The sequence below is a fragment of the Ahaetulla prasina genome, chromosome 3 (assembly GCF_028640845.1).
Source record: "Ahaetulla prasina isolate Xishuangbanna chromosome 3, ASM2864084v1, whole genome shotgun sequence".
Lineage (NCBI taxonomy): Eukaryota > Metazoa > Chordata > Lepidosauria > Squamata > Colubridae > Ahaetulla > Ahaetulla prasina.
Window position 1 is genome coordinate 149,131,789 of NC_080541.1, and position 144,179 is coordinate 149,275,967.

The 144,179-nt window shown below is 38.5% G+C and overlaps 2 protein-coding genes across 4 annotated transcripts; one reads left to right on the plus strand and one right to left on the minus strand.

Annotated features, from left to right (window-relative positions):
- The first annotated feature begins 3,758 nt into the window (after positions 1-3,758).
- Positions 3,759-33,702, plus strand: GTF2B (general transcription factor IIB). Its single transcript, XM_058175300.1, has 7 exons — positions 3,759-3,867; positions 10,383-10,489; positions 25,134-25,267; positions 28,114-28,260; positions 28,392-28,521; positions 31,311-31,592; positions 32,252-33,702. Exons 1-7 carry the CDS (start codon positions 3,851-3,853, stop codon positions 32,383-32,385), a joined length of 951 nt encoding a protein of 316 aa, XP_058031283.1. The 5' UTR covers positions 3,759-3,850; the 3' UTR covers positions 32,386-33,702.
- A 2,111-nt stretch (positions 33,703-35,813) lies between these two features.
- On the minus strand, positions 35,814-112,584 carry PKN2 (protein kinase N2). Of its 3 annotated transcripts, XM_058175298.1 has the most exons (23): positions 100,161-100,476; positions 76,506-76,575; positions 75,229-75,529; positions 65,817-65,968; positions 64,486-64,603; positions 62,092-62,237; positions 61,789-62,002; positions 59,735-59,920; positions 56,136-56,245; positions 54,511-54,654; positions 54,337-54,412; positions 53,908-54,082; positions 53,605-53,731; positions 51,149-51,276; positions 50,904-50,979; positions 50,614-50,705; positions 47,475-47,651; positions 44,004-44,066; positions 43,488-43,564; positions 40,768-40,910; positions 39,134-39,241; positions 38,413-38,493; positions 35,814-38,333 (listed from the first exon to the last, which is right to left on the minus strand). In XM_058175298.1, the coding sequence occupies exons 2-23, from the start codon at positions 76,506-76,508 to the stop codon at positions 38,130-38,132; spliced, it is 2,901 nt and encodes a 966-aa protein (XP_058031281.1). In that variant the 5' UTR covers positions 76,509-76,575; positions 100,161-100,476; the 3' UTR covers positions 35,814-38,129. The 3 variants fall into 3 exon arrangements, with proteins under 3 accessions (XP_058031281.1, XP_058031279.1, XP_058031280.1); XM_058175296.1 differs by lacking the exons at positions 76,506-76,575; positions 100,161-100,476 and adding an exon at positions 112,449-112,584; XM_058175297.1 differs by lacking the exon at positions 76,506-76,575.
- Between the last annotated feature and the right edge of the window lie 31,595 nt (positions 112,585-144,179).

The window sequence follows — 144,179 nt, forward strand, 5'->3', positions numbered from 1 at the left end:
AGTTCCCATCTTCAAAAAAGGAAAAAAAACAGATCCAGGAAACTACAGACCTATCAGCCTGACCTCAATACCGGGGAAGATTCTGGAAAAGATAATCAAGCAACGAATCAGTGAACACCTAGAAGCAAACAAAATAATAACTAAAAGCCAACATGGTTTTGTCAAAAACAGATCATGCCAGACTAATCTTATCGCATTCTTTGACAAAATGACAAAATTAGTTGACCAGAGGAATGCTGTTGATATAATTTACTTAAACTTCAGTAAAGCATTTGATAAAGTAGACCATAACCTACTACTAGATAAAGTAGAAAAATGTGGGTTAGACAGCACCACCACCAGATGGATTCATAACTGGCTGACCAACCACAATCAACGTGTAGTCCTCAACGGAACTACATCCACATGGAGGGAAGTATGCAGTGGAGTACCCCAAGGCTCTGTTTTAGGCCCAGTACTCTTCAACATCTTCATCAATGACTTGGACGAGGGGATAGATGGGGAACTCATCAAATTTGCAGATGACACCAAGCTGGCAGGAATAGCCAACACTCCAGAAGATAGGCTCAAGTTACAGAAAGATCTTGACAGACTTGAACATTGGGCGCTATCTAACAAAATGAAATTCAACAGTGAAAAAAGTAAGGTTCTACATTTAGGCAAAAAAACCAAAATGCACCGGTACCGTATATGTGGTACCTTGCTCAATAGTAGTACCTGTGAGAGGGATCTTGGAGTCCTAGTGGATAACCATTTAGATATGAGCCAGCAGTGTGCAGCAGCTGCTAAAAAAGCCAACACAGTTCTGGGCTGCATAAACAGAGGGATAGAATCAAGATCACGTGAAGTGTTAGTACCACTTTATAATGCCTTGGTAAGGCCACACTTGGAATATTGCATCCAGTTTTGGTCGCCACGATGTAAAAAAGATGTTGAGACTCTAGAAAGAGTGCAGAGAAGAGCAACAAAGATGATTAGGGACTGGAGGATAAAACATATGAAGAACGGTTGCAGGAACTGGGTATGTCTAGTTTAATAAAAAGAAGGACTAGGGGAGACATGATAGCTGTGTTCCAATATCTCAGGGGCTGCCACAAAGAAGAGGGAGTCGGGCTGTTCTCCAAAGCACCTGAGGGTAGAACAAGAAGCAATGGGTGGAAACTGATCAAAGAAAGAAGCAACTTAGAACTAAGGAGAAATTTCCTGACAGTTAGAACAATTAATAAGTGGAACGACTTGCCTGCAGAAGTTGTGAATGCTCCAACACTGGAAATTTTTAAGAAAATGTTGGATAACCATCTGACTGAGATGGTGTAGGGTTTCCTGCCTGGGCAGGGGGTTGGACTAGAAGGCCTCCAAGGTCCCTTCCAACTCTGTTGTTATATAATAAATTAACATAGAAGTATAACAGATAAGAGTGGATTTCTTAATTTTCTTTTTTAACTAAAGGTGGAAAATAATATGACTAAGGGAAAAAATGTGAATATATGGTAAAATAGGTTTGTAATATTACTATTGTTCTTACATTTTTATCCTGTTTTTTAAAACATAAACAAACATGCCTAGTAATCCTGCCTATTTTCTCCGCAAAAACAACCCTGTGGTAAGAGTGGTCTGAGAGAGAATGACTGACCCAAAATCACTCAGCTGGCTTTCACGCCTAAGGTGGGACTAAAACTCAGTCTGCTGACTTGTAGGCCAGCAGCTTTCACAATCACACCAAACTGGCTGTCTATCATACACAGCATGGTTATCTAGCTGGGTCAGTTTGGTTGTTAATGCTTAGCGATTTCCCCATGACAGGATGATTCGCCTGTTAACCTTCAAGAGGATATAGAAAGCAGATTGTACAGAAGGAGTCCCATCAAAAGTATTTACCAATGCCAGCACAGAAGTATATAGACCGGGTGTCAGCAACCTGTGGCTCCACAGGTGATCCCACAACTGGCTGACCCCATCCCTCACATTCCCCTCTCAGTTACTCCTTGCCTGGTCTGAGAAGGTAAGGGCGACAGTGGGGGATGGAGAAGTGGCCGGGGCAGAGACAGAGAGATACAGAGAGAGTGGGAGAGAGACATAGAGAGATACAGAGAGAGAGCGGGGTGGGGTGGTGGTGGGGAGAGAGACAGGGGAGCGAGGGAGGGGAGAGAGAGAGATGTCAAAGGGTTTTGTGGTTCCCGATGTTTTTTAACAACCGGTTCACTGCCCTAATGACCGGCTGGGTGGGTGTGGTTAGGGGATCATGTGACTGGTGGAAGTGAGTGACGTCGAGTTGGTCATGCCCACCCAGGTTTTGTGGCTCCCAGTGTTTTCTGGGTCCGAATGGCTCTTTGAGTGTTTAAGGTTGTAGACCTTAAAACACTCAATTAAGCTGCAGTCTCCCTCTCCCCCTCTTCCAACTTGCTTTTGCTCTTTTATTTATTTATTTATTTATTTGTTTACATTTATACCCCGCCCTTCTCCGAAGACTCAGGGCGGCTTACAATGTATAAGGCAATAGTCTCATTCTATTTGTATATTTACAAAGTCAACTTATTGCCCCCCCAACAATCTGGGTCCTCATTTTACCTACCTTATAAAGGGTGGAAGGCTGAGTCAACCTTGGGCCGGGCTCGAACCTGCAGTAATTGCAGGCTCTGTGTTCTAATAACAGGCTTCTCTACTGCCTGAGCTATCCCGGCTTGGGTTTAACTAGTAAATAAACAGCATTCAAATGCTGCAGTCCCATTACTCTATGCAATGCACAAGAAAATACCATCAGTATTGCCCATAGATAGAATGAGCTGGAAGGGACCTTGGAGATCTTCTAGTCCAGCCCCCTCCTCAAGCAGGAGAACCTATACCATTTCAGTTAAGTGACTGTCCAGTCTCTTCTTAAAAACTCTAGTGATGGAGCGCCCTCGATTTCTAAAGGCAAGCTGTTCCACTGGTTAATTATCCTCACCGCTAGGAAGTTTCTCCTTAATTCCAGCTTGCTTCTCTCTCTCATTAGTTTTCAACCATTGTTTCTTGTCCTGTCCTCTGGTGCTTTGGAGAATAATTTGACCCCCCTCTTCTTTGTGGCAGCCCCTCAAATCGGAGGTGAGTTTCAGTAGGTTCTGACTAGTTCTGGAGAACTGGTAGCAGAAATTTTGAGTAGTTCGGAGAACCAGTAGTAAAAATTCTGACTCGACCTGCCCCCATCTATTCTCTGCCTCCTGAGTCCCAGCTCATCGGAGGAAATGGGGATTTTGCAGTATCTTTCCCCTGGAGTGCGGAGGGAATGGGGATTTTACAGAATCGTTCCCCTGCCACGCCCACCAAGCCACGCCCACCAAGCCAGACCTACAGAACCGGTAGTAAAAAAATTGAGACCCACCACTGCCTCAAATACGGCTATCATGTCACCCCTAATTCTAATCCCAGACCCTGCAACCGTTCTTCATATGTTTTAGTCTCCAGGCCTTTGATCATCTTAGCTGCTCTTCTCTGAACTTTTCCCAAAGTTGCAACATCTGCTTCGTTGCATAGTGACCAAAATTGGTTGCAGTAAAAGTTACAACTCTGCAACAGGAGTATAAAACATCTTTGCTGGGATTTAAATCCCACAGGGGCGAAACCAACCACCCTGCCTAGCAAATATGCTTAAGACCTCCTTCCTCCTTTAAAACAGACCAGGGGACGGCACCGTCTCTCCTCTTCCCTCCTCCCGCGGAAGAAGCCAGGAAAGCGCGATCCTTTGCTTTTTTTTTTTTTTTTGACCCGCGCGGCGTTCCGTCGACGAGTCCTCGGCGAGTTCCAGCCCACCGGAGCTTTGGCTTAAAAGGAAACCCGTCAGTCTGCCTGCTGGAGTCGATGAGGAGGAAACAAGATGGCGTCCACCAGCCGGTCAGTCGGGGAAGGTGTCTCTGGTGGGGAGGTTCTGTGTGGTTCGGGAGCCTTGACATCGGGTTTTAAAGGAGGGGGTGGCGGGCGGGAGAATGAAGGATGTCCGGGGAGACCGGGAGGAGCCGCGGCTACGGCTGGAGCTCTTCTTAGGCCTCGGCCTCCCTTGACTTGCTGAGGAGCATCTTCCCTTTATGGCCTTCCGAGCGACTTCTCGCCCCGCGGCTCGTCTTTTCTCGCCTTCTTCTCCCTCCCCGGCTTTTGCTCTTGCCTTTCTTAGCGCTTTGAGCCCCCCCCCTCTGCCAGTCTCAATAGGCTCCCCGTTTTCCAAGCCTCTCTCGTCCACCCCGCTCCCTTCTCGTCGCCTCCCTTACTGCCCTTGCTGAGGCGCTCCCCTCGCATTAAGCAGCCCCGTCGCTGGCGACCGAATCGGCCGTCGCACCGACGGAGCAGAAAGGCATACCTTTTTTTCTTTTTAAAAAAAGAAAAAAAAGAAAGAAAGCCTTTATTAAAATAATAAAAAAAAAAGTATCGCCTTCCTTCCATTTTGCGGCATAGCGCTCCTCTCATACGGTAAGTGGGACCCGCATGACTTCCCATGAATAAAGTTAATGCTTGTGTTGGGGAAATGTGGCGAGGAATAATGTGTGCCGTTTTTCCCGTCAGGGGATGCTTATCGCAGTCCAGCCAGGTACTTGACATTTTGAACTGACCCAATTGTGCAATTTGTGCGGGGGGAGGGGGAGGGGAGCCCTTTCTCTGGCAAAGGGTTATTTATACATTGTCAAACTCAAATCCAGTTTTTCCTGGGTAAAACAGTTTTTCCAGAAGCCGACTTGTACCAAATTAAGTAGGGGAGCAAATCTGCAGCTAGTTTTGCCAGTGCTCGTTTGCTTGTGTGAACCCAAGTCTGGTTTAGGGAAAAGTGCCTTCTTTCTCAGGTATTCATGACCTTTCGGTTTGAGGAAAACCAAATTAGGGGTTTGAGAAGCCTCTAATTGATGTTGCTTCAAGTGTGGTTATATTATTCCTGGGGGTCCCATTAGGAGCCACCAAAATCAAAAAAAATTCTCAGCCCGTGTAGAGAAATAATACAATATTAAAATACCACCAAAACAATCGTTAGTGGCAAATGAATGAATCACATTTAATTTTTAATATAGTAAAAAAATAAATATGATTCATATAAGCATATAAGGACTTTGGTGGTCCTCCATGCTTTTTAAAAGTGGGAAGGGGTTCTGAGAGAGAAAAAAGTTTTAAGAAATGCAGAGCTGAATTATATGAACAGGTTTCTCTGACAGTTGTAAAAATTAATGCCAGAAGAAATTCATCTCTAAAACAACAGGAGGCTTACTTTAAACATCTGAAGATATAATATAAATTTCATTACCATTTGCTAATGTTGCTTTCAGATGTAGAAAAAATGTTTTATGGTATAAATTTTCCAATGCATCACAGGAATATTTGATGTTGGGTTATTAATTGTGAATCTTAGCCAGCTTTATGTTTTTTAACTGGCTGATTGTATGTATGTTTGGTTTTCAAGTTAAGAATAATTGATAGATAGTTAAAAGCCAGTTTGTTCTACTCCCATTTTGTCCTATTTTAGCCATGAATGCTGGCCTCTGTGATTTTGGGCCAATTACTTTCCCTTCGCCCAGTTTACCTCACAAACTTGTTTTTGTGGGGAAAATAGAAAGAGGAAGGAATATTATGTGTTACTGCTTTGAGTTATTTATAAAAATAGTAAGGGTGGGATAAAATAAAATTTTATTTTCATTTTCTAAAAATATTAGTCCTACCCAATAGTTGCTAACCTGTGTTTTGAATTACAGGTTGTCTCTAAAATCTAGATTAAATTAAAGTCATAAATTTAATTAAACAGTGAAAGTTTTGTTTTTACTTGGATGAAAAAAAGATAGGAGTTAATTAAGCAGCAGTTTTAGAAATATCTTCTGTATTGTATGTTCTGTTTGATTTTCATTCATTAATAATTATAGAGTTGTTGAAAAAGTTTGGTACAAGGAGAAGGAAGTGAACGTTGTTGATCAATACTTTTATATTCTTCTAAACAGAAGGGTGATATAACTTAGTAATAAGTTTTTTTTAAAAAACCTGCTAGCTCTTGTTAGTGTTCTGAAAAAATCCTAGCAGTCAACTATCAATAGTGCTTGAGTATTTGCTCCAATAGATTAGTTCTTTTTATGTAAAGATGTTCTGTATTCCTAAATTAACTCCTGTATTTCTAAAGCAGTAGCAGTGAACATATAATACAGCTTAACAGCACCAAGGTATAAAAAGAGCAGATTAAGACTGGTAGCAAGGAAATGTATAGCCGCAAAAACTAAGACTCGTAGTAGTCTTTACTGGCAGAAAACACAGGTAAGGAGAATTACTAAATTTAATTAAAAGAATATTTCACAGTAATGGAACAGTAACTAAGAGGTTCTGCCCCTCATATTTTTTTATATGTCTTATGAGCAGATTTACCTTCTTATGAGCAGATGTTACCAGGAATGGTAACATTGAAGCAAATGGTTCTTAATGCAGTGTGGTCCATTTAAATTTAAATTCACATTTAAATTCAGCCTGGCAATAAATATGAAGCTAGTATATAGGACATAAGCTAATATAAGATTTGACATATATTCCCCAGTGTTTTCCAACCCAGTGGTCTCCAGATGAATAGGGAAAACAGTTGCTTGCATTAGAATTAAACTGATTTAAAAGTTTGGCTTGCATGGTTAGGGCCATGGTCACAAAATTGTTGGGTTCCTTTCCTTGTACATTCATGAGTATGCATAACTGTTTGTAATTTCAAATCTGTTATAGGAGATTTATGTTTTCTAAGATGACACAACTTTGGGGTTGTGATTGAAGTTCAAATTAAATTTTGAGTTAGTAGGCTCACTAGGATCAGGGGAGAAAGTGTTTAAATAAATTGTCATAGAAAAAAATGTTGAATAACTCTCTTGCTGTCCAAGGGAGGAATCGGTTAAAGGTATAATATATTTGTTGAAGAACACTATGGTTTATCTTCAAAATGTTTCCAGGGAGCTCCTTTTTAAGAGCACTGACAGTTTTGTGGTTACTTCCAATTCTGTTTTTTTGTCAAGCACTTTTGAATTTCACATCTATAAAATTCATCGTTAGGCAACATACTAGATGCTCTGTTTTTTCTTAGCATCTTGACGATGAAGATGGTAGTTTCAGCAATTTGTTTAGATTAGTAATGTGAAACAGATCATTTTGTATCTGCTATTCAGTTACTAATTTACTTTTCCTGATGATATCTCCAGAAGCCAAAGGCCAAATGAAGCTAGTCTTATTTTCAGTCCCCTTTTCCTTCCAAGAGATTAAATTGGGTTTGTTTTGGGTTTTATGTATTTGCACTATTTCCAAGTTGCACATAACAACAGTAGAATTAAAAGTACATTTTTTTTTATCATTAGTCTGTTAGTATTCTTAACTTGGTTTTTGAATATTATTTCCAGATTTCTAATATTGTGGATGGCATTTATATATGCATAAAGGAAAATAATGGTTTTGAATTAAGATACCAATAAAGTTAACAAAAATTACATACTGAATGTAATTTTCTTTGATATGATTTTAGTAGGATGAATGAATATTTTTTTTAAAAAAATAAAGCAATCTGAAGTTGGTGGTGTAGTAGCTTACTTGCTTAAAAGCATCCAGGTGAGCCAAGAGATCTTTTTATGTATTGGTAACATTTCCTCTTGTAGCTGGATTCTGCTGTTTTTAGATTTTCTTAATGGCAAGAAGATTAAAGGAGAAGAATTGGGAACTGTGAATGAATATGCAGTTTATGAATAAGTTTGAATCCTCTAGAATTCTGGCTACTTATTACATGCACAAGAGTAGCTAATACTATGTTCATATTGTTTATTTTTTTTTATTTGCATTTATATCCCGCCCTTCTCCGAAGACTCAGGGCGGCTTACACTATGTTAGCAATAGTCTTCATCCTATTTGTATATTTATATACAAAGTCAACTTATTGCCCCCAACAATCTGGGTCCTCATTTTACCTACCTTATAAAGGATGGAAGGCTGAGTCAACCTTGGGCCTGGTGGGACTAGAACCTGCAGTAATTGCAGGCAGCTGTGTTAATAACAGACTGTCTTACCAGTCTGAGCCACAGAGGCCCCTTATTTCATGGACTTATTTCAAAGAACTTACACAAAGGTTAAATTTTAGAACCGCTAACAGGTATCACAAAAGGCTGTTTTTCCCCGTCATACCTTTAGCCAAAATTGTTGCAATATACAGCATTAATGTAGAATAGCTCTTATCTTAAAGTGAGGTGATCTGATTTCTATTTCACTCATATAAAATACAACTTACTCAGGTTACAAACATAAAATGAGAATATGTTTAAGGTACTTCTTTTAATAAATAATCAATTAACCCCTGTTAATTGAATTTGATACAATTGGTTTTGAAAAAGAGGCTACAGTGCTGCATATGGGATTATTTTAAGGTTGTTAATGGTAGTTCTATAGATACGTGCAAGTAATCCTTGACTTATGTCTACAGTTGACCATAATTTTTAATGCTAACTGATGTGGTTAACTGAATCGTTCAATTTTATGACCTTTTTGCCATGGTCTTTATGTGAATCCAGCTTCTTCCATTAACTTTGCTTCTCAGAAGCCCTCTGAGAAGGTTGTAAATGACAAGTATGAGACCTTGACTTTGTAACTATTGTAAATACGTGCTGGTTGGGAAGCACCTAAAGTTTGATCACATGACTATGGGGATGCAACAGTTGTAAATGAAAGGACTAGTTATAAATGTTTTCAGTACCACTGTAATTTTGAACGGTTGTTAAACAAATGGCCATAAATCAAGGATCACCTATAATTGTAGAAATGTCTGTTGAATGAACAAAAAATCAGGAATTTAACAGGGCATACACTTTGGATATTTATCCAGTACTGTATGATAAACTCATATTCTTGAGTAGTGCTTCCACTTCCAATACTTTTAGGTAGAAAATGGAGTATTATTTTTTTAAATAACCAACAAGTAACTTCTTATTAGTTTGATTAGTTTAGCTATATATGAGTCTCTAATTTTGCATATTTTCTATTTCTTATTCAAGGCTATATGTGACTTTTAGTTAAATACTTATTTCATAATTTTAAAGAACTGCATAAACCATCTTCATTTATGTAGCTCCATAGTATTGAACCAGATCATCCGTCCTTTCCCTGCCCTGCTTCCCGTTTTGGTAATGGCAACTCCATGAAGCCAGCTAGTATGGCTGGTTATAATAATGGCAACAGTAGTCTTGACACATCTGAAAAACACCAGCTGGGAAAGGTTGGTTTATATAATAATTTAGCAAATGATGTCAGTCATAGTTGTGAATTTCATTTAAAATGAAATATTTTTATTTATTTATTTATTTATTTTATTTGATTTTTATACCGCCCTTCTCCCGAAGGACTCAGGGCGGTGTACAGGCATAATAAAACCGACAATACAATATACAAGTTTAAAATACGATTTAAAAAACTTATTTAAATTAGCCCAGTGATTAAAATTTACCATACTAAAACCCCGTTTAAAATTAATAGATTTAACATTAAAATCCCAATTTAAGCCAGCCCCGCGCGGATAAAAAGATGAGTCTTGAGTTCGCGACAAAATGTCCGAAGGTCAGGTATTTGGCGTAAACCCGGGGGAAGCTCGTTCCAGAGTGTGGGAGCCCCACAGAGAAGGCCCTTCCCCTGGGGGCCGCCAGCCGACATTGTTTGGCGGACGGCACCCTGAGAAGTCCCTCTCTGTGGGAGCGTACGGGTCGGTGGGAGGCGTGTGGTAACAGCAGGCGGTCCCGTAAGTACCCAGGTCCTAAGCCATGGAGCGCTTTAAAGGTCATAACCAACACCTTAAAGTGCACCCGGAAGGCCACAGGCAGCCAGTGCAGTCTGCGCAGGAGCGGTGTTACATGGGAGCTACGCGTAGCTCCCTCTATAACCCGCGCAGCTGCATTCTGGACTAACTGAAGCCTCCGAGTGTACTTCAAGGGGAGCCCCATGTAGAGAGCATTACAGTAATCCAAGCGAGAGGTAACGAGCGCATGAGTGACTGTGCATAAGGCATCCCGATCAAGGAAGGAGCGCAACTGCCGAACCAGGCGAACCTGGTGGAAGGCCCTCCTGGAGACGGCCGTCAAATGGTCTTCAAACGACAGCCGATCATCCAGGAGGACACCCAAGTTGCGCACCCTATCCTTTGGGGCCAGTAACTCGCCTCCAACAGCCAGCCGCGGCTGCAGCTGACTGAATCGGGGTGCCGGCATCCACAGCCACTCCGTCTTGGAGGGATTAAGCTTGAGCCTGTTTCTCCCCATCCAGACCCGTACAGCTTCCAAACACCAGGACATAAAATAAGAGCATTAGACATGAATGATTCAGAAATTAAGTAAAACATGTGCTATTTATTGTAAATTGTCATATAACATTTAATTTTATATTTTTTAAAGCTTGGACGTTCTGCCTAGAGTGACATGTCCAAACCACCCAGATTCCATTTTAGTAGAAGATTACAGAGCTGGAGACATGATTTGTCCAGAATGTGGACTTGTTGTAGGTAAGTAATTATATATTATATATTTAATTCTTCTATTTTTTCATATTCTTAATGTTTCATAAGTTTCTCAAAAGACTAAAATAAATGTATATTATTAATCATTGCACTTTTCAAACAGTTCTGAGTAAATTTCCATACTCAGTAATTAATAGATTAGTTGCCTTCAAATGTTTATGTAAGTGATTTGTGTTACTAAGTACTCAAAGAATACTAAAAGAACAGTTTTAAAAATTGTGTTCTTCTCTGTCATTACTGTCTCTTGCATTAAATTGCTTGAGAACTTTGAATTGTCCCTATTATCTAAAGAATTCCATTCCTTAAATTATTAATTTGTAGTAGCAGTTCAGAATTTGTAGAATTCCTCCTTTAGAAAGCATTGTTTTTATTATGTACTCTTATTGGTGCTAGATGAATTCTCCCCTTTGTAAGGATTTTCTGGGATTTAAATGGTTTAAATAAAACAAATTTGGAATTTTTAGGGACGGGGTTCTAGCTTGAATGTTTCCTTCCTGCATTTTATTGTTTTGTCTCTGCAGTATGGCATATTGCTATTTTGTTTTTATTGTATAACAAAAGTTAGACAGTGTTCTGTTTGTTCACAATTTATAGAGACAAGTCCAGATTGATTATAAACTTCTCGAGAAGTAAATAATATCAGATAGCAACACCATAGTAGCCAGTGGGTTAAAAGGTTGCATATATTGTAGATTAGGGGTTCTCAACTCCCAGTCCATGGCCTGGTGCTGAACTGCTGCCTGCTTGGAACTGGGTTGCAGAATTAGTGGCCCGGCACACATATGCACGAAACTGCATTTGTGAAAGCAGTGCATGCTGAAATCATTCCCTCTTCCTCCATATGCTGTTGCTGCCATCTCCACCTGTCCGCTGAGCTGGAAAGTTTGAAGACCGCTGGTACAAACGGCTTCTAAAAGGCATGTTTAAATGGAGGCTTTAAAAATGTAAATTCAGCTCTTAGGGGGTATTGTACAAAATGAATGTAATCGCTTTAATCAGGTAAAATAATTGGTTAGGGAAAACTGATTTAAGCTAAATTACATTGCAAAACTACAGAGAAATGTAATAAAATGTAATAGATAGGAATGGGGATTTTCAAAACTTGTAAAGCCAGGAATCCTACATTTCATTTAGAGCAATTCAAACTGCAGCTGATTCAGGATTTATTTCTAGATTTATTTATTTCAACATGATCCTGAAATGATTTGGTTGTGATAGAGGTTCAACATGTAGTAAAGGAAAAACCTCCCTGGAATACTGTTAACTGTTCTATTTCTAGATTGATACATTTTGCATGTTGCTAATTGGGAATATGAATGAAAAGTCACTTTTCTTTTGAAGATGTTGGATAATACGTTGAAAAGCTTTTAGGGATGGTACGGTGAAGGATAACAGTAGCTAGTTTCACATATCACAGCAAACAAAGTAACTTAAAGATAGAATAGATATGTATTCATAAAATGAGAAGATTTAAAATTTCCTGTTGAAAATAACATAGCAATTTTAAGAAAATACTCTGAAGTTTGATAATTGCTGTGTAAAAAGACCTGTAAGTTCTCAACTCAACCATAATTGATCATGGTCGCAGGTCATGTGGGTCTTTAAGCAGGTCACCACATGACTGTGTCTGGTTTTTATAACCTGTTTTGTGGCAGCTATTAAGTGAATACAACAGTTATTAAATGAACACCATGTCCACTAATTATACCAGTCATTAAGGGAACCCAGTCTACCCAATGGGCAATTTTTTTGCTAGAAACCAGGAGAATGTACATGTGACTGCAGGATACTGCAGCTTGCTGTAAATACAGGTCAATTGTCAAGCACCCAAGAGTGTGTGGCTGTCAGAACTTCAAAACTGGATTGCAGATGGCTCTGGAGAGGAGTGTTATAATTTCAAACAGTTACTAAATGGCCAGTCATAAGTCGAGGATTAAATGCTTGTAGTATTCCTTCTGTGGCTCATGACTGAGCCAAGGCTGGTTTTTTTCTAAGTTCTGTTTTTCCTGGGAGGTAAGGTTTTTATTCTATAAAATTGTGATAAAGTTGCTAATATAGGAAATAGTACAGAAAAATGTAACACAACATAAAGAACTAGGCTATGGGACTCTTTCATGTCTAAAATAACGTTAAATTTCACTTTGTGGCAGCTTGCATGTGGCATTTCTGGCATTTAAATGGATCTCAAGTAGCAGAATTTAGAAAGATTGCTGCTAAAGCTCTAGAGAACCACTTTCAGTAGGTTTAGCTAGATAAGTCTGTCTAGATATGTAGTGACCCAGAATAAGGCTTCTTTGAATGTAGAATAAATCTTAACCTTTAATAGCTTAATCAGTGTATGTTTCTTTCCTAAATTACATTGCCATATAACAATATTTGATTTTTCTTGATTCAGATACCATTATTCTTTTAAGTTCTCAAATATAATCCAGTGCTGTTCTAATTTTATAATTCTGCCTGTGTTATATTATGTTCATATTCATAGGTAGCTTTTTTGTTTTTTATGATTTTGATTTACTCTTATTTTTAATTTTAGTTGTGTTTTACAGTTTTATTTTTGAAGAGGAGAGCTGGTGATTTTGCCAGTCATTAGAGGGCAGCACATTCCTTATTTAACATCTGAACAAATTGTATGGGATTGTCTTCTGTTTAAAGTTCCTAAAATCAGTGCTTGTAGTGGGGGAAAAATATTAAAACAGATGCCAGCAGAAATCCACAGTATGGAATGTTAACATAATAGTCTAAGATTAATTAGAATTGGATATACATTTTACAGAAATAATTGGCTACCCACTGTATTCATTGTGTGAACTGAAGTCTGAATGCTGTGATGCATTCTAGCCTAAGATTTTTTCAGCTGTGTTGCTTGGAGTCTTAAGAGTGCATGAGAATTTGACAGACTCTATGAGAAAGTTTCAAGTTCACTCAAAAGCAGCCAGATTTGATCACCAGAGCTTTGCCTCATGGTCAAGAGTCTTGGGATTTTTCCAAAGTAACAGGTTCCATGGACTAAAAAAGTTTTAAGCCCCTGATATAGGCAGCTATTTTGGGTTTCCTATTTTGCTAGGTCATCTCTGTAAACAAATACATAATTATGTAATCCTCCCCACTACATAGTGGTAAATAAAGTTAACAGATCTTGTCCAGGTCTCCACATAATAAGCTGATCTTGGCAGTGGACATTGAATATGAAACTATAAAATCATGAAGTGTTATGATTGGATATATTTTAGATTTTGTCATTCTTCAATTCCAGATTAGGAACACTCGTCGTTACTGACACAGAAACTACCAGTTAACGGGGAAGGAAACAAAAATCTAAGTATAAAGTTGTACATTTTTAAATGATGACATTTTGGAAGAATATTTTTAGGAAAAAAAAGTAGAAATGGAGAGCCAGTTTGGTCTAGAGCCGTGATGGCGAACCTATGGGATGTGTGCCACAGGAGGCACATATAGCCATACCAGTGGGCAAGCAAGTTAAGCTCCAGCATGCGCAACTGATTTTTGGGCCTTCTGGGCCCATTAGAAGTAGGAAACAGGCTGTTTCCTGCCTCCAGAGGCCCTGGGCGGGGAGATGGGGTAGGCCCGTTTTTCTCTCACACCTGGCTCCAGAGCCTTTCTATGAGTTTGGGGAGGGCAAAAACAGCCTTTCCCGCCACCCCCGGAGGCCAGAATCTGCCTGTTTGCCAACTTCCGGTTGGACAGGAAGTGACTTTTTTGCTGTCTCCAGCCTCCAGAGCCTCTCTAGGAGTCTCTGGAAGCTGGGGACAGCAAAAAACATCACTTCTTGTCCAACTGGAAGTTGGCAAATGGGCAGTTTCTGGCCTCCAGGATGGGTGGGAAAGGCCGTTTTTGCCCTCCCCAGATTTATAGAGAGGCTCTGGAGCTAGGTGAGAAAGAAAAATGAGCTTACCGGGCCATCGTATGCCAGGAGCAGGGTAGGAGGAGGGGTCATGCACGCAGGGGCGGGGAACATAGAATTATGGGTGTGGGCATGCACGTGCATGACACCCCCACCCCTCTGGCATGTGATGGCAAAAAGGTTAGCCATCACTGGTCTAGAGGTTTAAGGTACCAGGCAAGAAAGAGGAGGCCATGAGTTCAAATTCCACTTTAGGTATGAAAGCCAACTGAGTGAATTTGGGCCAGTCATTCTCTTTCATCCCAACCCACTTTGCAGGGTTGTTATTGTGGGAAAAATAGGAGGAGGAAGATGTGTTGAGGTTTTTGTAAAAATAATAAAGTTGGGATATAAACAAATACATAAATGTTTTGTAGTTTTGCTAGTATAAATTGCATTAGCCTGCCTTCAGTGTCAGGTCAATTGAATTCCTTATGTTCTTCTGTGTATGTTTATTCTTTATGCTACTTTTCTGCATTTTGGGGGAATGTACATAAATTAGGATTATTCTCTGAAATAGTCATAATATAATACAATTCTAAAATAGGTAAGTTTTAATTTCAGATGTGTACATTCACTTCTGCAAAAGTGTTCTTTGGGTAAGATAATAAAAAGTTTAACAAGTGGTTAATACTAAATCATGGAAATGGTACTAAGCCATGATCTTAAACTGAAATGGGAGAAAGTTGTAGATTTGGATTCATATGTTGTACTAAACATAACTGGTTTGTTGATTCTGAGTTAGTGTGATAAGGGAATAGTACTTTGTATTAGGATTGCAAGCCACATTTAAAAACATGTTGTTGTTTGCTGATTATAATGTGTGTGTAGGGATGCATAACTTGTTTTTCTTGATATTTACTGGGGTATTTTGTGCCCTGTCTACAACAATGAAATGCAAAAGCAACCAACAGGGAAAGGAAACAAAGAATAGCTCAAACAAATAATGAGTACTTAGTTAACTAACAAGACAGATTCTGGCTTTTTAAACAAACCATGGTAAAATAAACTATTATTTAGAACGATGTGTAAGTGCATTAGATTCTATTTGATGCTGTGATGATTCAGATTAGTGGAATAAATAATATTTGGTTTTCCATTTTTGTAAATTTGAACTTTGCTTTTTACTTGGACTACTGTCTAACCTTATAAAAACCTTATAAAAATGCACAACTTTATTCATAGATACTTTCTTACATTAATGTAATTGGAAATAAGCTTAAATTTGGTATTAAGGGAAAAGAAGCCAAATTGGGCTGCCACCTTCTGAATACTGGAATGATTGTACTCTGGAGAATAAAGAATCAACTGGTGGGCTAGAGAATATTCTCTAGTTTTTTAGTATTGATCTTTACAAGGCTTGGGGAATATTTTTTTTAAAAAGGTGTTGAAATTTTTATCTGTTGCTTTAGGTGGTTCAGGAGCTTCAGAGACCTGATTGCAGCTCTTGTATGGGAGCAGCAGTGCTTAGGGAGTAAGAGCAGGTGGGGCTACATAGAATGTTCCAGAAATTATGGAAGAGACCTAATGCAGACAGATAAGATTAGAGAGAGATGGAAATATATTAAAATACTTTACAAAATGGATTACATAAAAAACAAAAACATTTTCAGAGAAGGAATAGGAGTGAAATAGGCTGACTTCACTAAAAAGTAAGATGTGATGAGAGTAGGCAGCCGTATAAATTTTCTAAATAAATAAAAATAAATATCATTTATTAAATAAGAAAACAGCAAGCCTAAATGAAATGCACAATGAATTGTTCAACTATCTTTTCTATAGTTTTCACTCCCAGCAGCTCTATTTCCACAAACTGTATATATCCTTCTAAAGAAAATAGATGTACCAGTACATAAGATCAGATATCTGAATATAAATAACTTAAGGTCTTAGCTATTTACCTGTCTAATGTTGGTAGTATAGGCTTTATTTTAATCTCAATCAATTTATATTTTAGTAATTTATTATTTATTTATTTTATTTTATTTAATTTTTATACCGCCCTTCTCCCGAAGGACTCAGGGCGGTGTACAGGCATAATAAAAACCAGCAATACAATATACAAATTTAAAATCCAATTTAAAAAACTTATTTAAATTAGCCCAATGATTAAAATTTACTCTACTAAAACCCCATTTAAAATTAATAAATTTAAAATTTAAAATCCCAATTTAATTGCATGATACATCACTTTAGGTTGGGAAAAATACAATTCCTGTAGTTAGTAGAGTTGCGCAACTGATGGATTTTGTACTTGGAACCAGGGCATAGGCAGGTAACAGTCAACAGAGTAACTTAAATCGCCACGTTTTAAAACTACTGAAGTGTTCCTTAATACTCCTGTTGAAGAATTGGGATTAATATGTTTTTTATAATAGCTTATAATAAACCAATGAACCACTATGGCATACTCTTCTTGCTTTAACTCTGGTCCTTGTGAAGGATTGAGGTTGTGATTGCTGTCTGCATTTGAGAGAATGCTTTCTATCTCCACTTCCCAAGAGTCTTATAGCCCCAGATGCCCAAAGAGCAGATGGGGTCATTTATCCCCCCCCCAGTTTACTCACAAGCTTCCATGCTGCAGTTCCAGCTGCCTGGCTAATTGAACCTTACCCAGGCATTATCAGGAATGTGCTGACATATAGATGCAGCCTCATTCCACCCATGCCCTTAGCTTAAAAAAGTGAGCATAGATAGAGTGGGGAAGGGAATCTAGAAGAAAAGGAGGTAAGAAAATGGCAACATATAAGGAAGCTGGAGGCCACCTCTGCAGATTTATAATTATTACAGGCAGACAGACAGAGAAGAGGACTATCAATCAATTGCCAGGACTACAAGACTATAAGCTGTGGTGGGCAGCTTATCCTGATGGTAACCAGCATATCCTGGTTCCTGGATCTTGCTTTGGGAACTCAGTTGGAATGCTCAAAAGAAACATGGTTTAAGTGCAGAGCTTGGAGCTTGGAAGTAGCCAGAAAAGAAGCAACCATGCAGACATTACCTAATCCAAACAAATGCAAGACCTTTTGGAATGAGGCAAAGGTTGTGCTGCATGCCACTTTGCAAACTTAAAGACTTTTATTTGTGATAAGGACTAATCATCAAAGATTTAATATGGCTACATCAACTTGCAAAGCCTAAGAGAGTGATGACCCAGGGTACGGCACAGAGATAACACAAACAGTTGGCAGTTCAAATTGCCCCTTTATTGCTCCAAAGCTCCCCAAACACTCCCATGTTTCTGGCAAGTCCCAGAGCAGAGTGAGAACAAACCTCCACACAAACCTCAAGCAGCCTCTGGTTGCAATTAGTCTAGCCCAGCTCAGTCTGCACCAAGGCTGCATTGCAGTAAATCCCAAATGTATTTGGCAAAATAAGAGCCAAACAAGGAGTTCAGGGAGAAAAAGACCCAGATAATTAGTCCAGAACGCCAACGAAGAATGCAAGGACTCTTGGCAAGTTCAAATGTCTGCACACAACACTTCAGGAACTCAGTGTTTGTTCCCAACAAATGCCCCTCCCCGCACCATCTCCTTAAGTCCCATTCCCCAGGTGTGCCTGGTGAAGCTAGGTGGGGCACTTGCCTCAGGCGGGGCACTTGCCTCGCACATGGCCTGCTCCGTCTGCACTGATCACGCCTTCTCTGCACATTTGAGCCCTTGCATCAGGAGGGGGTACTTCTTGCTCCTCGTCTGAGCTCTGTCTCTCCTCCCTGCCTCTCACTCGCTGTCAGTTCTTGTTCCAGCTCATCTTCCGCTGCAGATTCAGACTCTCGATGGGGGCATGACAAAGAGGGTGGAGTTAATCCAGGGCAACAGCCTACTACAGAGAAACGTGTGTGCTACAATACGGCATTTTATGATTATCTTCTACACTGGGATGCACAGTCCTTGGAAAACAAAGAACTCTCACAGTCCCACAAATAATTTTGTAGAGTACCTCCTTTTTTAGAGAATATTTTACATGGTCTTGAAATATGAAATTTCTTTAATATTAAATCATATGCCATGTTTATTTATTACATTATCCCAAATAGTTGTGTCCTTTTTATATTATTATGCCATCTTTTACTTATTTGGCCATAGTTATTGGTGTCAGAGTACTGTTGATTGTTAAGGCAGGAATGGTGCCTAATTCACAAGAGGGTACTTCTCTCCAGTGAGTCATATAGGTCATTCCCATGTGTGGAAAAATATTACATAATAGCTATGCTGAATGTTCTATTTATATAGTGCCAGAATTTCAAGTACATCTTGCTTTTTTTAGATGCAGTAAACAGTAATGAAAGTTTGCCTCAAAGTGAAGTTACTGCTAGGCCTTAAAAGGAACAATGCTTAAATATTTACATAAAAGCTAACAGCCAAAAAGGGAGCATGAATCCCAATATAAGCTTGCAAGAAGATGATAGGATGGTGGAAGGAATGCATCTTACTGACCATGCTTTAGTCTCATTTTTTTTGTCTTAATATAGGCTTTTAAAGTATCAATTATCCTAGCAAATAAAAAATAAATTTTCTTCTGGGGTTGGTTGATGCCATCAGAGAAACCACAATGGCATGAAAGACAGAACAGAATAGACAATAACAGATTTGGAAGGGACCTTGGAGGTCTAGTCCAACCCACTGCTTAGGCAGGAAACCCTACACCACTTCAGACAAATGGTTATCTAATCTCTTCTTAAAAACTTCCAGTGTTGAGCATTTACTATTTCTGGAGGCAAGTTGTTCCATTAATTAATTGTTCTAATTGTCAGGAAATTTCTCCTTAATTCTAGGTAGCTTCTCTCCTTGATTAGTTTCTATCCATTGCTTCTTGTTCTACCCTCAGATGCTTTAGAGAATAGCTTGACTCCCTCTTCTTTGTGGCAACCCTTGAGAATACTGCTATCATATCACCCCTAGTCCTTCTTTTCATAAGACTAGACATACCCATTTCCAGAAACCTTTCTTTATATGTTTTATCCTCGAGTCCCCTAATCATCTTTGTTGCTCTTTTCTGCACTCTTTCTACAGTCTCAACATCTTTTTTACATCGTGGCAACCAAAATTGGATGCAGTATTCCAAGTGTGGCCTTACCAAGGCATTATAAAATGGTATTAACACTTCACGTGATCTTGATTCTATCCCTCTGCAGCCTAGAACTGTGTTGGCTTTTTTGTATTTATTTTTTTTCTTCATTGGTATTGTGCTAGACTGGGCTTTTATAATCTTACTTTTCAAAATTTCCCAAGCTTCTTGAGTTGTTTTCCCCTTGAGAATTCTCATCCATGGAATCCTTCCCAAGTTCTCTCTCTGTTTATTGAAATTGGCTCTCTTAAAGTCCAAGACTCTAGTTTGACTTTGTTCTATTGCTTGTGCTTGCATAATGTTGAATTCCAATATTGCATGATCACTTCCCCCCAAGGTTCCTGTAGCTTCAACACCTTCTATTATTTCATCTCTGTTAGTGAAAATCAAGTACAATATGGCTGATCCCCTTGTTCCCTTCTCTTCTTTTTGGAAAACAAAGTTGTCTGCTAGGTTTGTCAGGAACCTGGTGCCGAGTTTGTCTCCCAGTTCATGTCAAGGTAGTTAAAATCCCCCATTACTATTGTGGTGTGCTGCAAATTAGCTTGAACTAGCAAAAAATTCATCTATTTCCTCTGTTTGGTTGGGTGGCCTTTATAGTACAGGGGTCACCAATCTTTTGGACTTCAGGGACCATTAAATTCATTAGTTTAAATCCTGTGGACCACTAATATGATCTGCCTAATGACCAGCTGGGTGGGCGTGGCAAGGTGGTCATGTGACTGGGTGGGTGTGGCCAACAATGTCACTCACATCGAGGAGTGCCTTGCCAGCCTCTACTCGCTACTCCTCAACTGCCTGCCGGGGCTCTTCCCCAACGGGAAGCAGTTGCTGGAGCTAAGCAGCCACCCTGAGAAAGAGTTCGCAAAACAGCTGGCTCAGTTCAAATTGGATCTGACCAAGAAGGAGGCTAGCAGAAGCACCTCACTGAGGACTGCAAGCATAGACTTTCCAAACAGAAGGAAGACCTGAGGAAGTGCAAGGCCAGGTACCGGCGCCTGGAGGCTCAGTGGGCTGAGATGGTCAGCCAGTTCCAGGCCCTGATGCTGTCCCACTGGAACAAGGCCCTCCGGTTCTTTGCCACCAGCAGCACTTCCCTCCAGCCTTCACCCAAAGCCCCGCACCAGGAGGCTGAAGCAGACCCCAAGGTGGAATTTCTTGCCCCCTCTGACCCACACAAGAAGACCCCGAAGGGGGAGACTCTCTGCAGCAATACAAATGTTCATTGCATGTATCTGTCCCAGGGGCCATAGTTTCAGGACCCCTGATTTAATGCAATATAAAAAAATGCAAATAATTTTTCTGGGGACCACCAAAAATTTCTCACGGACCACCAGTGGTCCATGGACCACCAGTTGGTGACATTGTCATACACCTTTGACAATGTCACCCCCCCCATTTTACATTGACCCAAATGCATTTCAGGCAGCTTGAGTTCTATAGAACTCTTTGTTAGACAAAATGTTATCCAAATTTGGGGATGCGAAAAAAGCCTAGGTGTGCAAACATTAGCCCAGGATTTTATTTTAAAGTCAGTTGTAAGCTGGAGATTATAAATGAAATTAATTGGTCAGTGATTGGTCAAGTTAAACCTAGCATGCAGGGCAAAGAATAATGGCCGATCTCCTGTAGTTCTGGGGGCGTGGGGAACCCTGTTATCAGCCTTGACAATTATGGTTCATCTTCTCTATATCTGTTCCTATAAGTCATTCTTAATTATTATAATTCTGTACAATTTTGTACAAGCTGTTTTGTGATTTTGTTCGAGTGATTCAGCTAGAGCAAGTTGTAACACAATGAGACTGGAAGTACTCTAAAAGTAGACATATCTCAATCATGGTGTTATTTTAGCAATACATCACATTTTTCAAATTTGATTTTAAATATTCAAAGCTGTAGATTAATCTGATTGGTATGGCTGACAAGATGCTATGTGGAATTACTACCTTGTATTCATGGTAGAAAAGTCAGGTAAAATGTTCTTGTTGCCTGTTTTCTATGTATGTAGCCTTAGTAGGCTTAACTTCTTCAGCAACACATAGGTTACGACAAAGTGCCGAGTTCAATTATTTCTTTTTCAAACCTCTTGTCTTTTTAGAGGAAGCCTTTTCTGAGTCATGATTTGGAAAATAGTTCTGCTTAATAATGTCAGTAATTTTGGCACATTTATAGTTTATGAATTCATGACTATATCTGGATTTTTTTCTAATTACAGACTGTTTCCTTTTTCCACAGGCTTGATAACAAGCCGACAGCTGAATACCCTTCATTAGCAACACATCAGCCTTCACATTTTGTAATATTTTTTAATGTGAAATATTTTTATATATATTGGGAAAATTTGGAACAGTGAAACTATTACTCTACTTTAATATATAAACTCTATTTTATAGTTTGTTAATTTTAAATGCTTTCAGTTTGAGCACAATTACAGGATTTCTAATATAGTTTCAAGTCATAATAGTGATTTCTTTTTAAAACAAAGTACTGTAGTTAATGAATGGAATATTAGCATGGATGATACATTTTGTCAGAAACTTCTCAAAAGATCTTCAGATTTTAAACTAATGTAGCCCTCATACACAATGAAAATGTGTCGATTAATATATACGTAGCCATCAGTTATTGAATTTAGTTTTGGCACAAGCAGCATGAAGCACTAGCAGGCAACAAAAATTGGGTTAGAAATACTAAGCTAAAGAAATTTATTTATGATCCCCTCCTTTACCCAGAAAGGCTGCACCAGCAGAATTCACTATCTGGACACTGATCTCCAATGCTATGTTGTCCCTGGTCCACCATAAATGCTTACCAGGAAGCCCACTCCAGACAGCTGCTTCTCCCTTGTAGTGGAGGCAGCATCCAGGAATGGGTTGTCCTCGTCTGCAAGCCAATAGGACTGAGTCTGTCAAAGCTGCGAGGACACACCTAAACCAGCGGTCTCCAGCTTTTGACTCAGTCCTAGTCAAGGTCAGACATGTTTTTTGCATAGATCAACCAATTTCTAGATAACTTTCCGCTCCTGTGATTGTGCATTTCATTCATGAGTAGATGGCAGGAACTGAGATTTTTGCAGTCAGGTTGTGAGTTGAGTGACTGGGAGTTGAAGGATTTCAATCAAATTCACAGCTGTAGTGTAGCCTACTTGGACACAAAATTTGAACAAGCATCATTTAAACTCTCTCGGATGTAATTTATACCTGAAGAGAGATTTTCTGAGTGGCAGAATAAGAGAATTTCACTGGATTCTGGATTAAAAAAAGGGAAATAAAGGAGGGATTTAAAGATTTGAAAACTTTTGCCAAAAAACTTAACAAGGAGTAGATGTAAGATAATTTAAAATAGATAAAGGGGATAGTTATTTTAAAAGATTTGTTTTTTTTGAAATTAGAATTACAATAAACAAATTGGACCCTTGAGATAATTTTTTTTGTTTACTTTTAAAGCGTGTAGACAATAGTTGGATTTTACAAAACAAAAGATAAAGGTAACATGAGCCAGATTGTAATGTTGACTCTAATTACAGAGTAGCATTTGAGATAAAAGTATCAAGGGCACAGGAAGACAAAATGAGATTAAGCTTGTCTTTTATTCTTTCTCTTGCAACTGAGATATTTTCACTTTAAGATTACAATATTATGATGGCAACCACCTGCAAAAACAGCAGGGCAGCAGAAGAGAGGATTACTAGAGATATCAGTAGAGAGAGGAGTTGTATCAGATTTACCTAAGAAAATGGTTGAGTTGGGCAGCATGTTAGCTGAATCGCGTGATACTAAATTGACTAAATTAGTTAATACTAAATTGACAGCTTTTGAAAAAAGAATGGATCAAAGCCTTCTAAAGATCAAAGGCCAGGCAGAGAAGTTAAGAAGATGGAAAGCCCTGTAAAACAAGGGTCTGGAGATGTGAAACAGGTATTTGGATTTGTAAAACAAATTAATCTCAAAGTGGAAATTCTGAAGTATAAGACAGAACTTACACTAGTAGTCCTTGATTTATGAACACAATTGGGATCAGAATTTCTATTGCTAATCAAGCCGGTTAAGTAAGTTGCGCCCAATTTTTAGCCATGATTGTTAGTGAATCACTGAAGTTAAGTTGTCTTTAAGCAAATCCGCCTTCCCCTATTGACTTTGCTTAATGGTGGCCAGCTGCGAAGATTGCAAATAGCAGTCAAATGCTCCTGAGATATTGCAGCTGTAATAAAAACATGCTGGTTGCTAAGCATCCAAATTTTGATCATGGAACCATGGGGATGCTGTGATAGTCATAACTGTGAGGACCAGTTGAAAATTGAGGAAGGAGCTGGAAATAGAACTAGATAATTTGGCACTACTAGCATTGAGGGAGAAAAAAATTGAAATATCAAACAATTCCACAGGATTCTGGTAAAATATATTAGAGAAAAGGTTATGCTTCAGCAATTTTTGGGGGGATTGGAATGAGGAAAATTCAGAGGCAGAAATTGATAACATATTTAGAATAAATACAAGATTTGTGAGAAGAAGAAGTGTTCCAAAGAATGTCTTGATGCACTTGATAGGAAGAAAAAAAAGAGACCAAGTTTTGTAGCAATGTTTTAATACAAGGTGGAAAATTGATGATGCAAATTAATTTTTCTTAAATTCCTATTAAAATCTTGTGTAAGAGAAAAGAATATTCCTTTTTTACTGATAGATTAAAATAAAAAAGTTCCATTTTGATGGGATAAATTGGAAGGTGTAATTTTCATTTTTAAACAGCAGGGATTTTGGCTGAATTTTGGTTGCCACAGAAAGAAACAATAGTGGAAAATAATAATAATAAAAAAATAAAATGTTTTGAAAATAATGTAGAAAAAGGTACTGATTTAAGACACCCCCCCCATTTCCAGATACTTGTTCAGAGCACAAAATTCATATGCCAGTTAGTATTTGCTAGACCTACATAAACTATGTTTTTTACACCTCAAATAGGCAAATGAACTATAACTTTATTGTTATGGTATTTTTCTGGTTTGCTCTTAATAACTGAAGAAAATAAGTATATTAATACTGATTATATGTTGCTGGATATGTTGTTTCATATTATGCTTGAAAACAAGAATTGATTTAAAAATGCTCTGCTTGCTATGAATGTCATGTGAGACTTGCTACTAATGATGTGTCTACTCAGTTCTAAATGTGTCTGACGTTCTCTGTTCTTTCTCTTGCCTTAACTGAGCTCAGGTACCAAGGGATGTACTAGGCACAAATAGTAGGGAAATTTGATTCTGTGACACACAGCAGTGCTTACAGATTTGATTTTTTTTTCATAGAAAAAATATTTCATTTTGTATGGTTGTAATGCCTATGTTGCTCCTTGGCTGCCTATGCTTGAGCGGGTATAGTTTGATAGTTCTAAGGGTATAGTGCCATCACTATGAAAATTTTTGAAATACAATTGACTTTAAGGCCTGTCACTATTTATGAAGCATCCCACTGTTACTGTTATATATAGACCTTTCCACAGGACTTTTTTCATCCGAAGCCTCACCCATATTTTCTAATCTGCTATTGTATTAATTGCTTTCAGGGGATACAAATGCTAGTGAGAAAGAAGTATGTTTGTAAACAACTTTCCCAAAGGAATAAACTATAATAGGGTTGGGTTTTGTTTTGTTTTTTGCATATTCAGGTGACAGAGTAATAGATGTAGGGTCAGAATGGCGAACATTCAGCAATGACAAAGCAACTAAAGACCCATCTCGAGTTGGAGATACCCAGAATCCTCTCCTTAGTGATGGAGATTTGACTACAATGATTGGCAAGGTATATAAATGTTTAACCTTACAATGTGTGAATGTTTCAGTGTTCAAAATTATATTGCATTAATAAAAATACTGCTAAACACAAATTTCTTAGTACTACGACTGGAAATGCTTTTGTTTTGATAATTTATAGTCACTTCAACAGTATTAGATAGTTTTTTCTCCCAATATGAAGAGTGTAGGAAGCAAAGGAAATGTTAACTTTGAATTTTTTGGGAAATTGATACATAGCAGCTCTTTGGGAAAGTATACATAGGAGCTATTTATTTAACTTGTTTGAAGTGTTTTCCTTTTTGTCTGTAGTCTTGAGTTATAAAGTTTGATACATTTCAAGTGCCAGTTTGACACATTCTTTTATTAATACTATTAATATTTATGTCAAAATCTTTTGAACTGATGGCTGCTGCAAGTCTTATTTGTAGTTTTCCCCCCCCAGCTGCTATCACAATATTCCTACTTACTGGGGAGATGCATGTTTTGCACAGGCATGCACATTGTATCCCCCTGCATACAAATAGAGTGGTCTTCTACTGAGACATAGTTTTTTGCCAAAATCCATGTCTAAGTGACATAGTTAACAAAACATTGTGTGCTGGCCTTGATATATCAGTGGAGTATGAGCTCTCAATTACTTCTTCCTGGCTATTAAGAAATCCAACATTTACAGTTGTACTGGTTAACTGTAATTAGAATATTGCCATATCATTGTTTTGGAAAACAGTTAAGAAGTAGGTATCCTCAAAGCTCATTAATGGAATGATGAATGGCTTACTGGGCAATTAATATTTTCAAGGAAGCTTAAAGGTGGATACAGTGAAAAGATTGGATATTTCACTAGTAATTACTGCAATTTAATGTCACAAGATAGTTCTATTGTTGGACTCTTTTGCAGTGGACAATTGGCAAATAGAATGATCTTGTTGATAAGAAAGAGAACGTTAAATGTTGTTTTATTCTAAAACATTAGTCGATACTGAAATTGAAGCCATGAGCTGTGTTGTAAGACACGGGGGGGGGGGAAGGGGGAGGTTATGATGGAAGGGTTCCCTCCTGCTTCTGTTCCAGAAGCTACCTGTCACTTTCTCAGAGGTCCTGCTTAGATAGCTCTCCTCTGCCATTGAATTTCTCCATCTGATGCTCTTTGTCATTTTTTGGACTATAACTTCAGTTGACCCAGCCAGTATGAATCAGGCAGGGAGGAGAGGGAACGTTCTTGTGCTGGCAGTTCTTTCAAATATTTCCTCCACCCAGAGCTCTACTTTCACTCTTTGCTTTTTATTTTCCGCATTGTGCATGGTCCAGTTTTCGGAAATTTTAAATTTTTGTGAACAATAGAAGGGTGGCTCTTTTCTTCCTCATGTTTATTGTTATATACATAATACATAATAATAGAGTTGGAAGGGACCTTGGAGGTCTTCTAGTCCAACCCCCTGCCCAGGCAGGAAACTCTACACCATTTCAGACAAATGGCTATCCAACATTTTCTTAAAAATTTCCAGTGTTGGAGCATTCACAACTTTTGCAGGCAAGTTGTTCCACTTATTGATTGTTCTAAGTGTCAGGAAATTTCTCCTCAGTTCTAAGTTGCTTCTCTCCTTGATCAGTTTCCACCCATTGCTTCTTGTTCTACCCTCAGGTGCTTTGGAGAATAGCTTGCCTCCCTCTTCTTTGTGGCAGCCCCTGAGATATTGGAACACTGCTTTCATGTCTCCCCTAGTCCTTCTTTTCATTAAACTAGACATACCGAGTTCCTGCAACCGTTCTTCATATGTTTTAGCCTCCAGTCCCCTGTTTTTTCAAGAAAAGATAGAAATAACGTTATGGATAAACAGCACATTCAAGCATATGTATGTGTGTGGTTCCTTCCTGGTTTCAGTCAGAGAATGACATACATAAGATAATTTAAACCAAAAGTACTCCTTTCCAAAGAAAATTGTGTTTTCTTATGAGCTGTCCTGGCCAGTGGCAAAGCTTAGTTCCCATCTGTGGAGTTTAATAGAGAAGGCTAATAATTGTTCATACTTGCCTGTTGCAGAACACCAGTAGGAAGACAGAGAAAATAGGCGACTTTCTTCTGAAATTTCTACATTTTTGATGTGCTTTTAATGTGTTGTACATAGATAATGACTAGTGATGAAGTAAGTGAGTAAGTAAGTAATAAGTTACTAAGTAATTAACTCACTTACTTACTTAGTAAGTAAGTGAGTAAGTAAGTAAACTCCTAAACATACTTAAGTCATCAATATTCCCTCTGGTTCTAAATCAGAATCAAGCCATCTTAATAGGAGAATGCACAAAGCAAAAAAAAATAAAAATCCAGCATTTGGTGGGATTTTTATAGAAGTTACCTTTATAATATCAGAGATTTATTCAGTCCATGCTTTAGATACTGTGCTAACATATGACTTAATTGCACATCAGCCCGAAGCCCCTGGGATTATATTCCATTTTAGCTGTTCCTTTTGTTCTATGTAGTGTGATATTTACTTAGAGCTTGTTAATATTTCACCTTTTATAAAAACTAGATAGGCAACTGATTTCTAAATTGGAGGTGCTAATTGCTTTTGGAAGGATAGCTTTTGAAAATGAATGAAATGAACATTATAAAGGACTTTACCCTTACATAATATGTGCTTTTCATATTTTAAGTTTGTTCTGTGGTCCATGTTGACATAACATTAATTTCTGTTTCACTTATGCCTTGCTGATAATCATCTTATTAGGTAGTAGTAAAAAAAATGGTGTTTAAGTTAGATGGTGCGGTCTTCCCATTTACCTCGCAGTAGATATGCATACTACCTGTATTTTGCGTGGATGCAAATGTGTTCCTCAACCCTTTTTTTGCAGGGGACAGGCGCAGCTAGTTTTGATGAATTTGGGAATTCAAAGTATCAAAATCGTCGCACCATGAGCAGTTTTGACCGTGCAATGATGAACGCCTTCAAGGAAATTGCTAGCATGGCCGACAGAATCAACCTGCCCCGCAATATAGTTGTAAGTCATGCTTTGTCCTTTGAAAATTTTTCCAGCGTCATTTAGCGTAATGTAATGAACAGGGGCCTTTCTGATATTATTGCTAATTAAGTGGCCTCGGGTTAATTGAATTTTGTCTGCTTACTTTGAAGGATCGAACAAATAATTTATTTAAACAAGTGTATGAGCAGAAGAGCCTGAAGGGGAGAAGTAACGATGCCATTGCATCCGCTTGTCTCTACATTGCTTGCAGACAAGAGGGAGTTCCTAGGACATTTAAAGGTAAGACATTCGGTGACACATGCTTCAACTGCTTTTCAACATAGGAACCCCAACCTATATCATCTTTTTCCTTCTGAATGCAAATATAGTGAACCTTGTATAGGTAATCCTTGCCCAACATTGGCTCTAGTAGGACAGTTGTTAAGTTTTACGATCCCATTTTTATGATCTTTCTTACCACAGTGAATCACTGCAATTGTTAAGTTAGTAACTAGTTGTAAATCTGATTTTCCTGTTGACTTTGCTTGTCAGAAGGTTGCAGAAGGTGATCACATAACCCGGGACACATAAACACATGGCAGTTGTCAAGCATCTGAAATTTGATGCTGCAATGTATGGGGATGGTACAATGGTATAAGTGTGAAAAATGGCCATAAGTCACTTTTTCCAGGGCTGTTGTAACTTTGAATGGATTATCTTAACGACTGCATGATTCACTTAATGACTGCAATGGTTCTCTTAACAACCATGACAAAAAAGTTATAAAATTGGTTGCTGCTCATTTAAAATTTCCTTCCTTAGCTGTGGAAATTCTGGTCCCAATTATCATAAGTGGAGAATTTAGCTGCATCTGTCTAATGCTCTATCCTATTTTTCCCCATAAGAACAACTCTATAAGATGGCTTGACTGGAAGAGAGAGATTGGCCCCAAAGTCACCCAGTTGGCTTTCATGCCTATGGAGTAGTATAGAACTGTCAGATTCTCAGTTTTTACTATGCTAATAAATCAATTAATGAATGAATCAGTCCATTTATTGTTTTGACTATTGGTCAAAGATAAAACCTGCACCAAAGTGGCCAACTATTAATAAAATACATTAAAATGTAAAAGAAAATCACTAAGAACATGCCAAAGTACTTCTCTGTTCTACCAAAGCCTATTGTCAGCTTGTATGACTCTTATTGGGAAGACCATCTCTCCAAGCAACTAACAATTTCCATGAATTTTTGTATTGTATGCTTTGTAATTTGTTTTTCTAAGCTTTGAAAAGTTCAAGTTTACAGAAGATTATATGCAGTTTGATTTAGTGTTGCACCCTAATAACCAGTGGTGAAATCCAAATTCTTTTACTACCTGTTCTGTGGGCGTGGTTTGGTGGGCGTGGTGTGGCTTGGTGGCAGTGATGAATTGTAAAATTTGTTACTAGAGGTTCTGTAGGCGTGGCTTGGTGGTGGGTAATGTGACTGGGTGGGTGTAGCCAACTTTTTTTTTTTTTACTTTACTTTTAAAAGCATTTTTTCTACAACCTCTTTGGCCAAAGAGGTTGTAGAAAAAATGCTTTTAAAAGCCTCTGACGATCCCAGATGAGGCGCACAATTATCAGAGGCTTTTTTTTTTTTTACTTTTATAAGCATTTTTTTGGCTGAAGAAATGAGATCGTGTGGCTCAGCTGGGCATGGTGGGGCAGGGATTTTTGTTACTGGTTCTCTGAACCGCCTGCCGCCATCGCTACCGGATCGGGTGATCCGGTCCGAACCGGGAGCATTTCACCCCTGCTTGGTGGGCGTGGCTTGGTGGGCATGGTGGGAAGGTGTTGTGTCTCGCTCGCTTCCCCTGCTGCAGCCGGGCCCCTCTTATCTCCTGCCGGATGCTGATAGTTCAGAAGACTGTCCTGGAATGCCTCCAGCCCCCAACCCTGGCACCATGCCCGGACGGGCCGAGCAAGACGAAGGGCCTGACGTGCCTTCAGCCCCCAGTCCTGGCACCATGCCCAGGCAAACGGAGCAACTAAACCCCTCCCCCACAGCATGTGAGCCTGAAGAATGTGAAGCCAGTCATGAACTAAGATTACCAACAGCTGGAGGCTGGAGAGATCCTCGCTTCTGGAGAGTAGAGAGGCGACGTCAACAAAAGGAAGGGAGGGGCAGGCCTGGATAAGTGCTGAGTCATGGAGCCACACCCCATGGCCTATATAAAGGATCTGCTTTCTGGCAGTCTCTGAGTCAGGCAAAGTCTAAACATATCTTGCTGAAGTCACTTTCTGGTCTCCTGCCTGCCTTGAGAACTCTGATAGGACTTTGGCAGAGCTGCAGAGGCACGCTTGATACGGACTTCCCCGACCCGGCTGTCAGCGGAGGAGTGGGACACGACAGAAGGATACTGCAAAATCTCCATTCTCTCCCTACTCTGGGACCAGCCAGAGGTGGTATTTGCCGATTCTCCAAACTACTCAAAATTTCCGCTACCGGCTATTCTGCTACTGGTTATCCGAACTGCTCAAATTTTCCACTACCAGTTCTCCAGAACCTGTTAGAACCTGCTGGATTTCACCCCTGCTAATAACCCTATGTGGATGTAATTGTAGTGATTCAAAAAAGAAGCAAAGCCACATATTGATCTATAATTTGTAATCCACAGTCAATTTTTCATTTTGAGAGTTTTTATTCTTTTCAAAATGAAAATTAATGAGGAAAGACTGATGCAAGGAAATGTAAGACTTCCATTTCTCTCCTGTTCCAAAGGCTGTCATTATCTTTGTTGTTTTGAACTAGACAAGTATTTTCACTTCCGTAATCTTTTGCTGAAATTTCAACTTTTTAAAAATACTGCTAATGTCTAATGTATGTGTGCCCCTGTGCGTGCATATGTGTGTAAATATAGCAATTAAGCCTGGCTAAAGCTCTCAAAATAATATCACTTTATTAGTTACATAGATTAATTTTTTATCTGTGCTATGAAAAATGTAACCATCAACAATGAAAGAACTATTAAGCTTTAATAGATGGAGAGGGCGACTGGGAGTGTTGATCTAAATTCATTGTGCCCTGTGTACTATTTTATCCTTTAGAAATATGTGCCGTTTCCAGAATTTCCAAAAAAGAAATAGGCCGGTGTTTCAAACTCATCTTGAAAGCTTTAGAAACAAGTGTGGATTTGATCACTACTGGAGATTTCATGTCCAGATTTTGTTCCAACTTGGGTCTTCCTAAGCAAGTCCAGATGGCCGCAACACACATTGCGCGTAAAGCTGTGGAATTAGATTTAGTTCCTGGAAGGAGTCCTATCTCAGTTGCAGCTGCTGCTATTTATATGGCTTCACAAGCCTCAGCTGAAAAGAGAACACAGAAAGGTAATGTCTTTATGTATCTAGGAAAGTAAGTTTTATGCATGCCAGAAGTAGGGTTTTTTTGTTTTTTTTAAAGAGAAAGAATTGGCACAGATGCCACAAACTCTGCTTTACATAAGGGCTCTTCTGTTTTGTTTGAAATACATGCCCAGTAGTCAGTGCCTGAATTTCTGCTCTTCTTTTGGGCTAATTTAGTAGGCTGTTAAATTAATTACAGAGCAGACTAAACCATGGTTACTGAAAATGCCACAAAGAATGAGTCTGTGTGCTGTATTAAATTAAAATAAACCGTATTTTTACTTTCTTTGATGAGTAAATCCAGGTAATGGCAGCTTCAGTGTGCCTCAGGATTGAAACCAAACTGTGAATTGTAAAAATTAATTCAGACACTTCAGGTTGGTCCAGAAAGATTTGGAAATAAATGTAAATGATATTAATGAACTGTTGCTATGTATCAAAGCCTTCTCACTTCCTCTACACCTTATCTGGTTTGTGTTAGTTGAAACCAGTCTTAAAATTATCTGAATTTAAATATGGGGTTAAACTCCTAAATTGTAAATTATATAATTCATTTTGGAGTTTGTAAGTATTATTTGTGAATTTGGAGAATTGGGACTCTAGCAAATAAGTGCTAATTTGCTTACCTTGGCTTTTTATTTCAGAAATTGGAGACATTGCTGGTGTAGCTGATGTTACAATAAGACAGTCATATAGGCTGATTTATCCACGTGCTCCAGACCTTTTCCCAGCAGATTTCAGATTTGACACCCCAGTGGACAAACTGCCCCAGCTGTGAAACTTCAAAGCCCTGCAAAATAATTTTTGACTTAGAAAAGCACTAAGCATATAAAAGCAGTCCTGTCAAGCCTTCAATTGCAGGACTGGTGAATGAAAGGAGATGGAAAAACTGATCGGATGAAATGGAGCACACATTCCAGATGTAAACAAAATAATTTTGTGGCATTTTTATGTATATATTAGTGAATGTAAGTATTTAACAACCATTGCAGCAAATTTAATTTTCTATTCTGTGTATTTAGATTTCTTTCAGACAGATCTGGTAAAATGTATTTTGGAAAATATTTCAAATCAGAATAAACTGTTTTCCAAAAAACAGTACTGACCTATAAGTTTTACTGTATGTAACTTTGTTCTAAATAAATATCCAAGTGGAAAATGTAATCTTTAAAAGTTGTTCAGTTTTCCAAATTAGATGCTGTACATGGATTTTACATTGTTTCTTGATAACTATTAGTTAGTTATAATGGGAAGTTTTAATTCAGAGAAAATATAGTTCAAAATATAGAAAATTTTCTATTCACCTTAGGAAAAAGATTAACCATGTCAAGTTTATACTTTGATTCATTTTATTTAAAGTCCCATAAATCAAGAGCATGTCTTTTCGTTACCTTGTGTGGCTATTTGAAAAAATGATCTGACCATATTATGTTCATGGTCTCTGTCATAAGAGGCAGATTTTTCTAAGTTTTGAATAGAAGTGGAACAATCACCGTTTCTATCTTCACAAAGCCAGGAACATTTTTTGGTCAGTGATGACGATAGTCTAGTTAAAAACAAGTAGACTATTACTAAGGCATTGAAAACAGTTGAGTACCATTTTTGAACAGGAAGGAAACTGAATCCAAGGTTCTTCATCCTACATGTGCAAATGTTTCTGTCCAACTTGATATTCTAGCAGCTCCCTGCTGCCATTACTGTTTTCTTTAGCAGAGCTGAAGTCAGTTTAAATACTGAAACACAGCTGAGGTCAAAGAAAACAGCAGGAGTGTGTGTATATTTGTATGTGTGTGTGTAAGAAAAGTGAGTGGGGGGGAGGGAGATCCATAGTTCCCTCCAGGCCATTGAGATGGAACTGGGAAAATGTATAGTTTAATGATTATGCAGCATTTAGGTGAATTAGGAATAGAATCTTTTGACTAGCTCTTGTCCAAATTGCAAAATCAGGTTCGCTCCTTTGAGTGGGGATGTCATTTGCCGCTTCAGCAGCTATAACATGACAGAGCTTATGGTAATTTAAAAAAAATAATTTTAAGTCTGCTTAGTACAAAGCTTTACAATGTATATGAAAAATAAAATTAATCCTGGAGGCTCATATCTTTCTGTAATTTCTTTGTTTATGAAAGTGGTTTGCATTCATACAATTTCATGGGTCTAAGATTTGGCATTATTTTGTTAAGGGATGTTACCAAAAGATGGTATTGTCCTGGCAAGGTTTCTCCTATTTTGTGTTAGTGTCAGTCTTTGCCTGCAGCAGTCTGTACTGTAGAGTAAGGGCATAGAAATCCAACTCACTACAATAAACCATCTTGAATGTAATTTACTGAGGGCAGTTCTATCAGTGTCAAAACCTAACCAGCACAGACTTTTCATATCTAAGTCCAATAAATGAATTTTATCTAGGGCTTTTTTTAAACCACGATTAAAAATCATGTCTAAGTAGTAATGGATCCAAACCGATAGGAAATAGAATTAACTTTAGACAAAAGGTAAGAAAGTAACCAAAAAGTAAAAAAAACAACAAAAAAAACCAAGCTGAGCTTAAATCATTTTAGACTCTTGAGATTATTGAAATATTAATTGCTTAACAGCATGAAGATATACTATTATGCAAAGCAGATACTTTTAATGTTGGAATTATTTGGGCAACCCTCTGCTCAGCAGAGAAATCGAAATTAAACCTTTTTCAACCTCTGTTTGAACATAATTAGTAAAAGGATAGTCCACTGTTTGGTGTCCCTTACCTTATTTTTTCCTAACTTCCAATCAGGATCTGCCTTATTTAAATAATGTGTCCAGTTATCTGGAATGAATACAGATCCTGATATGCTTTCAGGTATTTGAAGATTGCTATTGTATTATCCACTCTTACTATCCTAACCCAACATTTTCAGTTTTATCAAATTCCCTTCATAGGATTCAGATTTCTAGTCTGTTGATCATCCTGATCTTAATTGAACATGTTCTAGTGTCTCAATTGAAGTGCAGCACCCAGAACTGGATATGAGTTAGAGTGTGATCACTGCAGAATTTTTTTCTACTTTAGTGTTCCACAGTCTTTCTTAAGTATGATTACCAAAGCAGGTATTCTCACTTTACGACTGTACATTTGATTTTTGTTTCCTAAGTGGCAAACTGCATGTATTCAATTTCATTTTTGTTTTCAGTCCATTCATCTAGGTTATTTTAATTTTTAACTATACCATAAAATTGTATATCGTACAACTTTGAGAAGGATTCCATTCCTCTCATAAACTGATATTAATGATAAAATAAAGTGAGAAGGCTTCAAGATTAACTTTTGTGGTACACATTCGATTCATCTGTCTAGTGTGATAAGAAACCATTCTGAGTATGTCAGGCCAGCTTTGAACCTATGTAATTGTCATATCTAACTAAAAATTAGCTTTCTGATCTAATCTGAATCTGATGGGATATTTTGCCCAGAAACAAGTTATATTATGAATATAGATTTCTCATCAATTAAATTACTTAATTTAAAAAGTTACAAGATTTGCTTGGCAATTCATGTTCTTAGTAAATCCATGCTGATCTCAGTTAACTGGTGGGCATTTCTCAATGAATGGTTTGGAAGGGCTCCAAGTGTATTATCACACAATTATTTTCATGAGACGATGCATTAGGAAAGAATCATCTCATTTCGCACATGAAAAAGGAGCTGCTTTAAAAACTCTTGTCAAGAAATGAGAGAGAGATAAAAGCTGAGAATTATGCTGAGGAGACTTATTTTAGGGCCAATCTTCAACACTTTGTAACAACCCAAGTCCTCCCCAGCTTTCAATGCAGGCCTTAGTACCTCCTTCCCATCCCATGAATTGTAATGTAAACATGCTATACATAAATGCTGTTTGGGATTACTGGATTATGTGACTCTTGTCATAGTGGTGGTGTGTAATTCGTATAAAACAGAGTTTAGTGTGAAGTTTAAATTCAGCTTGTGTGGGAGAGATACTCATTCCAGTTGAAACCATATGCTGAAAATATTAGTTCAGCTTTCAATTTACCCATTGAATACTGCACAGAAGTTTCAAACAATCAGTTTCCCAAGTGAATCATTAAGGAATTTCCTAAGCAGCTCTACAAACTGTTTTGATTAGAAGACGGCACCTAAGGGAGGTTTCTTAAATGTTTAAAAAACAAAGCAGATATTTATCCACCCTGAAAGAAAAAGTAATTCACACAAAGTTCCAAAGACATCATTTATCTAAAGATCAAACACAAGATTATAATTCAAATCAGTAATTTTTTTCCTATACAAATTTCACTATTTAAATTTTGAGAGTTAATTGCAGATAATTTGTACTATTACACTGTTAAAGGCACATTTCATTTAAATGCATAGTGTACCATTCTAAAATACCCTAATTTTTTTTACAAAGTGCTTCAGCAGCCACATATGTATAGCAAAATATATTTACAATCTAGAGTTTAAAACTTAATTTGCCTATTTTTCAAAACTAGATAAAATTAGTGCTTTCATTCAGCTTAATTGTGAAAATACCCTGCCTCTAATGTGATTTTCATAAATTCAAGATTACAAACATTTCTGTACAATTTATACTTACAAAAAGTTTCTTCCATAGGATTTTAAATTTGAAGCACCTACCAGGGACCCAGCTGTTTATAGAAATAATAAGGAAGGGGTTGGCAGATTGTACCTCAGATATGTAGTGTTTTGCTTAATTAAGGTGTAGCAATTTGAAAAAAAAAAATACAACCAAATTAGCATCCTAAAAAACGTGCAATTTTTTTAAAAAAACTGCAACTTAGTAATATTCATGATTTTTATAAAAAAGTATTATCTATCTTCCTTATGAAGGAATTTACAGATATGTTGTTCTGGCAACCTTCTTATTCCTTATATTCTTGTAAGGTTACAAAATATGAATAGAGTCCCCAGCTATCATACTGAAACAAAATAGTTTGAATGGGGTGATGGAACAGATTATGAAAAAAATACCTCCCCAGCACCCCCACACACAAACTCCTTATTGATGTTACTCTATACTTTCTTGCAAAATCTGCCCTGTATGTGACTTATCGATGTTGAACTACATTCCAGATTGAATAGTAAATCTAATAATTAAAAACTTAATGCTTATTCTTGATCTTCTGGTGTTAGGAAATGAAGTTGATCACAAACACATATACTGACAAAGTGTAATGTTGCTTTCCACTGATTTAAACATGATTTTGTTCTTTCAGAATGTCTAACTACATTAAAGTCTGTAAAGCAAACACACAGCATCTGGTCAAAGATATTTTAACTTTTGAGGTACAGCATAGTGTTAAGAGACTTAAAATATACAAGTTTTATCAAAAATATTTATACATTCTCTTAAAACATTGCTTTTACCCTTATTCTCAGTAATTTCCGATGACGATTATTGAATTCAGTGGCCATAAAAATGTATACAAGTGGGTTTTCACCATTAAATCTGGATTTCAGTAATACATTCTAACAGCCACTGGACAAAACTAAAAGTGTACAGTTAATCTATATGATTTAAACAAAACGATAGTTTCCAAATATACATGTATACTGGATGTATACAATACAGTTCCTCATTTTTTAAACATGAATGTTTAGAACATTTTGAACAGCAAATGTATGATGAATGAGATAACTAGATATACTGATTTGCTAGAATATGATTGAAGTTAATGTGGAAAATACACAACTTTTAAAAATATAGAACAGTGATTGGGTATTTAAGGGAAATCCATACATTTACGAGTATTCCTGGTTAAGACTAGAAAAACATTCATTACATTCTTCATGTTTGCTGGTTATTTCTGAACAGTGTTTAACAAGATTTAAAGGCAAACACATTAGCAAGTGACTTTGGTAAAACTTTAGGACCAGTCTTTTTTTTTTCTTTCTTTCTGCAAATGGAAGCACTGACGCTGCTTTGACATAGGTAAGATTTTGAAGCATCTCCTCACTAATAAATATCATAGAGTTTGTTAAACAAGGCATTAGTTTGTAATACATATTATTTTGAGAAATCAAGTCACTAGTGTGCTCGACAGTCTTTGAGTTCTACCATTTTGGGGGGACGTTCATTCTTCTGAAAAGGACCGACAGCTTTTGTTTTCTTTCCTTAAAACTCGGGCAGGTGATCGGTCTAGCTTAGTTATCTGTTTGTGGTCCCACTTTGTAAGGCAGGTGTTTTGTGATGCTTTCTTCTCTGGAAGAATAAAGATACAGTACAAGGGTGCCCATGTGAATGTGGAAAACAGCCCGCACCCACCGAATCAGCTTCAAGAGCTGCACAAAATTGCTTTCCAGTGCTCAAGGTTAGAAAGAAACAAAAAAGATATACAAAAGAGAGGCCATGCCTCCTCTGTATTAAAAGCAGTACTGTTTAAAATCTTCATATGATTTAAAAATCAGAAGCTACGGGCAGCAGAGTGATCCAAAGAATGGTCTTCTTAGGGCAATGGGAGAAAGTTGTCCTGGGGAGCAAATCGGCTGGAATTTTCACAGTGACTAAAAGATTAACACCAATCAGCAATGTAGTCGAAGTCCCTGAACATTTCCTGCTGATCTTCCAAAAGTATCCGAGGCTCCCGAGGTGGAGTGAGAATAGGCGCTTCTGAGGTAAATTCATCATCAAAATTGCTGACATCTTCTCTTCCTCTTATGACTGGGACAAAAGGGGGCTTCACTTTCTTGGCGAGCAACGCATTCCAGTCAATTAACTGTAAAAAGAGCACCAGTTTAAGTGTTGTGCTTCTGGCTATTGTTACATTGTAACCATACTTGAGAGATGGCACTCACCCGAAAAAAATGATGCTTTTTGACATCTTCAGCATCTTTTTCCCCGGCACCAAGGCGACGCTCTGGATTTCTCCTCAGAAGCTGAAAACAATGTCAGGAATGAAGTCAGGTCATTCTTTTCTATGTATAGTATGATACTACTCCAAACAAATCAAGTACAGAATCATAGTCTGGGTAGAGACACTAAGTTTAGACAAAGACAGGAAACAGAAGCTGCTTTCTCTGAAAAGTAGTCAAATCAAGTTTTTTATTATCATTATTTCTGTTCGTATTTCAAAACATTTGAGGTTTACCAGAATAGTGAACCAGGGCTACCCAATTAGATAATTAGAAACACTATCCTGAAGCTCCTTCAATTTATAAATACTACTTAAGCAAGCTAAACAGAATAAGGCCAGTTAATTTTCTCGTTAAGTTTCCCGTTTCATTTGCCCTCATGCATTTAATTAGAAATCTAATTTTCTATTTTGTATGCATTCAAGGTTTAGTCCTGAACTATTAGCAAGCCTCTGGTTGCATTTCTACTTGCATAATAGTACCTTCTCGAAAGTCCATTGATAGAGAGGAGAGGAATGTCCTTCTAAGTTCTCTGTTATATCATTCCTCCCCTTAAATTAAAGGCCATTCATTCAGCACTTCTATTCAATGGCACTATACTGTTATTACTACCAGTAAAACATACTTTCACGTTACAATACTTATTTCAGAAATACAGTCTTACCCTTCTCATTATTGAGATAGCTTCTGTAGACAGGAATCGAGGATATCTTACTTCATCATTTACAATACTGTCAAAAACTTCTTCTTCATCATCTCCTGGGAAAGGAGACTGAAGAAAAAAAATCCTCCTTAGAAATGGTAATTCAAAGCCATTTTTAAGTTATTAAAATAATACAAGTAATATTAAATAGAATCTATTCTATAAATAGATAAATATTTAAATAAATAAATAAATATAAATATTAAAAAAATCTATTTTAATACAAGTAGTATCGAGCAAGTGTGTATCTGATCTCTCATTCTCTCTTGTCCCCAAATAGAATTATTAAATCAAACTTACAGTAAACCAGTGCTGAAAAAAGAGGATGAAACATCAATCCTATTAAGGCATTCACTTGAGGAATGGGGGAGACCAGGGCCAAACTTGCAAAATATCTGCTACCACCATGCGTTCAGGCATAAGGAGAGGACACACTACATTTATAACATAACATAATAACAGAGTTGGAAGGGACCTTAAACCCTACACCATTTCAGACAAATGGCTATCCAACATCATCTTAAAAATTTCCGGTGTTGGAGCATTCACAACTTCTGCAGGCAAGTTGTTCCACTGATTGATTGTTCTAACTGTCAGGAAATTTCTCCTCAGTTCTAAGCTGCTTCTCTCCTTGATTAGTTTCCACCCATTGCTTCTTGTTCTACCCTCAGATGCTTTGGAGAATAGTTTGAGTCCCTCTTCTTTGTGGCAACCCCTGAGATATTGGAACACTGCTATCATATCTCCCCTAGTCCTTCTTTTCGTTAAACTAGACATACCGAGTTCCTGCAACCGTTCTTCATATGTTTTAGCCTCCAGTCCCCTAATCATCTTTGTTGCTCTTCTCTGCACTCTTTCTAGAGTCTCAACATCTTTTTTACATCGTGGCGACCAAAACTGAATGCAGTATTCCAAGTGTGGCCTTACTAAGGCATTATAAAGTGCCACTAACACTTCACGTTATCTTGATTCTATCCCTCTGTTTATGCAGCCCAGAACTGTGTTGGCTTTTTTAGCAGCTGCTGCACACTGCTGGCTCATATCTAAATGGTTGTCCACTAGGACTCCAAGATCCCTCTCACAGGTACTACTATTGAGCAAGGTACCACATATACGGTACCTGTGCATTTTGGGTTTTTTTGCCTAAATGTAGAACCTTATTTTTTTCACTGTTGAATTTCATTTTGTTAGATAGTACCCAATGTTCAAGTCTGTCAAGATCCTTCTGTAACTTGAGCCTATCTTCTGGAGTGTTGGCTATTCCTGCCAGCTTGGTGTCATCTGCAAATTTGATGAGTTCCCCATCTATCCCCTTGTCCAAGTCATTGATGAAAATGTTGAAGAGTACTGGGCCAAAAACAGAGCCTTGGGGTACTCCACTGCATACTTCCCTCCATGTGGATGTAGTTCCATTAAGAACTACACATTGAGTGTGGTTGGTCAGCCAGTTACGAATCCATCTGGTGGTGGTAAGCCACATTTTTCTACTTTATCTAGTAGTAGGTTATGTCTACTTTATCAAATGCTTTACTGAAGTCCAAGTAAATTTACAGAACAATGTGTCTATTAATCTCCATACTTTTTGTGAAGCTTACCTCACCAACAAGCATTTCATAGATGAGTACACCAAGACCCCACCAATCTACAGCTCTTGTATAAGATGTTTCTGTCAATACTTCTGGAGCAAGAAATTCTGGAGTGCCACAGAATGTACTTGTTCTGTCGCCAAATCCCATTCCTGCAATGGTTACACAAAGATTTAGATATATATCTGCTGGGTTGTACAGATGGACTCAAATATGATTTACGTTGTCAATTCCATTTAAACACTCAAATCAATTTGATGTCTATATGTTTAATGAAGTCAATTTAATGCTTCAATTCAAAGTGTTTTATCAGGATTATACTTGGTTTTCAAATCTGTTTCTTTTTAAAAAAACTGGCCAAATTTAGCATTTTTAATTCAATTGATAAAATGGTATTCATGAATGTGCAGAGTCACACAAGTTTTTCATATGAAATCACTGAACTATTTTCCCATTGTACCCCAAGTATTTTTTATTGTCAGCTTGCAGTGCTAAGTAATCCTAAGTAAACAAACATAACATATAACATAACATCAGAGTTGGAAGGGACCTTGGAGGCCTTCTAGTCCAACCCCCTGCCCAGGCAGGAAACCCTACACCATCTCAGTCAGATGGTTATCCAACATTTTCTTAAAAATTTCCAGTGTTGGAGCATTCACAACTTCTGAAGGCAAGTTGTTCCACTTATTAATTGTTCTAACTGTCAGGAAATTTCTCCTTAGTTCTAAGTTGCTTCTTTCTTTGATCAGTTTCCACCCATTGCTTCTTGTTCTACCCTCAGGTGCTTTGGAGAATAGTTTGAGTCCCTCTTCTTTGTGGCAACCCCTGAGATATTGGAACTGCTATCATATCTCCCCTAGTTCTTCTTTTCGTTAAACTAGACATACAGAGTTCCTGCAACCGTTCTTCATATGTTTTAGCCTCCAGTCCCCTAATCATCTTTGTTGCTCTTCTCTGCACTCTTTCTAGAGTCTCAACATCTTTTTTACATCGTGGCGACCAAAACTGGATGCAATATTCCAAGTGTGGCCTTACCAAGGCATTATAAAGTGGCACTAACACTTCACGTGATCTTGATTCTATCCCTCTGTTTATGCAGCCCAGAACTGTGTTGGCTTTTTTAACAGCTGCTGCACACTGCTGGCTCATATCTAAATGGTTATCCACTAGGACTCCAAGATCCCTCTCACAGGTACTACTATTGAGCAAGGTACCACATATACGGTACTGGTGCATTTTGTTTTTTTGGCCTAAATGTAGAACCTTGCTTTTTTCACTGTTGAATTTCATTTTGTTAGATAGCGCCCAATGTTCAAGTCTGTCAAGATCTTTCTGTAACTTGAGCCTATCTTCTGGAGTGTTGGCTATTCCTGCCAGCTTGGTGTCATCTGCAAATTTGATGAGTTCCCCATCTATCCCCTCGTCCAAGTCATTGATGAAGATGTTGAAGAGTACTGGGCCTAAAACAGAGCCTTGGGGTACTCCACTGCATACTTCCCTCCATGTGGATGTAGTTCCGTTGAGGACTACACGTTGAGTGCGGTTGGTCAGCCAGTTACGAATCCATCTGGTGGTGGTGCTGTCAAACCCACATTTTTCTACTTTATCTAGTAGTAGGTTATGGTCTAACAGTTCAAGTGGCAATTGGGGCTGCTTGTAGTTCTGACAATGAGATACAGTTTTGGTTACTTCTGAATGATTAAGACAATTTGAACCCAAATCTGAATTAAAAAAATATAACTAAACTTCCTTTGAATTTAATGTCTGAACCAATGGTTTACAAACCGAGATTTTTTAAAATAAATTTGAATTGTGCCTTGTTTTACCATCATCTCTATCCTAGGAATCAAATAACATTTGATACAGTACAATGTTAAAGATATACCAAGTAACTTTGAGGAGGTTCTGCTAAATTTAAGGGACTTCTATTTATAACTCTCAGTTTCCTGAATCATACTGAAAGCTGCTGAATGGGTGCTCTGAAGAATAGAACAGAGGAAACTGGAGGACAAAGAAAAAAGTCTCCACTTATGAGCAAGACACAGTTTTCTTAAGATTAAAGCTTTCATATTGCACACTTAGCCGATGCCACTGTTCATAAAGCCTCTCTATGGACATTACTCTTCCTGCTATGGAGATTGTAGCTTGCTCATATTAATGTGGCAATTATTACATCAAGGACACATAAAGCGAGATATAGGATTTTATACAGCATCTTCATTCTGCACATTCACAGAGCACACCTATCATAAGTACAGGTCCCCGTTTTTAACAACACAATCACTTTGTTCAGCGACCGTTCAAAGTTACGAAGGTCCTGAATAAGGAAACTTACAAATGATCCTCATAACTGCAGGTTTGGCAGCACCCCATGTGATCGCCATTTGCTTTGCTGCTTCACTGCTGGTTTCCAACAAGCTAACTCAAGGGGAAAGTCGTCAGCAGACTGAAAATGTCAGTCATGTGACACCTAACCATTTCATGGAAGTCCCCTTAACAGCAGCAACTGCCATTGCTGCAATTGCTTGTCATAAAACAGTGGAGTTATATAACATCATGCTTTGTGACTTCATCACTTAGTAACAGAGTTCTGGGCCTGAATTACTGTAACCCATTCCGTTCTTAATCATTCTCCTGCTGGTGGGCAAAGTTGCTATCTGCAATCACCACAACATGTTCAGTAGTAGAAGTAAGTATTATCATCCATTTAAAAAAACCAAAAACCTTACCTTCCTTGCAGAGACCAAAGTCAGCTATTTTAACAAAGCCTTCAGTATCCAGCAACAGGTTATCCAGCTTTAGATCTCTACCAAAGAAATAAAGTTAAAAAAAATTAGTAAAACAACAAAAAACAACAACCCAACCATGTAATTGCTAAGCTATAGAGCTGCCTTCCCCAGGCTGGGTTCCATGACCTATGGAATGGGAGAATCTCAGAATTTTCAGCAATAGCCACATTGACTGTAATTAAAGTCTACACATTTGGAAGTTACCCAAACTGCTGAAAGCTATTTTAGAGAGTTACCACTTGCAAATATTTACTAATTACGAATTACCTTTTTCAATTTTAACAAAATCTAATAATGTACAAACATCCAATAGCATTTATTTCTTCTAGAAAAGAAAAGGAACAATTTTATCAATCATAATGACAGCAGCATTTAAGCCAGGTTCACATACGTAGCAGAACATAAAATGAAATGGAACACTACGTTTTTGAAATACCCGCAGACACAACAGCTTACCTGTAAACTATCCTGTGCTCATGTAAATATTGCAGGCCAAGAACTACACATGCAGCATAAAATCTGTTTGGAGAGAAATGCAATGTTTCGGTACTCATCCATTTTGCACATTTATTTACATTACTGCAAAGAACAACATTTCAGACCCAAATCACAACATCCATGTGAGAGTAGAGCAGGAATCTTTCCCCTACCCCCACCTCCGAGTGCTCAAAAGATGACGTAGCAGCCATAAACTGGGGTGAGTCTTCTATGCTCCAGACCTCCTTGGAGAAGCTATCGATGTAGCCATCCTTCCAATCTCGGGAGATTCCCATGCAAGGAAATACTGTCTTTCAATTGGGGCACATTTCCACTATATTTGCTGTGGGGAAATTTTGGACACAAAATTTTTGCTACTGGTCCGATCCTGATTCTTATCTAAAGAATTGCCTCCTTGCCTTCCAGGATCCCATCACAGAAGACCCAGTTGAATTCTGGCATTGTGTTCTTGAGCTACAGTAAATACGATGGTCTGGCTGTTTTTACTTTTCCCAGGATGCATAACTGTCTCCAGAAATCCCCATAAGAGCAATGCTTAATGCTCTGCAAGCTTTTTCAGCTAGTCAAGAAGGGGTTCTGACTTTGACAGAAGTAATGCTAGTTCCAACACTCTGCGGTCTGTATTTGGAGAGCAAATGCACTCAATATAAAAAGTAAAATTATATAATACGGACGGTAAAGTTCAAATGTAAGACTAATTTGCCTTTCTCCCCTTTTGGAGAAGTTGAAAAACATCCAGTTGCTGAGCATCAGGAAGCTATTTTAATATGATCTGAGGGCAGGAGGAAGATAATTCCTTTGGTAGCAAGATGATTCTGTTATGTTCAAAGAAGTAAGAGGCTAACTTATCAGGGCTTGATACATGTAACCTTTAAAAGCAAAGACATTTATATTCCCTGGAGTCATCTTGGCTGTTAAGATCTTCTATGGGACTTTTCTTTTCTTTTCTAGCAATATAGCTTGTTATATTTCTCAAAGAAAAAACATCTCCTTCTTCTATTAATAGAAGACCTAAAGAAAAATGGCCTGTCCTTTGTGGTCTGAGGGATTAAAGTCTGGTAAATGAGGAAGCAATAGATTCTTGCAATGGGATATGGTGTTTATGCAGGTTATTATTTTTGCTATTTATTTGGCAGTTTTATTGGCAAAATTTCAGAAGTGGTTTGCCATTGCCTCCTTCCAAAGCCTGAAAAAGCATAAGTGGCCTAAGGCCATCCAGCTGGCTTTGTGCCTAAATTAGGACTAGAATTCTATATTATTAGGACACAACTTCCACTTGAAGCACACTAAGAGGCTACAGCCGATTCAAAATGCAACAATGCGAGCAGTAACGGGTGTCTCTTGGAAGTGTCCATTTGTCACCACTATGTCAGCTATACTGGTTGCCTTCTGAATGCAATTCAAGGTGCTGCTAAATACCTATAAGGCATAGGGCCTGAACACCTGAGAGACCATTTATCTTTTTTCTGCCCAACCAGTATTTCCAGCAGGATGGGTGTATTCCAGGTTCATTAAACACGGACATTTTGTGGGGATCTAGACGGTATGGCTTCCTTCCCTCTTGCAGCCCTCAGCCTTTGGAACAGAGGTAAGGATGGCAGCCTCTTTTCTGAGATTGACATTTATTATTTACTCAGGGGCCACTTTCTGTTTTGTGGCTTATGCTATTAGGGCATGTAAGTCTGCACTACCTGGTGATTTAATGCCTTAGTTGTTTTATTAGTTTTGTATGCTGCTCAAAAGTTCACAGGAGGTGGGCTGCCAATTCATATAAATAAATAAATAAATAAATAAATAAATAAATAAACAAACAAACAAACAAACAAACAAACAAACAAACATAACTCTCAAAATACTGCTTAAAAAGCTTGTTGTGCTGTAGAGATGCTATGTTTTCATTTGTCTACAGATAGTGCACTGTAAATGTCCATATTTCAACATTCAATCGCAAAAAAATAAGCACCGGACTTAACTGCCCAAGTTCCTTCTCTATACTGGATGGAGAGTATTTTTACTTTCCTGTTGCTGTTTTACCATGGAGAACGACTAGCTTTTCAATGTTTTTTTTCTCTTCTGTCATTCTTTTTCTCTTGAATTTCATTTGGAGAATAAAATGTTTTTTTTGACATCCCTGAAAGGGATGGCAAGGAATTCTTTTTCTCATTCTAGGGATTGTTATTAAACTTTCAGTCTTGCTAATCAAGCAGGAGCCTCCCAGATTTCAGGCACCTTCTCTCAACTGAAGAAAAGGAACTTGCATTGTAAATCCAACATTCTACTTCACTTGTCATGAAAATTTAGGGTTTTTTTTAAAGAACTGCTCCGATGGGTGGATCTAAGGATTCCGGCAGAAGACAAAACAGATCCCACAAGCTTAAAATCTGCTGACTTCTAACCGAGCCATGTGCAACTCTTTATTTTTTAAGCTCTAGAAAACTGTTACCACCCAAAGACAACTATCAGCAGTTATTATTTTCCAGGAAGTAAGAAGTTCACTTTTGTTCAGGCTTTATGTCCCAAGGATCATGTTAACTTTGCCAGATAATACTGCCTAAACAAGGGGCCGCTGTGGCTCAGACTGGTAAGACAGTCTGTTATTAACACAGCTGCCTGCAATTACTGCAGGTTCTAGTCCCACCAGGCCCAAGGTTGACTCAGCCTTCCATCCTTTATAAAGTAGGTAAAATGAGGACCCAGATTATTGGGGGGGCAATAAGTTGACTTTGTATATAAATATACAAATAGGATGAAGACTATTGCTAACATAGTGTAAGCCGCCCTGAGTCTTCGGAGAAGGGCGGGATATAAATGCAAATAAAAAAAAAAGTTTTGTTAAGTTGGCAACATGGTTGTTAAGTGTATCTAGCTTCCTCATTGATTTTGCTTGTCAGGGGGTCACAAAAAGGGATCACATGACCTTGGAACACTGCAACTGTCATAAATCCATGCCAGTTGCCAAGCATCTGAATTTTGATCACGACCACGGGGATGCTGCAATGGTCATGAGTGCTGAAAATAGTTGTAAGTCACTTTTTTGAGTGCCACTGTAATTTTAAACAGTCACTAAATGAACTGCTGTAAGTCAAGGAATATCTGTCTTTAATTTCTATAGCTGCCCATCTCAGCAAACAACTCTGGACAGCTCAAAATTCAAAAGATATATTGCAAACGTTTTAAAACAATTAAACTAATAAATACATTAAAATATCTAACTCAAAGAATATCTCTCATTGTAATTATGAATATCTTTATCAAAGTTACAGACAATCACTACTGCCTTAAACTAAATTCTGAACAGTGACATGTCTTCTAATCTATACTCAGTTAAGCAAGAAATCAAAGTCATGTCCTCAGTATTCTCACCAGCCAAGTTCCCAAAATTTATTAATTTACAAGATACTAGAGATAATATGAAGGCTGAAAACTTACACTGCTCTTGGTTCAGAAAAGACATCAGTGTGTATGTGCATCATGAGATCCCCACCAGCAGCGTATTCCATTACAAAGCACACGTGATCTTTGGTTTGAAAACAGGCAAAGAGGTTCACCAAAAACGGGTGTCTTACACTGTTCACAGTTTCAAAAATTCGCTTTTCACACATAAGACTGAAAGTCGAAAGACAGAAAAAAAAACATGTGACTTATTTTACCATTAGTATATCAGAAAAAAAAAGTTAAAAGAAAAAAAAGTCCGGAAGATCAATTCATATAACCTGTTACAAATGATCAGAAACACATGGTGGAAATAAATGACAAGATTATATCAAAAACAGCCCTTAGAGGCTTATTGTATAACAATTATACAGCTAATGTTTTTAAGTGCCGATCCCCAGGTAAATAAAAAAACTATAACTGTTGGGCAAAAAAATACTTGATAAATAAGTACAGAAGCTTAGAACGGGCTCCTTGAATGTATTGTATTTATATATCATATCATGTATTATATTCTATATTCTATATTATACATATTATATAAAATACAGTATAGTATATATTTTATCATAGTATAGCATATTATTATATTTATATATCATGCTATACTACATTGCACCACACTACATTCAATATGACAAACTTATATAAATATAAATAATTTATAGAAAACAGCACTCAGGTTTGTAGAATTTCCAGTGATACAAACAAATGCTATGTTTGTGCTCCTGGAAGAGGATATACACTCACATTGCACATACTGAGAAAAATAGGTAAACAGCTATTAACACAATAACAGATTTCCTGTTGACACATGCTTAGTTTACTTTACACTCTCATCCTACAATTGTAATTACGTTCTGTTAGACATATTTTCAAATATCTATATTTACAAATAACGGGTTCAAAGTTCACACCATATAAAAGATAGAAAAATATATACCCTATAATTCTATGAAAAAGTTTTTCATAGATTTTCAAAGATCTTTAGATTTTCTGAACTTGCTTGTAAAGTACTATTAGAGCTTGGTGTGATCTTCCTGACAATATAAAAGGAACCTGGATCTACAAATAATACCAGCTTTAGTGGTTGTTTCATAAAGTCATCCAACATGTTTGTTTAGCCATTCCCCTAGTAAAAGGAACCAATGGAGACCAATTGACCAGCACGTTCCAGTATGTTTTTTTTCATTCATAGAAGGCCAGAATGCAAATCCCATTGGTTCTAATACTGGATATAATACATAGTTGTCATCATTAGCAATCATTAATCTTTCTGCCCTGAATTCCTCTGCTTTTAAAACTGCCAAATTGGTGATTATCAGCAAATCTTCTAACAACCATTAACTACATTAACTCTTATCCTCTTCTCTGATCATTCAACTTGATTGTAGTAATAAGAGAAAAATTCTTTGTACTCCCAGCGCACTAATTTCTATTTAACTCAACTGTGCCTTTATGTAGTTGAATTTTTGTAATCTAATGAAACCTAAACACTGTAGTAAATTATTCTATCTACTCAATTTCTTTTATTATTCCTTTCTACAATTTATTTCATTCTACAGTACTTTTTAAAATGTGTGATGACTAAAGCTGTGTATAAAACTGCATTCCAAATGTGCTGTGTAATATTGATGAAATGTTACAAGCAGTTCTCAACTTACAACCACAATTGAGCCCCAAATTTCTGTTGCTAAGTGAATTTTGCCCCATTTTATGTGGCACCACAGTTGGCCGTGGTGGCTCAGGCTGTAAGAAGCCTGTTATTAAAACACAGCAGCCTGCAATTACTGCAGGTTCAAGCCCCATCAGGCCCAAGGTTGACTCAGCCTTCCATCCTTTATAAGGTAGGTAAAATGAGGACCCAGATTGTTGGGGGGGCAATAAGTTGACTTTGTAAATATACAAATAGAATGAGACTATTGCCTTACACACTGTAAGCCGCCCTGAGTCTTCGGAGAAGGGCGGGGTATAAATGTAAATTAAAAAAAAAAAGTGAATCATTGCAGTTGTAACACTGTTGTTAAATGAATCTGGCTTCCCAACTCACTTTGCTTGCAAGAAGGTCACAAAAGGGGATCACATGACCCTGGGACACTGCAACTGTTACAAATATGAATCAGTTGCCAAGCATCTGAATTTTGATCACATATGACTATGGGGATGTGGCAACAGTCATTAAGTGTGAAAAATGTCACTTTTTTCAGTGCAGTTATAACTTTGAACGGTCACTAAACAAACTGTTGTAAGTCGAGGACTACCTGTATTCCTTTATAATCAGTGGTAGTCAACCTGGTCCCTACCGCCCACTAGTGGGCGTTCCAGCTTTCATGGTGGGCGGTAGGGTTTTTTTCTGATACTGAAGCACTTTCCTTTTTTAAAATTTAATTGACTTAAAAAAAAAAATTCATAGCATTATTTAAAAACATTTTCATTAGGTTTTCATAAAATTCCCCATGACAATTTAAATTTCTGAAAACATACTATTTGTGTCGCCTGTGCATAAGTTTAGTTCACGTTATGTAAGTGAAACTAAATGGCGCTGTAGTGCGACTGCAAACAAAAGAGCCTCGCCCCAGAATAGCTCGCGCATCTCCCCCCACACCACCCAGCTATAACAGACAAGCAGAGCTGGTAGCCGGTGCCCCCCGCAACCCCAATCCACGATGCGCGAGAGGCATGTGCAGATGACGATACACGGCACATTACTGTGGAACTGGTGGGCAATTAGAAAATTTTACTACTAACAGAGATACAAAAGTGGGCGGTAGGTATAAAAAGTTCGACTACCCCTACTTTATAATGAATCTCAGGATGTCTTTTTCATAATAGTCACAAACTGGATCAATATTTTTAACTGAAGTATTCAATTCCACAGGAAAATTTTGAAACTAGGAAATATTTTCTTATCATATGTCACTTTATATGTTGAACTTTATCTTTTCAATGCCAATTCATATAAATTTAGAAAATCCCTTTGGAAGTGTTTGCTATAATTTCTTATTATTTGCATCATCTGCAAATCTCACCATTTCACTGGTCACCTTAATCTAGCTTGTTTCTGAACAACAACTTAAAACAACAGAGATAATTAAAAACACATTCATATTTAACTATTACTCCCCTTTATACTAACCTGTCTACTTCATCTCGAGCAACAATGTCTCCTTTTTTTAAGGCTTTAATAGCAAACATTTCATTAGTATTTTTATATTCAGCCAATAGGACCTGAAATACAAAACAGTATGTTTTTATTGTTTAAAAAAACCTTATTGGTTAAATATTTCCTTTAGATTGATAACCATTTTTAAGTGGACACAAATTCACACAGATTCTCTAAATATACTAAAAGTAAGTGAGCCTCAAGTATAGCTATGCAGTTACAGAAGTATGTCAAAGACACAAAATTGTAATTCTCACAAGTACCTTTCCAAAATGTCCTCTACCCAGAACAGCACAACATCGGAAATCTTGTAAACTAAACTGAAATCTCTGTTGTATTCTGAAATATACAAATTTAAAAACAAAATGAGAATCCAACCCTCCTTGAAACACTAAAGCAAAGCAGTTTGCATTCTCTGGGAAGGCTCCCATCAATGCATCTGCAAAGCACAATTTTTTGCATAGCCTTATTCAGTATGAAGTCATATAAAAGTAACACAACAGCTTACCTTCTATCTTCAGGTACTTGTTTATACTCAGTATCAGAATTTGAAATCTGAGTCTCACAAATAATTTCTGGTTGAAATTTTGGAACAAAATTATTTTTGTCATTCTCAAAATCAAATGTTTCCACATCCTGTGAAAATTTGAGAAACAAATAAAAAAGAAAGAAGGTTCAAAAATATGCCAGAAATTTGAGAAGTATGCTCAATTTAGAAGAGTAAAACTACAGTGGTAGTTTTTCAGAGCCATAATTTGAAAAATCATCTATAAAAAGCACTTTTTGCTACATTTCTATACTTCTCAAAAACTTAGAAAGTTAACAAGACCCTGAAACAGGAAAAGTTAAAGGCAATCTAGAAAGCCCAAACTTCCCAAACATACATACCATATCCATATCTATATCAAATCTATATCTATCTATCTCTTATTCATATGTACTGTATACGAAGAAAAACGATGAAGTACTTCTCCATTATGAAAGGTTCAATTTATAGCCATATATTGAAAGAACATTACTGGCTATGAATGACTGGGCATGTTATTTATAAGCCCCTTTCAGGCCACCTTTTAAAATATTATGCACACTCTTAAGAGAGACTAGACTGTCTCTCTTTCCATATCTGCACCACCACAAAAATATGCATCCAAACATTCTCAGTGTTGTCCCCCAAATTTTGGAACATTCTTCCAAGAATATATTACCCCAAAATATGGCTGACATCTATTTTTATCTGACTGGATTTTTAAAGCAGGGGTCTCCAACCTTGGTAACTTTAAGACTTGTGGACTTCAACTCCCAGAATTCTTCAGCCAGCTTTGCTGGCTGAGGAATTCTGGGAGTTGAAGTCCACAAGTCTTAAAGTTGCCATGGTTGGAGACCCCTGTTTTAAAGGATCTTCATTATGAAGTGAACACACAGACACACCAAATTTAATCAAGCAAACAGCTAAATTGTGAGGGAAGGAAACAATGCAAAAGCAATTTTATTGGGGTTTATTTTATATTTTGTATTGTATTTTAAATTTAGGCTATTGGAATAAGTTTTTTAAATATTGTTTTTATTGAAATGTATCGTTTTATTTTATCTGCCTGTTCACCGCCCTGAGTCCTTCGGGAGAAGGGCGGTATACAAATTAAATTATTATTATTATTATTATTATTATTATTATTATTATTATTATTATTATTATTATTATTATTATTATTATTATTATTATTATTATTACCGTATATACTCGAGTATAAGCCGAGTTTTTCAGCACGTTTTTTGTGCTGAAAAACGTCCTCTTATACTCGGGTCTCTGACTTATCTCGAGTTTTTTTTTTAAGCCCTCGGCTTATACTCGGGTCTCTGACTTATCTCGAGTTTTTTTTTTTTTTCTTTTTCACATTTTACGGACGGGGAAGCCCTGCGGTGCAGTGAGAGGGCGGGGCGGGGGCCGCCAGCCTTCTCAGCTGAGGAGGAGGTTTCCCCAACCGGTGGGTGCCTCATTTCCCACCCTCGGCTTATACTCGAGTCCCCAGTTTACCCCAGTTTTTGGGGTAAAATTGGGGACCTCGGCTTATACTCGGATCGGCTTATATTCGAGTATATACGGTAATTATTTAAGCAGTCATTTAAAGGAACAACAGATTCAGGATTACGTTTTTAAAATACCAAAATCCATGAATTTATTTAATTTGTTTATATTCTTCCTTTTTCTTTGAGAGCTCAATGTGGCTTACTTGGAGATCTCTACTAATTTCATCCTCCCTATACGAACCCATGAACCAGGTTCAGCAGAGAGAAAATGATCAGCTTTTGTGCAAAATACAAAGAATATAAGCTCCTCACAAGAGTCCTGAAAGGAAAATATAAGAAAACCCCACATGAAACCCAATATTGCTTTATGATATGGGTGCCACAGAAACAACAGCCCACGTTTTTCTGTACTGGGGTTTCGCCACGAGTTGATTACATCTTTTTTATTTACATTTCTGAGACACTCTGATAGCCTTTATCTGCATTATCTGATAAATAAGAAACATAAATTTATTTCTCTAAAATAAAATTTTGCTACATTATGTGTAAAATTCACCCACAAATGGTTGCGATAGTTCTTATTGTTAAGGGACAGCTTTGTGCTGTTCATTTTATTTATTGTATTTTTATTAGTCAATGACTGAAATTAATTTCTGTCTGGGTTCAATGGGCAACAAGAAGGGAGCATGGAGCTCACCAGTCTTCATCCAACATCCCAGCCCCTAAACACATTGCTCAAAATCACCACAGAAAGAACATTCATCCATCGTATTCATTTTAAGGTGTAATTTTTTAAAATTACACAGTAAATTAAACATTTTTAAAACAACAACGTAACAATTTACTGAACTTGTAAGCTGCCCAATTCTCAACAACTCTGGGCAGCTCACAACAATCACGCAAAGAAACTGCAATAGAATTCTAAATGAGGAGCCTTGCCTGAGTGGGGGTAGGCGGAGACTTTGGTTCAGGCGAAAGTTCACCGATTTCTCCAAGAGAAGATACGTGTGGCGGACAGATGGGTTCAGGGTCAAGTTCAAACACCAATTTACCTACAGGGGAATCACTTGGGGGAAAAAAGTTCACCGTAAGCCTGTTGACCATATGAGCAGAATTCTACACAATAATTTAATTTTCTTTTTAAAAAAAATTCCAGTGATAAGCATCTAGTTCTTTTTACACTGCAAATGTTTCACAGGAATTTTAACGTGTGAAATGTCTCCATTTCAGCCATTTATTTACCTAGTTGGTGAGCCTAATCCAGAAATGTGAGCATCAGCTACTGATACCGTAGCAGGCACAGAGGCTTGAGGGCTGAAGGTCCCAGTATGATTTACTGTTGGAATAGCTCTTCTCACCAACCTTCCCCAAGTGGCAATATTAATATTCATTTGCGGAGCTCTGAGAAACGTTTTGCCTGTGGATAAAGAAAACAAAGCCTAAGTAATTTTTTTATTTATCACCAAAAGCTATAACTAAATGAGAATTCATATATTCATTAGTTTATTACTTGTGATGGATAAACTGTGCATGTCGTATTTCCTTTTCTTTCTCATTAAAGCCTTGTTGACAAATTATGAAGATTTATCTTTAATGAAATGCTGACATATCAGCATCAATTTTTATTAATTCTAGGACCAAGTGCTAAAACTATAAAACCAACCCCCTCACCTTGTTGCTTGGAGAAAATTTTCTTTTGTCTCTGAAGTTTTGGTCTTCTTTCAATAACAGGATTAAAAAACGTAACCTGCAATTCAGGCAATAGGTATTAGAATGCAGACTAATACTTTTTGGAAACAGGACTTCACAAGACTTAAAATATTTACCAAAAGTATTTGCTCTTACCTCTGCAAACAAAGTACCCTGAGGTTCAAGATAGAGACACATTCCATGTCGCTGATTATCCAAGAAGTCTTCTAACCTCAGAAATTTCACGGCACACAAAGATCTCCAATCACGCCAATAAACAGAAATCTCTAACTCACGTGACTGAAGAACAATAAGAAACAAACCCAGGCTAAGTTTTTATATTTACTAGAATTGAGCAGACCTAGCTGGAAATATTCTTACACCAGAATCACCTTGGGAGGAACAGATGACTTTAGCAATGGAAGAAACCACCTTTCTTTTCTGCCCACAGAATTCATTCATGTATTTGCCTGCCACTTCCAAGCTAGTGCAGTACTGCATAAACTGGCTCACATGTTATATCCACAAAATGAATGGCCAACAATATGATAAAAAATAATTCCAATGCTGTTACAAGTTTTAAGAAGAATCATCAGAGACTAGAGAGGAATCTTCTTTTGCTTCCATGTATTGAATCAATCATAATTAAGATGTAAAGGATATTATTTCTGCAATTCTCAAAATGTTAAAAATACTAAAATAAAAAAACTTAATCCTGTAAAAGCTGGATGGCACTTGGAAGGCTAGAATAGAGTAATTTATGATCTGCAGCCCTAATGCTGGATAAAGGTAAACTACTCTATACTAATTCCAAAAGGAACAGTTTATCTTACAGTGAAGACTAGTAACATGCGTGTAGGCATACTAAAAAAGATGCAAGGATCGAGGGGTACCTTCATTTCACTTTGTTGCTATTCCAATTCTTCTACTAAAGTTTATATATATAAACTTTATGCATTTGAAGTAGTTTTAAGTATATATGAGCAAAGCTAAAAACCACATGGAGGAGAACTTTTGTAAACATGCCAAATGTCAGTTGCCTTTCACTGTCTTTACACTGACTGGCTGACAGGCTTTGAAAGCAGCAAATTGGCAGGGCAAGAGGTTGTTTCTTTTAGGAATGTTCGATTGACTAGATATGAAACATTATTTTCAAACTCAAAAAACTTTTATCTTTTTGACTCAGTTTCAGGAAATCTATTTCCTGACTTCATCAAATAAAGTAAGTTTTTTTTAAAAAAATCTTTATATACAAAAAGCATACTCAGTGTTTTTTTAAAAAAAAAACCAGTATGAACAGATCACTCAAATTTTTTGTGAAATGCTGCTCAACTTATGATGTAGATCATAAGTTGGGCAGCATTTCACAAAAGATTTGTATATTTATAATGTTTTTACTTTCCTCCAAGAACAAATTGTTTCAACAGATACAATTGATTTACAACAGTACATATAATTAGTTAAAACGTCTCTCAAACCCTCCATACGTTTTACTACTTGACTTTACCTAATATCATGAGAAGCTAAGCACTTATAAATGATTTATTACAAATGCTATGAGCACACTGATGCAGAATCCTAAAGATGTATGACTGGAATGCACTTCTGCTTATGTAAGTACCATCTCATATTTTCATCCTTGTTTCAAAGAGAGGGAAGGCTGGAATGCTCTATCCTGTTCAGGAAAGGGAAGCTACATTCCAAGTCAGAATATCTCTCTAGGCATAAGAAGCAAATTACTCAACTGGAAATCATTGTAAACGTATTAAAAAGGTCCTTACTCTGTCTAGTTCCAGTGTAAATTTCTGGTCCCAGGACTGATTGGAAATAGGCTTCCAGCTAGTTTGATCAACAACAGTGTTATCCAATTTCAAAACAGCACAGATTTCATCTGCAAGCAAATTAAGTAAATTCAGTTTAGAATGTTAAGATGACGTTCCAAAAACAGTAATAGAAGCAGCCCTGACAATGAGTAATAATTTGAAATCGGTTAAAATCTGTACAAAAATGTAAGTAAAGCACAAACTTCTACTTAGTTTGAAGAGTAATTACAAACTTTGTTTAGGTTAACCTACAACAATAATGGTGTATTATTGTGAACATTCACAATAAAGTGTGAATGTTCTAAGTCATCATGCGCAAAGCTCAAGTGCTTTCCAAACTATGGCACTGCATTTCCCCCCCTTCTCTCACTAGAAGAAACCACAGCTCATTTCCTTTTTCTCTCAACCTTTCTTAGAAAGATAAAATGTTGGCTCCTTTTTCTCCCTATACAGATACTCCTTCACTTATAACCAACCATTCATTTAGCAATCATCGGAAGTTATGCCAGTGCTGAAAAATGGACTTATGAACCATGCTTGAAATTGCAACCTTTGCAATGCTCCCATGGGTGAACAAAATCTGGGTGCTCTGCAGGCTACCAGAACTCATGACCACAGGGGTGGTCAAATCCTCTCACCTGCCTACCTTCCCCTCTCTCTGCCCTTTGGCCACTTTGCACTTTGTCTTGTGGATCAGCAAGGAGCCCCAGAACCAGTGATCTTCTAACCTCTAGCTGTCTCCTTTCCCTACTCATAAAGATCAGTTCTAGATCGGGATTAGAAAGCGATCAAGAAGGGAAGGAAATGGAGGATGGCTAGGGATTAACCTGCCCCTTGCAAGCAAATTGGAGGCGAGATAGATTTTTGCAGGATCTCCAACATGCTTCTCTGGCCTATTGTTGCACTTGTTTTCCTGATTTCCAGATACAACCCCAGAGTGGATGAAGAGGCAGGCCGGAACAAGGTGGAATGCATGGGGCTGTGAAAGTCCTTGAAGTGAAGAGTAAGAAAAATAAAGGGATGCCAAAGTTAATTTTAAACTCATCTGATCGAAGGGTAATGGCCGAGGTGCGATAAAGTAATATTTTCCAGCCCAATATTAAAGAACAGAAGGCACACGTAGGACGTGAAAAAAAAGTTTGCTTGCCAGCAGCAATGTGTGCCTTGCTGTGCCTGCAGCTTCCTGGGACATGGCAAACAGCCCCAAAGCTGTACGGTTCTGGGACGGCTTGCTGACCCACAAGGCAGGGTGCAGGCAGCTAAAAGTAGAGAGAGGTAGTAAACAGCTGTAGTTGGAAGTAGTCCCTTTATTGAGGCTTGGGGCTGTGAGGGACCAAATTGGAAAGGCTTGGATTGGGATGGATAATTGTTTAACAACCCAAGATTCGCAGTTAGCTACAATGGGGATTACTGGGATTGCCATAAATTGTTGAAGTCATGTGATGACTTGCTTTATGTCCACACCAACTTACAATAACAATCCTGGTCCCAACTGTGGTCACAAGTCAATGACTACCTGTGTACCCTACAATTTCTACATTCACACTGTAAATGCTGGGACTCTTGGTAAGCAATTCTATATACCAGGGCACAGGTATGAGTCCATATTATTACCCGTGTCTTGCAACATTATCATTATGAGATGGAAAAAGAAGATAGCAGTCAGGAAGTTGTAAAAAAAAATCACTTGGATTTTATGCTATTAATTTCAATCATGGAGGGTTCAATCAATACGTATTTTGAATCAACAGGGAAATATAATTCTCATTCATTACATTTTAAAATTCCATTTTAGCTGAACTGTTCCAATATATTTGAGGCAGCCTATACTTTATTAGTTGAAATAACCCAATCACAAGCTCCCAACAAAAGAGAGAACCTACCACCTTTCAGATATCATCAAGTTAAGAATGTACAAAACATTCCATTTTGTGAACAATATATTCTGGTAAAAACTACATTGGTTTTCCTTTCTGATGGTTTTGTGCTATACTAGACATGAACCAAAATTTGGAAAGAGGGCCAGATTACACCTAAAACATTATCAATTACTTTATATTCCAGAAACATTACTTCCACAAAACTGCCCGCCCAGAATAGTCAGATAGGCATTCTTTGGAGGAATAGATAAATATTCTGTGTTTCCTGGAATATTTTGCACATCACTGCACTGAACTAAAATTCCAGCAGGCATGGCCAACTGTAGGGAGGACATCACCCAATCTAGTTTTTTTTTTTAAATGAAAGATTCTTATTACCGTTAATGATTCTTGAAATAGTACTTTTTGGGTCATATAATAAAAAAAAATTCATGGGCCGATAGAAAAAATTGTTCAAGACATCAGTCTGTATGACTATATCAGAGCAGTGCTTTGGATATGAAGACCTAAGGCCATAGGATGTGGGAACAGGGTGGCTACACATCTGGTGAATTGGCTGTTACCCAACTAGTTCCCTTTCTGGGCTTCTTGATCTGGTCTCTGGGCTGGTATTGGAGACTCCAAAGTATGCTTTTTGGGGTTGGGCAATTTCAATGCCTTGAGGTCAAGACATAGAGTCCACGGCTTTCATGGACTTGTCTCATATTATCTGTGGCATCTTATGCAGGCAGCCATACTCCAGATTCTGTAAACTCTGCTGTGATTGTAAGGTGTGCTGGAGAGCCTACTACCATGGTCAAAAGGCCTCCTTGTGTAGTTTGCAAAGGCAGTAGGAAAAAAAAGGTGGGAAAATTCTCCTAAGCAAGATAAGACAAATGGTTTCTGCCACTGCACTTTCATTTTTGTTTAATGGAAGACTGGTTTTCAGTCCAAGATGGAGCTGAGAAGGAAAAAGCCCTCCTACTTTTTTAGAAGTAAAACCAAAGAGTAATATCCTCCACTCAATGCAAATACCTGCCTTCTGACTACAAGAGGGGGAATTTCATAGCTCTATCCATGGTGACTGAGAAAACTCTTTTTCAATTTATGTCACCTATACTGTAGAATAGCCTTTGTCTAAAAGCTAGGCTAGCCCCCTCAATTATGGCAGCCTAAAGGGCAGTGAAGACCACATTATTTGGAAGGAACTCTGGGACTGAGTTCCAAGAAATCTAAAACTGGATTTTACTGATTATTAATTCATTATGTTTTGTGTATTATATTATTATTGGACTTAATTTATTTTACCATAGGCATTTCATAGAAATCCATGTTTTTGGGAACTACTGCTGACGTTCAGTAGTGTGCACCTTTAATTATAATAATAATAATAAAGTGGTTTGAAGTGCCAGAGGCACAAAACTCCCTAAATATTTCTTTTCCTAGAATCATTTGGCTAATGAATGACTCTAGAGAAGGGCCTGGATGCTTTAATGACTTACAGAAAACTACAGCAGTTGTGCAATGGGTGCTCCTAAGTGCCTTTTTTACTTTCAAATTCAAACTACACAACCTTAAAACACAATCATAATAAAATATATGATTAAATTGACTTTATTTTTACATAGTTGTTTTTTTTAAGAGATTTAATAAAAGTGCTTCTGAAAATGAAGGAATTTTTTAAAAAAGATACTGAACTGGATAAATCATCTGTTTTCAGGAGGTTTCTGCAACTGCCACTTTTGCTTTTACTTGTTCGACTCATGAAAGATGATCTGGCTTCACTTGGACTCCATCCAGGTAGAGTGAAGGATGTTGCTTTAGATCTACCAGGGACATTTTCCAGGATATCTTGGCAACCCATAAGCCTAACTTCCAGAGTACCTAAAATGAGATCAGATTGTCTTAACTCATATAATTAGTAAAACACCAGCTTAAACAAGTACAAGCAATTGATAAATGGCATCAGCATAAATAACATCCTTCTGTGTGGGCAGGAATCTTAATACTCTGTAAACTTCGTATTTATGAGGCAGTCTAAAAGCTCTTAAATATGTAAGCTTTAACTGGAAGAATGTGGGTTGAATCCAAAATTAGAATAAACCTAATGAAATCAACTGGGTTTAGCTACTGATGCAAGTCCCAATAATTTTAATATGCATTCATAGTGGGCTTACCTGACATGAACTTTTATGACTATTCTGCCTAAGCTTGTGTCAACACAGCTAGTTACAGAATGCTAATAAGTATTTTTAAACTATGGTTTTTACATAATGTGCCAGTGGGTCCATTCTAATTGTCTAACAATCTGCCTCATGTACTATTTCCTGTCCCCCAAAAAGGCAAACTTTGCAGGGAGCAGGAAACCCTTCCAAACATGCTACCTATGTATGTTAATAGATTTTTGCAGTCATGTATGTATGTGTGTGTGCGTGTGCATGCGTGTGCGTGTGTGTATATATGTATTGATTTCTCTAAGGTATTATGATTTAATGTGGATAAAACATGAAGAAAGGAAATCAATTTATATTCTATCTTTGTATAATCTCAATCTAGTAATTCTGTAATAATGGACAGAAATGGTAAAATGGGATTCTACATATTTACCCTGTGTTGATCAATGTATTGTTGCATATTTGTGCGTACATACACAAACAATACTTAGGCACATTCAGAGAATCAACGATTTCTGCTACAACTTTAGTTTAAAAACTAAAGTCATTTTGGGAAATATAAGCTAACAGCTGTGCTACTGCTCCTAATTTGGTTGTTTATTAAATAATTTAGTAAACAACATATTAGGATCAGAGTTTTATTCAACACCTGCTTCAAGTTAGCAAATAAAGTCTGCAGGGATATATTTAAGATCTTCATTAAGCATACAAGATATCTTGGAATTTATTTCCTTTATGAAATGCTGCAATTACAGAAGCATGCACAGCCTGTCGAGGGGAACTGTTGTATTACAGAGTCTCAAATTTCATAACCCTCGTGCAGAGTTTTTCTTCTGTAATGCCTACTCTTAATTTTTTATATTTAATTACTTTAATCTAAAAACACATTAGCACAAGTAAACGAGAGATACAGTGTTATGCACTGCTGCTGTTTAAAATTCTCTTTGTATTATTAAGTTTTAATGTTTTAGAGAAAAACTTAAATTCTCATCACAAGTGAATGGCTATGAGGTTATGTCCCAATTTCATTGTGATACTTTCTAATATAAGGAATAATGATACAAAAATTTTTAAAAAATGTTTCAAACATTAGATGCATTAAATAAATGATTCAAATATTTTGAATTGGAATCCTTTAGGCAATAACAAGAGTTGCAGATTCTAGCAAGTTATACAATGCAATTTTTTAATTTACCAGACTCTTTGATAATAAGTTACTGTTTCACTGGCTGGATCCCATAATAAAAATATATAGAGACCACTATGTTAAAATAAATTTTTCCCCTTCACTGATCCTCTTCATAAGCACTTTACACATAACCCACCTTTAAAAGTCTGAATTTAATCAAGCAACTGAAATGCTTGCTATGATGCAATTAATGCAAACAAGAACTTGGCCAAAAAAAGCCACTGCTCATTTTTTAAGAGATAATACATGTTTAAGTATGATTGCTATGCCCTTTTATATTTGAAGATATTCCCGAATGTACAAAACTGAACTATCTTTTAATGTAACAAATATTTTCAAGTTAGAAACCAAAGCACTCAAAATATGTAGCTATTACTGCCACAACAAACCTGTTAATGCTGCTGGTTTGGACAGTGTACTATACTGATTTTGTGTAGATATCATACTTTGCCGCGGACTTAGTGTTGGTGATGAAACAAGTGAAAGTTCTTCTATAATAATACTGCTTTTGGGATGATTTTTAGGGAGTTCACTTAGCCTTTGTTCTAATGAATACTTCAAGAGATCCAGCTTCTGGCTTGATTCATTAAATCTTGCTTGAGCCTTATTCAGTTAAACAGAGAGAAAAAATCAATTAGGAAAAACTCTTTAACATGCTTACATTCAAATTTCACTTATTACATAAAAATTACCTCTGAAAGCGCTTTTCTGTCAGTAACTTTTCCAGAGCCGAACAATTTCATAACATTTTTGGCTCCTTCTGCTACTGCATATTCTATCCTAAAATGATGTCGCAATTCTTCCATTCGAAGCTCAAGAGGGCTTATCACGGGCTTTGCTATACATATAAAAATAAACAAAAATTAGTACTAACCAGTACAGTGAACTATTAGTATATTACACTAGCCAGCATATTGGCATAAAAATGAAAAAAAAAAAACATTTAATAGATGTATTACAGGTCACGTGACCCTTTTGGGGAGAGAGGGCATTAAAGCAGGCAAGTCTGCCCTCTTTTGTATGAATGCCAATGCTACATGTGCATACAAAAGAAGAGTTTATGTCATGACTCCACATCTGTTACCTTGTCCAGATTGAATCCAATCCCATGGCTTCTGCTTAATAGGTCTAATACAGATTTATTAACCAGCCATATAAAATTGGATGGATGGATAGATAAATGAAGCGAACTAAGCACTCAAGGGATGATTCTCTAAGTTCTGTAGAGCTTAATGTGACATTCACTTACAAATTAACAAAAGTCCACCAAGAATGTTTGAATATGGGTATTTTAGTTGCCAACAGATTCATGGCAGAGCAAATTCCAACTGAAAAATCTTTAAAAATCCATCTTGGTGTGGGCAGACATCCACTGCCTTAATTTTTTAAAGTTTACAAAGTACACAAGGGGTTTCACTTACACACAAACACCTATACATTTGAACAGCAGAGACCTCTTTACCTGCACACATATAGTCATATGAGCATAAGATATCTTTTGGTGTGTGCGTGCGTTTTTGAGTTCAGTATTGATCCCTGGTGACTGCCTGGACAAGTCTCTACAGTTTTCTTGGCAAGATTTTGGAAATGGTTTGCCACTGCCTCCTTCTTTCTAGGGCTGAGAGTGACTGGTCTGAGTTACTCATCTACCTTTGTGCCCAAGGCAGGATTAGAATTTACAGTCTCCCAGTTTCCACAAGGGACAAACTACCTCTTGTATCTTTTACTTTTCCTGTCTCCAACCCTTAGCAATTGTTTATATCCAGCATAAACTACTGACCTTTCAATTCCCTTTATTTAACAAAAAGTTCTGTCTTTGTTACTTCTCAAATTCTATTCTCGGCCCATTAGTTATGTCTGTATTTTTAGTGATAACAACATACAATGCTATTACTTTTTCAGTAATTCACACCTGTCTTGGTTCAGCTGGCTGCAATAGATGGAAATCATCTTTGACATGCAACGTACAAAAAGGACTGTGTATTCAGAAAGCTTTTAACAGTGTTATTAGTCCATCTTTCCTAGTCTAGTTTAAACAGGCTTACTCACAGCACTGACTCATCTACACGAAACAGTAGCAAGCCAGTAGCACTCTTACCCAAGCGTACTGATTGATGGGTTTGTTACATGACATCTAAATGTACTGGGCATGTATACTTTTAAACTCTCACTTGGAATGGGGGAGAGTTACTTGTGGGACAGCCCAATGGTTTTTGCTTATCCTACTAGATCTGGCTGGCTGGGAATACTTCAGATCCTGGAGGTCTCAGAAGCATGCTTTCTGTCATGGCACTTGCCTTATGGAACAGCCCTGCCTTCGACATATGATCCTGTCCCTGACTTTATTGGTTTTTAGACTTGGTTCTCCCCCCCCCCCCGCCCGCCCCGGTGTTTGGGCCAGGAACTGGCATGGGGTGGCTGTTGAAAGAATGCAAGTCTTACTGGGCTTTCAATATTGTTTCTTATTTTAAATGGCTTGTTGTTTTTACTGTATTGTAGTTCTATTCTGTTCAATGTCCAGTTTCTTCTGGAAGATGGACAGCTATATAAGCTTGTTTAGTAAATAACATAAATAATAAATAAGGACATTTAAAATGTTAATGAAGCGTGGACGATAAGCTTATACTGATAAGAGGGATTTCCCCCCCCCCAGTAATAATCTATTCTGCATAAACTTTATCTAGAATGATGTGTAAGAACATAGAGAGTTCTGAGCAGTCCAGAGACATTACTACAAAAATGGGATTTAGATGACAACATTAGGGATTTGACATGAGCCACAAGGAGTCAACACAGGCAGGAAGTTATGATTTGCTCAAGGCGGTGTGTGCATACCCATGTTTGTCAACCAGTTGTAGAAGAAGAATACAGGAGCCTGGTTAATGAGCCTTTTCAGAATATCTTATGTTAAACTGTAGTACAGATTCCTAGACTAATGGGAGAGGAGGAAGACTGATTGAGCACTGATCTGGCCTTGTAAGTATGGGGGAGTCAGGACTTGGGACTTTTTAAAAAGTCCCATGAAAATTTTGTGTTAGAAGATTCTAGAAAGAGTTTAGTGAAAGGTTTTCTCTCTAATATTTCACCATTATCAAAAGCCAATTCATTAGTCTGCACTGCTTGAAGAATCTGCATCCTTATAACTTCAATTTTTGTCTTGCTATCCTGAAGCATCTGCTGAGCTGTTGCAAGCAGCTTTCTATCCTAAAAAAAGAAAGAAAGAGCAGTTATGTGATACTAAATTTTGAATTCCCCAATGAGTTTCAAGTACCAACAATTCATGCTATCTTTTCAGAATATGAATTCTGACAAACTGAACAAGATTCAGAAATCAGTAAGGTTTGAAAACGATTGTGCAATAACTACAATACATTTTGTTTAAATTTTGGCTGTATCAGGTATAGGCATCAAATACACCCTTGTTGTTTAAATTTCTTTCATTATTTTTATTTCATCCTGAATAATTTAGACATTAGAACACTAAAGCCAATAGAATAATGCAGCCTTTAAGAGACAGAACCAAAAAGAAATTGTCAGGATTTTTACTACAACACTCTTAGCATTTATTTGCAGTATGTAATACTGAGAGTATTTATACAAATGAAGAAAAAAAATCTTTAAAAAATTACTTTTTCTCTTTCTGTCAGACAACACATACACATACAGTTTAAAATTTGAAGGTAATGGAAAGGACTTGAAGAAGTTTTCTTCTATGTTAGTAGTTCAGCAGCAAGATTAACAATGTAATTTAATATATAAGTGAAAGTGTCTGGAAAGCTACAAATTGATTTTCAGAAAGGTCAGTGAACCATCAAGAAGCAATTCAAACTGCCAACTCTCTGTCACTGTAATACATTCAATTCTATTGTAGAAATCTACATTTCTGTAGTTCATGCTCTACATGCCAAAACTGAATTCCTATTTATGATTGCTGATAAACACCGTTCCATGGTTTGGTGCAGAAACAATATTTCTAAATATGATTTACTGGTAATGTTATCAGGGCACATTACTGGAGGATGTGGAAATTGTATCATAACCCAGAGATGATCTATGGCTAGCACATCCTGTCAAAAGCAGCAGAAACTCCCCTTGGTACAAATAGATACCAACAAAATATATGATTTGCTCAGAAATTAACTTTTAAACATAGCATACGATGATTTCTACACCTCCCCAAACCCACCACTCTGTAATATCAGATATTCAAAATGTAACAATCTCAACAGATCGTTACAAACATGAAAATTAAATAGAGTATTACTTAATTCAAACATGAATTATCTGTAATTAGCAACAGGATGGAAAATTATCCATTATTCTGGTATGCATCTATTTATATTGTCTCTCTTTGACTATGAAGTTTTAAATCCCTCATCTGAAAATCTGATTAACTGTGTGAGCTGATAAGACTTACCTTTGATGGACCATTTGAATACATTTGAATCATATTTTCTGCTCCTTGCTTTACTTTCAATTCTATATTTAACTGTTTCTTTAAGGCAATTAATCTGTTGTTAGTAGGAAAGCGAGGATCACTATTTGGTGTATCTGGAGTTCTGGGATAATCTGTAAATTAGAAACGAATGCCCATCATCATTTTTTCTAAATACTCCATAATAAATAAAAGAAATGCATTAAGTTTCTATCAATCAAATTATCAACTTTGCAGTAACATTTAGGCCGTTAATATTTTTGTCAAATACTGCTGTTCATATTTTCTATGTGGTGTAGTCACTTTCCATTTCTCAAACGAGAGTTAGTTTGAACAAACAACTGTTCATGTAAAACTAAAGCAATACAACAATGGTTCTATGAAACAATCTCTTGTTTTGGTGACCTAAAACAGCCATTCTACAAAACTTTTCCTAGACAATTGAAATATCCATTAAAAAAATCCCCACTGGTAATAATTTGGCTACCAAAGGTATTTCAACTAAAACCTTACAATAAAAAAGAAACCAAATAAATAACAGTAAGTGAAGTTTTGATCATACCATATTCTTGCTAATAGAATCTCACACAAAGATGAACGAGCCCCACATGATTTGTCTCCACGGTACCAGTGGGATTACTGAGAATCCCAACAGTATTGTTGCAAAATATTTTTACTTTGCAACAGGTTAACTTTCTATTCATTTCTTTAAAAATATTTAAAATATTTTTTAAAAAAATATGGTACAGGAAGCTCACCGATAACAAATGATATATTTTTAAGGTATGAGTTCCCACTGGCTTGATATTGCTACCTCCTGGCCTAAGAAGGAAGCACTGCCTACTTTAATTAAAGGAGAAACAATAATTTTACTTTAATCAGTCATCCACTAACATTTTCATTAACACATATTCACAGCATATTGCTCCTGATTGTAAGTAGCTTTGAAGAAGTTACTTTTAAGAAATCAAAAACAGATCTAGTTATAACTTTACAAATTATAACGTAACACCTATATTAGTTCTTTTACAAGGTATCATTGTTAGTGAATTACTATTAAATTATGTTTAGTAATTAATGAATGTTCACTATTCTGGGAGCACCTCCAAAGTCTGCACATACAGTCAGTTCTCACTATTCATGGAAGTTATGCTCTATAAAGTTGAGGCAAACACTGAATTAGCAAATACTAAAATCTCAGTTTGGAATATGCATTCAAATCTTAAAGACTCTTCGTGTGTCTGCAAATGATCACGAAAACACTGCTAATATCGTGGTTACAAATATATTTTATCACATTTGCAAATGTGGAATAACAAAGCCAATTAAATTATTGATTACACACAGGCAGAATTTTTAGATATATATTTAAATATTCACGTCACTGTGTTGGCATCTGAAAGTGTTGTAAAGCTGTTTTGAAATCATATGTTATGGAATGGGGAAGGCACTGTAGTTTGCTGTCCATAAAAAAATATTATACCAAAACATAAGCACTTCTGTTTTTATTATGTTTACAGAGCCTTAGTTAAATATTCCTTCTGAGGCCTCAGAATAAAAGATCACAGACTAATCTTAATTGCTGATAATTTCCCTTGAGAACAGCAGTCTTTTGCAAAATTCCTTATGATGGGTGTTTTACCTTTTAACAGATTTAAAGGAGGTTACGAACACTCAGTTTAGCTTAGGAATGTTGGGTCATAGAAGGCACTAAAGTTAGTGTAAGGTTTTTCAAATTAGTAATACTTAAGAATGGGTCTTGAGAAAAAATGGATATGGAAAAAAAAGGGAGAAGCGAAAGATACTAGAATTAAAGCAGAACAAGAAGTCTCAGTTCTATATGCAAAAATATTAAAGAACAGGTTAACTTCCAAAAGAATGAAGAAAAAAAAGGTATTTTTTTTAAAATGTGGCAGCTGCTTAGAATAGAGTGGACAGGATGAAATCATAGGATATTACAGAAGTGCACCAAAGTATGAGAAAAGATGCTTGGTAAAATGAAGGGAATGAGGCTGTGGATGAGGAAGAAAAATAGATAAAATAGTGTAATTGCTGCAAACACCCCCGCCCCCCCCCAAAAAAAGATTATTAAAAGATATTATGTGTATGTGGAAAAAGAGAGATTGAGGGAAATGGTTGCAAAGACTGTAGCCAAAGGCAGCAAGGAAGCATTAAAGACATTTAAATGAGACAAACAAAATGCAGAGCAATTTGGATGGAAACAAAGAAATGTTTTAGAAGTGTGAATGGAATTGAAAAATAAATAAAAGTAGTGCAATGATTTGGAATTAAGAGGGCAGTGAGGAAATGTTAATAGGAGTACGATAGTGATTACGTCAAAACTAGAATTAAAAGAAAGCTATGAATGTTTTCCAAGAAGAAATATGATGAATAATTAGCCATAATTGGGCTGAGAATGTTGAAAAACTGTTATGGGCACAGATGTAGGTGGTTTGAGTGAATGCAAATCTACTGAAATATTAATCTGTTACGTATGCCTCTAAAGGTGCTTGAAAATGTATGCAAGGAAAATTTAGGAAGTACAGCATGGCTCTACAAAGGTTACGGCATATGCATCCCAAAATTTTATTCTTCAGTAGTTCACTGAGAAATTAATGTGAGAAAGTTTATTGTGTATGTATGTGTGTGTGTATGTATATACACACTTAAACTTAAAAAAAATCTTACATTATGGAATGCTTCAGACAACAATGAAGTTGCAGGTTGTTTGCTAAATGCCATAAGTGTAAATAGAAGTAATAGGCATGTACAGAAATAAATGGAACACTTAGTGAATAATTCAACACAGAGCAAGATAAGGATGAATTATTAGATATCCCATTGAGTGTTTAATATATACATGGATAAACATATAAGGAATATTTGGGCTGATGTTAGAAGGATGTTGACTTGGACATAAATGAACATGTATTTTGGCATATAGATGATGCTATGTTGACCTACAAGCTGCATGATTTTAAGCAAATCTTATACGTTGCATTGTTACAACAAAGAATGTAGCAATTGTGGGTAATGGGATAAATGACTGCATGTTATATACAGATGCCAAAAAATGTGAACAAGTGAGCAAATGTTTGTATTGTGTAAAATGTTTACTAAAAATGGGGAAATGGATAAATTTTAAGATAGGCAAATACTGACAACAAGGTCATGGATAGTATGTGGCCTGAGAAACATCTAGTGATTATGCTTTTCTTTATATAGTTATTAGATTTATTTATATTATTTTATATTTTATTATATTTCTCAAATATGAACTTTTAAAAAAAGATTTGAAAATTGCTATATATGAGAGTATGATTGTGTGTTGCTTCTCTATCATTACTCTTTAGTCTCCTTAACCCAAACACACACACACACACCCAATTTACTTGTATTAATTACATATACACAATAGATTATACCTCATTCAATGATGAAAGAAATAGGAAAATAAATATAAATAAAACTTTGGAAACTTGTCTACATGTCCTTGAAGTACAAAAATTAAATAGAACACAAAAGCCTCAAATTAGAAAGCAAATCAGAATATTTTTAGATGATAATTATCAGATATCCAATTGCAATATACATAGCTACCCTGGTGTAGTGCTTAAAGACCCTGGGACAGAAAGCAAAAACTGTGACTTCTAGATCTCCTTTAGGCACAGAGCTTGCTGGGTGACTGAGCCAATCAATCTCTCCTAGCCCTGACATGAAGGTAAAGGCAAGCCACTTCTGAAACATGTTGCCAAAAAGGACAGCATAGCCTTATTCATGTTGTTGAGCCATGTTAAGAGCAGTGGTGGCGCAGTGGTTAAAAGGCAGTACTGCAGGCTAACTCACTGCTCATTCCAGAAGTTTGATTCTGATCAGTTCAAGGTTGATTCGGGACTTCTATCCTTCCGAGATCAGTAAAATGAGGACACAGATTGTTGGGGGCAATATGTTGACTCTGTAAATCACTTAGAGAAGGCTGTAAAGCACTATAAAGCGGTATATAAGTCTAAGTGCTATCACTATTGATACCAAGACTGACTTGAAAGTAAAATAAATAAATAACTGCAAGTTACCCAGCTCAGCTGTGACCTTAATTAGTTGATTAAAGTCCTCTCACCAGCTGGCAGTGCTGCCTGATACTGACAAAACCCTAATAAATTTCACTCAGAAGGCTTTTTTTAACCTCCTAAAGAGCTTGCAACCATGAGCCCCCAATAGGCAAACAGCCAATGATAGGGTATTCCTTTCTATGTGTATTCACCTTTGTGTGCCTGCTTATTCTCTTGTAATCCCGTCTTTTCCAATAAAGGTAAATACAAACATCAATTCTCTTCTTGCTAATTACCCTAATGCCAGGGTGAGCATTCCAAAGGGCAGGAATGGGGTGGGGTGGGGGGAGAGGTATACCAGGGGTCTGCAAACTTGGCTCTTTTAAGACTTGTGCACTTCAACAAGCAAAGCTCATTGGCTTTGCTTGGCTTTGCCAGCCAAGCAAAGCTGGCTGAGGAACTCTGGAAGTTGAAGTCCACAAGTCTTAAAAGAGCCAAGTTTGCAGACCCCTGGGCTATACAATTTGCCCCTTTTCCCTGCTCCCTCGTGAGTTGAGTTCCAGAAACCTTTCCTGCCATTTGGGCTTATCTAACTGTTTGAGGGCTTATCCTTCTGTAAAGCAAAAGAAAACTGAAGTAAAATTGTACACATAGTTGTGATCAGGTGATTTTTCACTTAGTGACCCCTTCACTTAATAACTGTATTACCAGTCCCAATTCCGGTCACTAAATGACTGGCTATCTAGAATGCCATGTAGAGATTATTTGATTTGATTTTACTTATATTCTGCCAAAGCAATACAGACTCATAGCAGTTTACAAAACAATTAACAATATCCATCTAGCAGTTTACAAAACATTGACAACACATATCTGTATTGGTGCAGTGGTTAGAATGCAGTATTGCAGGCTAACTCTGCTCACATTGCCAGGAGTTCAGTTCCTTCAATCCTGAGCAGCTCAAGGTTCACTCAGCCTTCCATCCTTCCGAGGTGGGCAAAATGAGGACCCAGATTGTTGGGGACAATATACTGATTCTGTAAACCGCTTAGAGAGGGCTGTAAAGAACTGTAAAGCTTTATATAAGTCTAAGTGCTATTGCTATCCATATTTCATTTTACATATAAAATGAAATAATTAAATAGGAACAAACATATGCATTAGCAACAGTTAAATCAATATAAAAAAATCCAGAATAAAATATATTAAATATGGCATTAACTTACTATTCCAGTGCTGCATCATCAAGAGACAACACTAAGTTCTGAACAAAATTTTAAATGGACAAAGGGTAACTCTGTTGTGCTTGGTTCAGTTTCAAGCTGTTTCTTCACTGCAACATTTGATCAGTCACCTCTTCTGACCTTGCTCATGTGGGAACCAGGTCAGAAAATTTCAGCCTGCCCCTCAGGCAAATACTTACAGTATGTCTTTCCACCTCCAAAATGTGTAGTTTACTATAGTAAGAGCTGCTGTGGATACAATTAGGGCCAAAACAAGTCCTCCTTGTTACCCTTACTACAATGGTATTGTCTTGAGTGCAATCTTTTATCAGCATCCGGTCCAATATTTGATCTTCCTCCAGTGGAACGCCTCAGTAAACATATTAAAAAGTAGGCTCAGAGGCCAATCTTGTCAAATACTCTGGGCTTCTGTAAATTCCAGAGATCAGTCAGAGCTTAACTGGACTACTTTACAAATTACTGGGAAGGTCCAAAAATCACTTCTGAAATCTATGTGGATCTATGTGTGAAACTCAAGGCTTTGGGGTGCTTAAATCTGGCCTGCGGTGCCACCCTGGAAACAGCAAAGGACCAGCTTGCAATGCCTCTGCCAGCAAAAATGGAGCTGGGGGGGGCACATGTGGCCCTCCCGGGATCTGTTTTTGGCTGCAACGGCCTACTGCAGCCCTCTTCCAGCAAAAATGGAGCTTGGGGGCAGGGGCACATGGCCCTCCAAGCTCCATTTTCGCTGGCAGAGGGCTGCAGGATACCTTCCAGCTGAAAATGCCCCTCCTGATCTCCGTTTTCGCTGGCAGAGGGCTAGCAAAACAAACTAAAAACAAAAGGAGAAATATTTCCCCTTTTGCATTTGAGCGTGCAAGAAGGGACAGGAAATGAGAAAGGGAAAGAGGAAAGCGAAAGAAAAAGAAGGAAAGATGGGAAGAGAGCAAGGAAGGAAAAATAAGGAAGGAGGGGAAGGAAGAAGAAAGGAGAAAGGGGAGGGAGGGAGGGAGGGAGATTATAATGAAACTGAGGGCAGGACTTCCCTCAGTTTCATTATAATCTTCCTTCCTTCCTTCCGACATGGCGATGCCCCCCCTGGCCCCCCCGAGGTCGAACACAACCCTGATGCGGTCCTCACTGAAATCAAGACAACCCTGCCCAACAGGCTTGAGGCAGACCTCTTAGTTGGTCTACCCACTGCACAGAAGCGTTCTGGGGTGAAAATCTCAGAGCAATCATGGGTTGATCTGACTATGCAATCATGGGTTGATCTGACTATCTGACTCACTCTTCCACCTTCCAATTTCAGATCACCGAACAGCTGATGGGACCTAAAGCCCAAACCCAAAGGGTAACTGCCTATGTATGTCATTTCCAACCCATGATTGACTCCTGAACTTTCTCAAAACCTTCTTCACACATATGGAAATTAAAATTATTCATTACCCAAAGCCCAGCCCTACAGTAAGTTTCAAGAAGTCAAGGAAAAACTTGACAATGCATCACGATGAACTACACAAGCAGGAACCTAACTGTCCCACTAGCCCAACATTATAGATACTTACTGACAACCACATACATGGCAAAACCATGTATGTCATTAGATCATCCTTGACACTACCTCCTCTAGAGATTAAGGCTGCTATAGGACAGAATTTAGTGAGAGTGACATTGTCCCTCTCCCAAACCAAATCTCAATAATGTAATAAAAAAGGTGAAAACCTGACTTTGAAACCTACAGCAACTGTAAATTGGGAAGGAATATATGCACTGTATTACAACAGAAAAAATCCGATACTGTAATGAAGAAAGAACAAAGTAGTATCTTTTAACTTCAAGGTAAGCCTAATATTGCCAAGTACAGTACAGTATTTTTCAGACTATAAGACGCTCTGGAATATAAAACACAGCTAGCTTTTGGGGAGGAAAACAAGAAAAAAAAATCTGCCTCTGCCTCCCAACATCCATCCGGTATTCATCTGGCCCATTGGCCACCGGCCATTTGCTGTGGCCTGTTTACTGGCCCAGCCCATAGGCCACCGCCCATTTGGCGTGGCACATTTGGCACCGCCCATTCGCCATTGCCACGGCCCATTCTAGAACAGCTGATTGGCGCTGCACCAAACCCTACCTGCCGCAATATTTGCTGTATAAGATGCACAGACTTTCCCACCCACATTTGGGAGGGGGGAGTGTGTTTTATACTCTGAAAAATACAGTAATTTTTGCCATTATCAGTTTTAGTTGAGTCAACCTTGAGCCAGTGAGAATTGAACTCCTGGCAGTTGGCAGAATTAGCCTGCAATACTGCATTCTAACCACTGCACCACCACTATGCTTATCAATGTATCTTTAATGTTATCATCATTTATAATAATCTTTATGGCAGAACACATCAAGTACAACTGTTTGGATAAGACCATAAATGTTTTAGACAGCTAATCTGTCTGCACACCATGAGACTACTTTTCTCACTATGGAAAATGGCTTGGAATATTGATGTAAATCACAGAAAAGACACTGTTGTTTTAGCTGGCAGAAAAATAACCTTATCCTACCAGCATGTTACAGTAAAAATAAGTATGAAATTTGGGCAATTCTAAAGATATTTACTTACATATATAGGTACTCCTCAACTGACAACTGTAATTGAGCCTAGAATGATAGTTGTTAAATCATTGTGGAAATTAAGCATATCATCACATAACCAGATTTGAGTATACAACAATTTTGCAGCAGTCATTAAGTGAATGCTGTGGTTGTAAAGCAAATTCAGCCCTGAATTTTACCCAATGGACCTTTTTGCTGGAAATAAATGCTGAAAACTGGCAAAACAGTAAAAAAAATATGGTCATATCACCACAGGATGCTACAAACAGCCACAAAGGTGAGCCAGCTACCAGGTGCCCAAAATATGATCACATGACTATGAGAGTGTATTTGTGTAGCTGTTGTAATTTCAAAATCAAGTACTAAATAGCTTTTGGGCTGGTCCATCCTAACTTTGAATGATCATTAAACAACTGATGAACTAAGATGAAGACTACCTGTAGATCCACCAATGAACTTTTAAGAAAATGAACTTTTAAAAAAACTTCAAATTCAGAATTTGTAGAAAAGCAGTTTATTCAAATGCTGAAGTTTTGCAACTACTGATTTTCAGCATCAAAAACTAACTAAATGATGAATTTGTGGAAAACAGTAACACTCCTACTATATCATATTACAGCAAATTAAAATAATGTCGTCAGGGAACAAGACTGCAGAACTAAAATTTCCATTTTTGGGGGTAATACTAGGGAGTAAAAAATATTGTGCATGTCATTCAAGCCATCAAATCATAGACCTTGTAACTGAAATACAGAACTATAATTAGCACAAGATGAATTCCCATCATTCTTCTAAATTTTGCTTTTAATATATCATAGCTAATCATATTTTTAAGATTTAGGAGCATAAACTCCTAAATCATATTGCCAGATTGCCTTTAAAGAACTGTTTAATTAGATCTTCAGTGAAGGTCCTGCTGAAAACCTCTGTACACTTATGTGAGGAACTTCTCTGTGGTGGCACCTCATTCTGGAACACTTTCTCCTCTGAAATTCAGGAGGCACCAATTATAACATATTCTAATAGTCTCTTGAAACTTTGGCCAAACCTTCCCAACATGAATGATGTAAGAATGTTTATCATTTTAAGAAATACAACTTTTCAAAAAAAAAAAAAAAAAAGAGTTGCATTTTATTGTTTTGAAGTATTCTACTGCTGTTTTTACCGTTAACCACTTTGAGACGCTTTGGCAGAGAAATATCAATATATTTAATAAAAGGCACAAATAATGATACAGGAGAGAAACTTAATCACAACCAGATGACACAAACATTCCAAATTTGGATGTTTCCACATATAACTAAACAGACATGAGGATGGCCACTTTTTTTTTTACACATACAAACATCTGCAAGTAATGAACTGCAAATGCTGCTAAAACCTACAGTATTTAAAAGCAGGTAAAATGTTTAGCAATAATATGTTCAAAACACTAAAGAATCTGTTTCCACCTAAATTGCTGCAAAAAATGTATACCTTTGACAAAAAGAAAGAAAACAAGTTGCATACCTGTAACATCTTCAGGTTCTGCTACCACAATGTGAGCATTTAATTCCTGTAATTTATGGTGCAATTCCTCTAGCTTCTTGTTTGATTTTTTCAAAATGTTGTCTACATACGCCAAGTTTTTTTTATCTGTAGTGACCTTCCTGAGGTTTTCTGCTCCTTCTTTGATTTTAAGTTCCTTCCTTATTTCCCGTTTAATTTGGTCCTTCACTTCATCCAAATTCTGTTGTACCATTGTGTCCGAATAGTCCAATTTTTGTCCAATGTTCACGTTCTCAGGAACAATTATATTTCGCACATCTCCCTATAAAAATCAGAAAAATATGTTAACTCACTAGTTTGCGGAACTATGTGAGTTTCTACTATTCATTTGTTTTCAGACATTCTTTACCCAAAAGTCACAGTACTTAATATGCTGACTGACAACATTAATATAAGTGTCAGATTTAGAGAATCTGTTGTATGCCTATTTTTAACCTAAATGCCTTAAAATTCCACAAGATTTGCAACACGGGAATTTTATTCTGATAAGCCTGAGACCACAGCAATCCTACACATATTCAAAACTAAGTCCCACTGAGTTACCTGAGAACTTTTCCTACTTAAATGTATATATCGTATCAGCTCTAATACTTGTTGAGAAATAAATTTAAGCAATTATGCTGCATACTATTAATATATTAAAAGGTTCGTTTTTTTCTTTTTTCTCCTGCACACATCTGAAATATAGAGTTCCATATGCTTAATTTTATATAACTTTTTTTAGTCAGGTTTCAATCAAATTTGGAACAAAAATTCCAACAGAATATCAAGGTGTTTCAGTATCTATGTCTAATAGGTTACATATATAATAATAATAATAACAAGAGTTGGAAGGGACCTTGGAGGCCTTCTAGTCCAACCCCCTGCCCAGGCAGGAAACCCTACATCATCTCAGATAGATGGTTATCCAACATTTTCTTAAAAATTTCCAGTGTTGGAGCATTTACAACTTCTGCAGGCAAGTCGTTCCACTTATTAATTGTCCTAACTGTCATATATATGGACTAACCAAAGATATTTGGCCACTACTTGTTTTTTTAGATAACCTCAATCATACATAATTATGTTTACCTATAATGTTATCTCATTTATATATCACCCCTACAAAGACAAAAACCATCATTTTTTTCCCTAGACAATTCATCCTTTCATCTTCCTTCTAACTGTGTGACCACATACAGGCACTCACAGATAACAAATCTGCAGTAGAATGATTATAAGACATTGGTGAAACTTGCCATAATTTTCAGATGTCAATTATCCATTGGTCCATTTAATACTGATTTTCCACAATGTTCAAAACACTTCCTGTCAAAACAGATAATTAAACTAAGAGCTGAAGTCCAAATCCTTAATAAGAATAAACCACTTTAGAAGCTGGTTGGTAATGAGATCAAATCTGATTAGGAAAAACACGCACATATATAATCTTGTACTAATATAGGTTACTCACTGGTTTACTTAATAGTAATATGAACTCTTGAACCATTACTGTACATATTATATATAGCAGGATGTTTGACCATTTGTTGATATTGAAAAACTATATGATAACATAGTTTGAGTTACAGAATCATCTGCAAAACTATGAAGGTTACACTTATATTCAACAAGTGTATACGATGCAGTGTCAGAATTGTGTAAGAATAAATGAAATGCTTAGAGAATGATTCAACAGGCAGCAAGATAAGGATGTATAATATCCCCTTGAGAGTTTAATGTATTTATGGAAAAATGCATAAGGAATGTTTCTGCTGATGTTTGATGGGTGTTGGTTGGGATTTAAATACATGTATACTTTTGTATACAAATGATCTCATATTGTTAAGATGAGAACCCTAAATAATTCTAGTAAATATTATACAGATTATATGCTGCAATATCATGCTTGGATTGGAGTGCAGACCTGAGCATTTAAATTAATGTTATCAAAGGGAATGGTAATTGAGTTTCAGAGGGGAAAACTGAGTAAGTACTGGAAAATTATACATAAATGATGAAAAAGAAGAGTAATTTGTGACCCTTGGTAGAATGTTTACTTATACAGGGAAATGGATGCAAAATTTTAAAACATAAATGCAACGTTAAAAAAAAAAGTTAATGGATAATGTATGGACTATTGTGAGGAATGAAACTTTGTTGAAAGAAGCATAATGTGTTCATCTGCCCTTTCAAAATATGGAAGTGTGAATCAGGAATGTTAGGTGAAATGTAAAAAGAAATTAAGTATTTTGGTAATGGAGTACTTAAAAGAACACATATGGTAAAATGAGAGATGGGATCAAAAATTAATGGGCAATGGATTAATGTACACTGAATACAAAGCAGAGTGACACATGAAAGAATTTGTTGAGGTAGTTTGGTGATATGGTGAGAATGAATGAAACCACCAGGGCTTTTGAAAGAATATTTAGTAACAGAAAAATAATGATTTCCTACTAAAATAGTTTCCTGTTTTCTCAGTGTTCTCCTTTCTCTTGAGCTATTTGCTATATTTATAATTTGCTTTATAATTTTTCTATCAAGTAGTGTGTAATACTACATTATTTGTAAAATTTAATCTAATATAGCATTTGAACTTTACCCTGACAAATTGCAATTTTTTGAAGAAAAAGTTGTTTTGTGTGATGAACTGTTCATACTGAAGGTGTAATGGCGCGGACCTCCTGCTGATTCCAATGAAAGACCTCCAAACCCTCTTCTCACAACTCTGCTACACCCCCTTGCAATTCCCGAGGATTGCCAGCTCTGTTATCTCCCACAAGTCACTTTATTCTAGGGGAAACCCTTTTCAGAGCAGCTGGTTTTCTAGTAAGAAAATGGCAGGTCCCTTTCAGTCTGAAGAAGGCTGGAAAGAAATAAAGAAAAAGAAAAAAATCGTTTTCTGAAGAAGAAATAGCTGCTGTCTACTGAAGGACTTATTTTTTTTCTGAGCCACCTGATCTCACATGCCATATATCTCAGTTCATAGAATAAATCAGAATATATGTTACAAGAAGCTTCACTGACACTATCTTGATGTCCAAATTACTAGATCCACCCTTGTTGCTGCTGGCTTTGAAGATGGGGATTTCCCCTTTTCTGGCTTTCAGCTAACCCTGGAGAAGAAACAGAAAGAGGGAGAAAAAAACTGGAGATTGCCCATGTCAATAGTAAAAACCCAAGAGAGGAAACCCACTTTCCTGATTGGCTCCTCAGCATCTGATTTAACCAGATTTGGCTGTCTCTGTCTCTACTATCTGGATTGAGAGGGAATATGGCTAAAGCTCTGAACTAGACCATGTTCAGTCCATCCTCAGCTTGAAAGCCCATTGATTGACTGTAGTAAGTCACCCTGCCTCAGTACATCTCACTTCATAGTATTAGGAGGAAGGACATCGTTACCTCTCGCTTGGATTACTGTAATGCTCTCTACATGGGGCTCCCCTTGAAGTGCACTCGGAGGCTTCAGTTAGTCCAGAATGCAGCTGCGCGGGTGATAGAGGGAGCTACACGTAGCTCCCATGTAACACCGCTCCTGCGCAGACTGCACTGGCTGCCTGTGGCCTTCCGAGTGCACTTTAAGGTGTTGGTTATGACCTTTAAAGTGCTCCATGGCTTAGGACCTGGGTACTTACGGGACCGCCTGCTGCTACCACACACCTCCCACCGATCCGTACGCTCCCATAGAGAGGGACTTCTCAGGGTGCCGTCCGCCAAACAATGCCGGCTGGCGGCCCCCAGGGGAAGGGCCTTCTCTGTGGGGGCTCCCACACTCTGGAACGAGCTTCCCCCGGGTTTACGTCAAATACCTGACCTTCAGACATTCCGTCGCGAACTGAAGACACATCTCTTTATCCGCGCGGGGCTGGCTTAAATTGGATTTAATGTGAAATTTTATCAATTTTTTAAACGGGGTTTTTAGTTTACGGAAATTTTTAATTTGAGGCTAATTTAAATAAGTTTTTAAATGGTATTTTAATCTGTATATTGTATTGTTTTATCTTGCCTGTACACCGCCCTGAGTCCTTCGGGAGAAGGGCGGTATAAAAATCAAATAAATAAATAAAAAAATATTAACTGATCTTAAGCTCATGAATGAAAAGCAGGATATTAATCTAATAAACACAAATAATACTGGTGAGTTAATTTTTCCTTAACTGCTTCAGTTTCTGAACATCTTGAAAATGATTTTTTCCATGTTCAATTTTGCATTAGTAGAAAATTAAATAACCAGTAACCACAAAGAGAAGCAAGAGGGAATATTGGACTATTGATTTAAAAATTAACAAACTTCCTAAATAAAATATTTACCCTCATTTTGTATAAAATCAGTAAGTGCATTTAAGTAGATCCTAAATGGATTGAACTTTGAATACGAACATCTTAAGAAAATTTGAGCTTTCTTCCCAATAATTTAGTAAATTCTGCAATAGCTTCCACTCATCTAGTAATTAGACTAGGCTAGAGTCACCCAAATAAGCATCACATATGTGATATTTGGAAAATTCTGTATAATAAAACCAAACAATTTCAAATTTATTGAGTATATCTTACTCAATAAGATTTATTGAGTATATCAGAAGTGGATGCCTGATTATTAAGAAATACACCACCACCCCAAAACTAATAATTTACTTTTCAAATATTTGTTAAACTTGTATGAGTAATAAAATATTACATCCACTTGTCCTGTTTAGTAAAGATTAGATCGTGCGGTTTGGAAAAGAACAGATCAAGTGGGAAATGAGATGTCACTTACATAGAGCAGAGCTGTGGGGCTCCTAGCCAGGAGGCTGCATTCAGCTCACAAAGCCTCAACCTCAACTGATCACTTATTGATACACTGAGGAAAACAGGTTAACATTTCTTCTACATTTCATATGCTGTTTATGTGCTTATGTGTATAAAATGTTTTATTTTATTGTTACCCATTCAGAGTTGGCAAGGGTTGCAGTGGGACATAAATGTATAAAATACTGGAGGGAGAAAAAGACAAGCACTTTTTTTCTCTATGCACTGAAAACTAAATAGGCAGAGGAAGGAAAATAAAATTATCCTTGTTTGGAGTACATTATAAATGGTTTGGTTTGCACAGCATATTAAACCATGGGGATTCATAATGTTCCAATCATAAGGCAGACATTTCATGTATTCTAAGTTTGAAGCCAAAATGTTTTCTGAGAGTTTGTTTCCAACTCAGAATGCATGTTTTGTCCCCAGCAGGAAAAAAAAATACATTATTTTAAGTATTCTCAGTATTCTGAGCAGTGCCACTGGACTGTGTTCTGTGACAATCCAGGTTTTTTCCCCACAACCTAGTCTATATAGCAGCAGATTCCAGTTATACTACTTCTGATTAGCTAAGATGTGTAATGTAAAATTTTCAGAAAGAGTTGTTGCCAGGAAAAAAAAGAAGACCCTACACAGCTGCATGCCTGCCGGTCCAACTGATAAATTACTTTTTTAAACCCCTTTGCTGTAGGAAAGTTAAGATTGTTGTGGATGGATTATGTTGTATTAAGCTTCATTTTGTAGGTAGATAGTATGTATCTATTGAGGTTGTGTACATAGTACTACTAGTACAATATTGGTTTGAGTTGTTAAATTCTGATGCCTATGTCTTATTGTTGTAAGGTTAATATTCTCTATGTAATTAAGAAGTACCAGCAGCTAGCAACACTATTATACTATGTGCAGGAAAAAATCAGCAGAGAATCACACGAATTATTTTGCTAGGCTTGCACTTGGTAAGCAGCTACAAAAAGAAGATACATATCAAATCTGCTTATATTGCTTAGTAAATAGGAGGTCAGATTAATGAAAGATTATATATATAAAGATTGCTGAAGGAAATTATTTATTAAAACTGAAATGACAGCTGTCTGATTTTCTGTGATTTCAATGATAAGAGATAGCAACTCATTATAGACACTACCTCACCCTTTCTTGTGGTCCTGGCTGAAAAACAAGAAAGTGGCAACTGATCCTAAATTCTCAATGTTTTTTTCCTGGCTAGATCACTGCTGAGTTTTATTCCACCAAATGTATTTGTACAGAAAGTATAAAATAAGACTGTTTTGTTTAAAGCTCAGAATAAAATACATTTTCCTTTTTATATTTTTATATTAAAAATCATAAAGCGTGCTTCCCTATGATTATCTGAATTCACATTAAGCGGAAATCAAAGAAGTGTCACTGTGTCTTATAGTCCAATGCAGCTGTGAAACCCTGAAAGAGAAGAGAGGCTGCCTATTTCTGGCACCTGATTTCCAGAAAGTTCAAAACAACCAATACATCTTTAACATGAATAATCATAACAATAACACCATTTAGGCCGTAGAAGTGAACTCCCTTCTTTGTAGCGAAATACAAATTAAAGCATCCCAGATAGCTATCTACTTTGAACATATATAATGAGGTGGAACCCATCACCAAGGTAAATGGCACCGTTGTCAAACTCCTCACATTGCTTTTTCCCTAACGTTTTGTTAGAATCAGGCTTTCTAAAGTTTATATTCACCATTCCATGATCTGTATTCAAGAACAAGAGAAACAAGTCAGCTTGTCCTAGGTAACATCCATTCAAGTGCTGGAAGGGTGTTATCGTGCCACTCTATGCCACTCCGTGAAAATATTTGCCGATCCCTCGCATCCTGGACATAAACTGTTTCAACTCCTACCCTCAAAACGACGCTATAGAGCACTGCACACCAGAACAACTAGACACAAGAACAGTTTTTTCCCGAAGGCCATCACTCTGCTAAACAAATAATTCCCTCAACACTGTCAGACTATTTACTGAATCTGCACTACTATTAATCGTTTCATAGTTCCCATCACCAATCTCTTTCCACTTATGACTGTATGACTATAACTTGTTGCTAGCAATCCTTATGATTTATATTGATATATTGATCATCAATTGTGTTGTAAATGTTGTACCTTGATGAACGTATCTTTTCTTTTATGTACACTGAGAGTATATGCACCAAGACAAATTCCTTGTGTGTCCAATCACACTTGGCCAATAAAAAATTCTATTCTATTCTATTCTATTCTATTCTATTCTATTCTATTCTATTCTATTCTATTCTATTCTATTCTATTCTATTCTATTCTAGGTATCCATTCTCAAACCTCCTTCAATCCTTTTATATGGCTTAGTTTCTAATACTCTGATTAGCACTGTCATTCTTTGCACCCTTTCCAATTGGTTAGAATCTTAAAGTGGGGTGTTCAGAATTGAACATAGTTCTTAAAGGGGGTGGGGGCTGACAAAAAAAAGTAGAACAATTATCTTCCATTATTTGGAAAATATACGTTGTTGATGTAGCTCAAAATGGTACTGCTTTTTGAAGCCTCATGACAGTGGCTGGTTCATATTAAATGTGCAATTACTCTTCTGCAAGTACTATTACCAAGTCAGATATAACCCATCCTGTAGCTGTACGTTTGATTTTTTATTTCCTGAGTGAAGAATTTGGAACTTGTCTCTGAAATTTGACGAGCTATTTTCAGCCTATTTTGCCAAACTACAAAAATAGTATCGAATTTTTATTGCTGTCTTGTCAAGTATCAATAACCAATTCAAGTTTATATTCTGATGAGCATAAGTTGCAGTTCTTTATCCAAATCATAAAAATACTGAAGTGTAAAGGATCCAGATCAGATCATTGAGGCACCTGTACTTGATATCTTCCCCCAACTCAATGGATAATTCTTTTGAGAAGAAAGCCCTTTAAGAAGGTTTTTGTCTCACTGAATACAATGGCTCAACTCATATAGTAATACTAAATTAAAGATCAACATTATGGAAACAATTATTTTGAAATTAATAGAGATTATGGCAGATTTTATTTTTTATTTATGCACACATATAAATTCAGAGAAGGAAAGAGTATTAAATATATTTGCCACCTTGAATTATTTATAAAAATAATAAAGGCAGGATAAAATTAAACACTGAGATTCTATTGCAATTTAAGGAACAAATATGATTTTTATATAAAAAATTCATTCCCTGTTAACAAGGCTTCTTAAACTAGGTTAATTTCAATAGGAACGCTTTCTAAATCAAAATTTTCTGGAGAACTAGGGTAGGATAGGTAAAGGTTCCCCCACACACGCATGCTAGTCGTTTTTGGCTCTAGGGGCGGTGCTCATCTCCGTTTCTAAGCCAAAGAGCCAGAGCTGTCCGAAGACATCTCCGTGGTCATGTGGCCGGCATGACTAAACGTCGAAGGCGCATGGAGCGCTGTCACCTTCCCACCAAAGTGGTCCTTATTTTTCTACTTGCATTTTTATGTGCTTTCAAACAGAAGCTGGGACAAATAATGGGAGCTCACTCCATTACATGGCGCTAGGGATTCGAACCGCTGAACTGCCAACCTTCTGATCGACAAGCTCAGCATCTTAGCCACTGAGTCCCTCCTGTAATTCTGTTATTGCTATTGTTGCATAAGTGGGACTCAAACTATTTTTTTTCTCAATTCAGATTTAAATGCCACCTTGACTTCAAAGGTCCCTTTCAACTCTATTATTCTGTCAAATATATAATAGTATGTAATACAACATAATATATACATCTATATCACAAAGATATTTTCCTAATAACAGATTTCTTTTTGTTTCTTTGTTATCTACAGAAATGTCTGAACGAGAAGGACTGTACTGAGCTGGAGAAGCAGCAAATGTATATACCGAGGAAGACTTAATTACAAGTCGTATAGCTAGTTAAGCAAGTTTGCAAGGGAAGTATGTATGACTCAGAATGAAATTTATGCCACTACACAGATCCCATAGAAAGTATAGAAATAATAAAGCTCCAAGAGTTCAGGTGCTCAATGGACAAACTGTATAATAAGGTTGTGCAACATTTGAATTCAAAGGGAAATCTGTGTTTCCCTGCGTGGGTACATATGTAGCACCTGTTGATAATTTCTTAGCCCAAATTAATCTTTTTTGAAGATCATGTTGCAGTGCATAAGCCTAGAAGAAGATACGGCTTCTTTAAGGAGTTGCTGACGTGTGTCACATGAGATTCTGCATACTCCTAAACTTCTTTTCCCCTTTGAATTTGAAACTCTGAACAGCCTAACAAACACAATGAATCATAGTATAGTATGTATATATATCGTTTTCTGAGGCATTTTTAAACCAAATTTCCTGCCCATGACAATGAATGCATTCAGTATGAAACCAATTAAAGTCTAGTCAGTTTCAGCCAGCAATCCCAGTGGGCAGGAAGGTTTTATTCAACTAATTAAAGTCACATCATCAATGAGTGGAAACCTCTTATGGACATGGTATAAAAAAGAAAATGAATTTGTGACATGGTTTTGATGTTTGGAAAGAACAGGCTATAGTAAAGGAATTATCATATAAGCTAGAGAAGAGAGGACTGATTAGGTTTCCCAAGAGGAAGATCAGAAGCCACTTCTTTATTTTACTTACACACACACACACACACCACACATTTTGTTTATTTTCTTTGTCTCTTCCTTTCGTTTTTCTTTTTCACATTACTTTGTTTTTTTCTTTGAATCTATTTCTTTAAATAAAAGCTATTGTAAAACCTTTAAATAAAAGCTATTGTAAAACCTTTAAATAAAAGCTATTAACCAGGTGAGATGGCAGAAATAAAATTTAAAAAACGCAGAGTAGTCAAACATAGGACACTATACCATAGAACTTTATTGGAATGGAATGGCAATAGCCAGTGATCTTCCCAATTAGTGACCATTTCATTTCTGATTTAAGGAAAGATTGAGATTGCTTTGAGGAACTGTGACACAAAGAAGAGGAAGGTATACTCAGGAGTGGGCTGCTGGGGATTCAGGAGAACCTCTAGCTAAGGTTCTGTGCACTTCAGGGAACCCCCAAATCCCACTCCTGGCTGGTCCCCCCCTCCCAAGTCCCCACGTAGCCCCTTTTGGTTTCAGATAAGTGCAGGACGTTTGCGAAGGCTCTGGGAGGATGAAAAACGGGCCTACTGGAAGTTTGGGAAGGCCAGAGGAGGATCAATCGTGGCTAGATGAAAGGCAGTGACGCCGAGGGAAACGTGCGCAGCAAAGGAAAGGGAAGGGCCGGCCCAGGGAGTGCTGAGTCATGGAGCCACGCCCCACAGGGTATAAAAGTGGGTGGAGCTGCCATTGGGCTTCGTGACGGACAAAAACTGACTTTTGGAAACTTTGGCTACTTTATTGCGAGACTAAGGAATTGGCTTCTGGATTTCTGTTTATTTCCGAACTCTGGGTTGCTCCAGCAATGGACTGCAGTTGCACTGAAGAGATAGGAGGACTTGGCAGGCAATCGCAGGTTCGTCGCCAGAACTGATATCTGTAGTAGGAATAAATTGCTGGCAAATATAGTTAGCTTGCGTGTCTTTTGGGTTGTGGTTGAGGGGGACAGAACACGTTTAAGGTCAACAATGGCCAAGGATTTAGGAATGAGAAATAGAAGGGAGTAAAACCCCTGCCCTGCCTGATTCTCAGAAACCTTCTGGATAACTCTAATGTCCAGAAGATGTTGCACAGCCGAATCCATGAGGACCTTTTTGTTCCTATCTTTGGAGACAGGGCAGCGTATAAAGAACCTTGGGGGAGTGGAGAGGAATTCAAGGGATAGACCGAATCTTACAGTATCCCTGACCCAGGTGTCTGTTGTAAGAATGTCCCATCGGTCAGTAAAGAGAGTAGTCTGCTGCCAATGGGGAATTCGGACATGCAGTTAATAGTGGCGTTGGAGCGAACGACTTCCTCCCCTTCGGAAGGGCCGTTTACCTGGGAAATTTCTACCAAAGGGAGGCCTGTCCTGTTGTCCCCTTTGTCTAGACCCAAAGAAACCCTGGATATGGGAAAGACCCACACCCCAATCGGAGCCTGAAATTGAGGCCTGCGGTAAGGAGAATAATATCGGAAATCACTCCATCGTTGAGCACTTGGCAGGACCTTGCACTTGTCTTTCGTTTCAACTAACAGCGGATCCAAGGCTGGCCCGAATAATTTGTCCCCCACAAAGAGGGATGGGAAACCAGATGCCACTTGTGTCAGGCGTTGGCTGGCCAGTGCCTCAGCCAAAGCCATCGATGTGTCGCCACCGCAGAGGCCATAGATTTGGAGGCAAAACAGGCAGAATTCAGTGTTGCGTCTGCCTAAAATTGGACCGCCGTGATGATTTTATTCAAATCCTGCTGCAGTCTGACGTCCTCCACCGGCAGCTTATCCCTGAGTTGGTGAAGCCAAAGTAAAGTAGCCCCCTTGAAAAATGATGCTGTAGTGGCTGAGTGAATCGTACAAGCCGCCCACTGGTGTGCCTCTTGGAGAGACTGGTCAGAATGACGTTCTTCAGGCTGTAAGCCATCTTCTGGCTCCCTGGAATAGTAGAATTAGGCAGCAATGCTGCAATTGGGACATCCACTGAGGGAACATGGAGTAACTACACCAATTCGAATCTACGTTGAAAAAGCGACGGTCAGTCAACAAAGGGAGTGGAGCTGCCCCAGGAATGACCCATTGTCGCTGGACCACATTAAGAAACAGGGGAGGCACGGGCACAATGTCCACCGCCCTGTTTGGTTCTGAGAAAAGGGAGTCTGACTGCTCCCAGGAAGACTGAGGCTCATCCACTGCTGGGGAAGACACCAGACAGGCTGTGTTGATAGCTTTAAACAATAAGGATTTGAAGATTGCTGGGGAGAAAAGACCCATAAATGCCAGTTGCTCTGGCAACAATCCCTCATCATCAGAGAGGTCCTGCTCCTTATGCTCGACTTCCTTACCAAGTGACAGATGGCTGTCCTGTGAGGAAACCGGAGAGCCAGGGTCTCGAAAGGAGTGAAAGGTATCTGGGCAAGGGTTAAGATGTGAGCCAGACGCCACCAATGGAGCTGGAGAATCCTGGCCCACTTGATGTAAACTGGCTGAAAGGGTCTGCTGAATGGCTCGAACAATCATGTCCTGAAAATTGTCAGGCAAGGAGACCCCTGGGTTCACAGTAGGTGCTAAGTCAGCGGCTGCAGACGTGGCCTTAGTGAATGTTTCCGCTGGAGTCAATGAAGAACCCCACAAAGCGGTACTTTGGATGGCCAAGGGCCAGTCCTGTAGGAAGATCTGGTCTGGGGTAACCCCTGGCAATCTGGCACAAGAAGCTGGTGTGATCAGGGTACTGGAACCCTCCCCAGTTGGCAATTGTAAGGCCTTGTCTGTACTGGCCTTATGGCATATCTTCTGCAGGGTCAAATCTCTGCACCTTTTATCCCTTGTGGGCACCTTAGAGCGATGACCAAATAAGCTCGTACAATGGATTGGCCCCAGACGTGGCTTTTGCGACCGTGGGCTTGAAGGTTCCTGCAATGGACTCCATGTGGTCCCGGTCAGGCCAGTCAGCCTCAGGCGTGGCCTGCTTGGACTTTCTCAGCGCCTTAGGCATCTTACAATAATATTATCCTGGTCTTCAGTGCAGGTAGGGCCCAGTTCAAATTGGGTGTCTGTGGCTCAGAAATGTAGGCCAAGAATGGCTGTTTACAAAATTAGGGACCCAGTCAACAGAATAATTACCGCTAATCCAAAGGGCAGCTATTAAGGCCCGATCATTCTGCTGCAACCTACAGAGGTGGCTAAATCATTGAAGGAGCGCAAAGCTCCTGAATATGGTAACCTGGCCACTAACAAAGTGCAAAACTCCTGACAATGGCGGTTGGGGAACTGCGGGCAGCAAGCCCTGGAAACAGCCATTGGTGGCAAGGGAGTGACTTGGAAGCAACGGGATGACAAGTCCCTAGAGGAGCCGTTGGTGGCAAGCGAGTGTAGCCCCCTTTATCGATTGGCAATAATGTCAGTGATGGAACGTGAAGCTCCTGATAGCCGCGGCTCAGCTGGTGTCAGTGCTCGAAGCACTCAAATGGTGGCCTGGCTACAGAGGGAGGACGTGGTTCCTGAATATGCGAATCTGGCTCCCTGGGAGAGCGCAATTATTGCAGCTGATGCAGGGAACCGCAGTCTGAATATCTCCACAGGCTGGCATAAGGAGTGAAGCTCCAGAGATTTGAAAACGTTGGGCAGTCTGGGAGCGCAAAGCTCCTGCAGCAGTTTGCAAACGGAATGGAGCACAAAGCTCCTGCAATCCTCCCCTAGCTCTTGAAGCTCCTCTTCACTACTCTGGACACTGTAATTCAATGGAGGGCACAGGTGACAGATGCCAGATAAGTCACAGGTGGTTAGAATGGGCCATGCCTGGCTACTGTCTCCACCACTATGGAGAATGTCCTCTTACTGAGATTAGACTGGCACACCCAGATAGTTTTTAGGAAGTTTTCAAAAGTTAAGCTTTTCCCTCTCAGAGGTCTTTACTTAACACTACTAGTGCCTCATTATTTTCCTGTCTCGTTTTCATTTTGTTTTTGGATTTTAATTGGATTTTAACTGTTTTAATTGAAATATTGTAACTTTCAAGAGTTACAAATTTTGTTAGAAGTTGATAGTAATTCAAGGTGCTGGTTGTCACCTTTAAAGTCTTTCATGGCTTGGGACCAGGTTATCTAGGGACTCTCTTATCAGTCACATCTACCCGACCCACCAGAGCAGGGAGACAAGGCATGTTGCAGGTTCCATCCCCTAGGGAAATACACCTGGTGGGATCCAGAAGACCAGCCTTCTCTCTGGTGGCTTCCTCTCTCTGGAACATCATTCTCCTAGGGATTAGAATGGCCCCCACTCTAACATTCTCCCCAAAAGCATGGAAGACCTGGTTCTGCCATTGGCCCTGGGGAACGCAGAGCGGGATGGAGCCCATTAAATGTCTCATGTGATGTGTTGTCACTGGGGTGGGTGGGTGGGTGTTATATTATTTTATTAATTTATTATGCAATTATTCTCTTTTATTAGTTTTATTGTTTTTTATAAGTTTTTTATATTCCCGCAAGCAGCCTTGAGTTGCCATGTGCGAATAGGCGGCAATATAAATTTCCTAAAATAAATAAATAAATAAATAAATAGTAACAAATAGTTGTTACTACCAGTACTAACATTACCAGTAGCAGTTGATATAGGTAGTCTTCCCTTAACAACTGCTCTATTTAGCAACTGTTCTAAGTTATGATAGCTCTGCAAAAGGTACTTTATGACCAGTCCTTTACATTTGCAGTAGATCTGCAGTGTCCTTGTGGACATGAGGACAAGATTTCGACTGTTCCAATCTTCACAGCATCCCATGATTATGTGATCACCATTTGAGTGCTTCACATATGGCTTCTGACAAGCAGAGTAAAACTGCAAGTTGCGGTTGTGTGAAGTTTTACTTAATGACCATAGGTCAGGGGTGTTAAACTTGGACCTTCACATTATCACATTACGTATTGTGACTTTACCCCCTTTGATAAAATGGGGGTAGGTGTGGCCAACATGTGATACATCTGGTCCACAGGCTGCAAGTTTGACACCCCTGCCATAGGTGATTTGCTTAATACTGTAACTGACATGGCCCAAAATTTAGATGCTGACTCTGAGCTTGAAGAAGATACTCCAACAAAACTTGTAGAAAATCAGGCTCAGGAAACACAAAGCCAAGAATCACACAAGGCTGATCAAAAACAGGCATCACCTGGACAGCCAGAGTGTCAGATGAGAATGATGTAAGGTCTCCCAGCCCCCACACAGAGCAAGTAGAAAGAAGAACAGAGACAAGACTTCTCTATTTTTTGCCAAGGCTTTTTGCCAAGCAAGGGAATAAGTCTCTTGATCAGCAACAGCTGGCCGCAATCTGATTTAAAAGGCAGCCTTATCCCAAATTCCTTTGCTTAAAACAACTGTCTGTTCTCTGGTGGACTTGTGATAATTTGGGTGGATTCTGCCTGTAAAATTCTGATTTCTGAGTTGGCTGAAAAATCTGATCCAACTCTTGGAACCTTGGACTGATTTTGGACTATTCTTCTGCAAACTCTTGTTAAAAAGCTAATTATTCAATAAGTGTCTATAAAAGACTCTGTTTTGGCTTGCATTCTTTTGTTATCTCTTTGATCTTGAATAAACTGTGAACTAGCCCAGCAAATATTGTGAGTTAGTATTTGAAACCAAAGGAAGGATGATGGCAGAAGTGTGGTTATAAGTCTGTTGCAGTCATTATGATGTTTTATTTAAGAATGGAGTTCCCAATTCCAATTATGGTCATTAAGTGATGAGTAGTACCTGTATTAAATAACCAACTGGGTTGAATATTTCAGAAAAATATGACCTCCATCAATTATGACAGAATCAGCAGCTCCAGGTATAATCCAATATGAATTGTAACTGAAATTGTACCATTAGATCTTTCTGCAAATTAATAGAATCTTACAATTTCTCAATCACTAACCTGTTAACTAAAGAAGGGATGAGACGGGGGTTGGAAATATGTCATAACTCATTCTCTATGATTTTCTGTTCTCACATTATCTAAACTTACCATATTAAACATTTGCCTAACAATGTCAAAAATTTAAATCACTGTAGCTTTCCATGAATAAATACATTAATATATAAAAGTCATTATTTTAATCTTTAATAACTTAAGAAATGAATCAATTAATTTTACTACTTATCTTATTTATTCTAAAAATGTAAAAAAAAAAGAATAAACTATTAAATATAAAATATACCAAGTGCTTTGCAATGTGGGCTATACATGAGTGTGGGATGGAAAAAATAATTACTTCATACATTGAATAAACCACAACCAAATGTGTTCACCCAAAACAATGAATCTAAAACTTGCTTTACAAATCATATAGCTTAGTGCAATGTGTGTGAATCTAGCCATTATCTTGCATAATTTAAGCAATCAGAAGAGACAGTGGTCATCTAGAAAGGATTTGATCATATATTCCTTTAAGAATCTAGTGTTGTGGACCAAGATTCTTATTTCGGAGTTTGTAGAATCAATGTTTTTTAAAGAGAAATTACCATGTTCTCACCGGAAAAATAATAAATAAATTCTCCCAAATATTCCAATTTATATTCATATGTTTAATGTTTCAAGCCACAATCAGAAGAGTAATACCAATTTCTAGATATCAGTACTAAATATTTAGGTGTGCTCACCTGGGATATTTTCAGTCCTACCTCAGCAATGTATCAGACAAACTGGATACCCTTAAATGATTTGTTCCTGCTTATTGTGATTTTATTATTTTTTAGAAGGTCAAATCCTTCTGGGCAAGAACCTGTTTGGTGATCACACTTATTCTATGCAAAAAAGATACAATCTGTTATTTTCATAGGAAGAGCTGGGGAATGTTTATGAGCTAAGTGCACCGCTACGTACCAATGAAATGAGAAACAAATAATGTATCTAACAATTGCATCAATGAAGTACAAAATAACCCTTCCTAAATGTCATAGTCAAAATCAGGAAAACTAAGAACACCTCATAAATCCCTGTATCTTTACATCTGTTGGTAATTACATTGTAAGCTGCCCTGAGTCTTCGGAGAAGGGCGGGGTATAAATGTAAACCAAAAAAAAAAAAAAATTAGGAGAAAGTAAGGTTTGGTTAGGAGGCTGGCCAAATATGACCAATTTTCCCATAATTTATCACCAAAGATTTCAACAGGGCTCTCAGCTCCAGCCTCCTGAACTGCAGCTAGGGAAGAGTGTCTGGTAATATCTCATCCATTACATTACCCCTTTAATCATCTTACCATACACTAGAGTCCCCTTACACTGAGAGATAGGCAGGCTGCCAGTTTTTTATTTCCTTGTGTTCTCCTTATCTTTGCAAAACATGCTCCAAACCACTCATTAATAGACACTAATGTTAGCCTATCTGGAACCTAAAATGATTATATACTAGAAATATTTTTAAAGTTTTCTAATTCATAATAACAGATATGTAATAGTAAAACATTTGATCCATGTTGAAGGAATATGAAGTTTTCTCAACTCAAATAAAGTTGTAGAAACCTAACAGGAAGTATAGAATTTATTTGTATGTTAAGTATAAACCAACTTGTCTTTTCTCTTTAAAATTTATGTTCTGAGGCACTTTAGATATTTACAGATAGATATGTCAGTTATATCATTCACTTTTTCCAATTTTTTCTCCCCAAATAGGTTACTATTAATCATTTCACTCCTTTACATGAAGCAAACAAGCTTAACTAGCTCAGCATTGAAGGTTTTATGATTAAACATAAATAGTAAATAATGTTTGGTTTTAGTCATTTGGCCGTCACCTTAAAACTCTTCTACAGGTAAACACATATATGTATGAAGCTTGTAGTGAGAAAATACTGACTGACTGATATAGAACTACATAAATTTTTGGCTTGGACAAATTCAGGTATGGATATAAATAAACTCCCTCAAATTATAAAAAATAAGTAAAAAATAGTTTTGATTCGAGGTATCTTCTAATTGTCCAATTAGAACTACTTCCCGTGTCTTCTCCGCAAGCTGTTCCAGAAGGAGCCCTAAGTTTTAGGCACCAGTGGAGAATGTATATAGGCTGTCTTGAAGTGGAGACAGACTCAGCAAAACCCAATTCTACAACCAAATTTATACTTGTTGATTTCAATTACACAGCTACAACACGACAGAAAGAGAAACAGGTCTCTCAAATCTTTAACTATTTTAGTAAATCATATTAATTTCACTTTACCTGATGTGGTTATTGTTTACCAATCATTAAAAATACCTAATAAATGTGGGACACTTAAGTCTGAAATTGGCAAATAAATTTAGTTTATATACAGAGAACTGGAAAGTACTGACCAGACCAGTTTACATTTTTTAATGCATTTAAAAACTTCCTTCTTTTCAAGGAAGCAGAAGATTCAGCAGAAAGGAGATGATTTTCATGGATTTTTTCATTGAATGTGAAATCCTATCCCTACCCCTATCCATTCCTATAGAACTTCTGAAGCAGATATTCAGAAACACAAGGGGTGATAAATATAAATTAAATTTTCTCTCATCCCTCCATTGGTAACAGCACAAGGAGAGATCTCTCTAGAATAGCTGCTCCTGCCAATAGAGTGCTAAGTAGAATCCAAGTCATGGGACAGTATTTATAGTCTTAACCAATGATATTTTCAAGAATCTACAGTAAATGCTTCCAAGAAACTTTCTATTGCAATGTTCATTCACAATCTTTATACTGTATTTAAAACAGCTAATTGTTAATACTTTGCATTTAAAATTCATGGTTGTCAGAAACAAATGAAAGTAGGTAATTTTTTACCATTAAAAAGAAATGATGAAAAATCTAGCTGATAAAAGTATCTGGAGTTTTCCAATCACAAAACAGTAAGAGACCAATTACCATATTGGGTTTAAGATTCAACTTACCAAACAAACAAACTTTGCTATCAAAGAAAACATGTCTCCATTAAAGGAGATTACAGAGCTCTCTACATGGGCAAGGATTCAAGAACTACAGCAGTAGTCTGGCATGCTTGATTTACACTACTCTTACATTTCCAGGGCTGCTTCTAACTTTAGAGTACATCAAACGTCAATATAAGTTTCTAAATATCAGATTCTATAAATAGCTTGTCATACATTAAAAATAGTTAACCAAGAACTAATATTAAATATACATAAATTGTCTTTTATTTCCTTAACCTTTCTATAATGATCTTATTTAGTATGCCATCACCTATATATAATAATTGCAAGAACTTAATTTTGTTTTTTTAAAAAAATACTTATTTTTTGGGCTCACCATTTTTTTCTTAGTTGTTAAAAGCAGCCATTTTTATTTTCAACATGATATATACATGTTAGACAGTTAGAGGAAGAGTCTCCTTATTCACAATCCATCTTTAATCAATCATGACAGTTGGGGTCTACATATCTCTGTCTTCAATAGATTTGTGCCTATTCAATCCGTATCTCATGTAGGACCAAAATGAATACTAAGGTAAATGTAACATTTAATAAACCAAGATGCACTCTAGCATGAAAGAAACACCAGAAGAAAAAGTGAGGACAAATATATGGGTCTCTCATAATTCTCTAGTTTCACATTATTTTTTCTTTGAAAAATAAAATAGCCAAATAATAAAAGGGAAGTAAATTTGATGATGATTAAAAAGTGATGCCATAACTGCCAAATAGTGTAATAAATGTTATTTCAATACATGCTGGATTTCAGGAATAAAGAAGCCAGTCCATCTTTTTAAAAATAATTATCTCTACAGTAATGTGTTTTGCAGCAATATTTCACTATCCAATTAAATATTGTATACAGTCCCAACACAATATGCATTTAGCAAAGTTTATATATATCAAACATTTGAATGAATGGTATCTATATCAAAAGCAACATGGATAACAATGAGCAATTTTTTCACTCCTACTGGAATTTCCAAAATAACACTGAATGCAACATAAGCTATTGCCAAGATATTAGACAAAATGTACTATATATAGCTTAATTGACTACACAATTTACACTGACAGAAACTTAAACATTAAGAAACAATAAATAGAAATAAAAATGTATGTACCTTTCCTGTAATTAAAGTATATGGAGAGAAAATTTCCACATTCGACACTGTAACTCATTTTTGTTATACAAATAAAGCACTCAATATCTGGGGTGGTGGGGAGATGATGTTTTAAACGAAAGTTAACCTTCAAATAGTCAGACCACAAAACAATAACAATTTATAATAGAAATCATTTAAAACTTAGTTGAACCAATAAGATAACTTTATTTCATGAACTACTAACAATTTGTTTCTCTACTTTTATGAATGTTAGCTTTTTCTGCTTTTTCAGAATTTTAGACATGAAAAGGATTTTTTTCATGAGCTACTTTGTGCTTTTTTATAAAAATGATATATTTAAAGAATTTCAATTGAGAAATGAAAAATTAGGAACAGGAACTCTACCCACCCATTACTAAATATGATGTATAGACTCTTTAATAATCTCTCCTTCAAAAATGGATAGCTAAAAAGGCCCTGTTGAATTCCCTGTTTCTCAGCTACTGAATTAAATTTTGCTTTCACAGAGGGATTACAATTTATGTGTAAGAGGTAAATGTTGATAGAATCTTTACTGTTGTTTACATTGGGGAGGTTTGCTATGTCTATTAGAAGAAAAAAACCCTATTTGCAGAATGTCTCTTTTTCTATACTCTGGATCAGGATATGAAATTCTTGAGCCCAGAATTCCCAAGCCCAAGTGAAGATGAATAGCAGAGTGCATGTGAATGCTGCTATTAGCTCTCAGTCAAACAACTTCTAATGCTAGAAGTTAGAATAGTTCTAGAAGCTAGAATGGTTATACTTAGGATAAATCTCCTTATCATTGTTACCTCCAAGTTTACGTTGTTGGACAAGAAAGCAAACCGTTGCTACTGATCATTTGCAGTTCTTCTTGGCTGATGTCCCAGCTACCTTTGCAGTGAGTTTGCTATGATCAACTCTTTTGGATTTCCCATTTATGGAAAAACCCAATCAAAATGTTGTCACATAGATTAAGTGAGAATAAAACTACTTAGGAAAAAACCCCACTAATTTTGAATAAAACATATACATGGGGAATTCAAACAAATTGGAGCAATGGAGGCACTGTTATATGAACAATTCCATCTTATGGCTGCTCCTCACACTGGAATTTATGACCAAAGACTGGAATAGGGAGTTAATCTACAGTTCATCTCCATCTGGTTTCCAATATAAAATAATTTGTATAAGTTAAATTTCAGATTGCAATTAAATTTCTCTCCCTTAAACACAATCTCAGATACGCTCTGAGTCTATAATGTGGGTCACAAAATGTTCAAGATTTTTCTTGTTGCCTATATAAAGAGCAAGAAGTATTTCCATTGTGCATATTAAAAGCTAGAAACATGAAGTGAAGCATGCTCATACAGATGTGCAAAACAGTTTATGCAAGGATCATTCCATATACAGAAATGTTGGTTTCGATTGATTTAAGTTTAAAATCAAAATTTATGCTTGGTCTAAACAAAGAATAAAATTTCATTTCAAATACAGGCCAAAAAAACACAGTTGCTTCAGAAAGAACATAAAAGTGAGAAAAGCCAAGGACACTAATGGAGACTAAGTGGATATGGGAGAAGCAGCAAAAGAATATTTTGAGAAGATCAGAAGGCTAGTGGGATTATGGTACACTGAAATTGTAGTGATTGAGGAATAGAGAAGGTGCTTATAAGCTCAGGGGCATGCAAGGCTGTGAGAAATGTTACAGTGGAACATCAGGAGCTGGGAATTTAAATCTGAGAATCAGTAATTCATTATACAAGTGAATATGATTGCCAAAGTATCTCACCATTTTCTAAGAAAAAATTAACAGATAACAATAAATAACAAATAACAACACTTTCCAGATATACTATACTGAGACTTTTGTGTGTGTGCCTTCAAGCCAGTATTAACTCCTGACTACTTCTTGGACTAATCCCTGCAGTTTTCTTGACAATTTTCAGAACTGGTTTGTCACTGCCTTCTTCTTAAGGGTAAGAAAGAATGACTAGCCCAAGGTCGTCCAGCTGGCTTTGAGCTTAAGGTAAGAATAGAACTCAAGTCTCCTGGTTTCTAGTCTGGTGCTTTAACCACTGTATCAAAGTAGCTCATATTGGGATTTCTGCTTGCAGAATTTTTAGCCAACAGGGATTATTGCCCTTTTACAGCTACCAGTACTACGTTGTATTTTGAAAGTGAAAAGCACTATCAAACCTCCCCTATATGTACAACTATTGAACTGTGCATTAAAAAGTGGCCACATTAAGACACAAATGCTCCTTTTTCTCAGCTAGCAAGAATAGCAGTAACCATTTCTGTACTTTTTACCACTTGAAAAAAGTAGACTTTATTATTATGATAATTTCTAAAAGCAAATTATTTTTTCTAAAATCTAGTAAATTAAGCAAACATTACAGAATTACTATTAATTCTATTTTTCAGTGGGGGCAAAATCATTCCTTAGCTCCTCAAAATGTTTAGGAATCTCAGTGACCATATGCATGGAACTTTTTGTTTATTCTCTGATTTTCCATTCATTTTTATATTCTGAGGTAATATGTGTAAAATACCATCTAATTCAACAACCCCATTTGTTCACAGCAAAACTGCTTAATTTTCATATGAAATATTTTTAATCGTTCTATATGGCATGGTATTGGGATGGAGAATAAACCAGACAAATGTTGTTGTTTTTTAAAAATTGCCCTTAAATAGAAAAAAGCCAGTATCTATTATAACACAAGTACTATAGCATATACAACAATATCTAACGTTTGTTTAGAGTAGGTTGACAGGTCAGAGAACATCATAATCGTTTCTTCGCACCCTAGGGCAATGACTATATTTCACTTTTCAGCCTAATCTTTGCCTTTCTATCATTTGCCCATTATAGGGTATTATTAGCTATGGCCAAACATTTCATGAATATAAAAGTAGTTCTCGACTTACAACCGTTTATTTAGTGACTGTTCAAAGCTACAACGGCACTGAAAAAAGTGACTTATGATCATTTTTCAGAGTTACAACCTTTGCGGCATCCCCATGGTCATGTGATCAAAACGCAGATGCTGTTAACTGGCTCATATTTATGATGGTTGCTGTGCGGCGAGGTCATGGGATCACCTTTTATGACTTTTTGACAAGCAAAGCCAATGGGGAAGCCAGATTCACTTAACAACTGGGTTACTAACTTCACAATTGCAGCGATTCACTTAACAACTGTGATGAGAAAGATCATAAAATGGGGCAAAACTCACTTAAAAATTTCTCACTTAACAACAGAAATGTTGGACTAATTGTGGTCTTAAGTCAAGGACTACCTGTATTTTAAACACTATAAACATTTTTAAAGGTGTACACAAAACAGAAAGTATATTTTATTTTGAGCATAAAGTAAATTTTATCATATTCTCAAAGTTCTGCTGCACCTTTCCACTTTGGACACAATTTAGCAGAAGCAAAAGCTGGAACATTTTTGTTTTTCCATATTTTGGTCAAAACAACACTTGAAGGAATTTTCTGGGGCAAATAGAGCAAGGTTAATGTGAATTGCCTCCTCTCTTCTCCCTCCCCCAGCAGCTCCCCATATAACATGGCTACCAAACAGACACCCATTTTTGCAGAGCCTTCTCCGTTTTTCTGTTTCACAACCCCAAAACATTTTGACCATCTTTGCACCCATTTCTAGAACAAATAGACCCCCCTTTCATTTCATATCTTGGCCCAATCATATGTTTCAGTTTAAACAGTTTGTTTATTCATGATACAAAGTTTTTTTTAATCATAAACTTTTAGGACACTTGTTGAATCTGAACAGGTATTCAGATTATTAATGCAATCTGTAATAAAGTTAAGTTTTACAGTTGGTAAAAAATCAAGCTTCCCAAATCAATGCTGTTCTGAGCACTAAGGTATTATCAGCTAGGAATGAATTTATTATATTTGTATGCCACCCATCTCTGTACCTATTCTGGGCGGCTTACAAAACCACGTAATTTGAATGGAGTTGAATCTAAATTTGAAAGTTTATTTTTTGATATATATTCAGTTGGTTTACAAAACTTGTAAAATTTCCACAACCGTTTGTCTCAGTTGATACTGTGCAAGAAACAGGGGATGCTGCCACAACTCTGAAAAAGTTTACCAGAAAACTGCTGCAAAATCTAAACAAGAACATACTGTTGCACATTTGTGTCCTGCCTACAGGCAATAATTGGTCTCTGTAAGAAAAGAATGAAGGACCAGATTAGGGGTTTTTTAGGGGTTTGATCTAGAACAGCTCTTCTTATATTCCTAAATTAGGAGATGCATGTTAAACAATTGCTCTAATCATTTCCCGTCCATTGCTTAGCTATTAGATCAGCTTTTCCCTAACTGGTGCTTTCTGGATACACTGGATTCCAATTCCATCATGCCCAGCCAATACTTGCTAAGTAATCAAGAGGACTGACACCCAATATATCCGTTGTTATGCCTTCTTTTCCTCAAACAGTCAAGAAGATAATGTGATACTCATTTTTAAAGTGGAGTGGGGGGGGGGGAAACAAAGTAACAACTGTGGGTACCCAAAATCCAGCAGAGATTTCTACCATTTCCATCGTTAAGAATCCTTCAAGCCCAAACTAAACTAGAAAGTACGGGCGGGGTGGAAAAGAGGATTTTTTAAAAAAACATGGGAAGTTTTACTTTCAATTAAAAGCAACCAGGAAAAAGAAAGGCGGGGAGGAGGACTCCAGGGGTCTTCTAGGCCAGGCAATCAGCAAGGCAAGGATACTCCCGTAAAGGAGATTAAAGTCGAGGACGGAGGGTGGTGTGCCAACCAGGCAAGAAAGGGGGCCTGGAGGGGGGCGGCTCTGCCTCCCCAGTCAGGAGCTGAAGAAGATGGGGAGGGTGGGAAGGAAGCAACTTTTCTGAGTAGGAAAGGAAGGAAGGAAAGAAAGAAGGAAGAAGAAAGGATGCAACTCTTTTGACTGGAGGGAAGGAAAAAACTTTTTTGACTAGGAGAGGGAAGGAAGGAAGAAAGGAAGGAAGGGAAGAAGAAAGGAAGCAAGTTTTTTGACTGGAGGGAAGGAAGGAAGGAAGGAAAGAAGAAAGGAAGCAAGTTTTTTGACTGGAGGGAAGGACGGAAGGAAGGAGGGAGGGAGGGAAGGAACGAAGATGGGAAGGAAGGAAGGAACTTTTTTCACTGGAGGGAAGGAAGGAAGGAACGAACGAAGGTGGGAAGGAAGGAACTTTTTTGACTGGAGGGAAGGAAGGAAGGAAGAAAGGAAGCAAGTTTTTTGACTGAAGGGAAGGAAGGAAGGAAGAAAGAAGGGAAGAAGAAAGGAAGCAAGTTCTTTGATTGGAGGGAAGGAAGGAAAGAACGGAATGGATGGAAGGAAGGAAGGAAGGCGACCAGCCCTCTCCCCCCACCCACCCCCATCCACTCCAATTTCTTTACCTGCTGCAGCTCCGTGAAGAAAATCTCCCTCTCCGCCGCGTTGGACGCCATTGCGATTGGGTCTGGGCTTCGCACCTGGACACCGCCGCCGGGGAGGCGGGTCTGGGCCAGGACGGGGGTGGGGGGGTGGGAGAAGGAGAGCGGCTCTGGCTCGCAGCCTCGGGCGGCCGGAGGAGCAGAGAGCCACAAGTGTGCGTGTGTGCGTGTTTGGGTGGGGGTGTTAACCCCCTCGACTCAGATTCCCATGAGGGAAAGGGGGGAGTTTCACGTCGGGACGGGCGTCGCGCGCGCTCGCTCCCGCCCACCGCCCGCGCGGCCCTCCCGTTTTTCTCCTCCCGCCCACCACGCGCCCGGCTCCTCCTCCTCCTCCTCCTCCTCCCCAGCTTTGGGCGCCGCCGCCGCCGCTCCTTGTCGCGCCCTTTGGTTGTCACCCTGCCGCAAAAGCAGGAGTGCTTTGCGGCTTCTTGAATCAGGTGACCGCCGGGTGGTGGTGGGGGGGGGGCTAAGGAGGAGGATGCGAAGCTTCCTTCAGGCTGGGGGAAATTCTGAGATCTTCCCTTTTATCCGGGAAGGTCGGGCGAGGAGGCAGCGGTTTTCCCCCACCCGCCTTTCTCTCTTAAATCAGGGGTTTCCAACCTTGGTCCCTTTAAGACTTGTGGACTTCAAGTCCCAGAGTCCCTCAGCCAGCAAAGCTGGCTGAGGAACTCTGGGAGTTGAAGTCCACAAGTCTTAAAGGGACCAAGGTTGGAGACTCCTGATTTAAATCACAACCCGTAGACATTTTTTTTCTCCCTTTCCCCATAATTAGGCATTAAAAGAGGGGATTGTGCCATATTAGAGGTCATGTTAGGCATCTTTAAGCCTACCGTCCCTGTTCTAATGTTCCTTTTTTACTTACCCTTTTCATGTATCCAAATTATGTTTATACTTCTACCTGTTATCTTATATATGATTGACAAAAAAAACCCAAATACCTCAAACCGTCAGACGCTAGCCTAAAGTTTGCTCTATCTCTTTGCTACCATGTAATCCAGAGTTTTAGATATGTTAAGCATATCTAAAACAGTAGCGAAGTACTGCTTTAAAAGTTAAAAAAAAAAGTAGCCTATTCATCTTTTATTTATTTATTTATCAAATTTGTATATCTGCCCATCTTACCAAAAGTAACTCTGGGCAGCACATAACAATCATAGAAAGAAAGAAAGGGAGGGAGGGAGGGAGGGAGAGAGAGAGAGGGAGAGAGAGAGAGAGAGAGAGAGAGAAAGAAAGAAAGAAAGAAAGAAAGAAACCAAAGGTATGAAAGCAACAGATGCAACAGCTATATAAAAAAACTACATTAAGAAATAAATATTAGAATAGAATAGAATTGAATTGAATTGAATTGAATTGAATTGAATTTTTTATTGGCCAAGTGTAATGGGTCACACAAGGAATTTGTCTTTGGTGCATATGCTCTCAGTGTACATATAAAAGAAAAGATATGTTCATCAAGAATTCTAAGGTACAACACTTAATGATAATCATAGGGTACAAATAATCAGGAAACTCAATATAAATCGTAAGGATACAAGCAACAAAGTTACAGTCATACACTCATAATGTAAAGGTACAACATACATATCATTTGTGTTGTAAATGCTGTAACTTGATGAAGGTATCTTTTCTTTTATGTACACTGAGAGCATATGCACCAAGACAAATTCCTTGTGTGTCCAATCACACTTGGCCAATAAAAAATTCTATTCTATTCTATAAGTGGGAGGAGATGGGTAATGGGAACGGTGAGAAGATTAATAGTAGTGCAGATTTAGTAAATAGTAAATAGAAATAAATATTATAAAGACAGCCAATTTTGGCATACTGGTTAAGGTACTGGCTTAGAAAGGAGACGGTGTCAGCTGGGTGACTTTGGGCTGGTCACTCTCTCAGCCCAATTCACCTCACAGGGATGTGAGAGAAATAGGAGAAGGAATGGATGTTGCATGTGTTCGCTGCCGAGTTATTTGTAGAATGGAATAAAAACTCACTTTAAATGTACACTAATTAGCACATTCAAATGAAATTTCATTGCATTCAGCTCTCAAAAGAAAACCATTATGCATATACCCACAAACCCACACATATGACACAAAGAAACATCACAGATCTAGTTCGCATGTATATTTATACATGGTGAAAAAAAAATCCTGTAAGATGGATGGCATAAAGAACAAAGCTGTTACAGAATCTAGTAGTCCTGCTAGAGATACTTTGAAGCCTCCCAGAGGGGAGCAACAGAAACAGACCGAAGTAGGTGTGTGAAGTCTCCAATAATGCTTTGAGCTCTAAAAACATAGTACTTATAAGCAATATCCTGATTAACTAGAAGCAAGCTTCTTATAATCTTTTCTGCTGTCCTTACCGATCTCTGTATGGACCTGTTGTGTCTTGCCCGCTCTCACAGCAGCCGGGGCCTTCTTATCTGCTTCCGAACACGGAGGAATGTCCTAGTATGCCTCCCGGCCCCAGCCCTGGCTCCATGCCCAGACAAGCTGAAGAGGAGGAAGTATCTCCAGCCCCCAGCTCTGGCTCCATGCCCAGGCAAACGGAGCAGCTAGACCCCTCCCCCTCCTCCACAGCATGTGAGCCTGAGGAAAGTTTATTTCCAACACCTGCTGATTGGAGTGACCCTCGCATCAGAAGACTGGATAGGCAGAGGCAACAGAAGGAAGGGAGAGGCAGGCCTTAATGAGTGCTGAGTCATGGAGCCACACCCCATGGCCTATATAAAGGATCTGCTTTCTGGCAGTCTCTGAGTCAGGCAAAGTCGAACTTATCTTGCTGAAGTCAGTTTCTGGTCACCTGCCTGCTCTGAGGACTTTGCTAGGACTTTGGGCAGAGCTGCAGAGGCAAGCCTGATTCAGATTTCCCTGACGCGGCTGTCAGCGGAGGAGTGGGACACGAAAGGACCTTCTATTGGAGGCACTGCTACCACCAAACAGTTTGTTAAAATGCTCTCAATTGTGCCTCTGTAAAAAGTGGCCAGGACAGAAGGAGAAAGATGTGCTCTCCTCTTCTGATACAGGAAATGCAAACGCTAGTTTGCACGTGTCACTAAAGATAACGTATGAAGAGATCAAGTCAGATTGTTAGTTATCTGTACCCCCAGCTACTTAATATTATAAAAATAATAAAGGCAGGATATAAATAAATTGAAAACTAAAGGCTTATGTGCCTATTCATTATTGCCCACTGCTATTAGATTATCTTACCAGGCACAAAAACATAGGTTGCTCCATAAAGCAATTTGCTTCTGGCCTGTAAAATGTCCAAAAGAAGAGCATGAATCCAATCCTGCTGAATGCAGAAATCCAAATTAAAATATCCCAGGCACATGGTTGTCTAGCTCCTAGCTGAACATGTCCACGGAAGAAGAACCATGTACATCTCCGGGTATCTAATTCTACTGTCAAACTCCTCTTAGTTTTGCCTAACAGTGTTTTGTCAATCAAAGATTCAACCAGAATCTTTGTTCCTTAACTGTATTATTTTATGTCCTGTACCCTTGATGTGATAGATACGACATTCTTCCCATAATTTGGAAATTATAGAATAGAATAGAATAGGATTGAATAGAATAGAATAAAATAGAATAGAATAGAATTTTTTATTGGCCAAGTGTAATGGGACACACAAGGAATTTGTCTTGGTGCATATGCTCTCAGCGTACATAAAAAAAAAATTAAAAGAAAAGATATGTTCATCAAGAATCATTTATTTATTTATTTATTTATTTAATTAGATTTTTATACCGCCCTTCTCCCTAGGGACTCAGGGCGGTTTACAGCCAGATAAAAACAAGCAGCAATATAAATACAAGATAAAATACTGTTTAAAAAACTTATTCAATTTGGCTCTAATTAAAATAAATTTAAAACAATAAAACCCTTTAAAATTAAAACTATAAAATCTAAAATCCTATGCCAGTCCTGCACGAATGAACAAATATGTTTTCAGCTCGCGGCGAAAGGTTCGAAGGTCAGGAAGTTGGCATAGTCCTGTGGGAAGTTCATTCCAGAGGGTAGGAGCCCCCACAGAGAAGGCCCTCCCCCTGGGGGCTGCCAGCCGACATTGTTTGGCGGACGGCACCCTGAGGAGTCCCTCTCTGTGAGAGCGCATGGGTCGGTGGGAGGCAATCGGTAACAGTAGGCGGTCCCGCAGATAACCCGGCCCTAAGCCATGGAGCGCTTTAAAGGTAGTAACCAGCACCTTGAAGTGCACCCTAAAGACCACAGGTAGCCAGTGCAGCCTGCGCAGGAGTGGTGTCACATGGGAGCTGCGAGCAGCTCCCTCTATCACCCACGCAGCTGCATTCTGAACCAACTGGAGCCTCCAGGTGCTCTTCAAGGGGAGCCCCATGTAGAGAGCATTGCAGTAGTCCAGGCGAGAGGTTACAAGAGCATGAGTGACCATGCATAGGGCATCCCGGTCCAGGAAGGGGCGCAACTGGCAAATCAGGTGCACCTGATGAAAAGCTTTCCTGGAGACGGTCGTCAAGTGATCTTCGAAAGACAACCGTCCATCCAGGAGAATGCCCAAGTTGCGCACCCTTTCCATCGGGGCCAATGACGCCCCCAACAGTCAGCCGCGACTGCAGCTGACTGTACCGGGTGCCGGCATCCACAGCCACTCCATCTTGAGCCTGTTTCTCCCCATCCAGACCCGTATGGCTTCCAAACACTGGGACAGGACTTCGACGGCTTCGTTGGGGTGGCCTGGGGTGGAAAAGTACAGCTGCATGTCATCAGCGTACAGTTGGTACCTCACCCCAAAGCCACTGATGATCTCACCCAGCGGCTTCATATAGATGTTGAACAGGAGAGGCGAGAGAATCGACCCCTGCGGCACCCCACACATGAGGCGCCTCGGGGTCGATCTCTGCCCCCCTGCCAAAACCGTCTGCGTCCGGCCAGAGAGATGGGAGGAGAACCACCGATAAACGGTGCCTCCCACTCCCAAACTCCCTAGCCGGCGCAGCAAGATACCATGGTCGATGGTATCAAAAGCCGCTGAGAGGTCTAATAGGACCAGGGCAGATGAATAACCCTTATCCCTGGCCCTCCAGAGATCATCCACCAACACGACCAAAGCCGTCTCCGTACTGTAACCGGGTCGAAAGCCAGACTGGAACGGGTCTAGATAGATGGTTTCATCCAGGTACTGGGGTAATTGACATGCCACCGCACTCTCAACAACCTTTGCCGTAAAGCGAAGATTGAAGACCGGACGATAATTTACTAAAGCAGCTGGGTCCAGGGAAGGCTTCCTGAGGAGGGGTCTCACCACCGCCTCTTTCAAGGCCGCAGGAAAGACCCCCTCCCGCAAAGAAGCATTTGTAATCCCCCGGAGCCAGCCTCGTGTCACCTCCTGCGTGGCCAGCACCAACCTGGAGGGGCACGGGTCCAGCAAACGTGGTGGCATTCAACCTCCCCAGCAACCTGTCCATGTCCTCAGGAGTCACAGGGTCAAACTCATCCCAAACAATCTCAACAAGACGTGTCTCAAACCTCTCGTCTGGATCTACCCAATTTTGATCCAATCCGTCCCTAAGTTGAATGATTTTATTGTATAGTTAACCACTAAACTCCTCGGCACGTCCCTGTAATGGGTCATCCCGCACCTCCTGTTGAAGGAGAGAGCGGGTCACCCTAAACAGGGCGGCCGGGCGGTTATCTGCCGACGCAATGAGGGAGGAGATGTAGAGACGTCTCGCTTCCCTCAATGCCACTAGGTAGGTCCGACTATATGACCTAACTAGTGTCCGATCAGCCTCGAACGACTGGATCTCCAGGAACTCTCTAGGTGTCTTCTCCGGCGTTTCATCTCCCTCAGCTCCTCGGAGAACCAAGGAGCTGGTGAGATCTGCGCCGGGTCAGAGGCCGCAAAGGCACGACACGGTCTAGAGCCTGTTCTCAGGCCGCGACTAGTTCTTCAGACGTGCCGTGGGCCAGATCCTCAGGGAACGGCCCAAGCTCCGTCAGGAACCTCTCCGGGTCCATCAGGTGCCTGGGACGGAACCAACGTATTGGTCCCGTCTCCCTGCGGTGTTGAGTGGCGGTCCGAAAGTCCAGACGAAGGAGAGAATGATCTGACCATGACAAAGGCTCGTTGACTAAATCTCGCAAATCCAGATCATTTAACCACTGTCCAGAGATGAAAATCAAATCCAGTGTGCCTCCCCCAATGTGAGTAGGCCCATCAACTACTTGCGTCAGGTCCAAGGCTGTCATGGAAGCCATGAACTCCCGAGCTGTTGTTGATGACACACTGGTCGATGGCAAGTTAAAGTCCCCCATGACCATAAATCTGGGGGTCTCAACTGCCACCTCGGCAATCACCTCCAACAGCTCGGGCAGGGCTGTTGTCACGCAGCAAGGAGCCAGGTACGCGACCAACAAACCCATCTGACCCCTATGGCCCCACTTTACAAAGAGGGATTCACAACCAGCAATCTGAGGAACAGTGGTCTCCCTTGGTTCCAGACTCTCCTTAATAACAACCGCCACCCCCCCACCCCTACCCTGGGCCCTCGGCTGATGGAATGCTCGGAAGCCCGGTGGGCACATTTCAACAAGGGGCACCCCCCCTCCGTGCCCAGCCAGGTTTCCGTAATGTCCATAAGGTCCGCGGACCCCCCCTGCATAAGATCACATATTAGGGGGGCTTTGTTGACCACGGACCGTGCATTGCACAACATCAGCCGAAGGTCCAGGCCCTGGGGATGCTGGCCGCTCGGGGAGCGGGAAAAGTCTGAGGGGCCGGAGCATGCAATCACTCCTAGACAGCGAGTGCGCGCCCCCTGAACATGATACGGCCCCTCACTTCCGCCATATCTGCCCCTCCCACTTACCGTGCTGATGGAACATTCCTCTGGAATAGAATCGTGAACTTCCTCCTTCACCTCTGAACCTGATGGAATATCGCCGCCAGTATTTGCAAGGACTGGCTCCCTCCCCGGCGGGTTTCCCCCATCACCCGTCTTTACCCTCCCTCCCCTTAAAAATCTATTAGCTAAAAAACCCCAAAGATTTTTTTCTCGACGCATGCCATCTCTCTGGGTCCCAAAACCCGTCATTGAGATAGGCCCTCGGTAACGTGGAAGCCCATTTCTGCGAGGCGGGGGAACCTCGCAGACGACGGAGTTCCAACGAAGAGTATCTCATATCTCGTGTTGGGCCAATCTGGCATAAAAAGAGTTCATCCCAAACCACAGAATGATGGTATAGCAGTCATTTTTAGGGGCCTGTAACGTGGAGCCCACAGATGGTAAGATGATAAAACAGGCTGGTGAAAACAAGATAGATGCTCTCCCATGTAATCTTCAAGAAAGATGTTAAAATGCAAGATGTTAAACGTGACGCAGCTGTCAGTCTATTCCCCTCAAGAAACACCCCACTCCTCATCAACAGGGAGTACAGGGGGTGTGGGGAGGAAGAACCAGGATAAGGCAGATCTTAACAAAGATTAAGCACAATAAGGCCAATCCAGAACAGCAAACAACGCTGTCACAAAGCCCTTGCAGATCTTATGGCAAGCCTGGAATAGCAGTCACGATTACCTAAGCCCCCATCCAAGCTCCAGAGTCTAGGGGGAGTCCAAACTCCAAAGTCCAAACCCCCATCCAAGCTCCAGAGTCCAGAGTCCAGGGGGAGGGAGGATTCCCATGGATTGAGCACCATCATTGATTACCATCACACACGCAGGCCACCAAGGCAGAAATAGCCGGCCCATAATAGCCCAACAGGTCCAGATAGAATTCCAGAGCGAGAGGGAAAAAGATGGGGAGAGCCTGCTACGATCACCACCACGGATAGCTCAGGCGTCATCCACCACCCCAACAAGACATCTTCGCCTCCATGGTCGCGGCCGCAGCCATCCCCCCCACAACAACCTCCACTCTGCAGGGACCCGTAGGGGCCTCGACGTAGTTCTTACATTCCATTGCTTAGTCAGGGCTCCTCTTCGGATCAGGACTAAGCCAGGGCGTCCGTTGCTTAGATCAAAGCTAAGCCGGGGCTCCTGTGGCCGTCGGCACCGTCGCCACAAAGATCGAAAAGTGGGCCGGAAAAAAGCTGGAAATAGGCCGAAGAAAAACTGCCTGAGCAAGGGCCGGAAAATAGGCCAGAAGATAGGCCAGAGCTACACCGCTTCACCGCCCCGCCCCATCCAACCGCCGCCATTTCGTCGCCCATTCCGCCGACTCGTCTCCTGGCCCCTAACACTTAATGATAGTCATAGGGTACATATAAGCAATCAGGAAACAATATCAATATAAATTGTAAGGATACAAGCAACAAAATTACAATCATACAGTCATAAGTGGAAAGAGATATTTCTGTTCATGCAGCTTAAAAAGTTATTTGTTTTGCATCTACATCCTACTGTTGACTCATACTCAAATTTGCAGTCAACTACATGGACTAACCCTAAACCAAGTATGATTGGCTGATTATATGCCATCTCTGCATCTCCCCACTTATTTATTTATTTATTTATTTATTTATTTATTTATTTATTTATTTATTTATTTATTTATTTATTATTTCTAAATTCTATGTTGTAAGGTAATAAAAGGTTAACTCCAGTCCAACAATCAAGTAAGCAATATTCCAATCAAGGTACTGCCAAAGAGCCATCAGTAAACAGCCCAACCAAAGAATCTCTAAGACTCTAAGGCTTAGGGCCTGGGTACTTACGGGACCGCCTGCTGTTACCTCATGCCTCCCACCGACCCGTGCGCTCTCACAGAGAGGGACTTCTCAGGGTGCCATCCGCCAAGCAATGTCGGCTGGCGGCCCCCAGGGGAAGATCTTTCTCTGTGGGGGCTCCCACCCTCTGGAACGAACTTCCCCCGGGTTTACGCCAAATACCTGACCTTCAGACCTTCCACCGTGAATTGAAAACACATCTATTCATTCGCGCGGGGCTGGCCTAAATTTTATTGGTTTTAAATTTATAACTAATTTTAAATGGGGTTTTTAATTTTATATATTTTTAAAGTTTTTTAGGCCACCTTTATAATAAGTTTTTTAATTTGTATTTTAAATTGCATATTTTTGTATTGTTTTGTTTTATCTTGGCTGTACACCGCCCTGAGTCCTTTGGGAGAAGGGCGGTATAAAAATTGAATTAATAATAATAATAATAATAATAATAATAATAATAATAATAATAATAATAATAATAATAATAATAATACCGCCCCCACCCACACAAGCAGGCAAGACACCAGAATATAAACTGACAGCAAATAGGACTCCTTTTTTTTTGTTTGTTTACATTTATATCCCGCCCTTCTCCGAAGACTCAGGGCGGCTTACAGTGTATAAGGCAATAGTCTCATTCTATTTGTATATTTTTTACAAAGTCAACTTATTGCCCCCCCAACAATCTGGGTCCTCATTTTACCTACCTTATAAAGGATGGAAGGCTGAGTCAACCTTGGGTCGGGCTCGAACCTGCAGTAATTGCAGGCTACTGTGTTCTAATAACAGGCTCTAACAGCCTGAGCTATTCCTTAATAGCTCTGATGATGTTACCTATGAAATGAATGTAATGAAATGTGTGCAAGAAAACAAGCAAGCTCAGAGAGCACCAAGGACCTCTTGTTTCTAAATTGCTTAAATAGATCAATTAAAATAGATCACTCAGAATAGAGCTGGAAGGGACCTTGGAGGTCTTTTAGTCCAGCCCCCCTGCTCAAGCAGGAGATCCTATCCCTGTGATGGAGAACCTATGGCATGTGTGCCAGAGGTGGCACACAGAGCCCTCTCTGCTGGCATGCGCACTGTTGCCCCAGATCAGATCTCTGTGGCGTTTCTTTCGTGAGCTGCTGTTTCCCTGCAAACAACGAAACAGAACCTAACGCAAGCAAAATATCTTACCCCTTGCCACGTTGCCAGTGTTGGGATTCCCCACCTCCTGCTGGCCAGCTGGTCTTCAGGTTTCTGCTGCGCATGTGCGCATGTCAGCACATGCATGTATGCTGTCCACGCACATGTTTACAACGCATGCGCGCGCGTGTACCTTTCAGTTTGGGCATGAGCGCGCGGTTTGGGCACTTGGTATCTAAAAGGTTCACCATCACTGCCCATTTCAGACAAGTGACTGTCCAGTCTCTTCTTAAAAACCTCCAGTGATTAAGCACCCACGACGACTGATCCAAAATCCAGAAATAGATCCAGAAGACCTGTAAAATCATTTTCTTTCTTTCTTTCTTTAAAAAAAGCTAAATCCTTTCTTTTTGCTTTTAGAGAATAGTTTCCATTCCAGGAAAATTCTAGACCCTGTAAATATTATTCCGTATTTGAAATAAAAGTGAACTGCAGTCAGAATTCATGACTAATTCATGATCCTCTTTAGAGTGATTTCCCCCCCCCAACATTGAACATTAAGGACACAGCCATTTACAATCAATCATTTTACTGATGTTAACCTAATTTGAATTTAAAGAGTCTATTACCTCCTGCAGGGGAAAAATAAACATTAAGTACAGGCTCTATTTCTTCTTTAAAAAGAAATAATTAATGTTATTGGGAAATTTGTTATATCAGTTAGCATAGCCAGCCTCACTGAATAACCCCAATAATCATGTTATTTTATCATGATAAAAAAATAAAATTCAAATTCTATCAAATGGTTTGTTAGCCGAAAGAGCACTTTCTAGGAACAAAGACCTTTCTAAAATGCAGTGAATCATAGAGCAACTTAACCTAGTTTACAAATGAAAACAGTAAGTCCAAGTTTACGTCAGGCTATAATCTTGAAGGTGTGTCCTACTGAACTCAATAAGACTTTACTGTGAATGAACTTTCTTAGGACTTGGCTGTGCATAAATATTTGTTTTAGTCTGTTTGCCAGAGATAAAGGTTATCAAAATTCTGTAAAGATATGGTTTACATCTATTTTGGAAAATGAACTGATTCAGATTTAATAGTCCAATAAAAATAGTTTATTGGAACAAAATCTAATATATGTCCATACATTTTTCATTGTGTTTGCAGCTCTTTCATGCAAAGTTTCTGAGACTTAGTCTATGTTCATATTTGGAATCCTAACTGAAAACTATGGCATTAAATCTTTAATTAGCCAGAGAAGAAATCCAACTTCAAACATACTCACAAACTTAAGTTTTGCATTCACATATGCGAAATAAATAGTTGCTGGGTCCACTCGTTTTGATAAGCCTCATAGTGGTTTGATTTGATTCCTTTGATGGATATAAATCCATCTGTGGGTTATCTAATAAATCAAGGCTGAAACAAACCTCTGTTGAAGCCAGACCATAGTTGCCACTGTGTTATGAGAACCTAGACAGCAGTTGTCTTTTCTTGAGCCATTATTTCTGCTTTGGAATCAACTTGCAAGTATTGCATAGTTGTACTATTAACTTTTGAACTCAGTTATTTTTTAAAAAAATCATGAACACAGTAACAATAATAATTAATAGGTGTAGCAGATAAAATAATTTATAACAAGGACATTGTTCCATTAAAATTCCTTCTCTAGAAGGTAAGATGGTAGATGTCAGATGAGCCTATCTAGGTAAGAAATTCCATGAAGCCCTCCCTGTTTCCCTATCAATAAGCATGATGCCTTCACTACAATTAGGATATGGAGAAGAATTAGCCTTGCTTCTTTTTTGAAGGCTAAGGTAAGATGGCCTTGTAAAGGATGAATTTGAAGCTAATGCAACTGTTGCAAAATGAGTGCAACAAGCCAGGAGATAGAAGCCTTCTAAAGATCTGAGCAAATTTATTTGTTGCAGTTTATCTCAGGGTCTGTGCTTTGGAAGATACATGTACAAGCAGACCGAGCATGCCCTTCCTGAACTAATATAATGCAAATGGAATATTATTAATTAATTTTCATTGTTCAACCATATTTGGCTGGGAAAGCTGATTCTGAGTTTTATCGGGGATGCTACCCAAAAACAAGACTGTCTTGACTATGATCAAGTATAAAATTGGTTTACTAAAACCTGGGGATTTGATACTAAGTACTGGAGTTTGGTTAGAATTCCCTTTTCCTTATGTTGTGGGCAGCTTCTTTTTGTTAGCGCAAAACAGATTATTTTCTTAAGGAAGCAGATAAAGAAGGTCTAACATGGTAGGAAATCTCATGACTTGGTAAATATAGACAATATTCCTTTCCCATATTGAAGTAAAATAAAGGATTCAAAAGATGGCAAAAAGAGGAAAAGAGCATGCTATAGCATTTATCAAGAGAAGAAGAACTTTTAAAGTTTACCTTTAAATAATTTAAGTGTTTGTTCTTCCTTGATACTCCCCAATTCCAGAGATTCCCTTCTGCAGCTTTCACTCCCATGGCTTTTTTTGGGAAGTTGACCGGATTATAGAGCCTGAATTTTTAAGTCCATTGGTTTGAGCATGCTCACTAGGTTTGGAAAACAGGGTGGAGAGTATTGACTCAGCACCATATTTTTTCCACTGATTTTTTAGAACTTCTTCATTTAACCTCATCTGAGGCAAGTGTGAGACAACCGACAAGATGGAATTTTTTAAGGAGCAAACCCCTCCCCCGAGGCTATTTTCTGTACAAATACAATTTTGCTAACTTTCCAAAAGGGTCGCTTTTTCAGAATTATTGCTTAATGACTTTTGAGAGAAAATACTAATCTAATGAACTTTTAAGGGAAGCACACTAAACATATGTCGCAAAAAAATAATAATCATAAGTTGTGTTCTGCAAACATGCTTTTCTGTTTAGATAGTTTGGAAGAAATAGATTGAAGAAGAGGGATGAAAACAAAGAGTTGGCATCTGGAGCTATAATTCAAATCAAGAGAACAACTCTGTATTAAGAAAAAGAGAGGGAGGGAGGGAGAATGTGGGCAATATTCTGGCAGCCCTAACTGAATTAGTGGAAATTTGGCATTCAAGTCAGTTTAACCAGAAAGCTCTCATAGGCTGGAACGTAACAGTAGCCCAAGGGAAACTTGTTTTGGTGAGGCAGAGGACCGAATGGATGGCACAACATCTGCAAAAACCTTAGCATTCAGCATGCAACAGAAAGTGTGTTTTGAATTATGTGCAATAAATACAACGTTGGTTCAGGCTTTTTGCCGAATCCTTTTAGCTTTGCTGGCTTCATTTTGGGATGGAATTTCTTCCTGAGCTTATTCTTCCTCTATAAATGTATTGTTTACACAAGTGGGAACCTGCCAAAAATTTTTTAAAAAAAATACGAATTATGGGTAATGAGAAGGGTGTGAGAAAACTTCCCTCTGTAATTGCCTAAGTGACAGAAAAAAGCTGGATGAACTCAATCTTCTTCCAGCATTGAAGCCATCAACGAGATTGGACTCAGAAGGTACATTGTGTTAAGGTCCCCACTTTGTTCACATCTGCCCCATCAGATTTGCTTTGGAGACTACATCTTGATGATCTTGCTCCGGATGGAAATTTGGCCTTAGTTTTTGAGCACTGAAATTACATTTTGTTTGAACACAGATCTCTACCTTTCTATTTAGCTTTTATTGTCAGCATGAAGCTTTTCAGGATTCCCAATCAGCAGCATAGCCACGGTCTCTTATTTACCTGGAAAGCAGCAGGTTGAGAAAAGCCATCCTATGGGCCATGCAAATGTGGAAACACAGCAATATTATATCTGAAAACACTGCAGATAAAAGAACATTGACAAATAATGTGGGAAATGTCTCACATCAGGAGAACTTAACTATCTAGTGAAGGTCCCCTTTTTGTCTAGGGCAAGGAAGATAACTTTGTCAGATAGGAGGTGAAATATTTTAAGTCCATAATAATAAGGTGACCAACTTTTTTACAATGAGAAGGAGGACACAAATAAATTGAAGAAAAAAAAATCATAAATAAAAGAAACATTTTATTCATTGCAACAATAATATAGAATACACTATAATATGAAAAATGCATAATAAAAAACATTTGTAACAATAACATTATATTCTGATTATGCTTACATGCCTATTAATTATTATTTAAATGAGTACTTTTCCATTGAATAAATAAACTTGTAAATAAAATTATACATATTTGGAAATTAAATAGATAACGAATTAATAAAACATGAATTATTGTGCTCTCCTGTGTATGATTGAATATTCACTGAGAAAGAAGTGAGTCTAATGCGTGCGTGTGTGCCATGCCGTGTTTCGGTAAGAAGTAAACAAAGCCACTTGCGCGTGGCCCACTCTTGCGCGTGGCCCACTCTCTCAAAACAATTCTCCTGTGTGGAGCGCGTGCGTCTCATAATCGCATCTCGCTGCACTGTACTGAGCCTTGACGAATCGTCATGTCAAATACAAATACGTCACATCACATGCAATGGATTGGCTCGGCATCGATCGAATACAGAGATTTACAGATTAGTCTTCAAATGTTGAAAAGGAGGACATGTAGGAGGACACTTTTTGAGAGACGACAGAACTTACAAAAGAAGGACTGTCCTCCCTAAAGGAGGACGATTCGTCACCTTAATAATAATAGTTAAAAGTAGCTCAGATATACACTTTCCTAAGTCAGTGGAACCTCTCTAGGGAGAGGCCTGCAAAATTGTGCTACTGTAACCAATCGCAATTAAAAAATAGTTTTAGTCTTGTGGAGTTGATTTTTTTGGTCTGGTCTACCTAATAGGACTGACATCTTTATACTTGTTCAACTACAGTACTATTATAAGATGATATTAAACATAATGCCTTGTTACATAAATTTTGCAGATTAACCTTCCTGCTTTGGGCCTCCATGATTTGATAAATGGCTACCACTGACTGGTATCTCCTGGGTTCATCTACTGATGTCTCATTTGGCTCAGACAGAAATATTAGTAAATTTGGCAGAGAGGTCTGCAAAAGGGAAAAAATGTCCAGGTGGGAGAAATGATTACACAACCAACAGCCATCCCCTTTAATATGTTAGATCCATCACATGCACAATAAGGTTTTTGATTAGGTGACTGCATTCACCATCTTGACTTGTTTTTGACACCCCACCCCACCCCTACAGATATCTCTGAACATGCAGAGGCACTGTCTGACATTCATGGTTTTCCCCCTCCTAATTCAGCTATGCCCAAATACCCGCCTCTGCTAAGGGCCTTGGAGAATGGAGTGAGAGAATTGATCACCTTTAAAAATCATTAGCTTTAAAATACTGCAGTGTTCGTAGATGTGAATTGTGCACTTGTAAAATAGAATAGAATAGAATAGAATTTTTTATTGGCCAAGTGTGATTGGACACACAAGGAATTTGTCTTGGTGCATATGCTCTCAATGTACATAAAAGAAAAGATACGTTCATCAAGGTACAACATTTACAACACAATTGATGGTCAATATATCAATATAAATCATAAGGATTGCCAGCAACAAGTTATAGTCATACAGTCATAAGTGGAAAGAGATTGGTGATGGGAACTATGAAACGATTAATAGTAGTGCAGATTCAGTAAATAGTCTGACAGTGTTGAGGGAATTATTTGTTTAGCAGAGTGATGGCCTTCGGGAAAAAACTGTTCTTGTGTCTAGTTGTTCTGGTGTGCAGTGCTCTATAGCGTCATTTTGAGGGTAGGAGTTGAAACAGTTTATGTCCAGGATGCGAGTGATCTGCAAATATTTTCACGGCCCTCTTCTTGATTCGTGCAGTGTACAGGTCCTCAATGGAAGGCAGGTTGGTAGCAATTATTTTTTCTGCAGTTCTAATTATCCTCTGAAGTCTGTGTTTTTCTTGTTGGGTTGCAGAACCCAACCAGACAGTTATAGAGGTGCAAATGACAGACTCAATAATTCCTCTGTAGAATTGGATCAGCAGCTCCTTGGGCAGTTTGAGCTTACTGAGTTGGCGCAGAAAGAACATCATCAGAAGAAATTAAATCATCCCCTATCTAATAGCACCTCACTGTGGGTTGTAATTGATAAGAGCCAAGAATGGCTTTTAGTGGATTGGCAACTTAGAGAAAGCACAACTTAGTAGAGACTAATAGTAGAGACTATTTGTAGCTCAGGATTGAACTGCTGTGTCTTTGGTGACGTGAAAGGTCACAAGCAGCTTTTGGAAGAAATGTCTATCTAGGTTCAGTTCCAAGTGGGAAGAAAGACTGCTTGGAAAGATGGTTTAATGGTGGACAGGACCACATGGTTTGAGGTCCTGGGCAAAAAGAGCACATGGGTGTGAGAGAGGGAGAGAGATTTATACCCTCTGTTGTGCTTTGAACTTGCTTCCTGTTCCTGTGGTAAGAAATGATTGGTTGTCAGACTCCCATGGGGCCATGCAGGGGTAACTTTGTAGGTTGTTTTGAGTCCCAGGCTTGGTTTTTTTTATTTTTTTATTTGCATTTATATCCTGCCCTTCTCCGAAGACTCAGGGCGGTTTACACTATGTTAGCAATAGTCTTCATTCTATTTGTATATTTATATACAAAGTCAACTTATTGCCCGCAACAATCTGGGTCCTCATTTTACCTACCTTATAAAGGATGGAAGGCTGAGTCAACCTTGGGCCTGGTGGGACTAGAACCTGCAGTAATTGCAGGCAGCTGCTGTTAATAACAGACTGCATTAGCAGCCTGAGCCACAGAGGCCCACAGAGGTTGAATCTTGCTGGGTGATGTAATCTTCTCAGGTGTCAAGTGGTGAGATGGGTAGAGGGATAATCCTATTATGTCCTGAGGGTGAAGGTCTTTTTTATTGTAGATAAGCTGGCCCAGCCTTTCTGGGGCTATTAGCAAAGGTGGGGGCTGCTTTCCGAGACCATGTTTCTCTTTTCTCATCCAGGGAGGTATAATATGCTGCCTTTTTAATATTTCCTAGAATATTTCATTCTTCTAGGATAGGCGTGGGTGCCAACTTCCTACACAGCTTTCTAACTTCCCCTGGGAAATGGGAACTTCTGCTGCACCTTTCAATCTTGAAATAATGGAACAAATAAGATAATATTTCCGCTTGCAGACCTGATAGGAATATAGTAGTAATTTAGTATTGCATATTTAATAATTTGTAGTAATTATTTATGGACATACCTTCCCCATCTGCATATGTGCAGATGAGGTGGTATTAAGCAGGTTCCGACCAGTTCTGGAGAACCAGTAGCAGAAATTTTGAGTAGTTCGGAGAACCAGTAAATACTACCTCTGACTGGCCCTGCCCCCATTTATTCTCTGCCTCCCGAGTCCCAGCTGATTGGGAGGGAATGGAGATTTTGCAGTAACCTTCCCTTGGAGTGAGGTGGGAATGGAGATTTTACAGTATCCTTCCCCTGCCATACCCACCAAGGCATGCCCACCAAGCCATGCCATGCCATGCCATACCACGCCCACCAAGCCACGCCCACAGAACCGGTAGTAAAATTGTTTGAATCCCACCACTGTTGTGCAGTGCTATCTATCAGAGAGAAATAAGGCTGTGAAATAATGCCTTACTTCAGTTATTTCTGGCACACTTCTGACGTTAACAAATCTAGATACCCCACTGAAATTGATCTGAAATACAATAGATTCCTATTCTGTACAACAATTAGTTCCCATGTATTGGTTTCTCTAACAATTCCAAGCCTCATAAAGCTAGGCAAGCTAATTAGCACAAATGGTTTCAGATTGGCTGGAATTATTTTAACCTCTCCTTTTGGCAGATGACTCTTGTCACTGGAATCGTCTTCTCTTTGGTATGACAGATATAACTGGTTTAAAGTGACAATTTCTTAATTAACAAAATGCAGATTATGTTTATTTTCTATTTTCCATTTGGCTTCTTCTAGGTGAAACCATGAATGTCCTAAACTGATGCTTGGAATTGGTAAAGTTCCGGAAGAGGGCAAAGCTACTTAAATCTGAATCCTGCCAAGGCACATGCTGTTGGTAAGTGGTTTATCAAAGAATGAGCATACTGTAAGTAGGAAATTGCACTTGAAATGGACTCAGCCTCGTCACCGGCTCTCACCTCTGAATCCAGAACTATCAATAGTCTGTCTGTCTATGTGTCTGTCTATGTGTCTGTCTATGTGTCTGCCTGTCTATCTACCTACATACCTATCATCCATCCATCCATCCATCCATCCATCCATCCATCCATCCATCCATCCATCCATCCATCCATCCATCCATCCATCCATCTATCTATCTATCTATCTATCTATCTATCTATCTATCTATCTATCTATCTATCTATCTGAATTAGAATTCTTTATTGGCCAAGTGTGATTAGACACACAAGGAATTTGTCTCCAGTTGATCTATATATGTATATGTATATGTATATGTATATGTATATGTATATGTATATGTATATGTATATGTATATGTATATGTATATGTATATGTATATGTATCTACATCTACATCTGCATCTGCATCTACATCTACATCTACATCTATACCTGTGATGGCAAAGCTATGGCACACATGACAGAAGTGGCATGCAGAGCCATCTCTTTGGGCACGCCAACTGTCGCCTGTTGCTCTTCTAGGTTCCAGCGTGCGCATGTGCGCCAGCCCACTGGTCTTTGTGCGTGTGGGACTGCTGGAAACTGGAAGAGTTTCTGGGAAGCTGAGCTTCTGGTTTCCGGTGTGCACATGTGCGCCAGCCAGCTGGTCTTCATGCACACATGCGCACCAAAACCAGAAGACCAGGTGGCCAGCACACTTGCGCATGCCGGAAACTGGAAGCTCAGTTTTCTGGTGCATGCATGTGTGCTGGGGAGCTGCTCTTCTGGTTTCTGGCGTTCCCCCGCCTGCGTGCTCCCATTTCGGTACTTGGTGCCAAAAAGGTTCTCCAACACTGATCTACACCTATACCCATACCTATACCTATATCTAATTTGTCTCGCTGATCTGTCTATCTGTCTGTTTGTCTGTCTTGTCTTGTCTGTCTGTCTATCTATCTATCTATCTATCTATCTATCTATCTATCTATCTATCTATCTCCTTTCTACCTACCTACCTACCTATCCATCCCTCTCTCTCATCTGTCCTTCCTTCCTTCCTTCCTTCCTTCCTTCCTTCCTTCCTTCCTTCCTTCCTTCCTTCCTTCCTTCTATCATCTATCCATCCATGCCCCCTCTCCTTCCTTTCTACTTACATACTTACCTACCTACCTACCTATCATCTATCTATACCTACCTACCTATCATCTGTCTGTCTGTCAAATTTACTGGCCACCCATCTTACTGCAGGGTAACTCTGGGCAGCTTACAATATTAAAACTGTAATCAGTTCAAAGTAGCCTGGAGCAAGCGTACAGCTTTATAATACTTACGATCCTTTCTTCTTATGGGATTTAGGGGGAGGCATAACAGCTCATAACACATTTCGCTGATGCTCAAGTAGCACCACATTTTTGGAGAGAGGTAATTTGTCGAGAAATCTTTGCTGTAATATAGGAGTTGGCTTTCAATTTGTCTTCTTGCTGTTGGCCAAGCTAAAAAGTGATATGTTTTGAAGTCCAAAACATCTGGCGGGCATTCAGTAGCTTATCTCTCCCTGAATGCTAACTGCAGTGCATTATTTGAATATATAGGTAGACAAGTCACAGCTGCATGAAATATGCCTATGGAGCTTCTGATCACCAACCAAAAGGAAAAGAGGTTTCTAATTTCCTTCAGTTAAAGCAGCAGGAAACCAATGATCTGGTGGCTTATTTTCAGGAAGGTTCTGGGCTCATAGAATCAAGGGCTGTTTTCAACTTATTCCTTGTTAATTCCAAGGCAGTTTTATTTGAACTATTAAAAAAAAAAGGAGAGGGGTATAGAGGAACAGTAGTGGATAAAAGCCAGCTTGCAGAAAGTTTAATGTTTGGTTTTATTTGTCAGATGGCTGGGCCTGTGAGTAAAAACAGTATACTTCCCATTCCTCATGATCTTCTGCAGACTGCTTTTGTTATTAGCAGACGGAGCAGGGGAATGTAGGTGAGCATTACTGGAAGGATAAGCAACCGCACAACCTCTATTTCCAACATGAAGACAAAACATGTCTTATTTCTAATGGCAGTAGGTAATGAGCAGACTGCGCTAGGATCATTTTCCCATCCATTTACTTCCATCAGCTCTAATCTATAACTGTAAGAGTGCAGATAGTGTGTGACACTGAAACTGAATGTGATTTCAAAGCAAATTGCACAGGCTTGTAATAATGGGCTGACATGACACATGTTTGCAACAATATTAGGTGATTAACTTTTGGATTGCTAATTTAAATAAAAAGGATATTACCAAAACTTAGTTATACTTCAGTAAAATGTGAAAAGTTATACTTACTAATTAGGATTCTGCAAAAAAAATAATAATAATCTGTGGGCTTCACATAATATAGAAGTTCAGTTGCTTATACTACAAAGGCAGATGTTGCTTCAGATTGTTTTGATTTTTTTAAATGGGAAAATTAGATAAATGGTACTGAAAAAGTGTTCAGATTTGAAATTTGAGGATCTTCCTTCTAATACGGAATTACTGAAATTGAATTGCTCCATCTAGTGGTCAGTGGGTACTTATGTTCCTTTAACTAAAAGTCCAAAAAAGACATAGCAATAATAGAGCCGAAATGAAGAAATAATAATAATGAATTGTGTGACAACTCCACTAAATATATTTATATCTTATTTACTCAATAGTAGAACAATATTTTTAATGATGCCTGTAACTGAGGACAATGTACATGATAAGATGAAGTAGATTGGAAGGTTATAAAGTAATAAGTTGTTGGTCTGAAACACACTACAAATGGTCCTTGACTTATGACCACAAGTGATCCCAAAATTTCTGTTGCTAAGCAAAACAGTTGTTAAGTGAGTTTTGCCCTATTTTACGGTCTTTCTTACCAAGTTGTTAAGTGAATCACTGCAGTGGTTAAGTTAGTAACACGGTTGTTAAGTGAATCTATCTTCCCTATTGACTTTGCTTGTCAGAAGGTCCCAAAAGGGGATCACATGATCCCGGGACACTGCAACCATCACAAATACGAACCAATTGTCCAAAATTTGATCACATGACCATGGGGATGCTGCAACAATTATTAAATGTGACGAATGGTCATGTCACTTTTTTCAGTGTTGTGTAACTTTGAACGGTCACTAAACAAATGGCTGCAAGTCAAAGAGTAGCCGTACAAGATTCTTGCTTTTGTAGAATAGATTAACGAAACTACGCTATTGGTATTGTAGGTGTTCTCTTTGCTGTCCTTCTGAAGATAAAAATTAGGCATGAAAAATGTTTCTGAGGAAAAAAGAGATGCAATTCCCAAACTATGTAACCTATTAATCTGTTTGTAACATTAAAACATGCTATTTTGTATAAATGACATTTCTATACAGAATAGGAGACTATGGTCACCACCGACTCTTGGTAATTTTGTTTCCAGAATTATTTTAATAAGAAATAAAATTGCCTAATCAAGCAAAATTTTTTAAGCCTGCTCCAAATTTAAAGTATGACTTTATGGATAAGTCCTTTGGGAGAAGGCGGTATAGAAATCAAATTAATTCTAATTCTAATTCTAATGGATACCCTGCTTGCCATGAAGGAATACTAATACTAATTTATAAGCTGGTATCCAAAAGATGTAACTAGTCTGTATATTAGTATGAACCCAAGGTAGCAAAAGCAAGCTATGACTGTCCTCAGGAGAGTTTCTTCAAATTCCTAGATAATTTCAAAAGTTGTTCTCTTTAGGCTATAAATCAGAAGCTTACACATTGTATAGCAGTCGGCCAGTATTTGCTGACAGAATCTTTGAAGGCATCTTTTATATTTAGAGGTACAGGATTTCATATAAAATCTGGGATATACCTGTTCAGTGACTGACTAAGAAGCACTTAGCAAGAAGAAGACTAAAAACTTAGTTCTTTCTTGTTGGCAGAATTCTTACAACAAAGAGCAGTCCAGTACAAGCATAAATACTTATTGGCCCAGTTAAAAATCCTCGGAGAGGCACGCACGGCATCATCCTTTGTTTCACGAGTGAAATGCTCCTGGATTAGACCGGATTGCACGATCAGGTAGTGATCATGGCCGGTAGTTCAGCGATCCGGTAGCGATGGCGGAGAAAAGCTCCACCCACCCACCCAGGTGTCATTACTTCCTGGTTTGCGCATGCACAGAAGGTCTGTGCGCGTGTGGCGTGAGCACTTCCAGACTGGTAAGGAAGGTAAGTAGATTTCACCCCTGCTTAGTTTGGTATGCGAGAGAGCTAGTTTCTTTCTCCTTCCACCTTCAGTTTTTTTGCTGACGTGCATTTAGTTTCCTGGAAGCCATGTAGTTCTTGATGTACAGTAAACCAATAAAAGAATAGAATTCCAAAGGACAAAATTGATTGCAAAGATAATTCATAATCAGAACAACAAAGTGGCTATCCTACTGTTCAGAATAGTGCAGGGGTCTCCAACCTTGGCAACTTTAAGACTTGTGGACTTTAAGCTTTGCTGGCTGAGGAATTCTGGGAGTTGAAGTCCACAAGTCTTAAAGTTGCCAAGGTTGGAGACCCCTGGAATAGTGGCTATCCTATAACAAAATGTGTGCAATCATATGACCTAAAGAGGAGATTGAATTTGAGACTTAAGTGTCCCCTTCCAATCCTTTCTGAGATTCTGGTCTCTGATTGTGTATAATGTTGTCAACAACTGCTATATATGGGGCACACTTTTGGACAAAGTAGCACATTTGGGTCTTTTATACAGCAATTTCTTTGGTTGTGGGGAATGTGTTGGCATTGCTGGTAGTATGGATCCCATGGAGCTGACTTTTCAGCACTTGTGGTCTACAAGAGGGGAATAAAGAATATATGAAAAATTTATCCATTATATATTTTTCCTGCCACAGCTGAGAGATTCTTGGTAAGTTACAATCACGTTAAAATGTCCACAGTAAATACATTCATAAAAAGATATAAACAGTTAAAAATGTAAAATAAAAAACATCAAAACAATCAACCACAAATAAACAAGACTGGTGACATTATCAAGGTTCCTCTGAACAATTCTGTTTTAAATAATTTTCTCAAAACTAATTTTATTTATTTATTTATTTTATTATTTAAATTTTTATACCGCCCTTCTCCCGAAGGACTCAGGGCGGTTCACAGCCAGATAAAAAATACACAATAATACAATATAAATACGATTAAAATACAATTAAAAAACTTATTAAATTGGCCAAGATTAAAAATTTAGAATAAAAACCCATTTAAAACCCATAAATTTAAAAACTAACCCAGTCCAGCGCAGATGAATAAGTGAGTTTAAGCTCATGACGAAAGGTTGGAGGTCCGGAAGTTGACAAGTCCTGGGGAGTTCGTTCCAGAGGGCGGGGAGCCCTCACAGAAAACCCTTCCTGGCGATGACTGCTATGTCAGCCGGCGGCACCCTGAGGAGTCCCTCTCTGTGAGAGCGCACGGGTCGGTGAGAGGTATTCGGTAGCAGCAGGCGGTCCCGTAAATAGCCCGGCCCTATGCCATAGTGGCTATCCTATGTGGCTATAATAAGGTAGGAACCAATCAATTACAAGTATTATATATAATAATATATATATTATAGTGTATATATTTACTGACAAATAAAGGGAGACCCTTCTGGGATTCAAACCTGGCTTGCTTGCATATTAGACAGATGTATTAACCTCTACGCCACAGGTTCTCCTCACTTTGTCAGCTATACCAGGGAAGAGATTAAGTGGGGTTTTTTTTCCCTATTGAAGCAACCTGGTCTACCCAAATATGGGAAGGAGCATACTGCTTCCCTTTCGCCTTTCAGCTCCAGTCCAGGAGATCTCACAGGCAGTTACTTTCATGAAAAACTATTTTGTGTTAAATTTATTTTTCGATAGGAAAAAAACCCACTTATACATACATACAAAAAAGCCAACACAGTTCTGGGCTGCGTAAACAGAGGGATAGAATCAAGATCACGTGAAGTGTTAATACCACTTTATAATGCCTTGGTAAGGCCACACATGGAATATTGCATTCAGTTTTAGTCGCCACGATATAAAAAGGATGTTGAGACTCTAGAAAGAGTGCAGAGAAGAGCAACAAAAATGATTAGGGGACTGGAGGCTAAAACATATGAAGAACGGTTGCAGGAACTCGGTATGCCTAATTTAATGAAAAGAAGGACTAGGGGAGACATGATAGCAGTGTTCCAATATCTCAGGGTTGCCACAAAGAAGAGAGAGACAAACTATTCTCCAAAGCACCTGAGGGTAGAACAAGAAGCAATGGGTGGAAACTAATCAAGGAGAGAAGCAACTTAGAACTAAGGAGAAATTTCCTGACAGTTAGAACAATTAATCAGTGGAACAACTTGCCTGCAGAAGTTGTAAATGCTCCAACACTGGAAATTTTTAAGAAAATGTTGGATAGCCATTTGTCTGAAATGGTGTAGGGTTTCCTGCCTGGGCAGGGGGTTGGACTAGAAGACCTCCAAGGTCCCTTCCAACTCTGATATTATTATTATTATTATTATTATTATTATTATTATTATTATTATTATTATTATTATTATTATTATTATTATTATTATTATTATTATTACATACATACATATATATTCTTGAAAACTAATGTGGTTATAAAACTACCTTCACTAATCATTGCTGTGGCTAGATTCCTGGTCTCAGGAACACACAGACACAGAGACACAGACACACTTCTCCAGAAGGATTATGGACTGCAGAAACTGGAGTAATTGTGAAAAAGAGATTCACAAAGGAACAAGAAAGACTGAATCTCCTTGAACAACTAAAGGAAACACTAGAAAGAAAAAGCAGATTTCAATTTGTTGATAAGTCACTTATCAAATTGTATTTTGTATAACTCTTTAAAAATGAGATGTGGTTTCTGTTAAAATCCTTCAGGAGAAAAGAAAGGAAATGATTCATGTGCAAGGGCTTGGGTCATCTGCAAACCAATTGTTCTAGAAAAGGGAGGCAGGGCGAACTTGTTAGACTTCATTTTAAAAGTCATGACATACTGTACTTCAGCCTGCATAAGAAAACACGAGAAGATTCTGCAGTCACATCATATTTAAGAAGGTTTATAGACTTACAGTTTATACAGTAAGTATAAACTTACAGTTTATTTGACAAATGGATAAAAAGTGATCTCAGGTGAAAGAGGCTTTATAAAATTCTGTTGTTCATTAGAGATGTACTTTGTATAGCAATTAAAATGCCTTATATATGTCTGTAAGGGGGAAAAGGAATAATCTTTAGGAACAGGACAAAGAATTGCAGCCAAGACAACAGAGGGCCTCTGGTGGCTCAACAGACTAGTGCAGTCTGTTATTAACACAGCTGCTTGCAATTACTGCAAGTTCAAGTCCCACCAGGCCCAAGGTTGACTCAGCCTTCCATCCTTTATAAGGTGGGTAAAATGAGGACCCAGATTGTTGGGGGCAATAAAAGTTGACTTTGTATATAATATACAAATGGATGAGACTATTGCTTAACACAATGTAAGCCGCCCTGAGTCTTCGGAGAAGGGCGGGATATAAATTCAAACAAACAAAAAAAAGAAGTCCAGGACACAAATGTAATTTGATAAAGCAGCTCAGATCTGGCCTTCCCTAATTCTCATGAAGAAAAAGGGAGAAGCACATTCAGACTTGAAAGATTCTGTTACTGTAATCTTATAATAAAGGAATATTAGCTTCTGTGTCTTTGGTTTCCAAGCTGGGTCTATCTTGGAACACTGACAGTGTCCCAGATTTGAAGTCAAGTTTGTTTTCAGTAAAATATATTACCGAGAAAGGATGCAATACTCAAAGGAAAGCATGGTTATATAGCTGAGGATGGAAAATCGCTTATGAAAGGCTCCCTCCAGGAATTAGGTTGTGTAGCGGACAAAGCAATAGCAGTGAAGAATTGCAAGTCTATAAGTAGACTATAAGTAGTCCTTAATTTATGACTACAATTGGAACCAGAATTTCCATTGAAATTTCGTTGTTAAGCCTGGTTGCACCCAATTTTACAACCTTTTGCCAAGGCTGGTAAGTGAATCATCGCAATCATGTAGTTAATCTTCCCCCATCGACTTTGCTTGTTGGAGGCCGGATGGCAATCATATGACCCTAGGAAGCTGCGGCCATTGTAAATACATGCTGGTTGCCAAGTGCCTGAATTTTGATCACATGACTCTGATGATTGTAAGTGCAAGAGCCGGTCATAGGTCACTTTTTTTCAGCATGGTTGTAAAGCATGTTGCTTTAAAACAGTTGCTAAGCAAATGATTAAGGTTTACCAGTAGAGTTATTACACCAAAGGCAGAGGTGGGTTTCAGCAGATTCTGACCAGTTCTGGAGAACTGGTAGCGAAGATTTTGAGTAGTTCGGAGTACCGGTAGTAAAAATTCTGACTGGCCCCACCCGCATCTATTCTCTGCCTCCCAAGTCCCAGTTGATCAAGAGGAAATGGAGATTTTGCAGTAACCTCCCCTTAGATTGGGGAGGGAATGGAGATTGTACAGTATCCTTCCCCTGGAGTGGGGTGGGAATGGAGATTTTACAGTATCCTTCCCCTGCCATGCCCACCAAGCCACACCTTTTTATTTATTTATTTATTTATTTATTTATTTATTTATTTATTTATTTATTTATTTTTATACCGCACCATCTCCCGTAGGACTCAGGGCGGTTCACAGGCATATTAAAATACAACAATAATAAATAAGCAATTTAAAACCCAATTAAAACAAAATATTTCAATCGCCAAATGACTAAAACGGTAAAAACCGGTTAAAACCCATTAAAATTAACTAAAATATTTTATTCTTAGGCTAGTCCAGCTCGTTGAAATAATAAAGTTTTCAGTTCACTCCTGAAGGTCCGGAGGTCTGGGAGTTGCCGTAACCCTGGAGGAAGCTCGTTCCACAGGGCCGGTGCTGCCACAGAGAAGGCCCTCCCCCTGGGGGTCGCCAACCTGCATTGCTTGGTCGACGGCACCCGGAGGAGGCCCGCTCTGTGGGAGCGCACCGGTCATTGGGAGGCTATCGGCGGCAGGAGGCAGTCTCGTAGATACCCCTGTCCTAAGCCATGGAGCGCTTTAAAGATGATGACCAAAACCTTGAATTGCACCCGGAAGGCTACCGGCAGCCAGTGTAGGCCTGGCTGTAGTAAAAAAATTTGAAACCCACCACTGATGCAGCTGGTAAGTGATAGACTGTGCTTACTCCCCATACATAAATAAGTAATGTTATAATGATAAAACTTGCAATCGTTGCTCAAGTTAGATTCCCATTCTAACTTGGGGAATGCTCACATGCACACTCAGAAGTTTCAGCCTTAACATTGTGCACACTGCTGCTCGATTTGCAGGACAACATTGCAAACATCTCACCCATCGAGCCATTCCTTAGTCGGAAGCTGACTAGATAGGCAGTTAAGTCACACTTCAATGCTAGTGATGGCACAGGGCCCTCCAATTGCATCTAAGGGGAGCAATGTAGCTTAGGTCAGATGGCACACCCGGTTTCTGTCTTCCTGCGTATCACCAGGACTTGCTTGCTGCTGTCTAGAGATTGGCTGAAATAATGCCACATACCACAGTAAAATAGGTTAAAACCGGAAAAAGTATCATGACTCAGTAAAGATTGAAATGCCGATTGACACAGCAGCATAAGTACAGCCAAAACCCTGTGCTTGTTTTATTATTTTATTTATTTATTCAATTTTTTTATACCGCCCTTCTCCCGAAGGACTCAGGGCGGTGTACAGCCAAGGTAAAACAAACAATGTAATATATAATTTAAAATACGAATTAAAAAAATTTATTACATAATTGGCCTAAAACTTTAGAACATAAAAACTAAAACCCATTAAAAATTAATAATAAAAATTTAAAATTTAAGCCAGCCCCACGCAAATAAATAAATGTGTTTTCAATTCGCGGCGGAAGGTCTGAAGGTCAGGTATTTGGCGTAAGCCCGGGGGAAGCTCGTTCCAGAGGGTAGGAGCCCCCACAGAGAAGGATCTTCCCCTGGGGGCCGCCAGCCGACATTGCTTGGCGGACGGCACCCTGAGAAGTCCCTCTCTGTGTGAGCGTACGGGTCGGTGGGAGGCATGAGGTAACAGCAGGCGGTCCCGTAAGTACCCAGGCCCTAAGCCATGGAGCGCTTTAAAGGTAGTAACCAAAACCTTAATTGTAATTGAGGCTGAAATTTAAGTAGAGTTGGTGCCAATTGTAACTAGACAGAGAGCTGAAATCCAAATTAAGAGGAAAATAATCTATGCAATGAAGCATAAGAATGCAATGGGCTTGCTATGGCAAAGACAAGTAATTTAGTTTAAGAATAAAACTTTTATTACACAACAGATATCTAGACATCTGCTCTTTTCTGATCTCATTTTCAATGTTACATTTAATTTTGAATGAAAAAGCCAAATAATCAAAATGCTAGTAATATTAATATCTTAACATGTAACACCTAGAATGTTAACAATTTAAGTATATTTTATAAATATACAGTCTATTTATATAAAAAAAGACAGAATAAAATGACACAAGATTGAATAAGGTATCTTTGATCAGTTAGCATTCAAAGTTGTGGGGTTTAGTATAGGTAGTCCTCGAGTTACAACTATAATGGAGCCTTCCCATCATAATCATAAATGTGTTGGTCATTTGACCCAATTTACAGCCTTTTTGGTGATGTCTATAAAGATTCTCAGCCATCTAGGACGGTCATGGTTGTCCCAAAAGTGCTTTTTTCAAGTGGCAACTGGATTTCCTGGTTTTTCTTTGAAGACGTTTCGCTTTTCATCCAAGAAGCTTCTTCAGCTTTAAAGATGCGAAACATCTTCAAACAAAAACCAGAAAATCCAGTTGCCACTTGAAAAAGCACCTTTGCAACTTTTTGGTGATGGTTGTTAAGCAAATCAGTGCGGTTGTTAACTGGCTCTGCAGTCATTAAGCAAATGCTGCGATTGTTAAGTGAACCAATCAGTAGTGGGTTTCAATTTCGGCCGTTACCGGTTCATTCGTGGGTGCGTGCTCGCTTGCGCATGCATGCAACACTTCTACACATGTGCAGAGACGTCTGGGCAGGACGGCGGAGCCTCCCACCGCTGCTACTAGTTCACCCAATCCGGGGCGAACTGGTAGCAACCCACCACTGGAATCAATGGTTCACTATGGGTGCAGTTTTGCGGAAATTGTAAGATGTGGTCACATGACCCCAGGATACTGTAAAGTGGGGGTGTCAAACTGGATTTCTTCGATGGCTGGATCAGCATTGTAATTCTCCTCCACGGGCCAGCGGGGGGCACGGGGGCGGGTATAGGACAGACGCCTCCTGCAGCATCCTGCCAGCCAAAACGGGGCACAGGGGGGCACACGTGCCCCCCCTGCCTCATTTTTGACATCCATTGCTTCCTGCAGCACTCTGCCGGCCAATAATGAGCTGCCTGGAAATATCAAGGACTGTGAGGCCCTGCGGCCCATTTTGGGCCATCAGAGACACCGCAGACCAGTCCTTTGATATTTCCAGGCCGGCCAGATTTAAGCATCCTGCAGGCTGGATCCAGCCCATGGGCCTTGTGTTTGACACCCCTGCTCTAAAGAGTGTGGTCCAGTTCCCAAGCAAAGTGCAGTCGTGTGACCACATTTTAACATTTCAGCAAAAACTGCACCCATAGTGAACCATTGGTTCACTTAACAACCATAGCATTTGCTTAATGGAACCACCATTGGAACTTTGGATCTGGGTTGTAAGTACCTCCAGGTAGATTAGTCGGAACTTCGAATCATTGATACGTGACTGCCAGTAAGCTGAGGACTATCTGTATTTCTGAAGTGCAGTTCTTGATATATCATTCACAGATATTTTTTTTTTACTATAGAACAGCTCAAGCCATTTTTGAATCTGAAAGTCAGTGGATGAATTATGCATCCAAAGTTATCACTGGTCACTTCTTTCTCAGATAAATTCTTTGGAATTGCATACGTTTCTCTTTGATGCTTGGTGGTTGAAAAAAACCTTGCTTTTGGTAAGTGCATCTGTAGGGGCCTGTTGGAAAACATTTATCAGTGTCTTGCAAATGAGTTCAGGGAGATAATCGGAAGGTGGGACATAATCTGTTTTGTTTCGTTTTAGCTCATGTGGCCAAAATAATTTTCTCCTCAGGCAGGAATGATTTGATAGTCAAGGATTTTCAGGACACCATTCCCTGGGAACCTGATGTCCATTAGTGCTGAGAACTGCTTTTTAATAATCTGTCATCTGTATCAGAAAAGGTACCAAGTTTAAGAAGGCTGAAAATAATGAGAGATAAGTCTGAAGCCTAGAAGGGATTCAAAAGTGGGGAGAATTTGGGATAAAACTAAAGTACACAGAATAAATTCTTTTCTAATTAGTTGAGTTTCAATTTGAGGAAAAGTACTTAGGTTTTCTAATTAGAAATGCAGTGCTGAACACTTGAAAAAGACTAGGTGATAAATTACTCCGTGGATTCTTCTGATCGGCCCTGTCAAGCTGACAACCAATTATCTCCACCTGAATTTTAAGTCTTTGCGTTTCACTCTTGGATAAGAGAGCCATTTGCTTAGTTAGGGAAAGTTGATTTTAGAAAGGCACCACCATCTCATTTACTGGTAGATCTACCAGTGCCTACTTCTGTAGCAATAGTGGGAAAATTTTGCAATCCATTCTTTAAGTGTCAGCTTGAATAGAGTTGAATAGAGTTGAATAGAGTTCCATGAGTAGATGGAAAACAACTGAAAATGTTTATAAATGTTCCATTTCAAATTTTTTGACTGCTTCTCTTTTTACTACCCTCCAGTTATCTTGAAAAACAATTCCCCCAAACAATGCCTTGCCATTCCCACTGTGAACTGAACCCATCACGGTTGATGTATCTACAACAGGGTTTCTCAACCATAGCAACTTGATGTATGGAATTCAACTCCCAGAATTCCCCAGCCTGCATGCTGGTTGAGGAATTCTAGGAGTTGAAGTCCACATGTCTTCAGATTACCAACACTGAAAAACTACAGAGTATCAGGTTGAGAAAAAGTATATTAACCGTGTCCTTGAAGTGGTTTTTTTTCTTCCCAACTATCTCTGAAATTTCAATTTAACTTCTAGAAGATCTAAATGAAGATAATATTCTCCCATTGCTTATGTTTCCTCAAATACTAATTGCTTCCAACATACTGCAAAGTTTTAATTTATGAATAACAGATTACAGGTTATAGTGAGAAGGTCTACACTAAAGCTTTCAATTAAAAGTTGTTTAATAAGATAAATATTTCTGTATAATAAAACAGTAAAAAGAAAATCAGCAACACATCTGTAAGGAATCATACTAATTCACTTATCAGTATTTTAATATTGGACAACTTTTAAAAATCAGTAAACAGCAGGTAAGAGTGAGAAAAATTAAAAAGAGTTATATACAGTAGTGGGGGTGTTCCAACAAGTCTGTTTTCAGTTTCTGCATGATGTAATATGGTTAAAACATTTTATATCCAGTTGTATATGAAACAGCCTCAAACATAATCTAGAGCAGGAGTGTCAAACTGGTGGCCCGGGGGTTGGATGGGTCACATGCAGGCCACGCTGACCCCAGCTCCACGAAGGGGAAAAAAAGTCATGGTAGGTCACGTGACGGCAATGTGATGTGGCGAGTTTGACACTCGTGATCTAGAGGAAAGACTCTGTCCCCAAAAAGCTTCAAATAATTGATAAGGTGCTCAGGACAGTAAAAAAAAACAGGCATTACAAGACTGTGAGGGCCAATGGACAGAGTTTTGCATAAAATTTACAAATTTTATTTTAAAACTGTACCCAATTAGATTGCGCCAAAGAATCGCAAAAGCACTGGACGCAGAGCAAGAATTCAGATTTTTATTTTATTGTTTTACTTATTTTATTTTTAAAATTTAATTTAATATAATTTAATTTAATGTTTTATTTTATTTTATTTTATTTTGAATTTATATTGCCTCCTATTTGCCCATGGTGATTCAAGGCGGCTTACAGAATATAAAATTACATTTAAAATGATAAAAACTAACAAAAAGAATCAAATAAATTAATATAGTACAATATAATAAAATCACCTGCACCCCCACACCCGCTGCCCCAGTGACAGCAGATCACACGAGCCGTTTAATGGGCTCCATCCCACTCTGGGTTCTCCAGGCCTGCTGGCAGAACCAGGTCTTTAGTCCCTTCCGGAAGCGTATTAGAGTGGGGGGGCCGTTATAATCTCTGGGGGAATGATGATCCAGAGAGAGGGAGCCACCATGGAGAAGGCCCTTCTTTTGTGTCCCATAAGGTGTATCTCCCTTGGGGTTGGGACCTGCAACATTCCCTGCCTCCCTGCTCTGATGGGTTGGGTAGATATGACCGGCAAGAGATGGTCCCTCAGATAACCTGGTCCCAAGCCATGAAGGGCTTTAAAGGTGACAACCAGCACCTTGAATTGCACCTGGAAGCAAATCAGCAACTAATGCAGCTCCCGCAGGAGAGGTGATACATGTGCATACCAGGGTCTGCACAAAACCATGTGGGCTGCTGCACTTAATTTTATTTGGGAAAAAAACAACAAAAGTGAAATTTGAAACTTCCGACAGGTAGTCCTCGACTTACAACCACAATTGAGCCCAAAATTTAGGTTGCTAATTGAGACAGTTGTTAAATGAGCTTTGCCCCGTTTCTTGCCACAGCTGTTAAGAGAATCACTGTAATTTAGTAATATGGTTGTTAAGTGAATCTTTTGCTTGTCAGAAGGTCAGAAAAGGTGATCACATAACCCCAACCGTCATAAATGTGAACCAGTTGCCAAGCAACCAAATTTTGATCATGTGACCATGGAGATGCTGTAAGGGTCGTAAGTGCTAAAAACGGTCACAAAGTCACTTTATTCAGTGCCGTTGAAACTTTACATGGTCACTAAATGAATGGTTGTAAATCAAGGATGACCTGTACTCCCCACCCCCCCGAACGTCCATTCCCTTTAAAGGGGGAAAAAATCCCCTTCTTTTATTCAGGTTCTTTTCTTTGTTAGTGGCGGCAGAGCTCCCAACACATCTGTTTCCTCCCACATCTGTTTCAAGGTTGCAGCTTTATTGGCAACTGTGCTGTGCTGATCTGAGGAAAAGGCTCATATGCAGAGGTCGTATTCAGCCGGTTCGGACCGGTTCAAGCGAACCGGTAGCTCTGATGATCAGTTGGCCCCGCCCACCTGCCCCCACCCTATCCTGTCCTTTATTTCCTGCTTTGTAGCATATCTCAATCGCGTGGCACAGCTGATTTCCCCCTTCCCTTGCCGTTGCTGACTTGGAAGGTAAGCAGCTGAGCTTCTAAATGCTCTATTTTCAGTGCTGCACGCAAACGCGCATCACCAAACCGGTTTTTAAACCAGCAGCATACCACCAGTGCTCATATGGGAGAGGAAGGAAGGAGCACAGGTGCCTGCAACTTTTCTATTCAACCTGCTCCTCCCCAGCAACTTAAATTTATTTCTTTGCATATATACATATTTACAAATACTTCAAGTAGAAAAATAACAACATGCCACATCATAATGGGAACACCTTCCAAAGCTGATAACACATTCCTAGCATGCTAACTAGATGCCCAGAGCTGATGTTAAATGTTGGAAATATTTAGGCAGAGTGATCCAACCCTTTAAAGCAACAAGGTTCCTCAGATTATGCTCCTGATGGGACTGATAATCTTACAGTTGCCATTTAATTTCCAATGGAGCCTGGGAGGGAGGCATTTTATCCCAAGCTCACTTGAATTGTCTCATCCCCAGCCTAGTTGAAAATTACAGACCAATTTCTTTCTTTCTTTTTTTTTTATTCAAAAAGTTTTACAGAAAATTTCCCTTTCCCCCACCTCCCTCCCCTCCTTCACAACCCCTCCCCCGACTTCCCGGAACGAGCACAAGGTATAATTAAAACTAAAACAAACATATGCTAAAAAATTTTCGTCCCAACTTAATTATACCCCTACAATCATCAATTCCTAACTTCCCCCGAAAACAATAAAAAAAATACATCATAATCATTCAAAAACAGTCTGATAACTCTTAGTCTGATATCTACTTTGAATATAGTCAATCCATTTTTTCCATTCCTTTAAGTATCTTTCTTGCATATTGTCTTTCAAAAAGGCTGATATCTTCGCCATCTCAGCCAAATTGGCAACTTTCAATATCCATTCTTCTATTGTAGGTACTTCTTTTTTCAGACCAATTTCTTTATGCTGCATCACCTGCAAAGTAATGGAATCAATCATCAACCAATCCATCACCCTCCACCTAGAAACAAACAACCTACTTTCTAATAAACAATTTGGTTTCAGAAAAAAATTATCCTGTAATTTACAACTTCTTCACTGCAAAAACATATGGACTACAAATCTTGATCAAGGCAAAGCAATAGATGCAATTTACATAGACTTCTGTAAAGCTGTTGACTCAGTGGTACATGACAAACTTCTCCTAAAACTAAAATCCTACAGCATCTCCGGACCCCTCCATAATTGGATAACAGTGTTCCTGTCAAACAGACAACAAGTGGTCAAAATAGGCAGTGCCCTATCAAATCCTGCTCCTGTCAATAGCGGCGTCCCCCAAGGCAGCGTTCTAGGACCAACATTCTTCATATTATACATTAATGACCTCTGTGACCATATTATAAGTAATTGTGTTCTCTTCACCGATGATGTTAAACTATTTAACACTACCAACAATGCGGCTACCCTTCAAAAAGACCTTGACTTTGTGTCGGAATGGTCAAAAATCTGGCAACTCCAAATCTCAACCAGCAAATGCTCTGTCTTACACATTGGAAAAAAGAATCAGAACACTAAATACAAGCTTGATGGACATTACCTTGTAGATGACCCCCACCCCGTTAAAGATCTTAGAGTTTTCATATCAAATGATCTAAGTGCCAAAGCCCACTGCAACTACATCACAAAAAAGGCTTTAAGAGTTGTAAACTTAATTTTGCGTAGCTTCCTCTCCAGAAACATTACACCACTAACCAGAGCATATAAAACATTTGCTAGACCAATTCTTGAATACAGCTTACCTATCTGGAACCCACACCTCATTTTGGACATTAATACAATTGAGCATGTCCAGAAATATTTTACAAGAAGAGTTCTCCACTCCTCTGATTACAACAAAATACCTTATGCCACCAGACTTGAAATATTGGGTTTAGAAAATTTAGAACTCCGCCGCCTTTGACATGACCTGAGTTTAACTCATAGAATCATCTGTTACAACGTCCTTCCTGTTGAAGACTACTTCAGCTTCAATCACAACAATACACAAGCACACAATAGATTTAAGCTTAATGTGAACCGCTCCAATCTTGATTGCAGAAAATATGTCTTCAGTAACAGAATTGTTAATGCCTGGAATGCACTACCTGAGTCTGTGGTCTCTTCCCAAAATCCCCAAAGCTTTAACCAAAGACTATCTACTATTGACCTCACCCCATTCCTAAGAGGTCTGTAAGGGGCATGCATAAGAGCACCAGCGTGCCTACAGTTCCTGTCCCAATGTCCCCTTTGATTGTATTCAATTTGTATAGTTATTTTATACTTATGCTTATATATATGCTTATATATCATATAGTTATTTCATGCTTATGCTTATATACACTGTTTTGACAAATAAAATAAATAAATAAAATAAAACGTTAAAATTGGGCAACTAACATCAGGCACCTTGTACTATGAAAAAGACAGCCTGGGTTTCCTGAGATCCTTTTTTGATGCGTATCCACTGCAAAACTGAGATTGGAGACAAGGCTCTCCAAAGCCCCAAGCTAGGATTTGCAAATAAGTTCTGCTTATACAGCTAGAGATCAACCTGGTCCAGACTAAACTGATTTCCCAAATTACAAGAGAGAAATTTAAATCTAGATTGTGGACATGTACGATAATTAAAATGTGCCTAACTGGTATGTCTCCTGAGATTCTCCCGAATTGGAGTTTGGATAAGGCCAAGGAAACAATTAGATGACGGACTGGAGACACAAGACAGTTTCACCCAACAACCTAAGCTGCTGCTCTCCCATGCTGTTTCTCAAGCCGACTTAAAAATACATAGCATTAATATACCACACAGCTTCTGCCTGTTAACTATTGTGGTAGGGACCTACGTCCAGTGCCAGCTTCTTCTCTCAGCAATTTGTTGTCATTTCAATGCCTGGACTTCCAGGGATTGCTTGTTAATTATCTTTTCATGTTTTATAAGAGACAAAAATTGTCTCCTTTATAGCGTGGCCTTCCCATATCGCACAGAAGTGGCAAGCATAATTTAATTAAATTGAGAGGTGATATCATCCATCGACTCACAAGAAAGGCAGAGTAGATGAAATGGATTTTCTTCAGATTTCTCTGTCTCAACACATACTTGTGCTAAATGTTCTTTTGGTTCGTTGGATGACTTTACGGTTAAAAATCTCTTCACTGATTTTCTGGATCATATGAGTTGAAGTCAAACATATCTGGCGTCTTAAGTTAAAAAGCTGTTAGGGAGGATTACTGCTCCAAGAAAATACATCTAGGAACACCAAAATTCATTAGATGATAATATTAATTTTCAATCTAAAATTGAAACCCACACAAACATTCTCCATTCAAGAAATATTTTTATTAATACAGCAAGTGGTTTTAAGACATAACATATACATCTTAATCATCTGAGCTGATACCAGATTTGAGCGAGAAGATGTATGATGCTCCTTATGATATCAAGAGGACTGCACTTTCTGATGATGCCTTGTGAATATGCCTGAACTTTTCAAATAGAAAAGATTGAATAGCTATGTGTGTGTGCATATCTATATCTGTATGTTTGTTTATATATATATGTACCGTATACACACACAGACAGATTTATATATATATGTGTATATATATATATATATATATATATATGTGTATATATATATATATATATATATATATATATATATATATATATATATATATATATATATAAACAAAAATATATAGTATATATGTGTGTGTGTTTGTATGTGTGTTTGTGTGCATATATATATATGTAATATTACATTTATATATATATTACAATAAATATGTAAAATGTATATACACACACACATATACTATATGTGTGTGTGTGTGCGTATATGTATACATACAGTATATACATACATATATGCATACAAATACGCACATGTATGTGAAATACACAAATGCATATATACAGCAAAATTCACTGAATTTAAGGACTGCTGGATCAGCGCTTTAGTATTTGCTTTGAGTTGGCAATTGTTTTCAGTGTTTTCAATGTATACAGTATATACATACATATATGCATACAAATGCGCACATGTATGTGAAATACACAAATGCATATATACGGCAAAATTCACTGAATTTAAGGACTGCTGGATCAGCGCTTTAGTATTTGCTTTGAGTTGGCAATTGTTTTCTTTGATGTAGTTCGCTATGGCATTTTGACAAACAAGGAATGAGCAACTTATCTTGTAAAGATTTATAGCCCATAGCTTCAGTAGTCTTGTGAAGAAGACAGCCACTGTGCAAATGGCAAGGTTAAAGTGATTGTGATTGTGTATGGAGTAAATACTAACTCCTGCTAGTATTTCATTCTGAAAACTAGTTTAAACAATGTTTAGATAACTGTAAATGGAAGCTCTTTCATAAGCTTAACCCCTTACATGAAGTTTTGTCACATTCAAGGTCAGAAAGAAAGAAAAATGTTCTTTATGTGTTTTGTCTAACAACCAACTCCAGTATGTAGACATATTTCGTCCTCCCATCCTTCTTATATAAGCTTTAAAGCAACCTCCTGTATTTTAAATACAGCATTTCTGATATTCATTTCATCATTACAGAACGTTGTTTAGATAATGTTCTAAGCCAACCTATAGTGACAAATGCAGTAGAAGAATCTAAATTTTCTCGGCCTGGTGCTGTTTTGTCATCTAAGCAATCAATGAAGCATCTTTAAAAACATCCGGCTGATGCCATCACGATTATACTGATATTAGTGTTCTCCAGCAGATGTTCCAAGTAGGAGCAATAACTTGTTATACTTTTACATCTGCAAAATTAATGGACTTGGATTGAAGTTCTCTCGCTTTTTCAAGAGGCGTAACTTGGCCCTGCCTTTCTTCAAATTGCTATAACTTAATTCCCACATGCCGAAAAAAGGATGGTAGATTCCTGTGGCAGGCAGATGACATTTATAGTACATCAATTCCCCATCTTCTTCTATCTCCACGTATAACCTTTTGAGCTATAACCCCTATGTGAAAGTTGCCATGGTTCAGTCTGCAGAGAGATGCTGTGATAATTGTTTCATTATATGTTTCTAACGATGTAGCTTTATCTGTTGCAGTTGCTTCATTTAATCTGTGTGATGCTTATTATTGGTAGCTGGGGTAGCAACTAGCAAAGAACAAATGACAAATTGTATGTGCCATTTGAGATATTGCAGCAAATATCAGCTGCTGGGCTTCCAGTTAAGATTAGAACCCCAGAACATGGGGAAGATAAGTCTTAATTTCCCCCCAATTTTTTAAAAAAGTTGTCTTCAAGTCCAAATAAGAATTTGAAACAGGACTGTATACAATTTGGATGCATCATACAATCTAGGATAGATAGATAGATAGACAGACAGACAGACAGACAGACAGACAGACAGACAGACAAAATATATTTACTCATTGCGTTTGAAAAGAATCTCCAATGGCTTCCCAGTTTCAAGGATTAATATCTACCAATATCTGTCATTTTATAAAGGTACATATGGTATTAAACCAAAAGCCTCAAACTCAAATGAATATGGGGACAAATTACATACAGTGAGCTACTCAGTAGGCTGCATTCCTACACAGGCAAATGTGCAACATCCATTAAAATCAAACACTTATTCATTAATAAATTAATAATTAAATTAAAACAAGGTATTATTGTACAATGCATAAAAATAACTTAAAATGTCATTGCTGATGATTAATAAAAACAAAAGTACATTAAAAAGTTTATCACTGTGGTAGCAATATCTGATCTGCCTCTTTCCCCACTTTTCCCCACTGTGTTCTTCTGTGTGGACACTCCTTGGTGCCAACTAGCATAAACAAATGGTAGCATGAGGCAAGGCCAGGTGATGAAAGCATAGCTGTAAAACTACCATGGTGAGATTTGGGGCCCAGTAGATTGTAAATTTTTGAGCCCTTGTGGGCTCTTCATGCTGGCATATCATTCACAGTGGATCCAAATCCTGTGCAGCATCTGGAATTGGGATCCTGTTAAATCTGCTTTCTATGGTGGCTGCTTGTCTTGTCTTATGTTTTTTTTGAATCATCATGGGCTAAACAAAAACACTCAAGTCGGCCACATGTTTCAGATCCCTGCATTACACCCCATCTTTAGTATGAAATATCAATATAGTTTTATCCTGTCTTTACACTGTAAGAGATTGATTTGATCATTAGTTTGGGTATGTTCACACAAAACACATCTGCTTGAAGTATAGTGTTTCAGATAACAGGTGGGAGGTGCTTGTTCAAACTGATATTCCAATTTTTCAAGCTTAAAAACAATCCCCAAACAGAATGGAAATGGAAATGCTGTTAAAGAAGAAGAAAACTGTTGTGACCCAGGCCCCAGCAGGTAGTAGGAAACTCAGTCAGTGTAAAACAAACAAACTTTATTTGAACAGCTGAGAATTACTTCATTCCCAGCGTTCTTCAACTAAATTAAAGAAAATTCCTCCCAACACAAATTCCTCAGTCCTATCACCAACCTTGGTCCAATTAGGCAAACTGCCAAAGGCCTTTCTTGGCAAAAGTTCAGAAGACATCGAGACAAAATAAACGCAAGAGACAAAGCTATCAACATTGTTTTCTGGCAAAACCCAAATGCCGTTGCTGGTCTTTTAAATCTTACGGGAGGGGCCCAGTGGTGGGATTCAGCCAGTTCGCACCACTTCGGGAGAACCGGTTGTTAACTTTCTGAGCAGTTTGGCAAACTGGTTGTTGGAAGAAATCATTAGGGCAGAGAACCGGTTGTTAAATTACTTGAATCCCACCACTGGAGGGGCCAATCATCTCTTGGCCCTACTCCCGAGTCATCCTCTTTGCTTGAGCTGCTCTTGCCTTCTGGCAGCTCTTCTCATGCATGCATTAGGGACAGGCTCCTCCTGTTCCTCTGCCTCACTACTGTCAGTCTCTGGAGGCTCTGGAGTCCGTACCTCACTCCCCGATGGCCCCTCCACCTCAGTTTCCGATGCAGAGCCCTCATTTGGGCCTTCCCCAGCCTCCAGGACAGGCCCACGCTCTTCCTCAGCCTCATCACTGTCCGATTCCGTTGCCAGCTCCACAGGCTGCTGGCGGACCTCAACAAAAGCACTCACACAGACAACTAGCATATCAAGGAATAGATTAGCACTAGTCATCTTCCTTTTCTTAAATTTAAAATTAGGCATTCCATAACTTGTACTCTGCAGGTTTTTCATCTTGTTGACTGTTCGTATAAAGTAGGCTGTGATTATATAGAAGTATATAAAGATTCTGGAATTCTACCAGACAGGTAAAATACCTTGGGCTAAAAAGTATTTATCAAAGTTGACAGGTTCTCACTATAAAAATGACTGAGAAAATCATTTTGAGAGTTTCCATATTTTATGTTGTAACAGTGTAATACTAAGCTTATCTACTTAGAAGTACATCTCTGAGTAGGCCAACCATTCCTTCTATTCCCTTTAACTGGTTAGCTGTGGTAGAATGTAGTCTGGATTCGCAGGTGGGAGGGGCTGCAAGAGGAGCAAGAGACAATGAAGTTTAAACAGTTTGGTTGAGAGAAAGAGGGTAAAAATAGCTCCTCCCTAGAATGTCTCAGATTACATCTTTAATGATGCAGCTAATTGCATTAGTTTCACAAGATTTCTGTCTACAGGTGAGGAACATAATAAAGAAAACAGCTTAGAATTAACTGTGTGTCTTGGTTTTTGGTGTCTCACATCAGTAACTTTTCCAAGATATCCCTTATTACACATTCTTGCTTGCATACAGAGACTTGCCATAAAGTCTTTATGCGGTGGTGAAGGATGAATCCTTCTTCATCCAGTTGAGAAAAATTTCCATTGCTTCACTCTGCCAAACACTTGCCAGCTTTTGAGGACCTTTATAAACTTAGGCATAGACCAGAGGTGAAATCCAGCAGGTTCTGACAGGTTCTGGAGAACCGGTAGCGGAAATTTTGAGCAGTTTGGAAAACTGGCAAATATGGCCCCAGAGTGGGGTGGGAATGGGGATTTTGAAATATCATTCCCCTGGAGTGGGGTGGGAATGGGGATTTTGCAGTATCCTTCCTCTTTTGCAGTATCCTTCCACCAAGCCACGCCCACCAAGCCACACCACGCCCACTAAGCCACACCCACAGAACCAGTAGTAAAAAAAATTGGATTTCACCACTAGGATAGACACCTAAAGCCTTCTCTCCAGTTATTTCAGCTGAATTATGATTATGGAAAAGTCAACCTCTCCCTCTCTTCCTCCCTCCCTCCACCTCTCCCCACCTTCAGGACTTATATCAGAAAGCATACTTGTGCTGTTTTTGCTGTTGTGTCAATAAGTTGTGTCTGACTCGTCACGAATCCATGGACCATAGCATGCCAGACTCTTCTATCCTCCACTGTCTCCTGGAGTCTGTTGAAATTCATGTTCATTGCATCGATGACTGTATCTCAGTAGTGGGTTCTGCTTACCTTCGCTACTGGTTTGGAACTGTGAGCTCACATGTGTATTTACTTCGCTTGCGCACAGCGCTTCTGCATACGAGCAGAGCATCCGTGATGACCTCCAGGTGGGTGGACGTAGCCTCCCACCACCACCACTATCGTTTCGCCTGAACCAGGCGGAACCGATAGAAACCCACCACTGCCATATCTAACCATCTCATCCTCTGCCATAGGCTTCTTCTTTTGCCTTTAATCTCTCCCAACATCAGGGTCTTTTCCAATGAATTCTCTGTTCTCATGGGGTGGCCAAAGTATTTGAGCTTCAGCTTCAGGCTTGTGCTGTTACCTAATAAATTGTACCCAACAAACCCAGAGCTTCCTTGATTGCCCATTTTTAGTCCTGCTTGCTGCTAGAATGTTCTGAGATCTGTGCATGGTGGCCATGTTTTCTTTGCTTGATTTGTTTTCCTCACAGTGAAATGCAAATACGGAGAAGGAAAAATTAAGACAGGGGGGTCACTGATAGTTGCCTGATTTTTTTTGGGGTGTTCCTCCCAAAAAATCCTGCTCAGATCAAGGAAACGTGGAACACAGTAACCACTGCAGAGATGCCACTTTGTACTGGTGGGTGCAAAATTGGTACCTTTCCTTAATTCTATTACATCAGCAATCTCATCATGTTAATTGAGTGTTAGAGGCAAAATTGGCAGCAGGGCAGTGGAGATGAAGCAAAAAGGGTATCTGACGAATTTATAGGTGGTACACATACAACCACCTCATTCTTGAGGTAGTTCAGGGCTGAATAAAAATTTCCATGATTCAGATTTGTGGAGGTGGGGGTATTCTTAGTGGTGAAATCTATTGGGGATATGAGTTTCTATTTTTTCCTGGGTTTTACTAGTGGAGGGTATTTTTAAAACTGTTTTAAAACTGTTGTACTGCTTTCTATATTTCAAGCATCTCCTTCATCAATACTTCATCAGAACAATGTTGTCTATTTTCGGCATTAGTATCAAAATAGACACAATTTATTGGACTTTGAAGCCACTGTAAAATGAACTAGGGAGCAGGACCATTGTTATAGTTCTCTGAGATTCATATTTAAGACAATGTGCATTCAATATAGCTTTCACATTGTTTATTTTTCATTCGCTGATTATTTTTTTCCTATATCTTTTACTATTGCTATGCTTTTTTGCTCTGATTACAGATCCCCAAACCCTAATCTATGGTTCATCTGAATTGCATGTTCTTGGTATATTGGTTGATTCAGAACCATCACAAATCATTATGAAGTGGATAATACCCACTTTCATGCTTGATGGATGATTAAAATTACCCAGCCAATGTCTCTTTAATATTGTAGTTTGAGAAATATAATGAGAGCGCAAAATGATTTTCACTCTTGGAGACATTTCAGAACACTGTTATTTCCCCACCTATCGTAAAATTAAGTACCATTTGTAATAACCATTTATGAAAGAGGTTATCGTGTTCTTATTGCCAAAGGAACTGGCCCAGGTTAGATTTTGCACTGAATACAGTTCTATGTACATATTTTTGTGCTACATAGTTCATGAAACAAGAGGGTGATCACATATTAAGAATGAAAAGGGACCATCTGCTTCAGTACTCCATCTGTACAGATGCATATGGCCAAATGCTTTGTACAATGTTCTTACAGCAATCTGTTTCTCCACCGCATTCAACAACCATAGCAGAGGTGGGTTTCAGCAGGTTCTGACCAGTTCTAAAGAACCGGTAGTGGAAATTTTGAGTAGTTCGGTAGTAAAAATTCTGACTGGCCCCGCCCCCTTTATTCTCTGCCTCCCAAGTCCCAGCTGATCGGGAGGAAATGGAGATTTTGCAGTAAACTTCTCCTTGAGTGGGGTGGGAATGGAGATTTTACAGTATCCTTCCCCTGCCACGCCCACCAAGCCACGCCCATAAAACCGGTAGTAAAATTTTTTGAAACCCACCACTGAACCATAGGGTAGCTTAACAGACAGCCCACACTTTGATCCACCAAAGTCACCATCTGTGGGTGATCTACTTTACCCTGATATATTGAGTCTTAAAAGAACCTTATGGATTTGGTCAGGCCAACCCATGTAGTCAATTTATGGTTTCAGAGCATTGCATGGACCCTGGAAATTGAGTTTCCTTTTCATGAGTTAATCATAGTTAAGTTAGCCATAGGTAATTTGGATAGTGCAAACAAAACTTTGGAGCCTCAATCAATCAGTCAAGCAAACCTATCAGAGTCATCCAGGTTCAAGAGTTGTGATACTGTATTTTATGAATGT

Coding starts and splice junctions, on each gene's coding strand:
- GTF2B (XM_058175300.1), top strand. Junction 10,490..25,133: donor AGAATGTGGACTTGTTGTAG/GTAAGTAATTAT, acceptor TTGCATATTCAG/GTGACAGAGTAATAGATGTA. Junction 28,522..31,310: donor AGTTCCTAGGACATTTAAAG/GTAAGACATTCG, acceptor TTTATCCTTTAG/AAATATGTGCCGTTTCCAGA.
- PKN2 (XM_058175296.1), bottom strand. CDS start 112,526: ATGGGAGTGAAAGCTGCAGAAGGGAATCTCTGGAATTGGGGAGTATCA. Junction 62,238..64,485: donor TGAATTGGCTTTTGATAATG/GTGAAATATTAG, acceptor TTATATGTATAG/CAAAGCCCGTGATAAGCCCT. Junction 54,083..54,336: donor AATTTTCTCCAAGCAACAAG/GTGAGGGGGTTG, acceptor CTTTATCCACAG/GCAAAACGTTTCTCAGAGCT.